The 144,179-nt window shown below is 40.2% G+C and overlaps 3 protein-coding genes across 3 annotated transcripts; all 3 read right to left on the reverse strand.

Moving 5' to 3' along the window:
* Positions 1 to 718: 718 nt before the first annotated feature.
* On the reverse strand, positions 719 to 34,785 carry LOC131725021 (high affinity immunoglobulin gamma Fc receptor I-like). Its single transcript, XM_059018351.1, has 8 exons — positions 34,717 to 34,785; positions 27,229 to 27,264; positions 16,116 to 16,409; positions 15,382 to 15,657; positions 11,533 to 11,778; positions 6,409 to 6,702; positions 3,844 to 4,089; positions 719 to 759 (listed from the first exon to the last, which is right to left on the reverse strand). The coding sequence occupies exons 1-8, from the start codon at positions 34,745 to 34,747 to the stop codon at positions 719 to 721; spliced, it is 1,464 nt and encodes a 487-aa protein (XP_058874334.1). The 5' UTR covers positions 34,748 to 34,785.
* A 13,935-nt stretch (positions 34,786 to 48,720) lies between these two features.
* LOC131725022 (Fc receptor-like protein 5) lies at positions 48,721 to 105,939 on the reverse strand. The gene is made up of 17 exons (XM_059018352.1): positions 105,873 to 105,939; positions 101,616 to 101,690; positions 93,762 to 93,803; positions 84,629 to 84,925; positions 81,292 to 81,570; positions 77,368 to 77,661; positions 74,456 to 74,740; positions 71,884 to 72,180; positions 65,838 to 66,131; positions 65,055 to 65,351; positions 59,989 to 60,282; positions 57,982 to 58,263; positions 53,603 to 53,863; positions 50,430 to 50,705; positions 49,836 to 49,937; positions 49,552 to 49,582; positions 48,721 to 49,076 (listed from the first exon to the last, which is right to left on the reverse strand). Exons 1-17 carry the CDS (start codon positions 105,937 to 105,939, stop codon positions 48,989 to 48,991), a joined length of 3,561 nt encoding a protein of 1,186 aa, XP_058874335.1. The 3' UTR covers positions 48,721 to 48,988.
* An 8,639-nt stretch (positions 105,940 to 114,578) lies between these two features.
* Positions 114,579 to 134,043, reverse strand: LOC131725023 (low affinity immunoglobulin gamma Fc region receptor II-like). The gene is made up of 5 exons (XM_059018353.1): positions 134,025 to 134,043; positions 133,547 to 133,621; positions 124,904 to 125,179; positions 115,415 to 115,690; positions 114,579 to 114,922 (listed from the first exon to the last, which is right to left on the reverse strand). Exons 1-5 carry the CDS (start codon positions 134,041 to 134,043, stop codon positions 114,717 to 114,719), a joined length of 852 nt encoding a protein of 283 aa, XP_058874336.1. The 3' UTR covers positions 114,579 to 114,716.
* Positions 134,044 to 144,179: the final 10,136 nt, after the last annotated feature.

The following is a 144,179-nucleotide window of genomic DNA, read 5'->3' on the forward strand; positions in this document are numbered from 1 at the left end:
ACAAAGATCACCTGTTATATGGGTTCTTTGTAGAATGATGAACTCCACACAGAGTGAACTCCCAGTCTCCATGTTGCTTGTGTCAGGAGAAAAGGTGATCTCTTTCCCAGAGATCCTTGATATAATCCTTTTTTGGCACCAGTTAATGCCCAGTTCACTTGGTGTGTGGAGTTCATCATTCTACGAAGAAACCATATTACAGGTAATCTTCACCTTCGTACTTTGTATGATGAACCCCACACACCAAGTGAACTCATAGGAAGTGACAAGGGGTGTTAGGTTAGATATTAGTGCCAGAAACAAAGTGAGCAAAGGTTGGCTGAGAAGAAGACACATTTAGGTTATAATGTTACATGAAGGTCTCGGAAGAGGCCCATGTAGCTGCATTGCAAATGTCTTGAATTGGGACAGATTTTAATTGTGCCCATGTAGTAGTCACCACTCTCACTGAGTGGACGTTTACCTGGAGTCAGTTTCTTGTGCAGGTCATAACAAAACTTGATGCAGGATGTAATCCACCTAGAGAGTGTCTGTTTAGAGACAGGTTTGCCTTAAACTTGAGTTAAAAGTTGCAAAAAGCTCTCCTGATGATCTTTTTTTGATCATGCTATGAATATAGAAATTCAGTGCTCTTCGGACATCAATTAAGTGCTGTCTGGCATCTGATTTTGATTTGTGCGGTTTTGGGGGAAAAAATTTGGAAAAGTTATGATTTGATCTAGATGGAACTGGTCTGCAGACAGTCCTGTCCCTTAAGATCTGGAAATAGGGTGCATCAATGACCAGTGCTTGTAGCTCACCTATCCTTCTTACTGATGTTACTGCCACCAAGAATGCAGGCTTAAATGTCAGGAATTTCTGGTTGCATGTTGCCATGGGTTCAAATGGTGGTGCCATGAGTCTATTCAGTACTAGACCGAGGTTCCATTGTGGAAACATATGTTTCTTTGGGGGGCCTTAAGTGGTTAACCCCCCTAAAAACTCTGGACACTGCAGGGTGAGAACCTACCGGGTGATTTTCCCACCCTGGTAAAATACTAGATATTGCAGTGATATGCACCTTGATGGAGGATAGTGCAAGACCCTTGTGGAACAGGTGGCCCAGATAAGATAGAAATGTTGGTAGACTTATTTATGCATGGTACACAGATTTTGAGTTGCACCAAAGAACAAATTCCCTCCATTTCCCTGTATAGGCTTGAAATATAGTTGTTTTTTTTGAAGCCAGTAAGATGTTGACTACTTGTTCAGCTAGCACCTGATCTAGTAATTGTTGCCGTTCAGTCTCCATGCAGCTAGTCGTAGCCATGCAGGGTTGTTATGAAGCATCCTCCCTCTGTTCTGAGATAGTAGATCCCGGGTCACTGGTAAATGCACTGGCCCCGCTTCTGTTATCTCTAGTATTTCTGAGAACCAGAACCTCTTAGCCCAGAAAGGGGCCACTAGAATGAGACTGGCCTCTTTTTACCTTTCTGAGCACAGCTGGGATTAATGGCAGGGGAGGATATGCACACATTAAGCCCGTTGACCATGGAATGGACATTCTGCCATGGCTGCTTCTTGTTGGACCCGGGAGCAGAACAGGGGCAGCTGGGTGTTCTCTGTTGTGGCAAATAGGTCTACCTGTGGTTGTCCTAGTTTGTGGAATATCCAGTGTAAAACCTGTGGCCGGATTTGCCATTCGTGAAGCAACCTCTCTCTGGTCAGCTGGTCTGCAAGGCTGTTGTCGAATCCGGGTAGGTAAGCTATGTTGGTGTCCTGTGTCCTGCACCAATTCCAGGTCTTTATGGCCAGAAGGCACAGTTCCCATGACTTTGTGCCTCCCTGGTGATTTATGTATTTTACTAACGTGGTGTTGTCGGTAAGAACTAGCATGTGTTCTTGCTTTAAAACTGGTGCAAAGTGTTTCAGTGCCAGGAAGATTGCTAAAAGCTCCACATAGTTTATATGGAGGTGTCTTTGTCTTGGTGACCAGGTTCCCTGGACTTGTGCTTCTGTTAGGTGTGCTCCCCACCCTAGTAGGGAGGCATCTGTATACAGGCGGAGTGTCGGAGGTCGTTGAGACAGCCCCCCTATCAGTCAAGGTGAGAATCGCCACCATCTTGCTTCTGTTGCAGCTTCCAGAGAAACCTTGATGTGGTGCGAGTCTGGAAGAGTCAGGTTCCATGAAGAAAGGAGACACTGTTGTGTGTGTCTCATGTGTAGTTTTGCATCTCTTACCAGAGAAACTGCGTCTGCCATGTGCCCGGGAAATTGTTGAAAGGAGTGTGCTGTTAGCTTACACGTTGAAATGACCCGCCCTTAAGGACTGACATTGTGGTTATAGATACACAAATGAATAGTTTGTCTGTCACAACAATTAGATACATGCCTTTAACAGCCATACAGAGAGATTATGTACTGAATGTTCATTGTGTACTAAGAGTAATCCCACATATGAGCTGGCAGCTGATAACCTCCTGAGACACGTTGCTTATTTAAGACGTGTTTGAGACCTCTGGATCACGGGTGGGATCATTCTCAGACACAATGAAGATTCAGTGCATAATCTTGCTTATACCATGAATGAGACATTTCCTGCACACTTTATATTTATGAGACTAATTTGATTTGGAAAAAGCAACAGGCCAACAATGGAGAGAAACATTAGTTTAGTGAATGGGTGGTATTAGTTTAGTAAATGGGTGGTTTAGTTTAGTGAATGGGTGGTATTAGTTGAGTGAATGGGTGGTATTAGTTTAGTGAATGGGTGGTATTAGTTGAGTGAATGGGTGGTATTAGTTTAGTGAATGGGTGGTATTCTAACCCACAGTATTCTAACTAAGCTAAGTTAGTAGAAACAATTGGGGCAACCTTGGCCCCCATCGGTTTTATAGTTGTGCCTATTTGCTTTGTGCTGGGCAAGGTTGCCCCAATGGTATCTTGAAACTTGGCTTGTGTTTTTGATAACTTGCCGTTTTTTCACATTTCCAATGTGTTTTTGTTTCAGATTCCATAATAAAAAATACAGATGCCTTAGTGCTGTTACTAACTTCTGTTTCTACTAGTTTATTCATAAGCTATTGTTTCATTTAGAGAGGTTGAAAGTGTCTCCTTATTCAGCCCAGCAGTCTGTTTAAATGTTTAGGATACAGCAGATGAACGCAGTTCTGGCGACTGAATTATTTAATGTTTTTTTTTTTTATGAGATACAGAGATTTATGCAATGTCTAACGATGGAATTTCTCAATCATGGTAAACAAATGTTTTTAGCAACAGCACACAAAAATAAAGTAGCTTCCAATGTAAATGTATTTGTTTTTTTGTCTTTCCCTTTTTGTGATGTTCACTGCTTCGTGCTCTACAAAGTGAGACTGGCAGAGTTGTGCTGTCACAGCACCATGTACCCAGCACCCAGAAGGAGCGGACTGCTAGGTCTGTACAGACACAGACAATGCCAGCTGGATTTTGATACTGATAGAAATTATTTAAATGCAGTATGAGGAGCAGCATGACTCAACTCAGAATGATTGTAAACATCATAAAAGGTAAGACAAACATGAAAAAATATAGAACATGTAATTGGAAGTTTCTCATTAACAGTTTAGAGAAAAAGGCTTGATCTTAATTACTGATATTTATCCTGTGCCTCTATATTGCTATATTTGGTATGGCCTATTGTGGATTCTTACAGCTTCAAGACAGCTTGTCAGAACACAAGACCTTGCTATCGTATCAGAAAGCTCTGCTCTTATTTAAGCACTTTAAATTATTAAGACATGAATTAATACAGCTGGACTGGACTTCAATATTAACTTATCAGAGAGACATTACAGAGAAGGGGTGATGTTAGAATGAACCTACCTCTCACTGACACCCGCACCTCTGCAGAGTAATGGGAGGAGCTCCACGCTCTGCACTTGTAGGACCCCTCGTCACTCTTTGAAACACGATTCACACTCAGCTCTGTGCCAGCCTGGAACTGTAACTCTTTATTATCTTTATAAAATGCAACCGTGGTAGCTGTATAACTCCGGAAACGACACCTCAGAGTCAGAGAGTCTCCCTCAAACACAGGCTGGGAGGGAGTCTGCAGGATCACTTGTCCATCTGAAAAGACAGAAAGAGTTCAGATTAACAGGGCTGAGAGACAGGTCAGGATTGACCACTGACTGGAGGGAACTGACAGTTTTATACAAACACACCTGCATCACCACCACTACACTCTCACCATCTCTCCCTCCTCATCCACTTTCACTCTCACTGAATAGATCTCATTGTCTTTCTCACTCTCTCTCACCCCACACTTTCTCTCTTACTCCCCTTTCTATGGGTCTCTCGGTCTCTCTCTGCCCTCCTCTGTATAGATCACAGTCTTCTTTCTTTCTCTCTCTCTATATAGATCTGACTGTCCATTACTCTATTTTTCTCTCACTCCCCATGGCCAGAGTGTCTCTCCCTTCTTATTATTCTCTCTCTTTCTCCTTTCATTCTTTTTCTCTCTCTTCCTCCTTTCATTCTTTTTCTCTTTATTCCTCCTTTCATTCTGTTTCTCTTTATTCCTCTTGTACCAATGCCAAATGTCTCAGAACTCACTCTCTCTCCCTCACTCTTTGTGGCTCTCGCTGACTCCCTCTTCCTTTCTACCTCTCCTTATCCCCCTCTCACATATCTAGATATATCTCACTGTTTTTACCTCTATATTTCAACTTATTTTCTTGCTCTTTCTCTCTCGTTCTCTCCCGAAAAGGGACCTCATTGTTTTATAAATCCCAGTTAGTTAAAGATAAATGGTTTGATTTTGTTTAAGATAAATCCCAGGATCCCCTGAAGACACAAGGTCAGCTGTATAGATATAGAATTCTCTGGTATTTACAACTGAAAGTTAATACAAGCAATGAATTTGCTATTAAGGTGCAGTAAGGGTTTCCCCCTGCTAGTAATGGTAGCTGGTAGCCCTCTAAATGGGTCTCTGATTCTCCAGCAGGTCAGGGGACAGACAGATCAGCATGGCAGTGGTTGCTATGCCGCTGGGGTGAAGTCACCTGGAGCTCAGGCTTCCTGCACATCTTCATGTCGTGTGAGGGTCTTTTCAAATCAAGCCTAAACTTACACCTCGACAATCAGATGTGTCCATAATAAAATGCGTTCTTATTTTTTATTTTTTTACCCTATATAAAAAGAATTTCTGTATTCAAAATAAAACAGTTTTTTCTTCTTAAATAAAGACATGCCATTTACATTGTGAATACTTAATTCTGAGTACAGGACAGCCCCAAACGAGAGAGAGTCTTGACAGTTGAAAGGTCACAGTAAAGCGTTTAGAATGCTGTGTTCAGTTCTGGTCACCACATTATCAAAACTGTGGCCCGGAAGAGAATTCAACAGAGAGGACCCAGACGAGGATCGAGTTGCAAATATGGATTGAAGGAACTGAATTTATTTAGCCTAGAACAAAGAAGAATCAGGGGGCATTTGATTGAGGTCTATAAGATCTTAAAAGGCGTTGGCATAGTTAACCCGAACCAATACTTGAAGCGCAGTACAGAAACCAGGACCAGAGGAAAATGAAGTGGAGATAGACATGCTAATTGTACGTTGCCCTGGATGAGGGCGTCTGCTAAGAAATAAATAATAATAACAAATGGAAACATTGAAACCTCCAGTTTACAACAAATAGAACCTTGTTTGAGGCAGTATATGTTCTCCAAAGTGGAAGGATATATAATAATTGTTTGATTTTTTGAAAAAATTAAAAAATGAGTTTGTTTTAAAAAATATATATATTGTGTCCGTTTTTATAAGCGGGATAACACACTCCAGGGCCTGTGCGTTGTGTTGCATTAACCCAACTACAGACATATTTTAATGCAACACAACGCACGCCCTGTCATGTGCTTTTATTATCTATTACATCATCCATCACATATGACTAATATTCTGTTCTCCATCACATGTAGGCATTAGTTTGTTCTATAGCATATTAGCTATAGTCTATTCTACAGCTGTCCTGACTGGAGAGAATGGAATATTGCACATGTGACGCACAGTGGCTAACCTGCTGAAAGGGATTTTTATTTAGGTGTAGAGGGATGATTACAGTACATTAACGACCTTAAACAAATAGTTTACCAATGTTTACAATAGTTTCTAACCCCGTTCAGTTAGATCTGAATATATCTTTGGGTAAACCGAAGGATGCACATTAATACAACCTATTCAAAAAGCTTTAACTCAAGAGCATTAACTCATTGATAAATTCAATAAAGTGGAATTGGAATTAATTAAATTAAACAGAATGCTTCATATTCACAATCTGGGTTAATAAAATCATTAGAAAAATGTATAACTGCCTGTTGAAATATGAAAACACTCATATGGTCAGTGTAACTGTCTATGAAGAGGCTGCATTAAGCTGAGTAAACTCACCAGACACAGTTAATATTACTTTATCACTGAGATGTGAGTAGAGTGGCTGATCTCCTCTTTGTCCTCGACAGCAGTACTGGCCCTGGTCAGATACAGCAGCTGCAGTGACTGTGTAGCTGTCACCAGTTATACTGCGACCAGCAGTCTGGGGCACTGGAGTGTCCTCACTGTCTTTGTACCAGAGATATTTCCAGCCAGCAGAACCCCCCTCAACCCCACACCTCAGAGTGACTGTCTCCCCAGTGAATATGTCTGGGAATGGAGGCTCCAGGGTGAGTGTAGTCTGGGGCAGCTCTGTAGAAATATAAAGATGATATAATTAGTGTGCACCTTTCCCTTTCAGAGCATCAGTAGCAACACTTAAATCAAGTAAAAACTGGCTGACAGATCAACACCAATGTTTTTTTTTTTATTTTTATTATAAAATTTGACCCACCTAGAAAATTTCAATCCAACAGCTTTTCAATAGAGTTCCACGCTTTTGTTGTATGCCAATTTGTTTTATTTATTTTTGAAGTTATTGCAGTAACCACGGGATCACACAGTTCTCTCTCTTTCTTTATCTCTGTTTTGACTCACATAGCTACCAAAACATTTACAAGCAATGGAGGCTTCTTAGAGGAGGCAAGGGAGGCAGAGCCTCCTCAACTTAACAAATAAACAAATATATATATATATATAACTTTAACCACCCCAGAAGTGGTATATATCATCGGAACCACACGCCCTGAATTGGTTTATACTGCTTGAATGTCCATATTTTCTCTTTAAGTTCATTAACCAGCCCATGCTGTATTTTTTGTGTGGGCGTGTTTTTTTCAATCTTTGTTTTCTTCTATTTCATTTAGCTCTTCCTCATCTACTGTTATGTGTTTACTCTTGCTGGTGCACTTATTTTATTTATTTATTTTTTTTCAGGTGCACTGCTGTCTTCACTGAGAAAGCTGGTGTTGTACCAGTTATGTGGAGTTTCATCCCCAAATATATTAAAGGAAATAGGTCAAATGCCACTCATTTTTGGCTGTGGTTTTGTAACTAATAACAAATAAAATGTCAGTTTGTCATGGAATTTAGAATGTAGTGGTGCGGAGTGATTTATTCAGTGTGAAGCGGCTCATTAGTATGCAAGCCGTGCTATATGCTATATATACACACGGTCATGTGATGCTGTTTAACCAATCAGAGGTTGTTATTTTTCCAAGCCGTGTTATATATATATATATATATATATATATATATATATATATATATATATATATATATATATATATATACTTACAGACAACTTACAGACAAGTTTCTGAGAGTCAACAGCTTGCGTGATAGGCGGCTCACAGGACAACAGCTTCAAGCACAGCTTAACACTGGTTGAAGTAAGCAAGTGTCAGTTTCAACTGTGAAGAGAAGACTTCGAGCTGCAGGTTTGACAGGTCGAGTGGCAGTAAGAAAGCCATTGCTAAGATGGCAAAATAAGAAAAAGAGGCTTGCCTGGGCCATGAAGCACCGCCAGTGGACTACTGAAGACTGGAAGAAGGTCTTATGGACCGATGAATCAAAATTTGAAATCTTCGGTTCATCACGCAGGGTTTTTGTACGCCGTCGAGTAGGCGAAAGGATGGTTCCTCGGTGTGTGACACCAACTGTCAAACATGGAGGAGGAAGCGTGATGGTCTGGGGCTCTTTAGCTGGATCCAGAGTCGGCGACTTGCACAGAGTGAGTGGCACCCTGAACCAAAACTGCTACCACAGCATTTTGCAGCGCCATGCAATACCTTCTGGTATACGCCTAGTTGGTCAGGGGTTCATCCTACAGCAAGATAATGACCCAAAACATACCTCCAGGCTATGTCAGAACTACCTTAGAAGAAAAGAACAAGACGGTAGACTTCAAATCATGGAATGGCCAGCACAGTCTCCAGACTTAAACCCCATCGAGCTGGTTTGGGATGAACTGGACAGAAGGGTGAAAGCAAAGCAACCTACAAGTGCAACACATTTGTGGGAACTTCTGCAGCAGTGTTGGGAAGAACTTTCCGAATAATATTTGATTTCCATTGTAGAAAGAATGCCACGAGTGTGTTCGGCTGTTATATCTGCAAAAGGTGGCTACTTTGATGAGTCCAAAATTTAGATTAAATTTTGATAAACAAAACGATTCCATGATTTCATTTTTATCTCCAATTGTTTATTTGTTCAATGCTTTAATTTCAGAGTACATTGAGACATTAAACTGCGTAAATTTCAATAAAAACTGGAAAAATTGAGGTGTTCTAAAACTTTTGACCGGTAGTGTATATACATAAATATATATATATATATATATATATATATATATATATATATATATATATATATATATATATATATATATATATATATTGTAATATAGCGGGTTGTGAGAGACGGCAGGGAGGGGGTTAAAACCTCCCTGCAAGGAAAAAACCATGTGGGAATGCACCTTTTTGTTGGATTTGTATTGCTTTATTGTTTCTAATTGATTTGTTTAATTGTGTTATTGTTAATTATCATCCGCACCTGGGCGTTATTGGAAATTAAGCCCAGGTGCGGGGGTTTAAATAGAGAGCAGGCAGTCTGCTCAGGGCTGCTGAGTGGAAGGAGGCAGAGAGGTGCGCTGTCTCCGAGTAGCCAAATGAAGAGAAAGTAAGTGCTGTTTGAAACGGCGTGTTTTGTGAAGACGGGTAAACAGCGTAGCTGTCCCGCGTTAGTCAGGGTGTTCCTGAAAGTCGAGTTAGTGCTCCAGAAGAGCTAGGTGTTTATTTGAATTTTGTATTTGTTTTGTTTCTGTTTATTAAAAAAATTGCGCAAACGCGCTGAAAAAAATCCACGTCTGTGTGCTGGGTCTATTCTTAAAGGGGCAACGAACCCAAGTGGGTGTGAATCTTTTACAATATATATATATATATATATATATATACACACATATATACAGACGTGCTCAAATTTGTTGGTACCCTTACAGCTCATTGAAATAATGCTTCATTCCTCTTGAAAAGTGATGAAATTAAAAGCTATTTTATCATGTATACTTGCATGCCTTTGGTATGTCATAGAATAAAGCAAAGAAGCTGTGAAAAGAGATGAATTATTGCTTATTCTACAAAGATATTCTAAAATGGCCTGGACACATTTGTAGGTACCCCTTAGAAAAGATAATAAATAATTGGATTATAGTGATATTTCAAACGAATTAGTTTCTTTAATTAGTATCACACATGTCTCCAATCTTGTAATCAGTCATTCAGCCTATTTAAATGGAGAAAAAGTAGTCATAGTCACTGTGCTGTTTGGTATCATTGTGTGCACCCACACTGAACATGGACCAGAGAAAGCAAAGGAGAGAGTTGTCTGAGGAGATCAGAAAGAAAATAATAGACAAGCATGGTAAAGGTAAAGGCTACAAGACCATCTCCAAGCAGCTTGATGTTCCTGTGACAACAGTTGCAAATATTATTAAGAAGTTTAAGGTCCATGGAACTGTAGCCAACCTCCCTGGGCGCGGCCGCAAGAGGAAAATCGACCCCAGATTGAACAGAAGGATAGTGCGAATGGTAGAAAAAGAACCAAGGATAACTGCCAAAGAGATACAAGCTGAACTCCAAGGTGAAGGTACGTCAGTTTCTGATCGCACCATCCGTCGCTTTTTGAGCGAAAGTGGGCTCCATGGAAGAAGACCCAGGAGGACTCCACTTTTGAAAGAAAAACATAGAAAAGCCAGACTGGAATTTGCTAAAATGCATATTGACAAGCCACAATCCTTCTGGGAGAATGTCCTTTGGACAGATGAGTCAAAACTGGAGCTTTTTGGCAAGTCACATCAGCTCTATGTTCACAGATGAAAAAATGAAGCTTTCAAAGAAAAGAACACCATACCTACAGTGAAACATGGAGGAGGCTCGGTTATGTTTTGGGGCTGCGCCTGGCACAGGGTGCCTTGAATCTGTGCAGGGCACAATGAAATCTCAAGACTATAAAGGCATTCTGGAGCGAAACGTCCTGCCCAGTGTCAGAAAGCTCTGTCTCAGTCGCAGGTCATGGGTCCTCCAACAGGATAATGACCCAAAACACACAGCTAAAAGCACCCAAGAATGGATAAGAACAAAACATTGGACTATTCTGAAGTGGCCTTCTATGAGTCCTGATCTGAATCCTATCGAACATCTATGGAAAGAGCTGAAACTTGCAGTCTGGAGAAGGCACCCACTCATATGAGCCGGCAGCTGATAACCTCCTGAGACACGTTGCTTATTTAAGATGTGTTTGAGTCCTCTGGATCACGGGTGGGATCATTCTCAGACACAATAAAAATTCAGTGCATAATCTTTCTTATACCATGAATGAGACATTTCCTGCACACTTTATATTTGTTATTTATGATACTAATTTGATTTGGATAAAGCAACAGGCAGAGTTGTGCTGTCACTGCACCATGTACCCAGTACCCAGAAGGAGCGGACTGCTAGGTCTGTACAGACACAGACAATGCCAGGTGGATTTTGATACTGATAAAAATAATTTAAATGCAGTATTTGAGGAGCAGCATGACTCAGAACCACTCAGAATGATTGTAAACATCATAAAAGGTAAGACAAATATGAAAAAATATAGAACATGTAATTGGAAGTTTCTCATTAACAGTTTTGAGAAAAGGCTTGATCTTGCTATATTTGGTATGGGCTGCTGTGGATTCTTACATCTTCGTGACAGCTTGTCAGAACACAAGACCTTGCTATCATATCAGAAAGCTCTGCTCTTATTTAACTTTAAATTATTAAGACATTCATTAATACAGCTGGACTGGACTTCAATATTAATTTATTAATATTAATTTCTTAGCAGACACTCTTATCCAGAGCAACTTACAATTGTTACAAGATATCACATTATTTTTACATACAGTTCCCCATTTATACAGTTGGGTTTTTACTGGAGCAATCTAGGTAAAGTACCTTGCTCAAGGGTACAGCAGCAGTGTCCCCCACCTGGGATTGAACCCACGACCCTCCGGTCAAGAGTTTAGAGCCTAACCACTACTCCACACTGCTGCCCGACACTACAGACAGAGACATTACAGACAGAGAAGGGGTGATGTTAGAATGAACCTACCTCTCACTGACACCCGCACCTCTGCAGAGTAATCGGAGCTCCACGCTCTGCACTTGTAGGACCCCTCGTCACTCTTTGAAACACGATTCACACTCAGCTCTGTGCCAGCCTGGGACTGTAACTCTTTATTATCCTTATAAAATGTAACCCTGGTAGTTGTATAACCTGTGCGGACACGACACCTCAGAGTCAGAGAGTCTCCCTCAATCACAGGCTGGGGGGGAGTCTGCAGGATCACCCATTCATCTGAAAAGACAGAAGGAGTTCAGATCAGCAGGGCTGAGAGACGGGTCAGGATTGAGGAGTCTGCAGGATCACCCACTGATCTGAAAAGACAGAAAGAGTTCAGATCAGCAGGGCTGAGAGACGGGTCAGGATTGACCACTGACTGGAGGGAACTGACAGTTTTACACAAACACACCTGCATCACCACCACTACACTCTCACCATCTCTCCCTCCTCATCCACTTTCTCTCTTTCACTCTCACTGAATAGATCTCATTGTCTTTCTCACTCTCTGTCACCCCACACTTTCTCTCTTATGCCCCTTTCTACATTTTACTGCATTTAATCCTGTGCTTTACGGAGTACTGTACTGTAATCTGCCACAAGTGTTAGTCAATCTGTAGTATTTTGCATTTAATCGTACCCTGATGTACTATCACTGACACTGTTATCTGCTCCAATATTGAATCGTATTTTGTCATATACTTGTACTTACTAAAACTGAAGTCATTGTATTTATCTTGCTCTTAATTGTATTAATACTTGTACTGTGATTCTTGAAATGTATTTTTTATTTACGACTGTAAGTCGCCCTGGGTAAGGGCGTCTACTAAGAAATAAATAATAATAATAATAATAATATGGGTCTCTTGGTTTCTCTCTGTCCTCCTCTGTATAGATCACAGTCTTCTTTCTTTCTCTCTCTCTCCATATAGATCTGACTGTCTATTACTCTATTTTCCTCTCACTCCCCGTGGTAAGGATAGCATCACAGCAAAGGCTGGAGCTGGAAAGAGAGACTCAGAGGCTAGATAGCTGCAGTAAAGCGCTAATGTGCATGTTTAATTACAAATAACACAGTTACAAACACTAAACAAAACACATTAACAAAACAAAAAGGCACAAGGGCCAGAACAAAAGTTCTGCAAAACGCACAGCACAGCACAGCACAGCACAGCACAGCACCTTTACCTCTATCACAAACATTAATTCTAACACTAACACCTGTGATTACCCTTTTTATACACCTGTGACTGGAGCCTAACTAATCATCATTAATTCAATTGACAGCTCCAACCACATTCCCACTTGTGTTCTGGCAGGGAATTTAACCCCTTCCCTGCCAATGCAATACCCCCCAACCCCCACCCCCCCACAACTCTGGCAGGGCTTTCACCCTGCAACATTCCCTCACCCCCCTCTGTAAGGATTTTACAATCCATCTCTATCTCTCCCTCTCTGTTTAGACCTCTGTATTTATCTCCCGCTCACTCTCCCTCTGTACAGATCTCACTTTCTCTCTCTCTCTAATCCCCCTCTGTATACAGTATTGCTCTCTCTCTCCATTCCCCCTCTCTTTTTATCTCAGCTATACACCTCGTATTACATCATGTATATAGTGGTTTTTGGTGTAATAGCTGAGTCGTGTGTCTTTTTCTTTACACCTCGCTGGTATTGCCCTTTTGATGTTTTATCTCACTTTCAGACCAAATCAATGTCGTGACTTTGTTATTGTTCGCTCTTTTACAAACCAGATTATTTCTGCCAATTATTCTTCAAGATCAGAGTGTCTCTCCCTTCTTATTATTCTCTTCCTCCTTTCATTCTTTTTCTCTCTCTTCCTCCTTTCATTCTTTTTCTCTTTATTCCTCCTTTCATTCTTTTTCTCTTTATTCCTCTTGTACCAATGCCAAATGTCTCAGAACTCACTCTCTCTTCCTCACTCTTTGTGGCTCTCGCTGACTCCCTCTTCCTTTCTACCTCTCCTTATCCCCCTCTCACATATCTAGATATATCTCACTGTTTTTACCTCTATATTTCAACTTATTTTCTTGCTCTTTCTCTCTCGTTCTCTCCCGAAAAGGGACCTCATTGTTTTATAAATCCCAGTTAGTTAAAGATAAATGGTTTGATTTTGTTTAAGATAAAGATTGTTTAAGACACAAGGTCAGCCGTATAGGTATAGAATCCTCTGGTATTTACAATTGAAAGTTAATACAAGCAATTAATTTGCTATTAAGGTTCAGCAAGGGTTTCCCCCTGCTAGTAATGGTAGCTGATAGCCCTCTAAATGGGTCTCTGATTCTCCGGCAGGTCAGGGGACAGACAGATCAGCATGGCAGTGGTTGCTATGCTGCTGGGGTGAAGCCACCTGGAGCTCAGGCTTCCTGCACATCTTCATGTCGTGTGAGGGTCTTTTCAAATCAAGCCTAAACTTACACCTCGACATTCAGTTGTGTCCATAATAAAATGCGTTCTTATTTTTAATTTTTTTACCCTATATGAAAAGTATTACCGTATTAAAACAGTTTTTTCTTCTTTAATAAAGACATGCCATTTACATTGTGAATACTTAATTCTGAGTACAGCACAGCCCCAAACGAGAGAGACAGCAAGAGAGAGAGAGTGAGAGAGAGAGAGAGAGAGAGAGAGAGAGAGAGAGAGAGAGAGGTCTGACAGTTGAAAGGTCACAGTAAAGCGAATAAAAAAACAGGGTTTAAAAAAACATGAGCAAAAAAAATTCTTAACAACAGACTGAGGTGAATATCCTGATAAACTGCTAGTTAAAAGGAAAAAAAAAATAAAGTATTAATTTCATGACATAGTGCAACTCTACACTCTTTCAATGCTACAAGGCTAACAAACCCCCTGGTCCAGACGGCATATACCCAAGAGTGCGTAAAGAAAACGGAGCCTGGCAAAGACTTTTCACAAATCAATCAAGACAGGGGAAGTCCAGCTGACTGGCACTTTGCAATTGTAATACCAATATTTAAAAAGGGAGATATGGAGGAACCAGGAAACTACAGACCCAACAGCCTCACCTCTATAACATGTAAAATCAATCACTAGATGGAAACTAGGAGTGTAGCAGCATCGTGGGACATAGCCAACATGGATTCACAATTGAAAATTTGCAGACGACACAAAACTTTGGGGAGTGGCCAACATGCTTTCAACTACTGCGAAAATCCCAAACGATGTAGAGCAGATACAGAAATGGGCAGAACCGTAGCAAATTAAATTGAATGTCACAGTTTTACATGGTAGTCACATACAATTAGGATCAAAATCAATTAAGGTTATGATGGGGTTGTACACTGCACCAGTGGGACAGCGGTTAGAATGCTGTGTTCAGTTCTGGTCAACACATTATCAAAACTGTGGCCCTGGAGAGAATTCAACAGAGAGGACCCAGACTAGGATCACGCTGCAAATATGGATTGAAGGAACTGAATTTATTTAGCTTAGAACAAAGAAGAATCAGGGGGCATTTGATTGAGGTCTATAAGATCTTAAAAGGCGTTGGCATAGTTAACCCTAACCAATACTTTAAGCGCAGTACAGAAACCAGGACCAGAGGACACAAGATGATTTTTTCTGATAATTTAAAACAGTTTTTCAGTATGGAATGAAGCACAAAGATGACAAGTATTTATATTATCATAATATGCAATTTAACTTTTTATTTCTAATACTCCAAGAGCAAACCTAAAAGGAAGCCATTATGTGTTAAATGCATAAGCAGAGAATTACAAAAAAAATGTGTTACCTGCCTATCTAACCTACCAGAGTGCATTATTCTACACTGTGGTTAAATATTACTTAATGAAAATGACTTACTGGATACAGTTAGGGTGACAGCATTACTGCGCTCCTGTCCAGACTCACACCAGTACACTCCACCGTGGGACTCTTTAGCATAAGTGATTTTGCAGCGATCACCATTTCTCCCACTGTATTGATCAGTGCACAATGCCTCTTCACGTCCATCTCTGTACTGTTTAAACCTCCAGCCAGCAGAGCCCCCCTCCACCTCACACCTCAGGGTGACTGTTTCTTCTGTGAATATCTGTGCCCCGGCAGGCTGCAGGGTCAGGACAGCCTTGGGACAAACCTCTGAAACAGAGAACAGAATAGGATTAGGGGAAAGAGTTTTTAAATTCTGAAGGAGATAGCTTCTAGTGTCCTCTCCAGTAGTATTTTTGGAGTGATTGCAATCTACGTTCAGAGGCTCGCTAGCTTCACCAAATCTATACACCAAATGAAAAGTAGTTTACCAATGTTTACAATAGTTTCTAACCCCGTTCAGTTAGATCTGAATATATCTTTGGGTAAACCGAAGGATGCACATTAATACAACCTATTCAAAAAGCTTTAACTCAAGAGCATTAACTCATTGATAAATTCAATAAAGTGGAATTGGAATTAATTAAATTAAACAGAATGCTTCATATTCACAATCTGGGTTAATAAAATCATTAGAAAAATGTATAACTGCCTGTTGAAATATGAAAACACTCATATGGTCAGTGTAACTGTCTATGAAGAGCCTGCATTAAGCTGAGTAAACTCACCAGACACAGCTAATATTACTTTATCACTGAGCTGTGAGTAGAGTGGCTGATCTCCTCTTTGTCCTCGACAGCAGTACTGGCCCTGGTCAGATACAGCAGCTGCAGTGATGGTGCAGCTGTCACCAGTTATACTGCGGACAGCAGTCTGGAGCACTGGAGTGTCCTCACTGTCTTTGTACCAGAGATATTTCCAGCCAGCAGAACCCCCCTCAACCCCACACCTCAGAGTAACTGTCTCCCCGGTGAATATCTCTGGGAATGGAGGTTCCAGGGTGAGTGTAGTCTGGGGCAGCTCTGGAGAAACAGAGAAGAACAATTAGGGACTGAAGAATGACTGTGTGACATTATTTTCATGGTTAGAACATTTAGAGGACCCTGATCACAATTAAGAGTCGCTTGGTTGGACGGAATTTTAGATTTCAACAAACAAAATCCTAAACAGATTTATTACCTTTCGTTTTTAACTAACTTAAACATATCTGAAATCAAAATGCCCCAAAAATGTGCTTTAATCATGTCAAATTTAGTTTTAACGCACCAAATTCATCTTTTTTTTGGCCTGGTGGATTTAAGTTATGCCCTCTCCTGACTTTGAGCATTCATAACTATATATATATATATATATATATATATATATATAATGAATTCCATTACACGAGAGTAGATGTTAAAAATTCATGCTGATTTGAACTCGGCTCTCGCCAAGATAAGCACCAACTAAGACGTAGCTTTACAGTAAACTAATGTGATCCATATGTGTCTCCATCCATTTACGTTTCCTTCCATATGATGATGTAGATATCCTTCTGTCTGGTGTTAATGGCTGAAGTGTAATGCTGGCTCCAGGGATCAGCTTATTTTGCCTCCCTAGCGCATCAGCACACACAACGGCTGCGATGCTGACTCCGGGGATCAACCAAAGTGCGGCTTCCCCAGCGCATCAGCATGACAACCGTCTGGATTGAGCTAAGTAGGGTACATCTCTGGGGTCTTCAAGTGGGCACCTTCCATCCTCAGTGTTTCGTCGACTAGCCCACGTCACCTCAAGAGGGCTCGACGGTGATTCTGGCGTCCCAGCATCACCTCTCTCCGTCTCCCACTCAACTCAGCCCAGCTTACTTATCTGTACATCAGCGTTTCTTTCTTTCTATTGTGCTTCAGATCCCCAGCCAGAATCTTTCCGTCTCAACCACAGCCAGTTGCTGCTCCTCTCTGCTGCTTCAGATAAGTTCTTCACTGTGCGACACAACTCTTGGCCACTGAATCTGGCGTCTCTGAGAAACCGGGTTGTAAAGTGTGCCACAAATCCTCGACAACCCACTTCCACTGGGTAAACCCGGACTCTCCATCCTCGCTGTTCCGCTTCAGTGGCTAGTTGAGCATACCGCAGTTTCTTCCTCTCATATGCCTCATCTACAGCATCCTCCCATGGCACTGTTAACTCTATCAGGTGAACAAGGCGTGCTGATCCAGACCACAAGACAATATCTGGTCGAAGGTTAGTGGTGGCAATCTCAGGTGGAAAAATAAGCCGTTGACCAACATCTGCCATCATTTTCCAGTTTCTGGCAGCTTCCTGATGTCTGTAATGTGTGTAATGTTTTGATGGAACAGGTGGCAACTTATTGGTCATGTTATGCTTGTCTTCCAATGCTAAGGCCAAACATTGCAGCACCTGGTCATGGTGCCAAGTAAACCGTCCTTGGCTAAGAGCCACCTTACAGGCGAAAAGATGGTTCCTCGGGGTGTGACACCAACTGTCAAACATGGAGGAGGAAGGGTGATGGTCTGGGGCTCTTTAGCTGGATCCAGAGTTGGCGACTTGCACAGAGTGAGTGGCACCCTGAACAAAAACTGCTACCACAGCATTTTGCAGCGCCATGCAATATCCTCTGGTATACGCCTAGTTGGTCAGGGGTTCATCCTACAGCAAGATAATGACCCAAAACATACCTCCAGACTATGTCAGAACTACCTTAGAAGAAAAGAACAAGACGGTAGGCTTCAAATCATGGAATGGCCAGCACAGTCTCCAGACTTAAACCCCATCGAGCTGGTTTGGGATGAACTGGACAGAAGGGTGAAAGCAAAGCAACCTACTAGTGCAACACATTTGTGGGAACTTCTGAACAGTGTTGGGAAGAACTTTCAGAACAATATTTGATTTCCATTGTAGAAAGAATGCCACGAGTGTGTTCGGCTGTTATATCTACAAAAGGTGGCTACTTTGATGAGTCAAAAATTTAGATTAAATTTTGTTAAACAAAACGATTCCATGATTTCTTTTTTATCTCCAATTGTTTATTTGTTCTATGCTTTAATTTCAGACTACATTGAGTAAATATCAATAAAAACTTTTGACTGGTAGTGTGTGTGTGTGTGTGTATATATATATATATATATATACAGACGTGCTATTTGTTGGTACCCCTCCACAAAAAACGAAGAATGCACAATTTTCTCTGAAATAACTTGAAACTGACAAAAGTAATTGGCATCCACCATTGTTTATTCCATATTTAATAGAAATCAGACTTTGCTTTTGATTTTTTATTCAACATAATATTGTAAATAATAAAACAAATGAAAATGGCATGGACAAAAATGATGGGACCGCTAACCTAATATTTTGTTGCACAACCTTTAGAGGCAATCACTGCAATCAAACGTTTTCTGTAGCTCTCAATGAGACTTCTGCACCTGTTAACAGGTAGTTTGGCCCACTCTTCCTGAGCAAACTGCTCCAGCTGTCTCAGGTTTGATGGGTGCCTTCTCCAGACTGCAAGTTTCAGCTCTTTCCATAGATGTTCGATAGGATTCAGATCAGGACTCATAGAAGGCCACTTCAGAATAGTCCAATGTTTTGTTCTTATCCATTCTTGGGTGCTTTTAGCTGTGTGTTTTGGGTCATTATCCTGTTGGAGGACCCATGACCTGCGACTGAGACAGAGCTTTCTGACACTGGGCAGGACGTTTCGCTCCAGAATGCCTTTATAGTCTTGAGATTTCATTGTGCCCTGCACAAATTCAAGGCACCCTGTGCCAGGCGCAGCAAAGCAGCCCCAAAACATAACCGAGCCTCCTCCATGTTTCACTGTAGGTATGGTGTTCTTTTCTTTGAATGCTTCATTTTTTCATCTGTGAACATAGAGCTGATGTGACTTGCCAAAAAGCTCCAGTTTTGACTCATCTGTCCAAAGGACATTCTCCCAGAAGGATTGTGGCTTGTCAATATGCATTTTAGCAAATTCCAGTATGGCTTTTTTATGTTTTTCTTTCAAAAGTAGAGTCCTCCTGGGTCTTCTTCTATGAAGCCCACTTTCGCTCAAAAAGCGACGGATGGTGCGATCAGAAACTGACATACCTTCACCTTGGAGTTCCGTTTGTATCTCTTTGGCAGTTATCCTTGGTTCTTTTTCTACCATTCGCACTATCCTTCTGTTCAATCTGGGGTCAATTTTCCTCTTGCGGCCGCGCCCAGGGAGGTTGGCTACAGTTCCATGGACCTTAAACTTCTTAATAATATTTGCAACTGTTGTCACAGGAACATCAAGCTGCTTGGAGATGGTCTTGTAGCCTTTACCTTTACCATGCTTGTCTATTATTTTCTTTCTGATCTCCTCAGACAACTCTCTCCTTTGCTTTCTCTGGTCCATGTTCAGTGTGGTGCACACAATGATACCAAACAGCACAGTGACTACTTTTCTCCATTTAAATAGGCTGAATGACTGATTACAAGATTGGAGACATGTGTGATACTAATTAAAGAAGCTAATTAGTTTGAAATATCACTGTAATCCAATTATTTATGATCTTTTCTAAGGGGTACCAACAAATGTGTCCAGGCCATTTTAGAATATCTTTGTAGAATAAGCAATAATTCATCTCTTTTCACAGCTTCTTTGCTTTATTCTATGACATACCAAAGGCATGCAAGTATACATGATAAAATAGCTTTTAATTTCATCACTTTTCAGGAGGAATGAAGTATTATTTCAATGAGCTGTAAGGGTACCAACAAATTTGAGCACGTCTGTATATATATATATATATATATATATATATATATATATATATATATATATATATATATACACACAAACAGATCAACACTTTACCAATAACAAAGTTAGATGGTGGTTTTAAGTTGAAAGGTTAAAGTTTAGGTGTGCAAACAAGCCTCCCAAAAACACAGCTCTCACTGTGGGCAGACTGGCAAGGGTGGCATGGAGGGGCACAGCAGTTCTGCCAGTCCTCACTGCAGATATAGTCGTGCATCACGGGAGGAGGAAGGATGTGAAGATGGTCAGGCTTGATCAGCCCCAGGGTCATCCTTTACCCGTGAGCATTAAGGGGAATGGAGAGAATCTCACTTACAATAGCTGGACCCAGAAGAGGACATTAGGCAGTTTTAACCACTTTTGAAAGGATGGCAGCTGCTTACAGGTGACCAGAGAAGGACAGAAGAATACGATTAGTGTGGAGAAGGATGACACTTTGGACTGTGGAAAAGTAAAGAAGCAATTTTAACAAAGTATGAGATCAGCCCAGAGATGTATCTATGGTGGTTTCATGCTATGGATATTCTCCAAGGAGAGAAATCCAGAGAGCTTTATGTGAAGTTGAAGGACCTTCATGAGAAGTGGGTGAGACCTCAGCTGAAGACCGTGAAGGAGATTGGTGAAGTCATCATTATGGAACAGAAAACGTGAACCTGTTTTTTTTATTGCTAAAGTTAATCACAACTGGTCAATTGCCAAAAACAAATCAAGTGCCTCCACAAGATTGTAAAACAAGATTAAGTCAGTCCAGTGATTCTTTAGACTAAAGGTTTCATAAACAAACATCCCACAGTGAATACACTTAGCCATGCACCTAGGCAATGGAATTCTCTGTAATTACAAAATAAAAGGGGGGACGGGGTTATTGTCAGGTGTGAACAAGAGAGAAAGAATCTGAGTTACAAATCTACCTCCCAACCAGGAAGGGCGCGAAGTAAGGTTGGTGGTACATCTTCACAGGGATGGGCTGACTCGATGGTAGGACAGAACTGGAAGTCTGCCATCTTGGGGAAAGAGCATAGCTGTAAGACTGCTGAACGACTCTGTTGTGATCAGCTGTATTGGCTAGAGCGTGGTGCTGCACTGATCACAGGTAGGAGTTTAGCAGTACAAAGGGGACGCAGCTAGGTGAGTAAACAAGCCAGAGCACTGTTTGTGTGTTTGTTTTGTGTATTGGCAGATCTCTACGAATCCAGGTGCTGAAGCAACTGAGCCAGCATGACCCCCGGAACAGCTACACTTCCACAGCACAGTCACCTGCACTCCCCACTACCTCAACCCGTGTGTGCACTGCTGGATTGGACACTGTATTTATTGTTTTATGTTTTTGGTTTGGGGCTGCAAACAGTGTCTGTCATCCCCCAGTACCATTGTTGGTAGCAGGAGGAACCTGTATAAATAAACAAAGGTTGTTTTTGGAACTGCACCATAGGAGGGGGTGCACTGTAGGGTGATGAGGAGAAACCGTCCCTGAAGGGAGCACCAGAGCCAATATGACACTCCCTCTGAAATCCCCAGCGAAGACCGGCAACTTCACACAGCCAGGATACAAACCTGCACCCCCTGACTGTATGACTCACCCTGCACACCATGCAACCATGCATTGACCAGGTGAGTCACTCGGTAGCCCACTATTTGTATGCATTTTTAAATACAATAAAGTAAGAAATGTAGACTAGCCAATAAAAAGGGTTTTGCAATAGACAATAACACATGTCCTGATAAGCTTACATTTACATTGTGTCTAATTTACAAGAACATTGTGTATGCATGACCCTGATCCTGTACTGTTAGGATCTTTGTATCTATCACATCAGAACATGCTGCTACCTTTCAGTGGCATCATGTGTATCAATACTATACAATATGTAACTTCATTATGTTAATATACTAAACACTAAACACCTCATATTATGACATCATAAATTAAACAGGACAATATGATTGCAGGATCATTGTAGACCAGGGCTTCTCAAACTCCGTCCTGGGGACCCGCTGTGGCTGCTGGTTTTCATTCCAACCGAGCTCTCAATTACTTAACTAGACTCTTAATTGAACTGATAATTTGCTTAATTAGACCTTTTTACTTGTTTTTAGCTCTAAACAGTTACAGTTCAAGTTACTTACCAAATGTTATAGCTAACTTGAAATAGATGCCCTGTTCTAAACCAAGGTAAGACAATAGACCTCTCCCCTGTGCATCAAAGTTAATTAACATCAAATCAGATCTGTGGCTTTTACTTCAAGGTGCAAGGACCCGTTAGGATACGTAAACCAATCCCTGAGTGACGCGTGATCACAATGTTATAATTAATACAGTGCAGAGTTACATATTTCATGCTTTCACTCTAATGTTTATCATACCAAAATATGACTAAGAACATACATTTTCTATTTGATAGGTAGTTTAATGTATCCTAAGTTAACAACAGAACACAACTCCAACTACTAACATTAGCATGTAAAAACAATTGCTGCTGTGATCCTACATGAGGAAACTGACTGTGTTTTAGATCTGAGCTGCACCAGACATTTTTGCTATTTCCAGTTTTAGTTAAATTTTTCTAAATAACTTTTCTATTTCTAAGTGTAGCTTCCTCTCCTCAAGAATCAAACTGTGGTGTTGTTGATCCATGATCATAGCCATGGTGATTCCTCTCTCTCTCGCTCGCTCTCTCTCTCTCTCTCTCTCTCTCTCTCTCTCTCTCTCTCTCTCTCTCAGGATTGTGGGATTGTGGGAGGGGTTTGTGAGCTCAGAGCGGTGTGTTTGAATAGTGCAGGTCTGTTTTTACAGTCTTGGTTTTACTATTTTTACAAGCTTAATTTAAAAGGAATTTTATAAGTTTCTTTAAAAAAAAAATATATATATAGCCTTTACATTTTGATTTATTTATTTATTTATCTATCTATTGGCCTTTCCGTTTGGGAGGCTAAGTTAGTTTGTGTAGCCTGACATGGGCTCACACTCCGGCGGTATAGAGGGACTGACACGGAGACATCGGTTCAGGTGTGTGCCCGACAATGAAGTTTCCGTGGAGGACGTTCTGTTATCGGTCAGTAAGACAATTGGTTTTAACAACATAAAATCTGCTTCACGTATGAATAAGGCTATTGTTGTGTTTTTAAGTCAAGAAACAGTGGTAAATAAATTATAGAGGAAGGATTTTCTGTCAATGGTGCTTTTATTTCTGCTTTACCTCTTTCAACTCCTCTAAGGAAAGTGGTTTTATCAAATGTTCCCCCTTTTATTCCAAATGTAGTGATTGAAAGAGAATTGGCAAGATACGGTAAAATCATGTCCCCTATTAGAATGATTCCGCTAGGCTGTAAGAACCCAGAGGTGAAACATGTAATGTCTTTTCGTAGACAAGTGTTTGTATTGCCGCATAAACCGGGGCAGGATCTGAATGTAGCCTGGAGGTTTATTATAGAGGGGAAAGAGTGTGTTATTTTTGCAACCTCGGACACAATGAAATGTCAGGCTGAGGATGTTCGGGGAGCACAGGTGGAGGAGTTGGCGGAGACGCCCGTGCCTGCGCCCCGAGTTAAGAAGAGGATTGCTGCGGAGGAGCACTCTACAGTAGCGGATCCTCCTACAGAGTCAACCGTACAGGAACCCCCTGCAGATCCGAAGGGGAGCTTTACTGTTGTGATTAAAAAAAAGAAAATGCAGAAAAGATCTGAAGCAGTGGTCGTGGGGGAGTCTGTCTGGGGCCTTGTGGCGGCTCACAAAAGTAGCGGCGAGCCTCAACTCGCTGCTCCTGGGGAGCCGAGCCACGACTCGCTGGTTGGTGGTGATGCAGGGTCTCAGCCCAGCGCTGCCGCTGTCGGAGAGTCGGGGCCGGGGTAGAGCGCCGGCGACGGCGGTGATCAGGCCGTGGCTACGGAGCTTCCCCGCACAGGGAAGGAGGCTAGTGGCAGCGCTGGACTAGCATCCAGTGACACCATAGCCCTATGCAGGGCTGGCAGTTTTATTCTGGGAGTAGACGTGGTGGCTGTAGAGGAGGTTGTACAAGGGAGGCTTTTAAAAATTGAATTGAAATTAAATGGTGTTTTTATTGATCTTTTTAATTGCCTGCTGGAAGAGAAGGTCAAGGGGTCCCTGGTAAGAACAAGATTTGTGGAATTAAGAGACATGGACTCCCCCACGACCTTCTTCTTCAGCTTGGAGAAGAAAGAAGCTGAAAGAAAACAAATGCTTACACTGAGGCTGCCCGGGGGGAGAGAGGTCTCCAGCCCTGCGGAGCTTCGTCAGGCCGTGGAGACATTTTATTCAGAACCGTACCAGGCTGAGGGCTGCGACCAGCAAGAGACGGAGCGGCCTGGACACCTGGAGGAGCTCACAACCGCCGTCACACAGCTCTCCAATGGAACAGCACCTGGGCTGGATGGGCTGCCTGCTGAATTCTATAAACATTTCTGGAGTTGCATTAGAAATGATCTATACCAGGTGCTGAATGAATGTGTGGCGGGAGGGAGAGCTGCCTCTGAGCTACCGCAGGGCAGTACTGACTTTACTACCCAAAAAAGGAGACCTCTGTGAGATGAAGAACTGGCGTCCTGTGTCGTTGCTGTGCTGCGATTATAAGGTCTTTTCTAAAGCTCTGTCCGGCCGTCTTAGGGAGTGTATGGGTACTGTGGCGCACAGTGACCAGACATACTGTGTACCAAAACGCTCAATTTTTGATAATTTGTTTTTAATCAGAGATCTTTTTAATGTATCTAAGCTTTTTAACTTAGATTTCGGGCTGGTGTTGCTTGACCAGGAGAAGGCTTTTGACAGGGTAGACCATGGCTTTTTATTTCGCACCCTAGAGGCATTTGGTTTTGGTCCTGTTTTTATTTCTTATATTAAAATTTTATATTCTAATATTTTTAGCTTTGTCAAGATTAATAATTGTCTGAGCCAGCCCTTCAAAGTGCAGAGAGGGATTAGACAGGGCTGCTCTCTGTTGGGGATGCTCTACGCCATCTCCATTGAACCGCTGCTACACCAGCCGAGGGAGCGTCTCGCTGGCCTGGCCATACCTGCCCTCCCCTCCACCCAGCCCGTCCGTCTCTCAGTGTACACTGATGACCTGAATGTGTTTGTAACCAGTGATAAAGACGTGGCGGTGCTGGAGTCATGCATGAGGGGCTTTGAAAGAGCCTCCTCAGCACGGGTGAATCGGGCTAAAAGTGGAGCGTTCCTCGCAGGGAGCTGGCTGAGAAAGCCTCCTCCTTCCCTGCCACAGAAGCTGGAGTGGAACAGAACTGGATTAAAAGTGCTGGGGGTGTACTTAGGAACTGAGGCATTCATGCAGCTAAACTGGGAGGGGGTGCTGGAGAAGGTAGCAGGAAGGCTACAGAGCTGGCAGAGGCTGCTAATCCGCCTCTCCTTCAGGGGGAGGGTCCTTGTGATTGACAACTTGTTAGCGTCCATGCTGTGGCACAGATTAATGTGTCTGGACCCTCCCCCAGGGCTGCTGGAGCAGGTCCAGAAAAAACTAGTTAATTTTTTTGGGGATGGAAACCACTGGCTGAAACCAGCAATACTGTACCTGCCCCGAGATGAAGGAGGGCAGGGACTGATTGACATTCCCTCCCGGGTCACTGCGTTCAGATTGCAAGCAGCCCAGAGACTGCTGTACACCCCTGAGCCGAGCTGGAGAGGCATGGCTTTGTCCCTCCTCAAGAGGGTTGGGGGGCTTGGCTTAGACAGACAGCTGTTTTTAATGACCCCCAGTAAAGATATTAGAACTGAGCTGGAAAGCTTTTACAGTAACATGTTAAATGCCTGGGGGTTAATTAAGATTTTAAGGACAGATGAAAGCCTCTGTACATGTTTTATTTTTGATGAGCCTTTGTTTTTTAATAGAATTTTCAACATTGATGCTTTTAATTCTAAACAGCTTTTTTTAGTGCTTTTACAGGCCGGAGTCACCACCCTGGGTCACCTGGTAGACTGGACTGAGTGGCGATGGAAGAGTGGGGCCGAGTTGACTGCAGTGTTGGGTCTGCGCTCGGTGCGCTTCATAGGGAGGCTGCTGAGAGAGATCCGAGCCTCCCTGAGCCCAGCAGTGTTGGAGTTCGTGGCGCAGTGCTTCTCAGACAGGCAGGCCCCGGAGCGTGAGCTTGATTTCCCCTTAGTGCTGCTCTCCCCTGCGCTGCCGGAGGAGGAGGAAGGGGGGGGGGGGGGGGGGGGGGGAGCGACCCGGGATGCTGTTTTTTATGCTGAATGCTTCTTTTTTTTGGTTTACATTTGCTTTTCCGTTTCCGTTTGCTAAACAGGGTGTATTCAAGTAATGACTGATTATTAATCAGAAATCTAGGATTATCTGCTAATCCAAGATTTACTAATCCTGGTTTACATTAGTGTGGTGCAATGTAACTGTGATTAAACATAACCCCAGATCAACTAACCCTAGATTAGCACTAAACTGAGTTTTATTTAATCCATGTTGGTGCAAGCAACCCTATATATATATATATATATATATATATATATATATATATATACACGTGTATATATATATAGTGATTCAGTTCATCAGCAGGAGGCGTTCAGGGCGGGCTAGGAACAAGCCCACAGGTGTTGCAGATAACACGCTGGTAGACCTGTGGTCAGCGTACCTGCCTGCCATGACCTCAAGGAGTTACCGGACGAACAGGCTGCAGGTGTGGTTAGGTAGGGGATCATGGTTATACCAGTATTAGTTCTTAATTGGCCCACACCTGTAGCCTGTAACCGTCCCAATGCCTGGATGATCCGGACCCCTTTAAAAGAAAGTCTTTACAGCCAGTCAAGGTTGGCTTCCGAGCAGTAATCAGAGTGGGCTTGTCTACACCCATCACTGAAAAGGAGCCCCTTCACTGGGGGCTGTGTTCACTCTGGAGCCCCTTCACTGGGGGCTGTGTTCACTCTGGAGCCCCTTCACTGGGGGCTGTGTTCACTCTGGAGCCCCTTCACTGGGGGCTGTGTTCACTCTGGAGCCCCTTCACTGGGGGCTGTGTTCACTCTGGAGCCCCTTCACTGGGGGCTGTGTTCACTGTTGAGTTTACTTTTCTCTTACCTGTTTTCTGTCCAAAGCACGCCACTGTGGTCAGCACTGAAAGACACAAGGAGAGGCAGTGACTTGACGGGACAGTCTTTCACTCCAGTGAGTCAAATTAAAGAAAATAATAAACTCAACTAAACGTCACAAACTATCAAGAACGTTCTCCACCTATCCTTCTCTTGCTATTGTAGGTCAGTCATTTGTCACTTCAGCAGAAAACCCTGGAATTGGATCTCTTTGTGAAGGTCCAGAGGAAACAAGTCATCTTTTTTTTTTTTTAAATGCATTTATGGCAGGTTTCAGCAATTCAAAAAGTTGAGCAGCAATCAAAACACATTTTCAAGTGACAACAGGTAAGATTTATGGATGCATGTTGTTATGTACAATCACTTTAAAATGAAGGGAGAAGTTGTTTGAAATTATGACTAAAGGGACAATGTTGTATAATTGGGATCATGTCTATGTTTTTCTAATACTAGAATAGGGTCTAGGGAGTGTTGATAGGTTTTCTCCCCTAAAATTAAATACTGAAAGTAGCATCAAATCAGCAGATTACACCTGTACAATCAAAGCTCAGAGACATACATTTGCTAGCACAATGCACAAGACTACAGAAATTGGCAAGGGATTCTGGGAGTTGTAGTTTTTTTATGTCTGTAGTATCACTGTAATGTGACTGTATTTGATTTTTTTAGTTGAGCATCACGTAAATAAACTAAGAAAATTAAAAAAATAACTATGAAGAAACATCTGAAAAGATTAAATCCATCTATTTATTTTCATTACTACTGTGGCGCAGTCATTTTTCTCTTCAGCAAAAGCTTTTTTGAAGGTGGCTCCTGATCAGAAACACCCTGTAAACACCATATAAAGCCCTGTATATCACAGCATGCAGACAGCAAGAGACCTCCTCGACTTAGATAGCCACACACCCACATGACCATATATATATATATATATATATAGAGTGAAGGACTTTAGTCGTTCGGGTTCTTTTTCAGCATTTAAATGACCCAGCCACACACAAACTTGATTTTTCAAAGCGCTTGCTCGCTATTTTTTTAATAAACAAAAACAAAGCCTAGCTCTTCTCGAGCACTAACTAAAACACAGGAACCTAAACTATCTTGCAAGACGGTTAAGCCGTTTACCTGCCAAATAAAACAAATGACACATGTTTTACACAACCTTTCCTTTTACGCTTGCACACACTATCAAGCGGGCTCCTATACACACCAGCAGCCCAGAACAGAATGGCTGCTCTCTTTAAATACCCTGCACCTGGCTCTAATTTACAATGATAGCCAGGTGCAGGGGATGACACAATTAACAAATAATTAAACAATTAACAAAAACAATTAAATTAAACCAATGTGCATTTGCACATGTTTTTCACGCAGGGAGGATATTAACCCCCCCCCCCCGCGTGAAAAAAAAAAAAAAAAAAAAATTATATATATATATATAATACCAAGCATCAAAAGAAACTTATCACTATTATAACACATTTATTTAAAAAAAAAAAAGTATATAAATGTTGGACAATACCAAAATGTTTTTGGTTTCTTTTTAATCACTCCATCATTCATCCTTGACCATGACACACTTGAATCACCTAATTAGTGAGACAGTTGATTGGACTCTGGATATGGAGTGATTTCAGCTGTTGAGCTGCAAGCTTGAATAAAAGCAATAGAGAAAATCACAGAAAAAAATATATATATATGCCACGTCTGTCAAGAGAGCAGCGCCTTCGTGCAATCAGCCTGTTGGAGGCTGGACGAGGGCAGACTGGCTCAACGTCTTGGGTGCTCACAGTCAGCAATTTCAAACCTGGCGAGACGGTATAACCAGACACACTCTGTCAATGACAACGCCACCAACTGGGAGACCAAGAGTCACAACACCTGCCCAAGATCGACAGATCGTTTTGCAGCATCTTCGTGATGTCAATTGTTAATCAGCACAATAAAAAGTCACTGCACCTGCTCTAAAACAGAGTTTCGATCACATCTAGTGAATTTTATCCAAATATAAGTGATAAGTTTAATTTGATGCTCAAATATAAGTGATAAGTTTCATTTCATGCTCAGTATATATATCCATGTGAGTTTGGCATTATTTAAGGAGAATTTTTACTACAGTAATAATTTTGATTGACACCAACTAACACATTGAATTACCAAAAGCAATCAGGGTGTGTTTATATATATATAAGAACATCATTTATATTATCATGTAATCAAGCAAACTACAAAATGATATCACATAAGTCTACCAGAAGCCATAATAGTAGTACAGTAGTATTTCATGTTAGATGTCGAAATGTCACATTTCTCAGTTTTTCATTAAGCATGTGGAAAACTACAAAGCGGTATGTAATTCAATATGTTAACGTGACATTATTCAGCTGTTTTTATTTGACTTTATGAAGCAGAATGAGTTCATTCTATAGGGTGATGCAAAACTTTTGTCCAGAGCTGTAGTTTCAGTTTCATGTTTTGTATTAAAAAAAGTGTAACGTTCCAGTGATGTTAAAGCTGTAAAGCACCATAAGTATTAACAAATATGTTTGTGTCGGTTGCTGTTTTACTTGCTGATCCTCAGAGAAACCACCTGCAAGGAGCCGTATCAGTCGTGTGCACGTGTATTAAAACTCCTCAATGGGTTTTGCACACAAAACATCTTTCAATTACTACTACACCTGGCTTCCTCTAACCCTGGCTGTGAGTTTGACTAAATCCACTTAACCAGCTACAGGGGCAGTCACACTGCCAGAATGACTATTTATCTGAAAGTGAAACTGACCTGTGTGCTGGACATGCCAGAGCGTGAAAGTGTGTCTCTCAATTGAAGTGCATTGCACCCTGGAATATGTAGTGACACAGCTCTGAACAAACAGTGGCTCTACAATAGGTTCCAGTGTCTAAAACAATGAATTGAGCATAATGCAGTCCACATAGCTATTATCATACAATCCAGCGTGGAGATAAGCGGTACAGACATCAACAGAAGGTGCTTCTCTTCCACCTGCAATGTGGGAGGGTGCTCCCTGGTTCTGGTGCTAAACGGCTCACACAGTGTGGAAGGGAGTGTGTTTCTCTGCAGATACAGCAGCACTGCCTCGTTCTATTGGGCTCTGAGCACAAACCAGGAAGTCTGTCATAAGATTCCCAAGCTCCAAGTTCTCCACATCCAACCTACAGATATTCCCAGACTTCACTGCAGAAAAGTCAATTTCAAAATTAGAATATATATAATATATAAAATACATGGTTGAAGGCTATATTTGCATTCTGAGCCTTTAAAAAAGGCATAATACCACAGTAGTGACGTCAAAAAGTGACAATTCCTCTAGAGGAAAATATACTTGAACTTTGACCCATTTGACTCCTCGACCACCACTTTCAATTCAAACACAATTTACGTCTGTACAGCACTGAAACACTATGTTTAAAAAAAAACATGGTGGTGTGTGCGTGTAGGGGTTGCATGGTGGTGTGTGCGTGCAGGGGTTGCATGGTGGTGTGTGCGTGTAGGGGTTGCATGGTGGCGTGTGCGTGCAGGGGTTGCATGGTGGTGTGTGCGTGTAGGGGTTGCATGGTGGTGTGTGCATGCAGGGGTTGCATGGTGGTGTGTGCGTGTAGGGGTTGCATGGTGATGTGTGCGTGTAGGGGTTGCATGGTGGTGTGTGCATGCAGGGGTTGCATAGTGGTGTGTGCGTGCAGGGGTTGCATGATGGTGTGTGCGTGCAGGGGTTGCATGGTGGTGTGTGCGTGTAGGGGTTGCATGGTGGTGTGTGCGTGTAGGGGTTGCATGGTGGTGTGTGCGTGCAGGGGTTGCATGATGGTGTGTGCGTGCAGGGGTTGCATGGTGGTGTGTGCGTGCAGGGGTTGCATGGTAGTGTGTGCGTGCAGGGGTTGCATGGTGGTGTGTGCGTGCAGGGGTTGCATGGTGGTGTGTGCGTGTAGGGGTTGCATGGTGGTGTATGCGTGCAGGGGTTGCATGGTGGTGTGTGCGTGCAGGGGTTGCATGGTGGTGTGTGCGTGTAGGGGTTGCATGGTGGTGTGTGCGTGCAGGGCTTGCATGGTGGTGTGTGCGTGGAGGGGTTGCGTGTTGTGTGTGGAGGTGAATTGGGGTACAGGTTTGGCACAAATGACGGCTGGGGTGGGGGCAGACCGGGAGGATTGGGGAAGACGAGAGTGCGAGAGAAGGTTGTGTTCGGGGGAGATAGAGAGATAGTGAGGGTAGGGTAAAAGAAAAACTACTACAATCATTTATTTTCACTTTCGACTCCCAGTCCCCTTTCCCTCACTTTATGATTTTATTTTGTGATTATTTAATTATTGTAAAAATAAATTGCCTTCACCTACTCACGGTTGCAGTCTCATTTCTGTCCCAAAAAGAACCTGAAACTTGCTACAATATATTGATGGACATTACATAAGAAAATGAGATGTCCTTTTTTGGAATACCATGTTCCTTCTCAAAAATGTGTTTTAATATTAGCCTTTAATAAAGGAAAACAACTGAATTTCCATGTATCTATTTCAGTGCAATGTAGTTTCTTCATTGTAATAAAGAAATACGTTTTTTAACATTTACATTTTTTTTCTGTTTCTTCATAAAAAATAATGTTTTCTGGATATGCCTGTACTAAGGGTTACTCTTAAATGAATTCACGATCCAGTTTATGGTAAACTGTGCATTCATGACTTAGAAACTCGGCTGTCAGCTGAGCAGAATATGCAGGCCCTCCGAGAGGGCGGAGAGGATGGAGAGGACGGGGATCTTTCCCCGGGGCCCATGAGAGCCGGGCAAAAACAAAAGTGATCATTAAAGTTTTTTTTTTTTTTCTGAACGTTTAATATAAACAGCGCGTGTTGTTATGTACCCACCTACGGAATTCACCGGTAAGTTGTTGATATTTTTATTACAATTTATAGTTGTATTTAACATACATTTGTACATTTAAAATTAAGCGTAAATACCGTTTAAAAATTTGAATTATAATACGTGTTTAAGGTTGTATTTGCTTGTAAATTAAAGTAAGCACTGAATTGTTTTCAATTGTTGGAATTTTTGGGGGGGTTCCTAGAACCATGTCGTTTCATAGTTTAAAATAACACTGTAAGTTATACTTCCTTTAACATAATGTAATGGAACATTTCAGTCATTAATAAGAATTTAGCTATTTAAAATACATTTATCTACACGGTGGGTACAGTATGTACAGGTAAATTAGTTTCATATTTTAATTAGAACCCACCAGTTCAAAATATGAGCATTTATGCAAAAATGTGTGCATATTATTTTATTATTAACGACTGTCAACAACTACACAAATTTGTGAAATGTGATTTGACAGTAAAGTAACTTTCAGATACATTAAATTAGGTAAAATACAGTGTGTCCGCTTTTATAACCTTTAAATATAGAAGTAAATTATTTACTTACCTTAACCTGGCTTTAAAAATATAGAAAGTTCTATGATTGCATCGCCCCTTTTGAAAACCAGGTTGTTGTCTCTGCCTATATGTTAAATTGGCAGCCATTTTATTTAATTTTATAACTTAACTATAAAACAGAATGCAAAAGTTCAATTTTTTAAAGAGAGTTTTTGTTGCATAGTGCATCTTTTATTTACAGGTGGCTACAGTGCAGTTTACTCTTGCAATTAAGAGGTTTCTACTGCAGGTAAGTGTTGTTGTACAGCAAAATAAAAAAATAAAAAACCTTCCAAGAATAGCACAATTTATTTTTTCAACATTTTCTTTTTACATTTGTATACAGCAAATAAATAAAAACTTTTCAAAGTAATGATTTCTTCAACGATTCTTTGAATGCATCTGTGAATGACTTTAGCAGTTTCTTTGTTTTGAAACCTTCTGCATTTCCATGAGCTCCTGCATCTGCCGTTTCTGTTCCTGTGCAAAGTCTGCAATTGAAGTACTACTGTTTTGGTTTTTCATATATCATTTTGTTTATAATGTGCTCTTGGTTAGAACGAGATGTAAGGCTGCAAAAGTACGTCATTTTACTAAAGTTCTCTTATTCTAACGTCCCCTTTCTGCCATGAAAAAAGGGTTCAAAGTTTTTGTTGTAGCCTATACTGCTGTGCTTTTTCAGCCGAGATACACAGTGAAGCTTAAACTTGCAGAAATAGCAAAACTATATATACAAATAAAAATAAAAAGCGTCACATGTAGTTCACCTTTAACACAGCGCTATTCGTCCAGTTAAGAAAATATTCATTACTGTGAGGCCGGCCAAGCAATAACTCGCTGAGCGTATCGAATGTTGCATGAGATGCTGCAGATTCACTGCGTTTAAAAGGAAAAACTAAAACAATTACGCTGTTAATTTAAATTAACTATCAGATTTTCTTTTATGAAATAGAATGCATACACATATATTGGTCAAAAAGTCCAATATGTGGGGAAATTACACCACAGCCACCTCTGGAGCGCTCTGCCTATTGAACTCAACCCTAATCTTGCACTGTAGCAAAAGATCAAATGTTGTTTTTAGATAACAAAGCTAGAAATAATGTTACTATAGTCTGCAAGTGTTTCCTTACAACACACGTGGACATTTTGATCTGGACCACATGTGATGGTTATGAATATTGTCTGTTCAGGTATGCAGAGAAACACATTGCCACACATTACAACACAGTGCAGTTCATTCCTCTCACATCTATTACTCAGTCATCAGACTCTGAAAATCCTGTAACAAATATAACCCTTAGAAAGCTCTGAGCTTTTGTGCTTCTACTCGCCTAATCTACATGAAAACGACAATTTTCTAAGAGGAGTAATTATAACAGTATAAAACTGTCAAGAAACAAATTCCTTTCAGGAAGAACCAGTGAAATTATTGTAGTTTCTTTTATTTTTATGCCTTGAAATGTATTCCTCTCTGAATATTTGCCTTTTGCTTCAAAGCAGTGCCTAACTCTCCGCAGTTACATGACAAGCCCCATCTAGAATACTGCAGTTACACCATTTGACCACCAGCGGCAGCAAGTGCTATGCAAAAATCACATTAAAGGTGAATGTTCTTGAAGCAATGTTAAAGTAGATTAAATTAGCCTTTCAGAAAGCTTTTCGACCATCCTCATCACACACACACACACACACGCACACACACACACACACGCACATCACTTAAGAAGCTTCTTTAGCAGACAGAGCAAGCTGGATAATGATAAGCTCACATGCCTCAACACAGTTAAATACAATCTCTAAGCCATGAAAAAGGTTTGAAACCAAAGAACTGATCTCTTTTATGGTGATTGCTGACCACTATAGTATAGCATTTGCTCATCACTGTTGTTAATGAAACACAACTGTTTTAATTCAGTACAGTACAGAGCCAGCTCCAACATCCCCTTTAAAAAACCACCTGAAACTGACAAGCCAGACTCTTTCAAACCATCAATCCCTCACCAGGGAGGCATGCTGCTGGATTTGTGTTAAAGTATTGGATCGCAGTACTTACACATCACAATGTAGAGTTTCCCAGCCCGCATTCTGCCTGGAACTAAACGAAACTGCAACAGAACTGATCTTCATAGAAAACCTTAATTTCCTTAAACGCTGGCAGCGCTTCACAGTTCCTCCCAGTGATGCTATTTTTTATCTCAAAAGTGCTAACTGGTCACCAGCTACTGTTACAAAGATATGCCGTTTCACAGGATACTGCAGATGAGTTCAGTGTGTGAATTTGTATTTTTACACTAAAACCTCTTCTTCTTTCTGAGAAGCAGCTTCATCTGTAAGCCAGTAAGTGCAGCACAGACAAAATTACATTTGTCTAATATCTATACTTAAAACTATCAGAAATAACTGAGCTGCACTCATCTACAGTAGATGTATTTGCTTCCCCTCTCTCCGTCTTTGTCAGCCGTAACATCAGGTATGAGAAGAACACAAGTGTAAAGCTGCACTTTATTAGTAATAGTTGTTTTCTTTATTCTTGTTGGCACACTTATTTATTTGATCGCGTTTTCTTTTGAGCACGTGTATGTTTTGATTTATTCTATTATGTAGAGAACAAGTTATTTATTTTATTCATTGCACTGTTTGTTTTGATTATTCTCGTGTAGTATTTTGTGTAGATGCACTTTTTGTCACCGCTAATCATCCCCCGATTATTAACCAGCTGCTTGCTAATGATGTACACCTGTTGATTATCTGGGACGGCTTTAAAAGCCAGATTCATCAATACAACAGCAGCGATACACAGATACTGATGCTGATGCTGATGCTGATGCTGATGCTGATGCTGATGCTGATGCTGATGCTGATGCTGCTACTCTCTTGATTTCAAGGTTGGTGTTGTTTTTGGGCTTGTTTTAATGTGAGAGCGATACACAGGTACTGATGCTGCTGCTGCTACTCTCTTGATTTCAAGGTTGGTGTTGTTTTTGGGCTTGTTTTAATGTGAGAGCGATACACAGGTACTGATGCTGCTGCTGCTGGTCTCTTGATTTCAAGGTTGGTGTTGTTTTTGGGCTTGTTTTAATGTGAGAGCGATACACAGGTACTGATGCTGCTGCTGCTGGTCTCTTGATTTCAAGGTTGGTGTTGTTTTTGGGCTTGTTTTAATGTGAGAGCGATACACAGGTACTGATGCTGCTGCTGCTGGTCTCTTGATTTTAAGGAAACAAACGAAACTACCAGGATTTCTAGGCTGCGTCGGCGTTCCAGTCCTCCATATCTCCTTCTTGTGGAAACCGCAATTCCATCTGAGATTGGACTTTTTTTTTTAAACTTCGTCGCTGCACTAAATCCTCCACATGGTCGAGAGATCGCATCAGTTTTAAATGTGGACATAAGTGATTTGTAATCCCTTTTTATCTGTGTATTCTTGTGTAATCAATTCTGTATTGTAGTGGTGGGTTTTTTTGTTTTATTGTATTTTATTTTCATATACAAAGCTTCAGACTTTTTATTATGTGGGCTTCGTGATAGTGCTTTGTATATTTTATCTTTTGTGTTTTGATTTTATTTTAATATGCAAAGCTCCCGATTTTAGACTACATAATTTTATTGTTTTAATATTATGTTAGTTGCTTTGTGCGTTTATTGAACTGCCCAAAATAAACCTTTTAAAACTCAGTTGTTCTGGTTGCTTGTTCTCCCTGTCTCGTGTTGTCACGCACCCCTTCCAGCATTAAATAAATCAACCTGTGCGTGTGGGTAATTGCCTCCGTACTTAGTGAGTGGGTCTCCACTCTGGCGTAGTCAGGCTACATTAGTACTTTTAAATTGAACACCTGCTACACAAGCATATGAAATCACTGATAATCAAAATAACTGAGCATTGACTTCTGCAGCCATCATCTGCTTACATCAATGAATAAACAAATCTGGGTAGCACTTTTTAATTTTACTTACACATGAATGGTCAAGGAATGGTGACAAATACATTAAATGCCAGTACTGACTTTGAAACCAAACAAGACACGAACAAACCAGACCAAATGAATAAACTCAATGTTGAAAGTTCTGTTCATAAATTAAATATTAATGACAGAAAACTTGAATTGGAAATAATTTAGAAAACTAACCATTCAGCAAAAGATACGTTACTTCTAAACTATTTTAGGAGCATTACCAGATTCTGTTTCGTGGCTTAGTGTTGAAAGCAGGTGATGGAGTCAGGCTCAGTGTAGAAATAGGGTTCACAAGATGTAGGAGAAGTGATAGTGATATAGATAGAAAGTGTACCTCATAGTGCTGTTCACTGCAGATGTCATCGCAAAAACAGAACAAACTTCTCCTTTTCTGTGGTCAGTCAGTTCTACATTCATTTCTGAGAAAGAAATAAGTGACTGTGGTTAATGAGAGGAAGTGAAGGCAGGCAGGGTTTAAATTGAGCCTGAATACTGGAATGCAGCCCCTGCACCCCCTGTTAAACTGCCAAGAGGGGATTCTGAAAAGGGGAGATTGAGCTGAGTAGTTTGATACCAAACATGCCAGTCAATCATCTTTAGAAAGCCACTTAGTGGAGGAGTCTGAGCGGCCTCTTTATGAAGTGTACTGCAGTATATACTGCAACAGCACAGTATGGTAAAAACTAAATGAAAAATACATTCTAGTCAAACCATACTTAATGCACACAAGTAAGCACGGTCAATTCTAGATAGGTTTGGTAAAACATTGTGAGTTCACATTGTAAAGAGGTAAAGCTATCAGTCAAGAATGAATTGTATGAAGGACATGATTAAAAAAGGAATGAAAAACACAACTGGAGGGTTTATAACAAACAACCCCCCAAATCTCTGAAAACCACATCATACAGTTGTGAATGTACATGTCAATTGTGCATACAAGTTTCTTATAATTGCTTATTGTGGTTAAATGAATACAATTGCTAAGCACATGGGATATGCAATTAACAGGAATCTACTGCATGTGCATTTAATAAGAAATGTGCTTCACTTTTTAAAAGTTAACAGGAATATGCAATTATCAGATATGCAGTTAATTGGAACACACTGTACTTGTATAATTCTTAAACCTCTAAATGAACCTAATATATTGGCACACCAGGGCTACATTGCAAAATCATTGGCACAAAAACAATCTAGAAAACAATACTGACAAGTTGCCTCTCATCAGCAAAACAACATTAAAGTTTTTTTTAATACCTATATATATATATATATATATATATATATATATATATACTGTAACAGCAGCGGGAATGTGAGACAGCAGGGAGGGGGTTAAAACCTCCCTGCGAGAGAATGGACCTTTTTGTTTGATTGTTTTGCTTTTGTTTAATTGAATTGTTTAATTGTTTTATTATTTAATTATCCCCTGCACCTGGGCAGTAATTAAGAATTGGAAGCAGGTGCAAGGTATTTAAGAGGAATAGTCAGTTTACTCGGGGCTGCTGAGTAGAAGGAGGCAGATGAGGTGCTCTGCTTCCGAGCAGTCATTAAAAAGTAAGTGTGGTGATAAGCCCGTGTGGTTTTCTGTGTGTTGGGCAGGTAAACGGATTAGCCGTCCTGCAAGTTAGTCAGGGACTTTTCGTGTATAGTCAGCGCTCCAAAACGGAGTTAGGTTTTGTTTTGATTTTGTTTGTTTATTTTGTGTTTATTAAAAATAGCGCAACCGCACTTTAAAACTCAATTTCTGTCGTGTTGGGTCTATTTTTAAAGGGGCAACGAACCTGAGTGGGTACGATCTTTCACAATACATATACATACAGTGGCTCTCAAAAGTATTCACCCCCCTTTGACTTTTCCGCATTTTATTGTGTTACAACATGGAATCAAAATGGATTTAATTAGGAGTTTTTGCCACTGATCAATACAAAAAAGTCCATAATGTCAAAGTGAAAAATAAAATCTACAAATTGTTCTAAATTAATTGCAAATATAAAACAGAAAATAATTGATTGCATAAGTATTCACCCCCTTTGCTATGACACACCTAAATAAGCTCTGGTGCAACCAATTGTCTTTAGAAGTCACATAATTAGTTGAATGGAGTCCACCTGTGTGCAATTAAGGTGTTTCACATGATTTCAGGTTAAATACACACGTCTCTGGGAGGTCCCACAGTTGGTTAGTACATTTCCTAACAAAAACTACATCATGAAGACGAAGGAACATTCAAAGCAAATCCGGAATAAGGTTCTTCAAAAGCATCAATCAGGGGTAGGATATAAGAACATTTCCAAGGCATTGAATATCCCCCGGAGCACAGTAAAGTCCATTATTAAGAAATGGAGAGAATATGGCACAACTGTGAATCTGTCTATGTAGCGGGTGCTACTGATTTTATTATATTCAGTGAACAATAGGGCTTGATTTGCTAGAATACCCTGATTTAGATGCTTAATTGGCGTAGTTGATCAGCACCATCAACAGGTGCTGTGGATTGGGAGATTATGAAACGATTAGCTTACCTTTAAAAGTGCCACAGCGTTTGTCATTTCAGAGTAGCGCACACTTTCCCCTGAGCTGTTTTCCCGGGTGTCTGTCTGATGTTTGTTTGACGAGTGGAGGTAGGCCAGTTACATTATCTGCTTTACCCAGTGTGATTCATTGTTATTTTGAATTATTTTTAATCACGTCTTTAATTTTAGTTCTGGTATTTGTAGGGCGGGCCATGATAAAGGTGTTTGAATCCAGACTCGCCTGAGGTAATGTGATTGATTGTTTAAAGGTTCGTGTAGGGTGGGTTTATGTACCGTGTAGGTTACAGCCCGCCTGAGGTATTGTGATTTTATAAATATTTCTATTGTACAAATGTAGCAGCGTGCTTTTGGGGAGATGCTAACTTTTGTTCTTTTTTTCATAGGATAAAGAACGTTCCCCACTGTTTTTCTTAGATAGTGTCAATACGGGTTATTTTTTTTATATAACTTTAGCAACGCTTGCAAACCAATTGACAGTTATTTGAGAATATTGCACACAGCTGATTCACCATTTGCGTATCGCATACTTTATATCCAAACTAAGTCTTTTGTGGATTTTTATGGAGGCGGTGCACTTCCTGTTGCTGGGATAGCGATAGAGTCACTGCAGGGTGTTTTATTTTTGATTTTTTTGGTATTTGGTTGAGCACTCTGTGTGTGTGTGTTGTGTTGTTCTTGATTTAATTATGCACTTTTGATGATTTTGTAGTTTAAGTTTATTTTTTGCTTTTTTTTTATTTGTGTTGGTTATTTTGTTTCACTGATTCGTTTTTGTTTATCTGTTGTGATTGTTCACTTGGTGGCTCTATCGACCTCCTGTCTTTTGGTGGTGGGCTGCCTTCACCGATCTCCACAATTACATACTATCTGCTGGAACCTTTAGAATTGCATATTATTTGTTTGTACTTTTATGACTAAGTATCATTGATTTGTTGATTTATTACCTATTATAACAGATTTTTTTTTTTTTATCTGTGCTTTATGAAATTTGGGGCTTTTCCCATTTTATAATAAATCTTGATTTTATACTGTACCGACCTCTGTACTTTCATTTATTTGAAGGGTTCTTGTGTGTGGGGATTATTCATATTAAACTGTACTTTTGGGAGTCCCCCTCTCCTATATATTAAAAGGGGGTGGCGTGGTCGGGTATATCCATAAGGTGGTGCTCCATCTAGCAGGCTGTCCTCAGAAACTGAGTATCCGGGCGAGAAGGGCACTAGTCAGGGAGGCCACCAAGAGGCCTATGGCAACTCTAAAGGAGTTACAGTCTTCCACGGCTGAGCTGGGAGACACTGTGCATACGGCAACAATAGCCCGGGTGCTTCACAAAACTGGCCTTTATGGGAGAGTGGCAAAAAGAAAGTCATTGTTGAAAGAAACTCACATCAAATCTCAGCTAGAGTTTGCCAGAAGGCATGTGGGAGACTCTGAGACAAAGTGGAAGAAGATTCTATGGTCTGATGAGACCAAAATAGAGCTTTTTGGCCTCAACGCTAAGTGCTATGTTTGGTGCAAGTCTAACACCGCACATCATCCTGAGAACACCATCCCTACCGTGAAGCATGGTGGCGGCAGCATCTTGCTATGGGGATGCTTCTCTTCGTCAGCGCCTGGAAAGCTTGTGAAGATAGAGGGCAAAATGGATGCAGCAAAGTACAGAGAAATCCTGGAGGAAAACCTGCTGAAGGTCAATGTCCTGGAGTGGCCCAGTCAAAGCCCGGACCTCAATCCAATTGAGAATATGTGGAAAGAGTTGAAAATTGCTGTTCACCAAAGGTCCCCATCCAACTTGACGGAGCTTGAGCAATTTTGCAAAGAAGAATGGGCAAAAATTGCAGTGTCCAGATGTGCAAAGCTGGTAGAGACTTATCCAAATAGACTCATGGCTGTAATTGCTGCCAAAGGTGCCTCTACCAAATATTGACTCAAGGGGGTGAATACTTATACAATTAATTATTTTCTGTTTTGTATTTGTATTTAATTTAGAACAATTTGGAGAGATTCTATAGAAATCAGTGTTGAGGCAGTCAAAGTGAATCTAAAGTCTGCAGAGATATTATAGAAATCAGTGATCACAGCTGCCAACATTAGCTGCCTTCTTAGTAAAGGAAGGATTTGCACATCATGAATAAATTAAACAAAAAAAACTGATTTCAGACAGAAATAAACTCTTTAGAAAATCTTATAAAATTAAAAACCTGTGCCTATTTCTTACCTGCAGACTGTCCTGAGCAGAAACGTACAACCTCTAGATCTGGAGGAACACCTCTGATCTGGCAACACTGCTCTGTGCTTGTATAATAGAAGTGCCTGACTCTGTGAATGGAGCTGTGGAGCTCGGCTCTGTATGGACTGAAGCATTTGACTGCTATAATAAATGTGCTCTGTGCTTGTATAATAGAAGTACCTGACTCTGTGAATGGAGCTGTGGAGCTCGGCTCTGTATGGACTGAAGCATTTGACTGCTATAATAAATGTGCTCTGTGCTTGTATAATAGAAGTACCTGACTCTGTGAATGGAGCTGTGGAGCTCGGCTCTGTATGGACTTAAGCATCTGACTGCAGCAGCAGCAGCAGCAGCACGACCTGCATGTCTGTTTCCTCTACACAGTTTGCAGTGTCTGCTTTCTTATAAAAGATCAAACGTATACGTGTAAATGTGATCACAGCTCTCCACTCTACTCTGTGATAAACTGTGACCACAGCATACAGGAAAGGCTACTGTATGTGTTGTAAAAACCAAGCACCATGACAAGAGAGGATGTTTTATAGAGACAAGCATGTCAGTGACACTCATCCCCCAACAAGTAGATGACATGCATCCACTCTATGCACATATGTGGGCAAATCACAATCAAATTGCACCCTCCATAGTATATGTATTATATGGGCAATTTAACAATAGTGGAAAAGCAGGCCCAATAACTTGCACTAACGAATGTTCTTACCAAGTTTCATCCCAATTGAATCAGTACTTTCCTGGATCTCTGTAGAAAGACTTACACAGGGGGCCAGACAGACAGAGGGGACTCCGGGTACCCCTGGATTTTCTTAATCTTTGTAAGTTATGTCAAAGCATGTCCAAAGCTATTTTTATTGCATTTGAAAAGGGCTGTTCTCTAAGATACACTGCCCGGCCACTTTATTAGGACATGTCTACCTGATTGGATTTAGCATCGCCCTGAATTAGAGAGTGAAAATTAGGTTGGGCAGGGATGGAAATAAGACTCTCATTGCATAGCAGTTTAATACATTCCTGGTTTCACTTTAAGACACACCTGAGTATGTTCGCTATACACTGTGGCTAATCAAGATCCTGGAATGGGTGAAACTGCTATGCAATAGGAGTCTTATTGACATCCCTGCCATGTGATGCAATTGCAGCTCTATAAAGCTATGGGAGCAGCACAATTGCAAACAGTCTACCAGAAATGAGGACAGATCTAACAGCATTGGACAGGCATGATAGTGCTGAACATGGAGCAGGTGCCACTGACACCGTAAACTACAATATTTAATGCTTTGTCACACAATTACCAGGAAGTATTATTCAGTACTGCCTTTTAACGTTGTTTTTTTTTTTTACAGTAGTACTAAAATAAAATTGTTTTCAGTTTGCATGAGTGACAAATTATATTAAACACCATGGTTTTAAAGGAACGTCGTTAAAAAAGTCTCATTTAGTCAAGTGAAAAAGATACAGTAATTTGTGTTTTATTAATTTTGTGCCAGAATCGCCCGAGAAATCGTGGCAGTGAAGCACATCTTATATTTACCTCATACTTAATACTCATGTATCCTAGAAATCGTCGTTAAACAATAGTCTTAATGAAACATTTTACGTCAGAAAGTATTCTTACCTACGGGCTCGATTAATTTATTGTGACAATAATAATTAATGAAGCTTGACACTTTCTTTTACCGGCTAGACTCCTCGGGGGGGCGGGGGGGGGGGAAACTATCCAGAAGTATCATAAGTATATTTTCCTTTTTCCTCTCTCAGTTCAGGCCAATTGATTATCATCATCAGGTTTACTAAAAAAAAAAAAAAAATTACCTTTTTTTTTTTTTTTACTCGTGGATGTTCTTCAGCTGTCTGTACGTCTTTATTTTATATTTGTCATTGATTCACACAAATGAAGATAATTAGCGTTATTAAAAGGTTTTACTCGCCTCTCAGAAAGCTGCTTCTCCTCGTGAAGAAAGATCTCCTGTCCTGTGAAGAAACGTTGAACACCTGCCTCGCGCTGCGGGTTGCGCTGGCAGCTGATTGGTCGAGAGGGCGCCCGCTGTTGCTGGGGCATTTCCTCGCGGACCGCGCTTTTTCTACATTCAGTATTAAAAACATTTCAAACAGCCTTTTACCAGCAATATAATAAATAAACACAAATCAGAACATGTTAGTTAGTGTGTTTCATACATGTGTTGTTAAATGTGATTTTCGTTTTACAAATGATTAAGATTTAAAGAATAACGTATCCTGTGGAAAACAAAAACACACACTTTAACACATTTGGAACGAATTTGAATTGTAAATTAAGAACGCATAATGTTTTATTTATTTATTTATTTATTTATTTATTTATTTTTTGTATTGTGTTGTGCAGGGGCATCTCGCCCTGAGGTTTTATTATCGTGTTGAACGTCGTATGGGTTTTTCCTACATATTTATCCAATTAAAGGTTCTGTTCAAGATGGATACAAATGGAAGCTATAAACTACAGTGCATATATTATACATACACATACTACTATAAATTCTAGTTTAATATTTGGCAAAATATTATCTGCTCTTTGATTTCCTCTCAATACCGTGTACAAAATTATAACCATTTATGTTGTTTACCTTTTTATGACAGACTTTTTCTCTCATCATGTATTGTTTATTAAAAATTGCGGTTTGCACATCAATATTGTAGAGCACAATTTACAATGTATTGATATAAAGGGTTCTAAAATGAACCCTTTGCGATATTATATTAGACAGAGCAACCAGAGGTCCCCAAACGAACCCTTACTGAGAAAAAAAAAAAACTAGCAATAGAACCCTAAGGTTCCTTGAGGAACCCTCGAAGAACCCTTGCTTTTTAGAGAGCACAGCAGCAAGGACAGGCATGCTGCTTCAGCTGCTCCAAGACATCAGAGTGGATCAGCAATGGCAAAACAAAGGGGTTGTTTGTTGAAGAATCGATTTATTTATTTCCACAATGACTGTGTGGTCTTCCCCTGCAATGAACTGTATTTGCATTTTTTAAAATTATTATTATTAATTCGTATTAATATGATTGTTTTATTGTTGGGTTTGTTGTCTGTAGGCACAGGAATGAGGTTTGTTGTGTTTTTCAGTCATTATTTTTGTATTTCCTCGTGGTTCTTGTTACTGTAACTCACATTTCCTTGTTAATTTATATCAGTCTGTACCCCTTCCATACAAGCTATTTCAGCTTCAGCCCTCGGGTTACAGTACAACTACACACATATTACTTTGAACTGTTTTGGGGTTAAATCCCCATAGCCAGTCTCTTATCTGTAGTGTCACTATAGCCCTCTTTCCATCCGTGTATCGAGCGAGTTTATAATTTACTCGGTAAAATTGCTACATAAACAGCAGCGACATAGGAGGAAAAGAACAGTTTCCTAACTAATGCAGATTCCATCCAATAGAAGAGGTTTCCTGTGACGTTTAATGTCGTCATAGCCTAATTTGCATGCGTCACAAAGTTTTCGGCTTACTCATGTGAAATATATTCGCTAGGCGATTTCCCATGATAATTTCTTACTCGCTCACTAATCTACCAAGTAAACACGCTAAAACCTGTGAGAAAAACCTGTGTGTAAAAAGACCTTCGTTTCTTTGCGATGGACCCCTGCATGGAAAATCTCCTCGTTTTGCTGTTGCTGTGCCAGCTATCACCACCGTTACAATGATTAAACAGAGACGGTGGCAGCAAAGACGAGGCTGCTGCACCTGTAATTATTAGTGAGCCCAGGTGTGATATACACAAGCTCCAACTGACCCAGAGGCTCAAGTGAAAACAAGAAATCCTGTTAAAATGGAGCATCGTGACTTTAAAGGAGCGTCAATACACACTCAGATAACTTGTGAGAAAATGAAGTTTACACCACTTTATCAATGGTCTAAACCTGTTATAAAAAATAAATGAAAAATGGCAATTATTTTACATCTTCATAAATAAAATAACTACTAAAAACAACTTTCTTCCACTTAGTTCTTGGCTTGTTAGAAAAAGATTTTTGTGAAACATTTTCTTAAATAAAACAGCAATACAAAAAAACTTTTCTTTGAAACAAACCATTTTTAGTAAAACAAAAATAATAAATAACTTGAAATAAATAAAAACTAATGAATGGGCAGAAGAGTTGAATTTAAAACACGTAAACAAGTCAAGGGAGTTTTGCCATCATTGCATGGCTAGTGGATACACACTATCTGCTATAGGTAATGCAAATGTTAAAAATGCGTGGAATATTGCAGCATTACGCTGTCGTTTCAGAGGCATCATCATTAGAGGGGCTTGAGAAGCAAGAGTCTCCACTTTAAATCTTCCATCTTCTTCTTCTTCTGTGGCACTCTGCTCCTCTTACACCGTTTAAGCTAGAAACACCGTTCAAACTTTAAAACGTGTAGACCGGTCTGGAATAGTGTGCTTGTATACAACTTTTTGATATCTTTTATACTTTTTAAACTATTAAGCTTTTTGTCCTTTTTTTGTCCATCTTCATTCACTTTAATGGGACTTTTTCAACATTCTAAAGCTCCCCATTGTTTAAAAACTCCCTGACTTCCGACATCCTATTTACTGTAAACGACGTGACTTTTGACACAAATCAGCTACTTTGAACACTTTCCCAACAAGTAAGACAAAAAGTGAGAGTATATGGAATCTTCCTCTACTTCTGTGCTATTCAAATCTGAAATCAAAACAGAAATAACTTTTACCAATCAAGAGGTACACCTGTTTTAGTAACCGCACCAACTCAATTTTCTCTAACTTTTTATAAACAACTGCCATTTTGACCACTTTCCCAACAAGTTAGAGGGTATGACATCTTCCTCTACTTCTCAGCTATTCAAATATGAAATCAAAACAGGAATGGCGTTGAACATATGATATTTATAATGCACATTTTTATTTCCTGCGTGCAGTACTTTACACTTTTCTCTATTAAATGTCATTTGCCATGTGTCTGCCCAGTTCTGAATGCTGTCTAGATCATTTTGAATGACCTTTGCTGCTGCAACAGGGTTTGCCACTCCTCCTATTTTTGTGTCGTCTGCAAATTTAACAAGTTTGCTTACTATACCAGAATCTAAATCATTAATGTAGATTAGGAATAGCAGATGACCTAATACTGATCCCTGTGGTACACCACTGGTTACCTCACTCCATTTCGAGGTTTCTCCTCTAATCAGTACTTTCTGTTTTCTACATGTTAACCACTCCCTAATCCATGTGAATGCATTTCCTTGAATCCCTACTGCGTTCAGTTTGAGAATTAATCTTTTATGCAAGACTTTGTCAAAAGCTTTCTGGAAATCTAAAATCTAAATTTTTCTTTTTTTTTTTTTGCATTTAATCCTGTACTTTAGAGTACTGTAATCTGTCAAGTGTTATTTAATCTGTAGTATTTTGTATTTAATCATATCCTGATGTAACTATCACTGTTATCTGCTGTATTATTGAATTGTATTTTGTCGCACTTGTACTTGCTAGAACCAAAGTCATTGTATTTATCTTGCTCTTAATTGTATTATTCCTTGTACTGTAATTCTTGAAATGTATTTTTGTTTACGACTGTAAGTCGCCCTGGATAAGGGCGTCTGCTAAGAAATAAATAATAATAATAATAATAATAATAATAATAAATAAATAAACCATGTCATATGCTTTGCAATTATCCTCAAAAAAATTAAGCAGGTTAGTTAGACACGATCTCCCTTTCCTAAAACCATGCTGACTGTCTCCCAGGATATTGTTACCATATAGGTAATTTTCCATTTTGGATCTTATTATAGTTTCCATAAGTTTACATATAATAGAAGTCAAGCTTATTGGTCTGTAGTTACCTGGTTCGGTTTTGTCTCAGCAACCATAGATGATGATAGTTTCTTATTGGGTCTGGACTACTCACATGACCCACCCACACTTATCCACATGCACAGGAGAGGTTTGTGTCATGTGGGGAAGTGGTACCAAACACGTCACGGCGCGCTTGTGCACAGTTATCAATTAAATCTTTGTCCAACAAGTCAAAAAGGTATGTGGGCAACAGTAGACTTAACAGGTAACAATACTGTAGCGTGCACGGGGCTGTCATGGCTGGTAGGTGACACAATCTAAACATGAAGACATAAGCCCGATTTCTGCTCCTGCAAGGGAGCCCGGCTCTTTTGTACAGCGGGATTGCCGCTATCTTCAATGCGGGAGGTCCTGCGTTCGTGTCCGACCTCAGACTGCGAGAAGCCCCTGGTTGCAGGAACCACGGTTCTCCACATTCGTGTTCCCCCGGCATGCACTTGGAAGCCTGTAGCCTGGTTAGGGCAGACTTGAGGCTGGCAGGGGAGTCTGGAGTGCACAGGGGTAAGGGTCAGGGCTGGTAGGTGACGCAATCAAATATGAAGACATAAGCCATAAGCCTGATACCAGCTCCTGCAGGGAGACGGCTCTTTTGGGCAGCGGTATCAGTGCTACGGTTCAGAGCGGGAGGTCCCATCTCCGCCTGTGAGAACCGCAGTTCTGCTCAATACATTGTAAAATCATTTTTCGTGTTCACAAGTCTCTTCATTTACCGCAAAAGTTATGCTTTGCTAGTTTAGAAAAAAATGCTGATGCTTTTGTTAGATGCATATCATCACGGATTTATGTTAAAACCAAATCAGTTGTTATAGCTAATGTAAATCTAATCCATCTAATACAATTCAATGTAGCTGAATTCACAAACAATTTTTCATTAATATGTCAAAGGTCTGGACTACTCAGGTCTGCTGTCTTAGGTTTCTTAATACAGCAATTTTTGGTGTTAAGAGATTGTTTCTAATAATTAGATTTGTTTTTCAACTACAGCGCAGTGGCACAGTGGGCTAAGGCCTGGGCTTTTCAAAGACCTCATGTTGCAATTTCAAACAACAGTAATTTTTTTTGTGTGTGTGTGCGATATGTGCTGTTTTAAAACATAAATAAATTGTTTTATATAAATGGTATGGATATCAAACTGCTTGCATTCCCTGGTTTATTTTGATGTTGACCAACATGTGAAATCACATGATTGGTACATGTCCAGTTATTTAGCTTTTCTGTTTGAAAAGTCGCTACACACTATTAAACAGTAAGAAACAGAAGAGGAAGAAGGAGAATAACACTTTTCAGAAGTTTCTTATCTTCTTATGTTCTTAATACAACACACCCCTTCCAACGGTTAGGAAACATAATTTAATTACCATTAATATCTATAATAATGACTTTTTGTTACCTCAAACCCCCAATACTTTGAAAGTTCAAATACATGTTGAAGGTGTATCATTAATAATACAGAACAACACTAGTAAAATATAGCAGTTTATTGACTAAAGGATAGCTTATGAATACATACATTGTTCAGTAATGCACTTAAAGTTACACTGTGCAATCAAGCAATCTATTAAATAAATGAATTAAATCAAACAATCAATGAATAATCCATTTGTTTTGAGGTCTTAGAAAATACCCCAGTCAATGGTCATTTTCTGTAAACTACAGCCGCAGTTTGAACAGATATTCACAGCAGTTCTAAGACAATGCATTCAGGCTGATCTTCAGTACGACAGTGCAATACTATTGCAGTTCCACTCCAGTGTGCTGCACACGGCTGCAGAGCTCAATCCTCTCTGCTGACTGCTCCTGATCCTGATCCGAGGTTTTCCTGAGACAGATGTCAGAGACACACAAGGAGGGGTCAGAGTTTAACTGCAGCAATAACAGAAGCTTTAAAGGATGATGACACTTCTAGGCTTCAGAGTAATCAAGTCCCATTGAAATCACAGAGTGCATTTCAGGGTAAGGAGCAGCTGTGTATCAACTGTAAAGACACTCTGTGGAGGCAGCAGCTTTGTGACATTACTGATGAAAGGGTTATTTTTTTAAATACCCTGGATTGAACTTGAATCAAAGAATAATGATTATGAATCTTTATCATCTGGAAACCCAAAAAAGCCAAATTAACCCAATACAGCATTTCAGGACACAGGTCAAAGTGAAGGTGAGTTTGCAAGAGGGATTCTTAAAGAGCGAGTCAGAAAGTTTCCATCTCCATTTTCAGTGCTGTAAAGGATGATGACAGGTAGAGATAGCGAGTGCTGCCCCCCTGTCTGGACACATACTGGTCAATACTGACTTACCGTGATGTACCGCCAGCAATACACAGGGAACCTGGAAAACAAATATGCAGATTGATTTCAATTTGTTTCTTATAATTGTGTTATATGTGTTTATATAAACTTGCTAAATGTTTATTTTGGACACTGTAAATTATCTGTGTATATTTAATGAGGAAATCATTCTTTTTTAATGAACTATCCCTAAGACTGGGGTGTGCTGTTCACATTGTAGAAATCACAGGAAGAAGCCTGCATGTGTGCTGTGACAGGCCAGGTGAAATGTGTGCACTGACTGGGAGTCTCACCTTGGATCCTGCAGTATTGAAGGAGCAGCAGAGTGAACACAATGAAATGAATCAGAGTGAAGCTCACTCTGTAGCCAATAGCAACAGCGCTGTGCCAGGACGCTGGGGGAAGGAAGGTACAGTATGAGTGTGTGCTAGTGACTTCCATACACCTTGACTGAGCTGATAGGGATTCAAGAACATTACCCTGCTCACACTCGCTCTATAGGAACAGCCTTCAGCCACTCTGTCACTCGAATGGCTGTCTGCTGTGACTGCATTTTATCTGAACCATCATTTTAATCACTCAATTAACACTAATTTGGGTAAATCAGTATGTTTTCATTTTATTGTTTGTCAAAAAGTGGAAAATTATTTTAAATGTAATTAAACCTAATGTAAAACTAAAACATTAGTGGGTAAGATACGCTACTGAATAGAGTGTAGAACCAGTGTCTGTACAGTGTATTTGTTTCCAATCCAATGTGTTGATATTGCTGGCAATTCTGTGATCTGTTTATTAAGGGTTCTATACTGGGAATATAATGATACCTATTATAATCTATGAGATCACTTTCAATCATCAAGTCAATTATGAAAAGTTTCTGCTCTTACTTTGCAGTTCAATGTGTAGCTCCTGGCTGCTCTTCTTCACTCCCTGTGACTCCACAGCACACGTGTAGCTCCCAGTGTGGCTCTTCTCAGTGCTGGCTATGCTGTACAGTGCAGAGTCAGTGCTGTTAGTCACAGGCTCCCCGTCTCTCACAATGGTGTAGTGGAGTTGAGGGCGGGGGGTTTTGTTCACTGCTGCCTCACAGGTCAGGTTAAGAGCCTCTCCCTCCTTCACTGTGGCTCCTGGAGAGGCTGTCAGAGTCACCCTGGAGAACAGCTCTGACACAAGACAACAAGAACACTGTCAGAGTTTGACTGTCACAAAAATTGGATCTACAACTTTAACGGCCCTACAGAGAGATTATATACTGAATGTTCATTGTGTGCTAAGAGTAATCCCACATATGAGCCCACAGTCTTACCTGTATAGAAAGAGGCACGGTGTCATAGCCACTGACTGTGCGTAAGACACACATCACCAACATGGAGCATTTTGACTACAGTGAAGCACTTTTATTCTCTGGAGAGCAGCCCCGAGATCGGACAAATGGGACACCGGGCTTAGGGGGTAGAAAGGGAGTAAATCGGGCACCTCCTTACAGAAGCCAAGGGTCACCACAGAAGACCAGGAGACAATGTTGGGGCCAGCTGGCACCAGACGACAGGGTGTCTGGGTTGGTGAGGGCAGCCCTGTCCATCTAGTCCTTGACTGGGGCTGGCTGAACTCCAACATTCCCTCCGACCCACGCGGGATGGAGTTAATCAATGAGGGAGGTGGCCGGTGGTGGCCATGTGTGTTTTGCACAAGGGAAGAGGTGTGTGGCAGGGCGGACGGGTAAATAGTGTGATGTGTTAGTTGTGTAAATGCACATTTGGCAGAGATGGGGTTAAATATATCCCTGCCACAGTCACAGGTGTGGCCATTCTCTAATTAGGTAATTGAGTGCTATTTGGGGAATGGCCATGTATATAAAGGAAGGAAAACCCCTTTGTTGGGAAGGGTTAGTTTAAGGGAAAGGCTGAGAGCAGCATGTTGTGTTTTCGGCATGGGCACCGGGACAGCACAGCTTGGGTGCAAATCTGATTTGTGTTTGTTTAAATCTTTTGTTCATTTTTTTGTTCTTGTATTGCTAATAAAAGTGTGCATCAGCACTTAAACTTGAGCTTTTGGTCTCTGGTAAGCAGCCTTGGCCGTGACACTACCCTTTCACAGACCTGAAAGCAGTTACTGTGCACTTTCACCCCCCTAATGCAATGAGTGAACTACAGCCCATGTACCAGGGGGTTATTCCTGCTTCAAATCCTGGTACAAAACATTTCTACTAAGAGAGATGAGTGCATGGACAGCAGCAACCATAATCCAGGTGGACATTCTGCAAGCCATGCAATTTACACGCAGAGCATGGGAGCAGATGTCAGAAACATGTGAACTGCTTTAAACATGCTGGATGGTGTGCAGGAAAGGGTGGTCAAGAGAATGAGATGCTGTCTGTTAGAGAGGAATGCGATACACTGGTAATATCATAAACAAAACTGGAGGAAATTGAATTTGAATAAAACCAAGCCTCTTCATGAGCAACTATGAGTGATGAGGACATTATTGAACCAGTGACATTGACAGTGACGGGGACAGGATGAGGACATTTCTGGTGATGAGGACGTAGAAGGCACAGAACCAGTTACCCCTTCACTGGATGAGTTCAGAAAGGCAATCACAAATTCACACAGTCATTACCTGGAACTGGTTAACAAGATTGAAACAGCATGCATTGAGAAAAGCACGAAAAAGCTGAAGCAATCTACTCTGGACATTTATTACAAAAGCAGAGACATGTAATTACTGTATTCAACTTGCAAGTGTAAATATTTATATATATATTTTATATTAATGACCATAAGGTTGCACAATATATTGTGAGGGATTGGTTAAAGAAAATGAGGAAAATGTGAAAAGACAACGTAAACCAACTGGATGGTAAACAAAGAAAATAATGTAAAGAGTTTGGGATCAAAAATGAAGTCGGGTTAAACAATACATTTTGTAAATAATAACTGTGTGTTAAATAAGGGAAAGTAAAAATAAATAAGTTTGGTTTAAAATAAATACTTACTATTGTGTAGAGACAATACATGGGGGGGCGCTAGGACCAGGTGGAAGCTACTGGAGTCAGGGTTGGCTCCAGTTCAAATTAATAATTCATTTAATGATCTGTCAATTGTTTAACAATGTAATTGGTTACCATTTAAAATGTCTGTGAGGGTTTGGTTCGGGAGCTGGATTATTATTATTATTATTATTATTATTATTATTATTATTACTGTGAAACTGGACAACAAACTATTGGAAAAGGTATTTGGACTACGATTTGGACTGTGATTTGGTTTTGGAGATGAGGTAACAGGATTAGCCTGCCTCGCTATTAGTTAGGTAAAGCATCTGTTTAGATAGGACCCGAGATCGGGTTAGGTTATGTTTTCTTTATTTTTCTTTTGTAAATAATAAACACTCGCTACAGCGTTTTCTCACATCCTGGTTGTCAAGTGTTTATTTTAAGAAGGAACACCTGTGGCAAAGAAGGCAATCCGTCACAACATATAGGCAAAAAATACGATACCATTATTTATAAAATAAAACTTGAAACAAATGATTCTACATTGTGATTTAGCAGTGCTTGTATTGTTTTGTCAGACTGCTTGTGGTCTTGCAGAGCTCAGCACCGGACTCTAGTCTGCACAGAACGTGCTCCTCTCTGAGAAAAACAAAGTTTCTTCAGGGGACAACTTCTGATAAAAAAATAAAAAAATAAATACTTGCAGTAAGATGTTCAAATGGGCAAAAAGAAACTAAACAATACATCCAAGAAAGTGTGAAACGACCACAAAACAAAGGCAAGCAAAACATGAGTGAACTTTCATACCTACCAACATTTACTTTAATAATTGATATCCATCCAGAGCCTCTTTATTGCTATATCTGGTATGGCCTCCTGTGGATTTGTACAAATTCAAGACATCTTGGCAGAACACAATATCAGAAAGCTCTGCCCTTGATAGAGGCCCTGTTACTTTAGTACCTTAAATTAGCAAAACACTAAATACAGTTGACCTGGACTCCAATATTAATGTAGCAGAGAGACATTACATACAGAGAAGGGGTGATGTTCGAGTGAACCTACCTCTAACTGACACCCGCACCTCTGCAGAGTCACCAGAGTAAGTTGAGGAGTTCCACATCGCTCTGCACTTGTAGGACCCCTCGTCACTCTTTGAAACACGATCCACACTCAGCTCTGTGTTATTCGGGGACTGAATCTCTTCATTATCTTTAAAAAAGACAATCCTGGTAAATGTATAATTTGTGCGGACACGACACCTCAGAGTCAGAGAGTCTCCCTCAATCGCAGGCTGGAGGGGAGTCTGCAGGATCACCCATTCATCTGAAAAGACAGAAAGAGTTCAGATCAGCAGGGCTGAGAGACGGGTCAGGATTGAGGAGTCTGCAGGATCACCCATTCATCTGAAAAGACAGGAGGAGTTCAGATCAGCAGGGCTGAGAGACGGGTCAGGATTGAGGAGTCTGCAGGATCACCCATTCATCTGAAAAGACAGAAAGAGTTCAGATCAGCAGGGCTGAGAGACGGGTCAGGATTGAGGAGTCTGCAGGATCACCCATTCATCTGAAAAGACAGAAAGAGTTCAGATCAGCAGGGCTGAGAGACGGGTCAGGATTGAGGAGTCTGCAGGATCACCCATTCATCTGAAAAGACAGAAAGAGTTCAGATCAGCAGGGCTGAGAGACGGGTCAGGATTGAGGAGTCTGCAGGATCACCCATTGATCTAAAAAGACAGAAAGAGTTCAGATCAGCAGGGCTGAGAGACGGGTCAGGATTGACCACTGACTGGAGGGAACTGACAGTTTTACACAAACACACCTGCATCACTACCACTACACTCTCACCATCTCTCCCTCCTCATCCAATTTCTCTCTTTCACTCTCATTTTCTCTTGGGTGACCTTATTTGTAGACATGAAGTTAATTTCCACTGTTCTGCTGATGATACTCAGTTTTACTTGTCCCTCAAACAGGGCTGTGTGTATCTGCTGCTAACATTTTGAATGCCTGTCTTGCTGACATCAAGAACTGGATTTTTAATAACTTTTTAATGTTAAATTCAGACAAAACAGAAGTCATGATACTGGGACCTAATAAAAATACACATTTGGTTTGTTTTATTTGATGGACTGTACAGATTTTAGGGCAAATGTAAAAAACTTAGGTATTATATTTGATATAGACCTCTCTTTCGAAGCACTCATTAAAAATGTTACAAAAATTTTCATTTAAGAAACATTGCAAGACTGAGTTATTCTCTCTAGGCAGGATGCAGAGAGATTAGTGCATGCTTTTATATCCTCTAGGGTTGATTATTACAATGGTCTTTTTTTTGGGACTAGCCACAACATGATTTCTCACCTCCAACTTGTACAAAATGCTGCTGCTAGAATTTTAACTCTGGTCAAGAGGTGAGAGCATATCACCCCCGTGCTGGCATCCTTGCATTGGCTCCCTGTTAGTTTTAGAATAGATTTTACAGTGTTCCTGTTAACTTATAAGGCTTTAAATGGTCTTGCTCCTCCATACCGAATAGGAGGCACTTTTTTACACAGAGAATTGTGGGAGTCTGGAACCAACTCCCCGATAATGTTGTTGAAACTGACACCCTGGGATCCTTCAAGAAGCTGCTTGATGAGATTCTGGGATCAATAAGCTATACTTCCAAGCTAACCTGTACTTCAGAATAAGCTAACCTGTACTTCAGAATATTGTAATCTGCCAAGTGTTTAACCTGTAGTATTTTGTACTTAATCATATCCTGATGTAACTATCACTATTTAATCATATCCTGATGTAACTCTCACTATTTGCTGTATTATTGAATTGTGGTTTGTCACACTTGAAAAAAATTATTGTATTTCTTGCTCTTTTTGTATGACTTGTATTGTAACACTTGAATGTATTTGTATTTGCTTGCGATTGTAAGTCGCCCTGGATAAGGGCGTCTGCTGAGAAATAAATAATAATAATAATAAATACTAACAAGCAAACGAGCAAGATGGACCGAATGTCCTCCTCTCGTTTGTAAACTTTCTTATGTAACCCTATGTCCCTAATCGCCCGCTCTGATCACTGGATGCTGGGTTACTGTCTGTACCTATTATTCAGGTGGTAGATCTTTTAGTTATATAGCACTTAAATTATGGAAGAACTTGCCCATCACAATTATAGAAGCCCTTTCAGCCGATGCTGTCAAATCTAGCCTAAAAAAACATTTTTATAGCTTGGCATTCTCATCTACATGAGCTGATATTCTCCAGTCTCCATACTGATCCCACTGCTGCTCTTTTCAAAACTAGATTAAAACACATTTTTATAAGTAAGCAATAAGGCACGACAGGGTGAGGGATATACTCTAATATCCACACGCCCCGGGTGCGTTATAAGTCACGAGGCAAAGCCGAGTGGCTTTAAAATTTATAAAATGGATCAACCTACATTACAAAAAACCCCCCAAAAAACGTAAAAACATGTTTTAATTAACAAAAAAGTCATTTTTCTTAAATATCCTTCCACCTCTGCCTGACCTTAGAAAAAATAGTCAATTAGAACATAAAAAAAAACAAAAATGCATTAATTAAAAAATAATTTCAGCTGTTGAATTGAACATTGCCATTGAAAGTGCAGTTTTGATTCGTTACACTTCTTGTAATTCTTGGTTTATTCATTACATTTTAAAGTAAAATATTACTGTCCATTTTCATCATGACACAGAGATTTAAAATACCCATTTTATAATATAGCTTATATATCCTAACTTTTTTACCCTTATATATCCTAACTTTTTTTCATTTTTTTTTTACATATTTTACTGTTTTGTTTTTATTCTGTTCCTTTTTTACTGCTTGTTGTTGTTGTTGTAATAGGTATTGTTTCTATATCCTTGTAAAGCGCTTTGTGGCGACCTGTCGTGAAAGGCGCTATATAAAAATAAAATGGATTGATTGATTGATTGATTCTAATCTTACCTGTGATTACCGATTTTTACACCTGCATCAGTGAAAGTGCTCCTTCTGTAGACGGAATTCCATCAAAATGGCCTCCATTCCTATGATTCGTGTAGAAATACCCCAAAATATGGGGGGGAGGACGGTAATGTTTCTGCACGTACTTGATGACTTGTGACATTTTAGTATATTTTGCTCCTGTTGAACTGTAACTTGATTGAGACCATAGACACCTAACCCACAGAGCACAGGGGAGGCAAACTAGATATTTGTCACCTCGACTTTTTTTGCTCTGTGTAAACACACTATTATTCTATGTTATGGTTTTGCTTATAAATGATTTAAAATGTAAAAAAGGAAAGTCATTCATAAGACGGCATGAGTCCAACATTAAAAATAAATAAATCAATAAATAAATAAATAGAGACCCACAAAAAAACTCACCTTACACGAACATTGGTTTGACCCACCATAATCCGCTCTGCACTATTTACAACAGCTAACGTTCGCAGCAGTGTGACTGCAACAGAAGATGGGCAGTTTGGATGCTACAAAAAATGATTAATTAAATATAGGCTAGGTAATTGTTGGTTTAGTTTGTTTTATTCTCTATTAATTAAATTCTATTCAGACGGTTATTTATGTATTTATTTATTTTTTAAATAAGGATATTAGTAGGTTCGTGTTGCTGCAAAGCCATGAACGGGTTTAAGTTCAACAACAACTCTAAATAAAATGTTACTGCTTAAGCACTGGTAATAAATTGCACAATAACACAATCCCGTTTTTACTTTACAAATGCTTTTTCATTAAAAACTTGTCATTCTTTATTAAAATTAACTTTCAGCTTTCATATTGAAGCTTGTTGTGTACAACTCCTTCAAGCAAACCAAGGAGGAATTTGCCCGAGGAGTTTCAGTCAAAATGATCATTGGCCACTTTCACCCACGCACCCGTGACTGACTAATCAATCATTTATTCAATTTACGGCTACAGCCACATTCCCACATGTGTGTTCTGGCAGGGAGGAATTTAACCCCTTCCCTGCCAATTCAACAGAGAGGAACCAGACTAGGATCACGCTGCAAATATGGATTGAAGGAACTGAATTTATTTAGCCTAGAACAAAGAAGAATCAGGGGGCATTTGATTGAGGTCTGTAAGATCTTAAAAGGTGTTGGCATAGTTAACCCTAACCAATACTTTAAGCGCAGTACAGAAACCAGGACCAGAGGACACAAGATGATTTTTTCTGATAATTTAAAACAGTTTTTCAGTATGGAATGAAGCACAAAGATGACAAGTATTTATATTATCATAATTTGCAATTTAACTTTTTATTTCTAATACACCAAGAGCAAACCTAAAAGGAAGCCATTATGTGTTAAATGCATAAGCAGAGAATTACAAAAATGTGTTACCTACCTATCTAACCTACCAGAGTGCATTATTCTACAGTGTGGTTAAATATTACTTAATGAAAATGACTTACTGGACACAGTTAGGTTGACAGCATTACTGCGCTCCTGTCCTGATGCAGACTCACACCAGTACACTCCACTGTGGTAATGCTGAGCGTTGCTGATTGTGCAGCTGTCCTCATCTCTCCTGCTGTATTGATCACTGCACCCTGCCTCTTCACGTCCATCTCTGTACTGTTTAAACCTCCAGCCAGCAGAGCCCCCCTCCACCTCACAGCTCAGGGTGACTGTCTCTCCTGTGAATATCTGTGCCCAGGCAGGATGCAGGGTCAGGACAGCCTTGGGATGAACCTCTGGAAAAAGAGAAGTGGACAGGATTAGGGGACACGTTCCCCTGTCATAGAGAAGGGAAAGAGTTTTTAAATTCTGAAGGAGGAGATAGCATCTAGTCTCCTCTCCAGTAGTATTTCTGGAGTGATTGCAATCTCCTTTCAGAGGCTCGCTAACTTCACCAAATCTATACACCAAATGAAAAGTGCAGCCTGTGCTTTCAGCTTCTGAGAGGTCCTGTTTATTAGTGAAGAGCAATTCACTGTTGTGTGACTCCATAAAAAAAAAAACAGAAAGAAGTTACAAAACAGAATACTTGAGGATCCACTCTCAACACAAGTAAAGACATAATTCTGAGCACAAACATTATATGTATCTGTGCTCAAATAATAATTATGTTAAAATGTATGATATAGGTATTTTTTCTGATTAGTGAGTTGAGTATCTCAGCTGAACTACTCCATCACTAAGGTCTGGAGAGGTTACAGATCAAGCAAGACTTCCTGAAGGGATCAATTCTCCTTATAAAAGGAGGCTGTGTGGTCCAGTGGTTAAAGAAACGGGCTTGTAACTAAGAAGTTCCCAGTTCAAATCCCACCCAGCCACTGACTCATTGTGTGACCCTGAGCAAGTCACTTAACCTCCTTGTGCTCCGTCTTTCGGGTCTTTCGTCTTTGGATAAAGGCGTCTGCTAAATAAACTAATAATAAAATTGAATGCTCAGATGCTGCATGATAATTGGCTGTTGAGGAATTTTAACTGTGCAGATATATATATATATATATATATTACAATGCATGACGGAACTTATTTTTGCCTAAGCACAGTTTGATTAATAAATTATCAATACACGACATATTAAACTTGCAATAAATACACACACTGGTGTGAGAGGTCTTATAAAGTTTTTTAAAGTTAGTGACATTCCTTTCGTAACATTTGATTTTTTCAGAGGCATGACAGTAGACAAGTGGCTAGAATTACAAGAAGAAAAACCTCTATTGAAAAAAAGCAAGCGACTCGAAGATCTAACAAGTCAACAACTTAATGAAATTGTAGAAAACAAAAATAAGCAAACACAACAAAAAAAAACTGCTTGTCCATATATATTGTGTCAGTTTTTATAAGCGGGATAACACACTCCAGGGCCTGTGTGTTGTGCTGCATTAACCCAACTACAGACATATTTTAATACAACACAATGCACGCCCTGTCATGTGCTTTTATTATCTATTACATTATCTATTACATATGCCTAATATTCTGTTCTCCATCACATTAGTTTGTTCTATAGCATATTAGCTATAGTCTATTCTACAGCTGTCCTGACTGGAGAGAATGGAATATTGCACATGTGACACACAGTGGCTAACCTGTCCGAAAGGGATTTTTATTTAGGTGTAGAGGGATGATTACAGTACATTAAAGACCTTAAAAACAAATAGTTTTCCAATGTCTACATTAGTTTCTAACCCCGTTCAGTTAGATCTGAATATATCTTTGGGTAAACCGAAGGATGCACATTAATACAACCTATTCAAAAAGCTTTAAACTCATGAGCATTAACTCATTGATAAATTAAATAAAGTGGAATTGGAATTAATTAAATTAAACAGAATGCTTCATATTCACAATCTGGGTTAATAAAATTATTAGAAAAATGTATAACTGCCTGTTGAAATATGAAAACACTCATATGGTCAGTGTAACTGTCTATGAAGAGTCTGCATTAAGCTGAGTAAACTCACCAGACACAGTTAATATTACTTTATCACTGAGCTGTGAGTAGAGTGGCTGATCTCCTCTTTGTCCTCGACAGCAGTACTGGCCCTGGTCAGATACAGCAGCTGCAGTGATTGTGTAGCTGTCACCAGTTATACTGCGGTCAGCAGTCTGGAGCACTGGAGTGACCTCACTGTCTTTGTACCAGAGATATTTCCAGCCAGCAGAACCCCCCTTAACCGCACACCTCAGAGTGACTGTCTCCCCGGTGAATATCTCTGGGAATGGAGGCTCCAGGGTGAGTGTAGTCTGGGGCAGCTCTGGAGAAATATAAAGATTATATAATTAGTGTGCATCTTTCCCTTTCAGAGCATCAGTAGCAACACTTAAATCAAGTAAAGACTAGCTGACAGATCAACACCAACTGTTTTTTTTATTATTATTATAAAATTTGACCCACCTAGAATCCAAAATCCAACAGCTTTTCAATAGAGTTCCACGCTTTTGTTGTATGCAAGTTTGTTTTATTTATTTCTGAAGTTATTGCAGTAACCACAGGATCACACAGTTCTCTCTTTCTTTATCTCTGTTTTGACTCACACAGCTACCAAAACATTTACAAACAGTGGAGGCTCCTTAGAGGAGGCAAGGGAGGCAGAGTCTTCTCAACTAAACAAATAAACAAATTATATATATAACTTTAACCGCCCCAGAAGTGGTATATATCATCGGAACCGCACGCCTCGAATTGGTTTATACTGCTTGAATGTACAGATTTTTTCTTTAAGTTCATTAACCAGCCCATGCTGTATTTGTGTGTGTGTTTTTTTAATCTTTGTTTTTTTCTATTTCATTCAGCTGGTCCTTATCTATTGTTATGTGTTTACTCTTGCTGGTGCACTTATTTTATTTATTTATTTATTTTTTCAGCTGGACTGCTGTCTTCACTCAGAAAGTTGGTGTTGTACCAGTTATGTGGAGTTTCATCCCCAAATATATTAAAGGAAATAGGTGAAGTGCCACTCATTTTTGGCTGTGGTTTTGTAACTAATAACAAATAAAATGTCAGTTTGTCATGGAATTTAGAATGTAGTGGTGCGTAGTGATTTATTCAGTGTGAAGCGGCTCATTAGCATGCAAGCTGTGCTATACGCTATATATACACACGGTCATGTGATGCTGTTTAACCAATCAGAGGTTGTTATTTTTCCAAGCCGTGTTTATATATATATATATATATATATATATATATATATATAAGAAAAAAGAAAAGGATATTTCAGGTACTTAAAAAGATAGAATAATTGATTACAAATCAATTATCAGGACGTTTCGGACTACAAGTCCTTCATCAGCTGAATACAAAAAAACAGTACTTTAAGAAGTTGATAAAAAACATCTATTCTGAGGTCATCATCATCATCATCATCATCATCATCATCATCAACATTCCGGAATTTTGTTTAAAAGACTACTTGTTTGTTTCTCATCAACTTCTTAAAGTACTGTTTTTTTGTATTCAGCCGATGAAGGACTTGTAGTCCGAAACGTCCTGATAATTGATTTGTAATCAATTATTCTACCTTTTTAAGTACCTGAAATATCCTTTTCTTTTTTTTCTTTTTTCTTATTGATCATTTTGGTACACAGCAGTTTTCCAACATGGAGCAAGACAAGATTTACCAACCATATTAATTTCATTAAGAACTGTTTAAAAGTAAACCTCATTCCTAAAGGCTTCAGAATGAATTTCCATCCAAGCGACAACCATAGAGGATATTACAGGCAAGTGCAATCTGCTTTATTTAAATGTAGTAAAAGTATCATACTATCAAAAATTATCAACATAAATTACAAAAACTTGACCATGATATGATAACTTCCAAGACATGCTTAAAAGATATGTTAAATAATAATGATTTATACTACCAAGCTTGTCACCTTATTCACAGTTTAAATGCAGATCTCTATGATTTCATGAAAATAAATAAAGCAAAACAATGGATTAAGCTCAAGGAAGACTATAAGACATCAAAGACTACCATCAATTATCAAAATATAATACAGCAAAGACCACATAAAACTGTTGTTACAATCTCAGAAAATTTGACACTTACTACTGCTGAACACTCTGTTTTATCCAAAGGTCTCACATTTGTACCTATAAAGAAATCCACTGACACATTTGCAGTCATCAGTGACACACAGCATCTCTTTCACCGCATGCGTTTACATGCCCATTTTCATGCAGACACAGGTACAAATGAATTAGGTGGTTCACAATCCTCCAACACAGCTTCTGATTCCTTAGATATTTTCCTTAAATACAAACAACAGCACTCTACTTGGACACCAGCCTCCGGAGCTTTTCAAGCCTTAGATTTTTTTATTGATAAATGTGAACGAGAAATAAGTCAAATTAATTTTCAACAACACACTAATCGTTTAAACTTGACAACATGAATATCACGCCTTACAGAATATACAGAAACATAATGACATCATAATAAAACCTGCTGACAAAGGAGGAGCTGTAGTAGTTTGGAAAAAGGATCTATATATAGAAGAAGCATCTAGACAACTTTGACATTAACTTCTACACGAAAGTCCCAGATGATCTTACCCAACTGTTACAAACTACAGTCACATCTACTATCCATTCTGCCATCCAGAATAACTTATTACCAAAATCTGCGTCTAATCTTATTGTTGAAAACCCTGGCTGTAGCCATTTTTATTTACTTCCTAAAATTCATAAGCCTACCAACCCAGGCCGTCCTATTGTATCAGCATGTTCCTGCCCCACTGAAATAATTTCCAAGTTCCTTGATGATGTCTTCAGACCCATTGTGGAATCTCTACCTTCATACGTTAAAGACTCTAACCATTTTTTGCAAATAATAGATCATTTTTCTTTAAATGGTAACAGTGAAAATATAACTTTCTTCTCAATGGATGTCAAAAGCCTCTACACAGTTATCCCCAACAGTGACGGTTTACAAGCACTAAAATACTTACTTGATAAACAGACAGTAAAAGAACCTGCAACCGATATTCTTTTGCAACTAGCCCAACTCGTCCTTTCTTTGAATTGTTTCTCCTTTAATGGAGACTTTTATAAACAAGTTAGAGGTGTCAGTATGGGAACAAAAATGGGGCCCTCTTGGGGCTCTCTTTTTATGGGATGGATCGAAAATAAAGTTTTTCAACAGTACAAGGGACATACACCAATGTTATATCTTAGATACATTGACGACATATTTGGCATCTCAGATAACACTAATGAAGATTTAATGGATTTCATACATTTTATTGACCAGTCTCATCCAGCTCTAAAGTATACATGGAACATTTCTAAACAAATTTCTTTCTTAGACGTTACCATCACGGTTTCTAATTGTACCATTAATACTACAATCTTCTACAAAGAAACAGATTCTCATTAATATCTAAGATACGACTCCTCACATCCCAAAGCTTGTCGCAATTCCATTCCATACTACCAATTATTAAGACTGAGACGCATTTGCAGTGATGATAGTGATTTTTTGAATAAAACAAATGACATGTGTGCATTTTTCAGAAACTGTGGTTTTTCAGACACTATACTTAGAGAAGCTCAGTTAAGAGTATCGACAATAAACAGAAAGGATGCCTTGTACAAAACCAAAACACAGAATACCAACAACCGTATTCCCCTTGTTCTTACATATCATCCTATGACCAAAAAAGTACAACACATCATACAAAGAAATGTTAGCATTCTTCAAGATGATCCTTCTACAGCTCCTATTTTCAATAACCCTCCTCTAATGTCATACAGAAGAGACAAAAATCTAAGAGAGCATCTGGTCCACAGTAACATTCGACCCAATCTGGACAGTCTTAAGGATACGTTTCCATGCAATAAGTCACGCTGTGCAACTTGTAAATTCATTCACAGCAACACAGTAGTTAAGGGAGCAAAACCCTCATTTGCTATCCATGATACTTTTACTTGCATTAGTAAAGGAATAGTATATTGCATCGGCTGCATCAAATGTAACAAGCTATATATTGGTGAAACAAAACTACGCTTGGCTGATCACTTCGTGGAACATCTGAGAAGTATACGAATTAACACCTCTACCTTTCCTGTCGCCAGACATTTTAACAGAAATGACCACACTATAGAAGACATCACAATTTGTGGGATGGTTCAACGCTATGGAACTAATGCTGTCAGGAAACAAAAGGAATGTGAACTTATTTTCAAACTAGGCACTTTGGAGCCATTTGGAATGAACAGGAGTTACCCGACCCACATCCTCCCGCCCCCTCTTAGCTAAAAAAAAAATGACTGATGACAAATACAGAGAAACAAAAAACAATCATTTGTTTTGTAGTGGAAAAAGAAAAAAATGAAGTGTTTCTTTAACTTATACAACCCGTTTTTAAAGTTAATAATATCTTTTTTCAATACAATTCAATAAAAAACGGACTCTTACTGAAATGCAGAGTAACTCAAAGCGAATGGAAGAAACAGAAGCCTGTACTAGAGTTACACTTTTGTGTTGTTCGCTGCACCTGCGGTGTACATAAGTTCAATTAAATCAACTTAATTACATTTTTTACAACGGTAAAAACTGAAATCAGAAAATAATAAAAGTGATTTCATTGGGCCCTAACTTATTTATGAATGTGTTTTTACTTTGACTCCCTGTCAATGTTAATTTGTTAATAAAGCTGAAAATCATGTTAGAAATCACATTAAAAATCCCAATTTCTGTAAGGCTAATAATACTGAACAAGAGATTACTGATGACCTTAGAGTGCTATGGGTAAGGGGAAAAATAGATATATTATGTGAAAAAAAGTTTTAAACCCCAGCAAAAACAACACTTTATAAATGTGTTGCATTGTTAATCACTTTCTGAAAATTGATATTGTCTGTACTGTTACTATGGCTTTGCTGCTTCATCATATCTATTTTTAATCTAAAGGAAATAGAGCTACAATATAGTCTTCTTTTGCTTTAATACTGTGATTTTTAAAATTAATTTTCTTTATGGCTGGCTGCCGTCTTTCTTACAGACTCAGTTCAGTCACGCACCTGATACTTGTATATTGACAGCATTGCTGTAGTCTGAGTTAAATGGGTTTCTCCCTCTTTCAGCTCCACACCAGTACTCTCCACTGTGGGACAGAGCAGCAGCACTGATTGTGTATCCGGCTCCAGTTCCACTGCTGCTGTCAGTCTGGTTCACTGGAGTGCTGTACTGCTTGTCTTTGTACCAGAGATATCTCCAGCCACCAGAGCCCCCCTCAACCACACAGCTCAGAGTGACTGTGTCTCCTTCAAATATCTCTCCTGCAGGCTCCTGGGTCAGGACAGGCTTTGGCTTGCCAGCTACAATAGAGGAGACAACAGAATTAGTGGAGTGTACATTTCTCTCTTTCATTCAAAGAAAAACTTTACCCACTAGATTCTGTAATTGTGCATTCTGTATTGTCCCCAGAGGGACAATAGATACCTTCCCAGTGTGTGTTTGTGATAGGATAGAGGGACACAGAGAGGGGGTACTCAGTCTCACTGATGAGAAAGCAGGAACAGTTCAGTGTAGATTGAGGAATCCTCTCAGTGTGTAAAGGTGACAGAAATGGAATGGAGGGGCAGACAGCACTGACACCGATGTGAAGGAAAGAAGGGCGGAGGAGCAGTGTAAATAGAGGAACTCTCTCAGTGTGTTTGTGGTACAAATGCAGTGAGAAAGAGAGGAGGCAGGGCAGACAGCACTTAGGTAGGAAGGCAGTCAGGAGACAGAGCCCTCCGTCTGGAGTTACAATAGAGGAGAGGATCAGAATCTTAGAATTCAGAGTGTTTGAAATGACTTACCTGATACTCTCAGTGTAAGAGCATCGCTTGTTTTAGAGTACGATGGGTTACCTGTCCTTTCACCTTTACAGGTATATTCTCCACTGTGGCCTTTAGTAGCAGAGCTAATTGTGTATCTGTCACCATCTATACTGCTGTAGGAATTCTGGGTTACTGGAGCATTCCTCCCAGCTTTGTACCATGTGACTCTCCAGTCAGTGTAATCCCCCTGAACCTGACATCTCAGTGTCACGCTCTCTGATTTGTATATCTGTGTCCATGCAGGCTCCTGGGTCAGGACAGCCTTTGGTCGTTCTGTAGAGACAGAAGATCAGAGAAGATCAGACAGCACTCAGCACTCCTCTCCCTCTCCTGTTTTTATCCTATATTGTTCCACAAGGAAATACCATATGGTAAGAATCAATCTATTATTAATACACTATTCCAACAACTAGAGCGTTTCAGTTACCTAGTTTTACTCATAATAACGACACCTTTAACTCTGTGTCAGCTGCAGAGATGCTTCATCACCGTTAAAAAGCAGCTCTCCAGATATCTGCAAACATGGAAGTGTGACGTAAAGATGGATGGCTGTACTGACAGACAAACACCCCCTATATCCCCACAATGTGAGATTCTCTGTCTACACCAATGCTAGATTGTGTTAATACCAAGTTTAATGATAATTGGATTATTGGTTATTCAGCTATGAGACACCACGCGGTACCCCGGTAGATTCTCACAGATAAAACATAAATGTAATACAACCGGCCAGACACGTCAATAGAAGTTAGATAATGCACTGCAAAGAGCAGAAGAAAAGATAAAGACACACAGGCTTAGCAGCATGACTTGTATTCAGGTTATTATCTTCACTGTCAGTAAAGCATCATTATTATGTATATTTAAATATCAGACAACTTTATTATGAATTTGTTATAATGCTGCCTGTAGCAGGGCGGTAGAAAGCCCTGCTGTTTAAATGTATTTGTTTATTTTAGAACGGGGTTTCCCCCTCCGCCCCTGAGTTATTTTGTATGTGTTTTGTATTATTATTATTATTATTATTATTATTATTATTATTATTATTATTATTATTATTATTATCAGTATGTATGTATGTATGTATAGATGACGGCGAAGCGCCGTGGGTATTGTTTTTGTATTTATTCATTGTTTTGTAAATATGACGGCGTAGCCGTGCATTTTGTTTGTTATTGTTTTATTTAAAATGTGTTCTGGCAGAGGCGAGAGTGGAATAATTAAAAAAAACCTTGTGCAGATGGTGGCCATCTCCCAAATTAAGGTATTTCATTGGTTGCGGGAGATGGTCCCCTGCATAAAAGCCTGCAGCTCTCTGCACTCGTTGTTAGTAATTGTCTTTTTTTTGTATATCACGAGCACTTGCGTCTTCCGAAACTAGTGCCATCAGCCGTCCGCTTTTTTTTCACTCTGCAAGCCCACCGTGCTGCCATATCCAGAACTTACAGCGTACAGGCCAGCCTGCAGGCGCCCTGCCAGCCACAGGGGTCGCTGGTGCGCGGTGAGCCAAGGACTACACAGCCAACCTAACCCCTACGCAGCCCAGGCAGCGCTTGGCCAATTGTGCGCTGCCCTCTGGGAACTCCCGTTCACGGTCAGCAGTGGCATAGCTTGGATTCGAACCGGCAATCTCCAAGCTATAGGGTGCATCCTGCACTCCGGGCAGAGTGTCTTTACCGGATGTGCAATTTGTGCAATCCCTGTGCCCAAATACAAATATGCATTTTAAATCACCCGTGCTGCATAACCCACACTATACCCAATAAACCAAAATACATCCAGGGACGGGGGTGACCCCGTCACATATCTCCCCCTTGTGTGCAGCACACATGGCCTCAAAGTCCACCTCCTCCCTTAAAGTCCCAAAAATCACAGAGGTACTTCTGGGCAAAGAACGGGGGCTTCCATGGGCCCACATGTGGCAATTCTGGTTGCGGAACTGCTGCCAGTGACAACGCTGACAGTGGAAATGCTGTCCTCCTCGTGCTGTACCCCTGGCAGCGGAAAGGCTGTCCTCCTCGTGTTGTACCCCTGGCAGCGGAAAGGCTGTCCTCCTCGTGTTGTACCCCTGGCAGCGGAAAGGCTGTCCTCCTCGTGTTGTACCCCTGGCAGCGGAAAGGCTGTCCTCCTCGTGCTGTACCCCTGGCAGCGGAAAGGCTGTCCTCCTCGTGTTGTACCCCTGGCAGCGGAAATGCAGTCCTCGTGCTGTACCCCTGGCAGCGGAAATGCTGTCCTCCTCGTGCTGTACCCCTGGCAGCGGAAATGCTGTCCTCCTCGTGTTGTACCCCTGGCAGCGGAAATGCTGTCCTCCTCGTGCTGTACCCCTGGCAGCGGAAATGCTGTCCTCCTCATGTTGTATCCCTGGCAGCGGAAAGGCTGTCCTCCTCGTGTTGTACCACTGGCAGCGGAAATGCTGTCCTCCTCGTGTTGTATCCCTGGCAGTGGAAATGCTGTCCTCCTCGTGTTGTATCCCTGGCAGCGGAAATGCTGTCCTCCTCGTGTTGTACCCCTGGCAGCGGAAATGCTGTCCTCCTCGTGTTGTACCACTGGCAGCGGAAAGGCTGACAGTGGGGTGGCACATTCCGGCAGAGGAAATGCTGCTAACAGCTGGGGGTGACAGATGTACGGACAGACAGACACAACCTTATATCCCCAGAATGCCATATTCTCAATAACTTCTGCTAAATAAGCTTAATTCCAAGAGTCCTGACAATTGCATAAGAGATTCTCCAGATATATGGAAAAAAGCAGATGACCGCTTCCACTATAATTTATTCATTTAGCAGACGCTTTTATCTAAAGCGGCTTAGAGACTAGGAGGTGAACTATGCATCAACAACTGCTGCAGTCACTTACAATAGGACCTCCTTTTTATGTCTCATCTGAAGGACGGAGCATAAGGAGGTTAAGTGACAGGGTGTGACAGAAATACAATGAGTTTTGGTTGTAAATCTCCCTCTGGCCTGACAGTTCTTTCCCTGGGCCGGGAAGTCGGTCAGACTGGAAGAAGGCGAGACTCCGTTGCAGGAACGTATTGACCCGGAAGGGAAACGACGTAGCAGCTGCAGACAGTAGAGACAGCTGCACTCGTTTACCAAGGGGTCATGTGTGATAGCATAAAGGGGGACGGAGAATCTCAATCTACTCCTTTGCTTGGTTTAAAAAAGAAAGAATCTGGAAGGACCGGGAGAAACCCTAAACAAAAAAGTATTTGAGTGTTTTTGTTTGCTTTGTCGCTGTTAGTAATTGTCTTTTTTTTTGTAAATCACTAGATGGCTAACACGTATCCAGAGCTGTCGCCTTGGGCCAGCACAAAGCCGGAACGGCACTTCACCACTTTCACAAAATAAACTGTATCACCCACCACGAGCACTACAGCACGCACCCAGGACTGGTGACCGTGTTTTGTACAATGTGGGAGAGATACGTGTATTTATTATTTGGGTCTGTAACCCGTTGATTTATTCCAGTGCAGTACACATTGTTGTGTATTGCCTGGAGTTTTTGTTTGGTCACCAGACCAGGACTATAATCATTAAAAACCTGTTTCCCACTGGATTACAATTCTCTGTTTGTTCATTGCGCACTGCATCACTCCTGCACCTGTACACAATCGGCCACTTTGCCACACAGGGTCACACACAGTGAGTCAGTGGCTGAGCGGGGATTAGAACCAGGGACCTCCTGTTATCAAGCCTTTTTCTTTAATCCCTTCACAGGGGATTTCATCACCAGAAGGGGTTAATGGTAGACAGAGCATCACATGACTGATAGTTCATAAAAATATATCATATAATACACACCAATGCTGTTTCTATTATTTAGGCATCTCTATATTCTTTAAGAGGTCTATTCTCAAAAAAGCGTGTAAACCCTGTGTAGCCTGGATCTACACGCGAGATACACACCCCCACAATACGCACATTCTCATACAGAAATCTGTGCTGCATAGCTGGCTGTGGGTGGGGATTGCTGCTCCACGGATTCTGGAATACTAATATGGCTTGAACAAAGACATGCCTCTTAATGGCCAAGTAAAGGTGCCTGGAGGTTGTGTTTGACTAGCATTTCTCACACAACTAACAGTATTTAACATGTCCACTATAATTTGAGCTATAACATAAGAACATAAGAAAGTTTACAAACGAGAGGAGGCCATTCGGCCCATCTTGCTCATTTGGTTGTTAGTAGCTTATTGATCCCAGAATCTCATCAAGCAGCTTCTTGAAGGATCCCAGTGTGTCAGCTTCAACAACATTACTGTGGGAGTTGGTTCCAGACGCTCACAAAACATTTGTTTTAAAGATCAAAAGAAAATGTCCTTTCAACAACAAACATAAGCCTGGCCAAAAAAATAATACCTCGCTGAAACTATGCTGAATAAGTGAAAGTAGGTTAAATACACAAATCAAAATACATTTTGGAGGATATTAGAGTATTGTATCAGCAATGCTAGAAACCCCCCACAAAAAACAAACCCAGCACTATTTTGTAAAATCTTAAACTGAATGTCCTACTATCAATTGTTGCAATTGGAATGAGAGGGTGGCTTCATTCTCACATTGATTTGTATAACTTCAATTAATTGTATGAATTGTTTACATGGCATGCATATTTGTTTAACATGAATCAATGATGTCAGCTAGCTAGCATTACTCGTCACTCATTACGGCACTTGGTCACCACCTTGTTAATTAGTTAAGATATTCATGTTAAAACAGTTTTCGTGTGGGGTATCGATAATAAAAAAACGAGAAAAAAAAGCTGTAGTTTAACAATCGCCGGCTACAGAGATGTGCCCTATAGCTTGGAGATCTCCGGTTTGAATTAAACATGTTAATTACCAGCCCAGATCATCTAAAATAACATTAACGTTTGAAACATTTATAACAGAAGTAAACATGTGCATTGCTATAAAATATATCAATAGACACAAGTTAATAATTTATTATTGCTAACAACAACTGTTTCACATAGTGTTTGTGTTTTAATCATAATTGTGGTTGTCTTTAATCATAATTGTGGTTGTGTTTACTGCTCATAGCTGCTAGGCTGAAGCTCCTCCGCGGCCCTTACTCCTGCTCTCAGGCCGAGTAGTTTACACATGGTGTCTCCTCATCTTTTGCCGTTTCAGAATACGAATATCTTCCGCGTATCTGTGGGATCTCCTATTTTTAGCTAACCCATGCCTACTTTTAATCCTGCACGCCCCGAAGCACGTTAGATGATATTGAAAGTTTTCAATATTATCTAACCCCATGCGATTTCAGGTCGCAGACACATGAGACAAGGATGTACGACTTTCCAGAAAATACACAAGAGTGTGGATGACGTAATTCCGACCTGTTATACAGGGTCAGAGACCCTCAACTCCAAACACAAATTGTCGGTCTGAAGTATGATCCAGCCTTAAGTGTTTGCAGACACTGTACCTATGCTGGGGAGGCGGTCATACTTTTTTTTTTCTTATATCTGGAGAATCAGTTATCCAACCGTCATGAAACTTGCTATTCCATTATTTAGATTATTATTTAGGTTACTGAGAATATCAGATCCTAGATATTTAAGGGGGGGTCTGTCTGCTCCTGCATCCATCCGCCTGTGTGGTGCATTTATACAGATACCTGTTCCTTTGTGGGCGATTTTGTTTGCACACACCCTTTTTAAGTGCTAAACCATACCATACCATTTTCATACATTTTATTTGCTTTATTGCCCCCACCCCCCGCCTCATTTTTGAGCTAAGAATATTTCGGTTCTTAACTTGTTTGAACTATAACACATGGCCTGATTAGCAATTAGGTTATAACAGTTGGTTATTGTGATTGGTTAGCACTCTTTAAATAGTTACATTTCGGACATACCGATGTGGGACAAAAAAATAACTAAAGAAAAATGGAATGCTACCATATGTCACCTTTGTGCTTTATCCAAACTAAAAGAAAACTGGCTTCATGTGCTCTCTCCTATTCTGCAGTCTATAATAGTATCAATTGAGTTGTACAAAAAGATTTCAGTTACTCACCTGATACTTGTATATTGACAGCACTGCTGTAGTCTGAGTTAAACAGGTTGCTCCCTCTTTCAGCTCGACACCAGTAATATCCGCTGTGATTCAGAGCAGCAGGACTGATTGTGTATCCGGCTCCAGTTCCACTGCTGCTGTCAGTCCAGTACACTGAAGTGCTGTACTGACTGCCTTTGTACCAGCGATATTTCCAGCCATCAGAGCCTCCCTCAACCACACAGCTCAGAGTCACTGTGTCTCCTTCAAATATCTCTCCTGCAGGCTCCTGGGTCAGGACAGACTTTGGCTTGCCAGCTAAAATAGAGGAGACAACAGAATTAGGGGAGTGCACATTTCTCTCTTTCATTCAAAGAAAAACTTTACCCACTAGATTCTGTAATTGTGCATTCTGTATTGTCCCCAGAGGGCAATAGATACCTTCCCAATATGTGTTTGTGAAAGGATAGAGGGACACAGAAAGGGGGTACTCAGTCTCACTGACAAGAAGGCAATTCAGTGTAGATTGAGGAATCCTCTCGGTGTGTGAAGGTGACAGAAATGGAATGGAGGGGCAGACAGCACTGACACCGATGAGAAGGAAAGAAGGGCGGAGGAGCAGTGTAAATAGGGGAACTCTCTCAGTGTGGTTGCAGGGAGAAAGAGAGGGGGCAGGGCAGACAGCACTGACACCGATGAGAAGTAAAGAAGGGCGGAGGAGCTGTGTAAATAGAGGAACTCTCTCAGTGTGTTTGTGGTACAAATGCAGGGAGAAAGAGAGGGGGCAGGGCAGACAGCACTCAGGTAGGAAGGCTATAGCGAGACAGAGCGCCCTATCTGGGGTCTAATTATTATTATTATTATTATTATTATTATTATTATTATTATTATTATTATTATTATTATTTATTTGGCAAATACCTAGAGCCAAGGTGACTGACAGGTGTTGAAGGGCTGTACAGGGTTACAATGCAAGCTTAATACTTAAATACCGTATAGTATACATAAAGTGCAAATAATACTGCTAAAATACAATATGAAATAGGATGCACCAAGTTAGGATTACAACAAATGATGTCTACAATGACATATTAGTAGTACAATAGTGCAAGGATGTTGTATTAGCTGAGAATCCAGTAACGTCGGTAAGTAGGTCAGGGAAGTCCAGTGCATATTAGGAGAGGCAGATCAAGAGATCTACAAGTGCAGTCTAAACAGGTGGGTCTTGAGGAGGCGGTGGAAGGCAGTGAGAGACAAAGCAGTTCTGAAGTTCTCCGGTAGCTGGTTCCACCACAGAGGGGCTAGGGAAGAGAAGGAGCGGGCACGGGAGGATGGAGAGTGGAGTGAAAGCATGACAAGTTGGCCTGTTAGGAGCAGAGAGGTGGTGTAGGCAGACACAAGGGATTGGAGGTAAGAGGGGGCATTGTGGTGGAGAGAGCAGTAGGCAAGAATAAGGGTCTTGAAGTGAATGTGAGCAGATAGGTAGCTAGTAGAGCAGGGGTGAGGAATTCTGGTCCTGGCTTTTGTTCCAACTATGCTCTAAATTACTTAATTAGACCAATAATTCAATCAATCAATCTTTACTTTTTATAGCGCCTTTCATAGTGGACCACCATCACAAAACGCTTTGCAAGATGCAGTAACAAGAAATCCATAATACCTTAAACACAGAGAAATGCATAATACATGATATACAGTGGAAAGTGCATAATACACGATAGTAACATAATGCATTAAATAGTACATTAAATACAGTGCAAAGTGCATAATACATGATAGTAACATAATACATGAAATAGTAGCAGCAACACAGCAGCTAATAGCAGATATCAGGCTTAAAGAGCATGGAAAGCAAGAGAGAACAGGTGGGTCTTGAGAGCTGATTTAAAGCGAGCAACGGTGGGAGCATCACGCACCAAAGCTGGGAGAGAGTTCCAGAGATGAAGATGAGCCTGTGTGATGAAGGGTATTGTAGGTGAGCAGGAGAGTTTTGAAAATAATCCTGCACTTTACAGGTAGCCAGTGCAGCTGGGCAAGAAGGGGGGTGATGTGTTCACGCTTTTTACATCCGGTAAGCATCCTGGCAGCGGAAATTGGTAATAGTTGGTCAAATTAAGCAATTTAGGCAAAGTTGGAACAAAAGTCAGGAGGGACAGCGGCCCTCCAGGACCGGAATTGCCCACCCCTGCAGTAGAGTGTGTGATGCAGAGGGGTAGTATGAGAATAGCAAGGTTGTCAGAATACAAGACAAGCAGCAGAATTTTGAATGAGCTGAATGGGGCAGATTGAGAAAGCAGGGAGACCAGCAAGGTGAGTTATAGTAATCCAATCTGTAGAGTACCAGGACCAGAAGTTGTGTGGAATAAGTAGTGGGAAAAGGACGGATTTGGTAGATGTTGCTAAGAATGAAGCAGCAAGTACGTGTCAGGGAAGATATGTGTTGATAGAAGCAGGAGGCGTCAAGAACAGCACCTAGGTTTTTAGCAAAAAGGGGTGGAGAGAGTGATAGTCAGGGGATACTGAGATGGAGGAAAGGTCTACAACTGGGGAGATGATCCGAATCTTAGAATTCAGAGTGTTTGAAATGACTTACCTGATACTCTCAGTGTAAGAGCATTGCTTGTTTTAGAGTACGATGGGTTATCTGTCCTTTCACCTTTACAGGTATATTCCCCACTGTGGTCTCTAGTAGCAGAGCTAATTGTGTATTTGTCATCTATCCTGCTGTAGTAATCCTGGGTTACTGGACCATTCCCCACGTACCATGTGAATCTCCAGTCAGTGTAACCCCCCTGAACCTCACATCTCAGTGTAATTCTCTCTGATTCGTATATCTGTGTCCATGCAGGCTCCTGGGTCAGGACAGCCTGGGGTCGTTCTGTAGAGGCAGAAGATGAGAGAAGATCAGACAGCACTCAGCACTCCTCTCCCTCTCCTGTTTTTATCCTATATTGTTCCACAAGGAAATACAACATGGTAAGAATCTATCTATTATTAATGCACTATTACAACAACTAGAGTGTTTCAGTGGCCTGTTGTTACTCATAATAACGACACTTGGCAGGGATGGGGTTAATTCCATCCCTGCCAAATACACATGTAGAATGTGTTTGGGTCTTGATTGATTAATTGATCATCAATCAAGTCCCAGCCACGTGGTATACAATAAATCCTTTGTTTGGTGGAGGAGTTCTAGGAAGACTATTCAGTGAAGGCCATTGCCCAACAAATTCTCCTAGTATCCATTTCTCTGTCATTCTGTTTTGAAGAATCTGCAAAGATGTTTGGTTCTGCCAGTAGTTTCAAAGCAGTTCTGGTAGTAACAAATAGCTTGACTGTAAATGACAGATTTGATGTGGATGGAAACTAGAGATGGAAGTATTTTTGGCTATCAGTGGGTTTTGTGCAGATGGATGAAGTGATATTGCTGTTTTTGATGTTTATTGTCGTGTCTAAAAAATGGTATCATTTCTTTTGAATAATTCCTTGTCAGTTCAATGGTGGGATGGTAATTGCTGAGAGCACGGTGGAATGAAGCCTCACTTTCTGTCCAGATAATAAAGATGTCGTCTATGTATCTTAAGTAAAGTTGTGGTTTGTAGGGATGTTGCTCTAGAAATTCTTTTTCCAGAGTGGCCAGAAGACATTAGCATACTGTGGTGTCATTTTGGACCCCATGGCTGTTCCCATGATCTGCTGATAATATTTGTTATTAAAGGTGAAATAGATTTTGAGGTGGTTGTACAAATTCCTTAAGTTTTTTTTTAGGAAGTGTGTGGTGTCCTGGATGAAACTGTTTTTTTCACCAATGGCTTGTGTAAGGATTCCATAAATTCAGAGATTCCTTTTGTGAGTATTCTTTAATGATAATATAGCAATTTCTTTCAATATTAGAGATGTTATTAGGAATATCTAGCTGTTTTTGGATAATCTGAGAACTTACTTTTTGACGGAAGGTGGTGATGTAAGCTGCTAGGGTGGCATTATGTCCACTTTGTGGTGTCCAGTCAGATGTTTTAATGTTGTTACTTCTGTTGTACGGTGTTTGTATAGCAATGTTGTTGTTGGGATGATGAAAAACTCCTTGATGAAAAATTACTTTACATGTGCATGTGTAGTCCCAGAGGGACAAGGAATACCTTCCCAGTGTGTGTTTGTGAAAGGATAGAGGGAGACAGAGAGTGGGTATTCAGTCTCACTGATGAGAAGGCAGGAACAGTTCAGTGTAGATTGAGGAATCCTCTCGGTGTGTGAAGGTGACAGAAATGGAATGGAGGGGCAGACAGCACTGACACCGATGTGAAGGAAAGAAGGGTGGAGGAGCAGTGTAAATAGAGGAACTCTCTCAGTGTGTTTGTGGTACAAATGCAGGGAGAAAGAGAGGGGGCAGAGCAGACAGCACTCAGGTAGGAAGGCAGTCGGGAGACAGAGCGCCCTATATGGGATCTAATTATTATTATTATTATTATTATTATTATTATTATTATTATTATTATTATTATTATTATTATTATTATTAATTTGGCAAATATCTATAGCCAAGGTGACTGACAGGTGTTGAAGGGCTGTACAGGGTTACAATGCAAGCTTAATACTTAAATACCGTATAGTATACATTAAGTGCAAATAATACTGCTAAAATACAATATGAACTAGGATGCAACAAGTTAGGATTACAACAAATTATGTCTACAATGACATATTAGTAGTACAATAGTGCAAGGATGTTGTATTAGCTGAGAATCCACTAATGTCGGTAAGTAGGTCAGGGAAGTCCAGTGCATATTAGGAGAGGCAGATCAAGAGATCTACAAGTGCAGTCTAAACAGGTGGGTCTTGAAGAGGCGGTGGAAGGCAGTGAGAGACAGAGCAGTTCTGAAGTTCTCCGGTAGCTGGTTCCACCACAGAGGGGCTAGGGAAGAGAAGGAGCGGGCATGGGAGGATGGAGAGTGGAGGGAAAGCATGACAAGTTAGCCTGTTAGCAGCAAAGAGGGGTTGTAGGGAGACACAAGGGATTGGAGGTAAGAGGGGGCATTGTGGTGGAGAGAGCGGTAGACAAGAATAAGGGTCTTGAAGTGAATGTGAGCAGAGATAGGTAGCCAGTAGAGTGTGCGATACAGAGGGGTAGCATGAGAATAGCAAGGTTGCCAGAATACAAGACAAGTAGCAGAATTTTGAATGAGCTGAATGGGGTAGATTGAGAAAGCAGGGAGACCAGCAAGGAGAGTTACAGTAATCCAATCTGTAGAGTACCAGGACCAGAAGTTGTGTGGAATAAGAAGTAGGAAAAGGACGAATTTGGTAGATGTTGCTAAGAATGAAGCAGCAAGTACGTGTCAGGGAAGAGATGTGTTGATAGAAGAAGGAGGCGTCAAGAACAATACCTAGGTTTTTAGCAAAAGGGGGTGGAGAGAGTGATAGTCAGGGGATACTGAGATGGAGGAAAGGTCTACAACTGGGGAGATGATCCGAATCTTAGAATTCAGAGTGTTTGAAATGACTTACCTGATACTCTCAGTGTAAGAGCATCGCTTGTTTTAGAGTACGATGGGTTACCTGTCCTTTCACCTTTACAGGTATATTCTCCACTGTGGTATTGAGTAGCAGAGCTAATTGTGTATCTGTCACCATCTATCCTGCTGTAGTAATCCTGGGTTACTGGAGCATTCTTCCCAGCTTTGTACCATGTGACTCTCCAGTCAGTGTAATCCCCCTGAACCTGACATCTCAGTGTCACTCTCTCTGATCTGAATATCTGAGTCCATGCAGGCTCCTGGGTCAGGACAGCCTGGGGTCGTTCTGTACAGGCAGAAGATGAGAGAAGATCAGACAGCACTCAGCACTCCTCTCCCTCTCCTGTTTTTATCCTATATGGTTCCACAAGGAAATACAACATGGTAAGAATCTATCTATTATTAATGCACTATTCCAGCAACTGGAGTGTTTCAGTTACCTGTTTTTACTCATAATAACGACACTTGGCAGGGATGGGGTTAATTCCATCCCTGCCAAATACACATGTAGAATGTGTCTGCATCCCAGCCACGTGGTCTAAGAGAAATCCTTTATTTGGTGGAGGAGTTCTAGGAAGACTCTTCTTTACACTCTTTCTAGAGCAGCAATATCCTTTTTGTAACAAGGTGACCAGAACTGAACACAATATTCTAGATGAGGTCTTACTAATGCATTGTAAAGTTTTAACATTATTTCTGTTGATTTAAATTCAGCACTCCTCACAATATATCCGAGCATCTTGTTGGCCTTTTTTATAGCTTCCCCACATTGTCTAGATGAAGACATTTCTGAGTCAACATAAACTCCTAGGTCTTTTTCATAGTTCCCTTCTTCAATTTCACTATCTCCCATATGATATTTATAATGCATATTTTTATTGCCTGCATGCAATACTGCACACTTTTCTCTATTAAATGTCATTTGCCATGTGTCTGCCCAGTTCTGAATGCTGTCTAGATCATTTTGAATGACCTTTGCTGCTGCAACAGTGTTTTCCTGTTTTCTCTCAACTATAATTCCTGTGTCCTGATTTGTTTCTGCGTGCTGCTGTAAAATATCTCCACTCTTTAAAAATTAAATGCCCATCTCAGTGACAACACACGACAAAAACCATAAAACAATCAGGCTGTGAAATCCTTGGATATCCGATCACGGCCCTATAAGGTCAATATACTGTACAAGTAGTGCAACTGAAAAATGTATTAATTGTAGTGTGAAACTGTAATCAGGGATTTTGTGAATGCTAATATCTCATCCATACATTTTTTCTGTGCCTCCCATGCAAGGAAAAACCAAAAATGTATATTTTTAATCTCACTAAACAAATGATTTGTCACAGAAAATCATGCACCGCATGTAATTCACATTGCTATAGCTCGAAAGGAACAGAAAACAAAGCACACAGAAAGAGTACTTGGAACTGCAAACACAAGTCAAAAAGGAAGTTAGAAAGGCCAAGAGAGAGATAGAAATCAATATTGCTAAGGGGGCTAAAACCAATTCCAAAATGTTTTTCCAATATTATAACAGCAAGAGAACATTCAAAGAGGAGGTTAAATGTCTAAGAGACACAAATGGCAAAATCATAGATGAAGAAAGAAAAATAGCAAATATATTAAATGATTACTTTTCACAGGATTTTACAAAGGAGGACACGAACAACATGCCCCACATGTCGACCTGTTCCTATCCAGTTTTAAATAACTTTAGCATAACAGAGGCAGAAGTGTTAAAGGGACTAGGAGCTCTTAAAATAAACAAATCCCCTGGGCCAGATGAGATCCTCTCAATAGTACTCAAAGAAATGAAAGAAGTTATTTACAAACCGCTAACCAAGATCATGCAACAGTCTTTTGACACAGGGGTTGTACCGACAGACTGGAATATAGCAAACGTAATACCGATCCACAGAAAGGGAGACAAAACCGAACCAGGTAACTACAGACCAGTAAGCCTGACTTCTATTATATGTAAACTTATGGAAACTATAATAAGATCCAAAATGGAAAATTACCTATATGGTAACAATATCCTGGGAGACAGCCAGCATGGTTTTAGGAAAGGGAGATCATGTCTAACTAACCTACTTGACTTTTTTGAGGATGCAACATTGAAAATGGATAACTGCAAAGCATACGACATGGTCTATTTAGATTTCCAGAAAGCTTTTGACAAAGTCCCGCATAAAAGATTAATTCTCAAACTGAACGCAGTAGGGATTCAAGGAAATGCATGCACATGGATTAGGGAGTGGTTAACAGGTAGAAAACAGAAAGTACTGATTAGAGGAGAAACCTCAAAATGGAGTGAGGTAACCAGTGGTGTACCACAGGGATCAGTATTAGGTCCTCTGCTATTCCTAATCTACATTAATGATTTAGATTCTGGTATAGTAAGCAAACTTGTTAAATTTGCAGACGCCACAAAAATAGGAGGAGTGGCAAACTGTTGAAGCAGCAAAGGTTATTCAAAATGATCTAGACAGCATTCAGAATTGGGCAGACACATGGCAAATGACATTTAATAGAGAAAAGTGTACAGTATTGCATGCGGGCAATAAAAATGTGCATTATAAATATCATATGGGAGATAGTGAAATTGAAGAAGGGAACTATGAAAAAGACCTAGGAGTTTATGTTTACTCAGAAATGTCTTCATCTAGACAATGTGGGGAAGCTATAAAAAAATCTAACAAGATGCTCGGATATATTGTGAGAAGTGTTGAATTTAAATCAAGGGAAGTAATGTTAAAACTCTACAATGCATTAGTAAGACCTCACCTAGAATATTGTGTTCAGTTCTGGTCACCTCGTTACAAAAAGGATATTGCTGCTCTAGAAAGAGTGCAAAGAAGAGCAACCAGAATTATCCCGGGTTTAAAAGGCATGTCGTATGCAGACAGGCTAAAAGAATTGAATCTGTTCAGTCTTGAACAAAGAAGACTACGCGGCGATCTGATTCAAACATTCAAAATCCTAAAAGGTATAGACAATGTCAACCCGGGGGACTTCTTTGACTTGAAAAAAGAAAAAAGGACCAGGGGTCATAAATGGAGATTACATAAAGGGGCATTCAGAACAGAAAATAGGAGGCACTTTTTTACACAGAGAATTGTGAGGGTCTGGAACCAACTCCCCAGTAATGTTGTTGAAGCTGACACCCTGGGATCCTTCAAGAAGCTGCTTGATGAGATTCTGGGATCAATAAGCTACTAACAACCAAACGAGCAAGATGGGCTGAATAGCCTCCTCTCGTTTGTAAACTTTCGTATGTTCTTATGAAATACAACCCTTTGTAAGTAACTCATGTAACAAACTTAAATTTGAGTATGAATGTTAAAATGGGCTCTGTTTCTTAGCCAGTGTTAGTTAAAGCAAAAGCTTTTTAAGTACAAGCTATATTATCCTGTGCCTACAGCCAGATGTACTGTAGATATTAGCATGTGACAATTCATTTGAAGGAGATACTGAGGTAAGAGTCCCACTATTATGGTAAAAAAAAGTGTGGTGTTCACGCAAATGAGTTAACTTTGAGAGAGCTGATCCGTGGAATTTGTCATCAGGGCATTTGTGAATTGCAGCGGAAGCAAGTAGTAAAGTTTGGAGGAGTGTTAATAGCACACCTCCAGTCTTGACTCCAGTTTTACCATCGGTACATGAATCAGGCCCAAAGAGTAAAAAAATATGAAAGTATGGATTTTGTGAAAGAGCTCCACAGTTGGATTGCTAAACAGCTGTATGAAAACACACAAACACATGCACAATACTTGCTGAAGGCTAGTTAATACAGTGCATAGTGGCCAACTACTCTATTGTAAATTTTGCTGTGATTTAAGATCATTTAAAGTTTCTAATACAGAGGTTATTAAAGAGAGCAACATCATTCCATGTTTTTTAACAATGAATCTTGACTCACCTTTCACAGTCAGTGACACAATATCACTCATTTTCTTCACCCCAGTCCCTGCTGCCTCCACTTCACACTGGTAGCTCCCTGTGTCTCTCAGCTGTGCCGCTGGGATTGAGTATGGATCCCGTGATCCAGCTCCTCTCAGATTCCCGTTGTCTTTGATATAGTGGTACTGCAGCTGGGTGCCCTGTTTATTTATCAGAGCCCCACACTGCAGAGTCACAGTCTCTCCCTCCCACACTGAGGCATCAGGCATCACTGTCAGAGCAGGGCTGGTAAACAACTCTAAGGAAACAGAGAGAGACAGAGGCCTTTAATGATAATCATAATTTGCTCTTTAAAATGAAATTAATTAAAAGCAGTAAATAACACTATGTAACACAATTTTTGTTCCTGGGTAGCAAGTGTTATTTCCAAATTGCTTATGCCTCAAAAGTATAGAAAATGGCTATTATTCCCCACAAACTTTGCTTTTGTGACCAGGACAGTGATATTTTGAAATTTACCTATTTCCAATGAGAAAACGAGCGAATTTCTGTCTTTTCGTTCACATAAAGTCAGAAAAAAAACAACATATGAATCCAAATTAACATGTATTTATACTAAAGTAATACAAAAATGACTACAAAAGATTTAGAAATGAGTAGTTTTTCGAGATTTACGATTATACTGTAAATCACTTTCACGAATCAGCCCCCAAATGTAGTCTCCCATCATGTTCTCGTTATACTGTCCTTGGTAGCGGCGTTCAAAGTCCAGTATATCCCGGTGGAAGCGCTCGCCTTGCTCCTCCGAGTACGCTCCCATGTTCTCCTTGAATTTATCAAGATGAGCATCAAGGATATGGACTTTGAGGGACATCCTACAGCCCATTGTGCCATAGTTCTTCACCAGAGTCTCAACCAGCTCCACATAGTTTTCGGCCTTGTGATTGCCCAGGAAGCCCCGAACCACTGCGACAAAGCTGTTCCAAGCCGCTTTCTCCTTACTAGTGAGCTTCTTGGGGAATTCATTGCACTCCAGGATCTTCTTTATCTGTGGTCCGACGAAGACACCGGCTTTGACCTTTGCCTCAGACAGCTTAGGGAAGAAGTCTTGAAGGTACTTGAAGGCTGCCGACTCCTTATCTAGAGCTGTGGTAGTGCGTCTTGGTGTCCCTGCTGTCCCAAAGGCAAAGATAGCAGGGAAACTTGGTAAAACCGCCTTGGAGACCCATCAGGAATGCCACCATTTTGAAGTCTCAAAATGCGTCTGCTGGATGCTTGCAGCCTCTTGATGCCATCTCAGAAAAATGCAGATATGTATCCACTTAGGCAGCTGGAACTAAACTGAACTGGTGGGCTTAAGGCCCCTGTATTTATACTACTATTTATATTACTGGAAAGTTCTAGAAAGTTCTAGAAGTTACTCCAAGTTTACTCAGCACTGAATCTATCTGGAATGTTCTGGGAAATAGGTAAATTTCAAAATATCACTGTCCTGGTCACAAAAGCAAAGTTTGTGGGGAATAATAGCCATTTTCTATACTTTTGAGGCATAAGCAATTAGGAAATAACACTTACTACCCAGGAACCAAAAAATAAATAAAAATTTGTTACACGGTGTAATCAGTCAAATAACTTTGTTTCTTCATCATATCTATTTTTAATTGAAAGGAAATAGAGCTACAAAGTAGTTTTCCTTTGCTCTAATACCGAGATTTTTTAAATTAATTCTCTATGGTTGGCTTCCATCTTTCTTACAGGCTCAGTTCAGTCAGTCACCTCAAACTTGTATCTGGACACCTGGGCTGTATTGTGAGTAAGACGTGTTCCTGCCCCGTCAAGCTCCACACCAGTACTCTCCACTGTGGGACAGAGCAGCAGCACTGATTATGTATCTGGCTCCAGTTCCACTGCTGCTGTCAGTCTGGTACTCTGGAGCTGCCTGCCTGTTTTTGAATACTGTCTGGACATTCGCTTTGTGCAACACACCATTTACATCACATCACAAGGACAAAAAAAAACTGGCTTCATGTGCTCTTTCCTATTCTGCCATCTATAACACAGTCAACTCTCGATCATCCGTGGGTGGATTATCTGGTTTGCAGATCCGTGCCAGCAGAAAAAATGATATACATAACAGTACCCATGCGCGGTAGAGCAATGTCAGTCACTCAGTGCCATTGTGAATGCAAACATGGCTGCGAATAAACGTAAACGTGTGGTTTTGACGATTGGAAAATGGATCGTGCAAATGTAACTGGCTCACATAAACTTTGTGTAATTGGCAAAGTGAAAAAAACACGCTCATTTAAAGGAACAGAAGCCTCTAATATGCCGGTGGATTATTTTATTCAGAAATCGGCGTGGATGGATTGTGACATTTTTAAAGAATGGTTTAGTAAAAGGTTTGTTCCACGGGTTCGAGAGCACCTGCAGTCAAAAGGCTTGACTTGGAAAAGGCTGTCCTGCTGCTGGATAATGACCCTTCTCATTCTCATGAAAGTTTTCTCAAATCCGAAGATGGCAACATCATTGTAAAATATTTACCACCAAACGTGACTTCTGTGATATAGCCTATGGACCTGGGAGTGATTGCATGCGTCAAGAGGAATTATCAAGTTGGACTGTTAGAAAAGCATGTTAATGAAGGAAATGATTGAAAATCTTTTTGGAAGAAGCTGACAGTTCTGGATGCAATTCATGAAGTGGCTAGAGTATGGAATGAAGTGAAACTAGTTACGATGATCAGATCATGGAGAAAAATATTGCCAGAGGAAAGTGATGAGACAGAGATCAGAGAGGAAGAAATCTCAACAGAAAGCCTTGGAGAAATTGTGCAGAAGGAGGTGAAAATGTCGATGCTGAAAATATTGAGGAGTGGCTGAATAGCGATCGTGATGAAGCTGGATATGAGTTGCTTACTGATGAAGACATTGTGAAGCGTGTCCAAGGACAGACCACCGAGTCCAGTGAAAGTGAAGGGGAGGAGGGGGATAACCTGATTCCGCAGCATTGCGTTTCTCACAGTACAGCCCTCGGGTGTGTTGAAACTCTGCTTGATTATGTTGAGCAGCAGTATGACACATCCTTGAATGACAAACTATTTCTGAGAGTGCTACAAACAAATATTAGAAAAAAAGAAAGCCAATCAACGAGACAAACAAGCATGACTGACTACTTTAAAAAACTATAGACTAAGTACAAACTTTGAATGAGTTTTATTATAATTGGCCTTATCCGTGTTTTTGTTTTATCTGTGCAACCAGTCGCCCCCATTACCCTGGATAATCGAGAGATGACTGTAGTAACAATTGAGTTGTACAAAAAGATTACTCCTCACACTCATTTCAGTTACTCACCTGATACTTGTATATTGACAGCACTGCTGTAGTCTGAGTTAAACAGGTTGCTCCCTCTTTCAGCTCGACACCAGTACTCTCCACTGTGGGACAGAGCAGCAGGACTGATTGTGTATCCGGCTCCAGTTCCACTGCTGCTGTCAGTCTGGTACACTGGAGTACTGTGCTGACTGCCTTTGTACCAGAGATAGCTCCAGCCATCAGAGCCCCCCTCAACCACACAGCTCAGAGTGACTGTGTCTCCTTCCAATATCTCTCCTGCAGGCTCCCGGGTCAGGACAGGCTTTGGCTTGTCCACTGAAATAGAGGCGACAGCAAAATTAGGGTGCACATGTCTCTCTGTCAGTCAGAGAAAAATTTTAACCACTAGATTCTGTAATTGTTCATTTAAAACCACTCGTTATTATGTAACTACTGTAGCTACTTTACATGTGCATGTGTAGTCTCAGAGGGACAAGGAATACCTTCCCAGTGTGCGTTTGTGAAGGGATAGAGGGAGACAGAAAGGGGGTTCTTAGTCTCCCTGATGAGGAGGCATGAACAGTTCAGTGTAGATTGAGGAATCCTCTCAGTGTGTGAAGGTGACAGAAATGGAATGGCGGGGCAGATGAGAAAGAAAGAAGGGTGGAGGAGCAGTGTAAATAGAGGAACTCTCTCAGTGTGTTTGTGGAACAAATGCAGGGAGAAAGAGAGGGGGCAGGGCAGACAGCACTCAGGTAGGAAGGCAGTAGGGAAACAGAGTGCCTCGTCTGCGTTTTATCATTATTATTATTATATTATTTATCTTTTTTTTCTGCCTGATGGCCATCTTGGATTTTATACCCTCTACTGACTTTGAGCCTTCATAACTAATGTATATATATATATATATATATATATATATATATACAGTACAGTGCAAAAGTTTTAGGCAGGTGTGAAAAAATGCTGTAAAGTAAGAATGCTTTCAAAAATAGACATGTTAATAGTTTATATTTATCAATTAACAAAATGCAAAGTGAGTGAACAGAAGAAAAATCTACATCAAATCAATATTTGGTGTGACCACCCTTTGCCTTCAAAACAGCATCAATTCTTCTAGGTACACTTGCACACAGTTTTTGAAGGAACTCGGCAGGTAGGTTGGCCCAAACATCTTGGAGAACTAACCACAGTTCATCTGTGGATTTAAGCAGCCTCAGTTGCTTCTCTCTCTTCATGTAATCCCAGACAGACTCGATGATTTTGAGATCAGGGCTCTGTGAGGGCCATACCATCACTTCAAGGACTCCTTGTTCTTCTTTACGCTGAAGATAGTTCTTAATGACTTTCGCTGTATGTTTGGGGTTGTTGTCATGCTGCAGAATAAATTTGGGGCCAATCAGATGCCTCCCTGATGGTATTGCATGATGGATAAGTATCTGCCTGTACTTCTCAGCATTGAGGAGACCATTAATTCTGACCAAATCCCCAACTCCATTTGCAGAAATGCAGCCCCAAACTTGCAAGGAACCTCCACCATGCTTCACTGTTGCCTGCAGACACTCATTCGTGTACCGCTGTCCAGCCCTTCGGCGAACAAACTGCCTTTTGCTACAGCCAAATATTTCAAATTTTGACTCATCAGTCCAGAGCACCTGCTGCCATTTTTCTGTACCCCAGTTCCTGTGTTTTCGTGCATAGTTGAGTCGCTTGGCCTTGTTTCCACGTCGGAGGTATGGCTTTTTGGCCGCAAGTCTTCCATGAAGGCCACTTCTACCAGACTTCTCTGGACAGTAGATGGGTGTACCAGGGTCCCACTGTTTTCTGCCAATTCTGAGCTGATGGCACTGCTGGACATCTTCCGATTGCGAAGGGAAGTAAGCATGATGTGTCTTTCATCTGCTGCAGTAAGTTTCCTTTGCCGACCACTGCGTCTACGGTCCTCAATGTTGCCCGTTTCTTTGTGCTTCTTCAAAAGAGCTTGGACAGCACATCTGGAAACCCCTGTCTGCCTTGAAATTTCTGCCTGGGAGAGACCTTGCTGATGCAGTATAACTACCTTGTGTCTTGTTGCTGGGCTCAGTCTTGCCATGGTGTATGACTTTTGACAGTAAACTGTCTTCAGCAACCTCACCTTGTTAGCTGAGTTTGGCTGTTCCTCACCCAGTTTTATTCCTCCTACACAGCTGTTTCTGTTTCAGTTAATGATTGTGTTTCAACCTACATATTGAATTGATGATCATTAGCACCTGTTTGGTATAATTGTTTAATCATACACCTGACTATATGCCTACAAAATCCCTGACTTTGTGCAAGTGTACCTAGAAGAATTTATGCTGTTTTGAAGGTAAAGGGTGGTCACACCAAATATGGATTTGATTTAGATTTTTCTTCTGTTCACTCACTTTGCATTTAGTTAATTGATAAATATAATCTATTAACATGTCTATTTTTGAAAGCATTCTTACTTTACAGCATTTTTTCACACCTGCCAAAAACTTTTGAACAGTACTGTATATATATTATACAAACAGATCAACACTTTACCAATAACAAAGCTAGATGGAGGTTTTAAATTGAAAGGTTAAAGTTTTAAGTGTACAAACAAGCCTCCCAAAAACACACCTCGCACTGTGGGCAGACTGGCAAGGGTGGCATGGAGGGGCACAGCAGTTCTGCCAGTCCCCACTGCAGATATATGTGTATGTGTGACTTTTAAAGGCATGGGTTTTGTTTACTGCACATCAAAAAACGATTAAGCCTTGTTTAAGATGTGATGTATTAGTCTATTAATAAAACAGTATTATCCCTGTGCTACAATCATTTTTTAAATATATTTTTGAGGTTACAAAAACCCTGTATCCTAAAGGCATCACTAGGTGAAGCACTGTTTCAAAATAGCGTGTATGCAAATTTTCCAAGCACAGATTATATTACTACTCCCAATAAGGGGTGGGGGGTTAAAGTTTAGTACTAGGGGAAGAGAACTATGTTATATAATATTATTAAAAAGCTTAAAGAAAATAAGTAACATTAAATGGCCATTAAAATGTGTTTTATATAATTTCATGTAAAGTTACGAAATTATGTGTTTTGGAAATATTTATAAATAGTTATACATGTGTATTTTTGTACTTCTCACTTGGATGAGCTTAGAGGGAGGGGCTGAAGATAGCCAGCTATATATAAGCTCAGCCAGGAAGCAGGGGAGTTTATTTTGGTGTTTGCTTTACCTGAGGCTAGAGCCTATGTTGAAGCCTATTAAGACCCTGTTATTATGAATACAAATAATTTCTGGACATTGTTAATAGTTCTATTAATTTTCTCACGCTAATACTTTTGTTAGTTTTTTCGCTGTTCATAATAAACGTTCAGTTTTTGCACCCTCCATCTTGGACTTCCTGCCATGCTTTCTGTCTACCATTACAGCAACTATTGGGCAACCTCACAAGTGGTGTTACAAGTGGTTGTGGCTAGCAGAAGGCTTAAGAAGACAAGCAAGGTCAATATCTTGGAAGAGTTGCAAATACCAGAAACCGGTTAAGAACAACAGAGAGCTGGAAAATGTGATGGCATTGCCCAAAATAGAGTTCAGAGGGAGGGGAGGAGGGCGCTGTTGCAGCCACGTCCACTGATGAAGTTCCTGTTCCACAACCACCCCACTATCATGATTCTATGGTTGCTGAGCAGGCTGTAATGTTTAAGGTTTTCCTCGATGTCCAGAGGGTGCAGGAGGAGAGCCTAGAGAAAGAAGCGGCCTGCCAAGACCAGAGGTGGAAAGCCATGCTGCATGGTCGTGCATCACGGGAGGAGGAAGGATGTGAAGATGGTCAGGCTGAATCAGTCCCAGAGTCATCCTGTACCCGTGAGCATTAAGGGGAATGGAGAGAATCTCACTTACAATAGGACCCTGAAGAGGACATCAGGCAGTTTTAACCACTTTTGAAAGGATGGCAGCTCCTTACAGATGACCAGAGAAGGACAGGAGAATATGATTAGTGGAGAAGGATGACACTTTGGACTATGTTTTAACAAAGTATCAGATCAGCACAGAGATGTATCAATGGTGGTTTCATGCTATGGATATTCTCCAAGGAGAGACGTCCAGAGAGCTATATGTGAAGTTGAAGGACCTTCATGAGGAAGTGGGTGAGACCTCAGCTGAAGACCGTGAAGGAGATTGGTGAAGTCATTATTATGGAACTGTTTCTATGCATGCTCAACCTGGAGCTGGAGGGCTGGATAAAGGAGTGAAACCCAACTACAGCCGAGGAAGCAGCCAGGTTGGAGGAAGTCTTAATGACGGCCCAGATAGGAGCCAAGAGTTGACTGAGCAGATGATCCTGCATCCAACCCAGATGTGAATCGGAAAGTGCGAAGAGGGGTGGTCAATCATAAAGTCAGCTTAACCCAGTAATTAGTCAGCCTAGCAAACAGTTCAGTGAGTCAGTGAAGGGAGAGGAAGAAGTGAGATGTTTCAATTGTGGTCAGCTAGGTCACAAAAAACATGGTGTCCAGTTAGGAAGACTAGATCTCTACTAACCTTTATTATGTGCCTAGAGATTCGGAGGTAGGAGGGGCAGCCTTGGACCAACCGACCAGTGTTCTGATCAATGGCCAACCTGTGTAAGCTTTATTAGACCTTGGTAGTACACAACCATTAATACGAGAGGATTTGGTGCCTCAGGAATAGTTGAATGAGGAGGTGTGGTAATATGAGTTGCAGTGCACAGGTGTAGATCTGATGTGGTGATCAAGACAAAGACGAACAACACAGTCCTGGTGAAATGATGGTCTTTTATTTATAATTGAATAGTCAAAATTGACTGACAGAAATAATAAAGACAACAGGCAATACACAACGATGTGTAATGCTCTGTTCAATAAATCCACGGGGCAGTCCCAAACAACACAGTATTTAAACACGCAGTATTTAAACACACGCAAAATACAAACACAGTCACAGGTCCAAAGTGAGTGATGTAGTGTTCTTGGTGCTAATACAGTTTATCGTGATGCAAGTGTAGTGATTTGTGGGTTTGTGCTGGACCCTGACGACAGTTCCGGAATGTGTCAGCCGTCTAATAATAATAAGTAACAATTAGACAAACAAACAAAAACTCACACTACAGTACGATACGGGTCCTTCCTGGTTCAAGGCTTAACCATCAACAAATGAATAGATCACCAAGCTACGCCCCCTTATGTACCTTCAATCATGCCCCCTTGGATGGCATCCTATCAGCGGCTGCCATATCGTTTCCCCTCCAGGTCGATGATTTAGTGTAGCGTAGCTCTGCTCCCTTTCTAGATGGCCGACTTCCACCTAATCCTAATTGTCTGGCCATCCAGTCCAAAGCACTCTGTTCCCTTTTCCTAACGCCCTCACAGGTTGGGATGGAGATTTACCACCAAGAATCATTATGTTTCTGTCACAGGAGGTTAAAATAAAGGTGATGTGTGCATAGATCGCCTATGCGTCTCTTGGGGGTAGATATAGAAGTGGACCGAGGTAAAGTAGAAAGCCTAAAAGCGTAGAGAGAAATGTCAGAAATGTCAGCACACAATTACAATTGGATTAGCAGTCTGAATTGCCCGAGCCATCTCTTCCAGTAGACTGGGAGGTTCCCTGAGACATACATAGCACGTCTGCAGAAAAGTGATAGTACTCTGAAACCGTTGTTTGAGAAAGTGATTGTGATTGACGGGGAGAACCAGAAGTCAGAAGGGTTATGTTTTAGAGATGAATTGTATTTGACAGAACATGGGATTTTATACCGTAGGTATGAGCCTGCAGACAAATTATTTTTCCAAGGTCACTTAGGCACACTGTAGTGTCTTTAGAACATTCAATACCTTGATCTAGACATTTGGGAAAGAACAAGATTTTAGCCAGAATAACTTATTTTTTTTTTGGTTGCGTTGCTATGGTGATGTTACTGATTTTTGTAAAAGATGTCCAGCGAGTCCAGCTGGCGTTTGATCTGTCCGTGCACCCTTACAGCCATTGTCCATTATTAATGCTCCTTTTGAAAGGATAAGAATGGATGTGGTAGGGCCGTTGGAGAGGAGCAAGTCAGAGAACAGATATGTTTTAGTGATTTGCAGTTATGCTATACGCTACCCAGAGTCATTTTCATTGAGGGATATGAAGGCTGGGCAGGTAGCACATGCTCTAGTTGGGTTCTTTTTAAGAGAGGGGGTACCCCGCAAGATCCTTGCAGACAAAGGTACCAATATTTTGACCAGGTTTATAAATTGCTAGGGATTGAGGGTTAAAGACCACCCCTTATTACCCTCAAACAGATAGCTGGTTGAATGCTTTAACAAGACCCTGAAGAGCATGCTGAGGAGGTTTGTGAATGAGATGGGAACTGGCTGGGAAAGAAGCTTAACAGGAATCGAAGATGGAGTCCATGAACATCTTGGCCTATGTACTGAAGAAGGGGAATCGTCTGGAACAGATGACTGCACTGGTCTGTGAATATATATAGCAAGCCCATAGATATCAGAAGGGGTGGTTTGATCAGTCTGCCAGATCTCAGATTTTTGAGCCAGGCCAAAAAGTGTTGCTACTATTGCCAACTCACACTAGCAAGTTGTTAGCAAAATGGCAAGGCCTGTATGAGGTTCTCCATAAAATGAGCCCTCTCACCTATGAAGTGGTCATGCCAGATCGCAATAAACCAAAACAGCAGTTCCATGTGAATTTGTTGAAGGAATGGTTGCCTCCTGCAGAATCCCTCAATACCACCTTCACCATGCAAGATGAGTATTGCAGCAGATCCATGCAGCCTGGCCTAACTGTGAATCTCCGGAAGTGTGCTCTTGCCAAAACCAAGGCCAAGCACCTTGGTTATGTCCTGGGGAATAGAGTAATCTGGCCTCAGGTGGTAAAGGTTGAAGCAAGCTGGACCTGTCCTTCACCCACGACCATGAAGAAGGTGAGATCTTTCTTGGGTCTTGTAGGATGGTATCACCATTTAATCCCAAACTTCTCTGCTCGAGCTGTAGTGTTAACTAACCTTACCAAGAACAGCAAATCCAACAAGATCATGTGGAAGGAGGCATGTGAGCGAGCCTTCAATGACTTGAAGGGGGCGTTGTGCCAGGTTGCAATACTAGAGTCCATACTTTGAGAAACCATTCACCATCCAGACGGATGCATCTGCCGTAGGACTGGGAGCCATTACATGGAGAGCTGGGTGAGCAAAGAACTGCTGCCTTTTAGCTGAAAATTGTTTCCCAGGGAAACCCGGTATTCGACCATGGAGAAGGAATGTTTGGCTATTAAGTGGGCCTTATATTCCTTAAAATATGACCTGCTTGACTGTGATTTTATCCTGGAGACGGACCATCGGGCTTTGCAGTGGCTGGAAAGAATGAGTGATAACAACGCTTGCAGCAGAAGGCGGTGATGTAACAGGGCTACTTTTATGAATTGGTTCCTAGGCAACTAGGTGTTTTTATGTTTTGTTATAAGTGCTTTGTTTTATGTGTCATGTTTCTTTTTTTAATTGATTGATTAGTGATTTATTGGATAATTTATTTGCTTATATAAACTGCCTTTTTGTTTGATACGGGGCGAGAGAGGAAGGACCGACAGGTGCGGGGGACCTGAGATTCGGTGTGCTGCTGTAGATGAGTGTTCTGGAGACGCGCTGTTTCTGTGTCTGCGGTGTTAGAGTTGTGTGAGTATATTCCAAAAGTAAAGTGTCCGCTAATTCGAGAGCTAGTCTGTTGAATAAAGCTCCGAGACGTGTGGTTAAATCCCGGTCTCATAAGTTTTATTTTGTTAGATTAAAAGTGTTCCAGCGGCAGGTAAAAATCCCCACACCTTTTGGTTTTGTTTACTAATGCTACACCGCTGTGTCCTTCTCCTCTCATCTGGTTTAAATGGGGGGAAACGTCTTTGTCTTAAACATACTTTGCTGGCCAGCAATTAAGAGTGGGGGAGGGATTGTTTCTTTGTTTGTTAAAGCAGGTCAGTCAGTTTCGTGTCTTGTCCTCGGCGCACCGAAAGGTAATTGGTTGTTTTCTTGTTATTTTATTTTTTATCATGCTTGGTGTGTTGTAGACACGGTAGTTAAGTGATTTATATTGTATTACGTTTTTGCTAGTTTTTTGAGTGTGTGTGTGTAATGAGTTGCTGATATTTTGATTATTGTTTGGTTTGGGGTTAATCGGTGCGGTTGAGGGTAGTAGCCACCTGATTGACCTGCTAATTAGGTAATGTAATTTTTATTGTGTTTCCTTTTGTTAACATTGAAGTCTTGCCAGTCTATTAACAACTAATTAACCCCCAATTTATGTTGTTCCTTATTTTGCTGTTAAACCTGAACTTTGCTGCCAATTGTCTTAAATATAATTAAACTTGTATTTTGTTGTTGAACTGTTCTCATGTAGTTAATCCTGGTATATTGCTGCTAACGTTCCCTAATACTGTTAAACCCTGTGTGTATTAACAATCTGGCTTTTGTTGTAGAACCCTTGCTGGGAAGAGCTGTTAACAACCACCTACCACTTTTAATGAGAGGTGCAATCGCTGCTATATGTTGGTCTAATACCCCATGCTTTTAAATACTGTTGCTAATGGCTGGCTTTAATTTCCCCTCCTTGTTTTTAGTAAAACTGTTTGCATTTTATTGTACAGTTATTTAAACTGATTTATGTAAACCTAAGATCATTGTAATAAAGCTTTGGAACTTTTATTCTGCCTCTGTCATTCTGTTGTCATTCCTGGTCACTTTGCCTCTATTCCAAACCTTTTTAATTTAGTTTAGTAGTGCCCCCCTAGTGGCGGTGTTAGGACTCATTGGGTGTCACTGGGTGGCTGCTACAGTACTTGTAAAATGCAACCGTTTAAGTTTACTCGGGCTGGAGTACAGAACAAGATAGCAGACTTCCTTACCCGCATTCCCGAGAGTGAGAAACCGGAGATGGAAGGGAATGTGTGAGGGAGCTGTTAATCGCTACCCTCACTAAAACCATGAACGCTAACATTGCTGTTTCATCATGGTCTACCAGGGATTGCACTGTTTAAAAGGGATTGGATGGTAGCTACAGGACTGAAAGAGGCACTAATGCTCTACTTCTACTTTTAATATTTAAATGCACATTAAAACCATATATAACGTACTGTGACCAAAACCTTATAAAACAGTGTACTTACCGGTAGGAGAGGTAACATGAGTTGGAGTTGTTGCCAGGAGACCTATGAAAATAAAAAAGAGTTAGAGGAATCTTGGTGAACACAGCAAAATGCGAATATTCTTTTAGTGAAAGTACGCGCACTTTTATTAGAAGAATATCGCAGGAGGGTTTGTGTTTCAAATACAAACTACAAAGAAAAAACAAAAAAAGCATACCTTTTAAATTTGGCCTTGATTTGTTTGTTAGAGACTTGTTTGAGCCGCAGCGTGGAATGCGCTGAGCATGCACAGGCACAGGCAGTTATACTGGAGCTCATGAGAGCGAGCTCACTGCTCCCAATACATGGGGGAGGGGGGGATTAAAGTTTAGTACTAGTGTAAGAGAACTATGTTAGAAATAATATTAATACGCTTTGAAGAAAAGAAGTGGAATGAAATGGTCATTCAAATGTATTTTATATTGTTTCATGTAAAGTATGGACAATATGTGTTTAGCAAATATTTGTAAATAGTTATACATGTGTGTACTTCTCACTTGGTTGAGCTTAGGGGGAGGGGCTAGATAGCCAGCTATATATAAACTCAGCCAGGAAGCAGGGGAGGGAGTTTTTTTGTGGTGTTGCTTTACCAGAGGCTAGAGGCAATGTAATCCTATGTTGAAGCCTATTAGGACTCTGTTATCGTGCTGCATATTCGTCATTTCTGTTAATAGTTCTATTAATTTTCTAACATTTATCCTTTTTGTTATTTTGTGCCTATGAAAACTACACAAAAAGATGTGTGCATCAAAATGAAAGGTGACTTGAGATTTTGGGGTAAAAAAACAAACTGTGTCAAAGTTGTAATTTCTATACTAAAAATCTATAATCTGCTCTTTTACCCCGATATGTAAATCATCTCTAAATGATTTTTAGATTTCAGTTTTTTAATCTTGCTGATATCTAATAAGCTGCTGCTATTAATGGAACTATCCTTGTGTCTGTGATGGTGAACCTATTTTAAACCTTGATCTCCTTGAACCTAAATACTATTTAAATTGGAGACTACTTGACTGTGGTTGATATTATTATTTATTTCTTAGCAATTGTTACAAGATATCACATTATTTTTACATACAATTACATTATTTTTTTACATATAATTACCCATTTATACAGTTGGGTTTTTACTGGAGCAATCTAGATAAAGTACCTTGCTCAAGGGTACAACAACAGTGTCCCCCACTGGGGATTGAACCCACGACCCTCCGGTCAAGAGTCCAGAGCCCTAACCGCTACTCCACACTGCTGCCCTTACATTTGTACATTTAAAATTAAGGGTAAATATTTGGAAAAAAATATGAATTATAATACGTGTTTAAGGTTGTATTTGCTTGTAAATTAAAGTAAGCACCGAGTTGTTTTCAATTGTTGGAATTTTTTGGGGGGTTCCTAGAACCATGTCGTTTCATAGTTTAAAATAACACTGTAAGTTATACTTCCTTTAACATAATGTAATGGAACATTACAGTCATTAATAAGAATTTAGCTATTTAAAATACATTTATCTACACGGTGGGTACAGTATGTACAGGTAAATTAGTTTAATATTTTAATTAGACCCCACCAGTTCAAAATATGAGCATTTACGCAAAAATGTGTGCATATTATTTTATTATTAACGACTGTCAACAACTACGCAAATTTGTGAAATGTGATTTGACAGTAAAGTAGCTTTCAGATACATTAAATTAGGTAAAATACAGTGTGTCCGCTTTTATAACCTTTAAATATAGAAGTAAATTATTTACTTACCTTAACCCGGCTTTAAAAATATAGAAAGTTCTATGATTGCATCGCCCCTTTTGAAACCCAGGTTGTTGTCTCTGCCTATATGTTAAATTGGCAGCCATTTTATTTAATTTTATAACTTAACTATAAAACAGAATGCAAAAGTTCAATTTTTTAAAGAGAGTTTTTGTTGCATAGTGCATGTTTTATTTACAGGTGGCTACAGTGCAGTTTACTCTTGCAATTAAGAGGTTTCTACTGTAGATAAGTGTTGTTGTACAGTAAAATAAAAAATAAAAAACTTTCCAAGAATAGCACAATTTATTTTTTCAACATTTTCTTTTTACATTTGTATACAGCAAATAAATAAAAACTTTTCAAAGTAATGATTTCTTCAACGATTCTTTGAATGCATCTGTGAATGACTTTAACAGTTTCTTTGTTTTGAATCCTTCTGCATTTCCATGAGCTCCTGCATCTGCCGTTTCTGTTCCTGAGCAAAGTCTGCAATTGAAGTACTACTGTTTTGGTTTTTCATATATCATTTTGTTTATAATGTGCTCTTGGTTAGAACGAGATGTAAGGCTGCAAAAGTACGTCATTTTACTAAAGTTCTCTTATTCTAACGTCCCCTTTCTGCCATGAAAAAAGGGTTCAAAGTTTTTGGTGTAGCCTATACTGTTGTGCTTTTTCAGCCGAGATACACAGTGAAGCTTAAACTCGCAGAAATAGCAAAACTATATATACAAATAAAAATAAAAAGCGTCACATGTAGTTCACCTTTAACACAGCGCTATTCGTCCAGTTAAGAAAATATTCATTACTGTGAGGCCGGCCAAGCAATAACTCGCTGAGCGTATCGAATGTTGCATGAGATGCTGCAGATTCACTGCGTTTAAAAGGAAAAACAAAAATAATTACGCTGTTAATTTAAATAAACTATCAGATTTTCTTTTATGAAATAGAATGCATACACATATATTGGTCAAAAAGTCCAATATGTGGGGACATTACACCACAGCCACCTCTGGAGCGCTCTGCCTATTGAACGCAACCCTAATCTTGCATTGTAGCAAAAGATCAAATGTTGTTTTTAGATAACAAAGCTAGAATAAATGTTACTATAGTCTGCAAGTGTTTCCTTACAAAACACGTGGACATTTTGCTCTGGACCACATGTGATGGTTATGAATATTGTCTGTTCAGGTATGCAGAGAAACACATTGCCATACATTACAACACAGTGCAGTTCATTCCTCTTACATGTATTACTCAGTCATCAGACTCTGAAAATCCTGTAACAAATGCAACCCTTAGAAAGCTCTGAGCTTTTGTGCTTTTACCTAATTTTGTGCCTAATTTAGAGTCTGCATGAAAACGACAATTTTCCAAGAGGAGTAATTATAACAGTATAAAACTGTCAAGAAACAAATTCCTTTCAGGAAGGAGCAGTTCAATTATTGTAGTTTCTTTTCCTACTATTTTTATGCCTTGAAATTATTCCTCTCTGAATATTTGCCTTTTGCTTCAAAGCAGTGCCTAATTACATGACAAGCCCCATCTAGAATACTGCAGTTACAGCATTTGACCACCAGTGGCAGCAAGTGCTATGCAAAAATTACATTAAAGGTGAATGTTTATGAAACAATGTTAAAGTAGATTTTTTTTAGCCTTTCATAAAGCTTTTCGACCATCCTCATCACACACACACACACACACACACACGCACACACACACACACACACACACACACACAAACACACACACACATCACTTAAGAAGCTTCTTTAGCAGACAGAGCAAGCTGGATAATGATAAGCTCACATGCCTCAATACAGTTCAATACAATCTCTAAGCCATGAAAAAGGTTTGAAAACAAGGAACTGATCTCTTTTATGGTGATTGCTCACCACTATAGTATAGCTTTTGCTCATCACTGTTGTTAATGAAACACAACTGCTTTAATTCAGTACAGTACAGAGCCAGCTCCAACATCCCCTTTTAAAAAACACCTGAAACTGACAAGCCAGACTCTTTCAAGCCATCAATCCCTCACCAGGGAGGCATGCTGCTGGATTTGTGTTCAAAGTATTGGATCGCAGTACTTACACATCACAATGTAGAGTTTCCCAGCCCGCATTCTGCCTGGAACTAAACGAAACTGCAACAGAACTGATCTTCATAGAAAACCTTAATTTCTTTAAACGTTGGCAGCGCTTCACAGTTCCTCCCAGTGATGCTATGTTATCTCAAAGTGTTAACTGGTCACCAGCTACTGTTACAAAGATATGCTGGTGATTTCAGTGTGTGAATTTGTATTTTTAGACTAAAACCTCTTCTTCTTTCTGAGAAGCAGCTTCATCTGTAAGCCAGTAAGTGCAGCACAGACAAAATTACATTTGTCTAATATCTATACTTAAAACTATTAGAAATAACTGAGGTGCACACACCTGCAGTAGATGTATTTGCTTCCCCTCTCTCCATCTTTGTCAGCCGTAACATCAGGTATGAGAAGAACACAAGTGTAAAGCTGCACTTTATTAGTAATAGTTGTTTTCTTTATTCTTGTTGGCACACTTATTTATTTGATCGCGTTTTCTTTTGAGCACGTGTATGTTTTGATTTATTCTATTATGTAGAGAATAAGTTATTTATTTTATTCATTGCACTGTTTGTTTTGCTTTTGATTATTCTCGTGTAGTGTTTTGTGTAGATGCACTTTTTGTCACCGCTAATCATCCCCCGATTATTAACCAGCTGCTTGCTAATGATGAACACCTGTTGATTATCTGGGACGGCTTTAAAAGCCAGATTCGTCAATACAACAGCAGCGATACACAGATGCTGATGCTGATGCTGATGCTGATGCTGATGCTGATGCTGATGCTGCTACTCTCTTGATTTCAAGGTTGGTGTTGTTTTTGGGCTTGTTTTAATGTGAGAGCGATACACAGGTACTGATGCTGCTGCTGCTGGTCTCTTGATTTTAAGGAAACAAACGAAACTACAATATTTCTAGGCTGCGTCGGCATTCCAGTCCTCCATATCTCCTTCTTGTGGAAACCGCGATTCCATCTGAGATTGGACTTTTTTTTTTAAACTTCGTCGCTGCACTAAATCCTCCACATGGTCGAGAGATCGCATCAGTTTTAAATGTGGACATAAGTGATTTGTAATCCCTTTTTATCTGTGTATTCTTGTGTAATCAATTCTGTATTGTAGTGGTGGTTTTTTTTGTTTTATTGTATTTTATTTTCATATACAAAGCTTCAGACTTTTTATTATGTGGGCTTCGTGATAGTGCTTTGTATATTTTATCTTTTGTGTTTTGATTTTATTTTAATATGCAAAGCTCCCGATTTTAGACTACATAATTTTATTGTTTTAATATTATGTTAGTTGCTTTGTGTGTTTATTGAACTGCCCAAAATAAACCTTTTAAAACTCAGTTGTTCTGGTTGCTTGTTCTCCCTGTCTTGTGTTGTTACGCACCCCTTCCAGCACTAAATAAATCAACCTGTGCGTGTGGGTAATTGCCCTCGTACTTAGTGAGTGGGTCTCCACTCTGGCGTAGTCAGGCTACATTAGTACTTTTAAATTGAACACCTGCTACACAAGCATATGAAATCACTGATAATCAAAATAACTGAGCATTGACTTCTGCAGCCATCATCTGCTTGCATCAATGAATAAACACATCTTGGAAGTAATTTTTAATTTTACTTACACATGAATGGTCAAGGTATGGTGACAAATACATTAAATGCCAGTACAGACTTTGAAACCAAACAAGACACGAACAAACCAGACCAAATGAATAAACTGAATGTTGAAAGTCCAGTTCATAAATTAAATATTAATGACAGAAAACTTGATTTGGAAATAATTTAGAAAACTAACCATTCAGCAAAAGATACGTTACTTCTAAACTATTTCAGGAGCATTACCAGATTCTGTTTTGTGCCTTAGTGGTGAAAGCAGGTGATGGAGTCAGGCTCAGTGTAGAAATAGGGTTCACAAGATGTAGGAAAAGTGATAGTGATATAGATAGAAAGTGTACCTCACAGTGCTGTTCACTGCAGATGTCATCGCAAAAACAGAACAAACTTCTCCTTTTCTGTGGTCAGTCAGCTCTACATTCGTTTCTGAGAAAGAAATAAGTGTCTGTGGTTAGTGAGAGGAAGTGAAGGCAGGCAGGGTTTAAATTGAGCCTGAATACTGGAATGCAGCCCCTGCACCCCCTGTTAAACTGCCAAGAGGGGATTCTGAAAAGGGGAGATTGAGCTGAGCAGTTTGATACCAAACATGCCAGTCAATCATCTTTAGAAAGCCACTTAGTGGAGGAGTCTGCACTGCCCCTTTATGAAGTGTACTGCAGTATATACTGCAACAGCACAGTATGGTAAAAACTAAATGAAAAATACAATCATAGTCAAACCATACTCAGTGCACACAAGTGTGCACGGTCAATTCTAGATAGGTTTGGTAAAACATTGTGAGTTCACATTGTAAAGAGGTAAAGCTATCAGTCAAGAATGAATTGTATGAACGATATGATTAAAAAAAAGAAATGAAAAACACAACTGAAGGGTTTATAACAAACAACCCCCTAAATCACTGGAAACACCCCAGTGGTATTATAAATCTGTTTGGACAGTCATGATGTGCTGTGTTAGGCAAACACATGTCCAGTATGTTGATGTGCTAGATATACCCCCACCCCCACGAATGTGTGAGGGTTTCAATCTTATGGTGACTATAGGCCCAGGCACCTCCTGTAATTTACTGTAAGTGTGCAATTACATGGCTCGAGATTAACGTTTCAAACCCTGCACTTTATAAGAAAAAGACATAAGTGAATATACATATGTAAATACATGTACAAAAGTGATATACATTTTTTTTTTTTTTTTTTTTACAAAAAAAAAAGTACATTTGTGTTACTGAAGACTGTTACAGACGAATGCAAAAAAATCTCCTGAGAGAAAGTGAAAATATTGTTTTTTAATATGAGGGCACAAGTTCCTGTTTTTATAATTGTAAAAAAAAACCAGTTAGGCTGGTGAAATGTTCAATATTGCTGAATTTATTAAGAGACAATTCATGCAAGTATTACTGAAATCCAACTTAATAATACGAGGCACATCGTGTTAAGTCATATTATGGTAGATCCTTGTTAATTACATAGACTGTGTGCCTCAAAGTGTTATGCAATTAACCAGAGTATGCAATTATCAGTAATTTATACAATGTAATACAGGTACTTTTAATTGTATACCTGACAATTGCATACAGTTTTGAATGTACAGTTAAATTGTATATATAAGTTCCTTATAATTGCTTATTGTGGTTAAATGCATACAATTGCTAGGCACATGGGATATGCAATTAACAGCAATCTACAGCATGTGCATTTTAATAAGAAATGTGCTTCACTTTTATAAAGTTCAAAGGAATATGCAATTATCAGATATGCAATTAATTGGAATACACTGTACTTGTAAAATGCTTAGACCTCTAAATGAATGTAATATATTGGCACACCATGGCTAAATGTAACATTACCTCTCATCAGCAAAATAACATTACATTTGTTTTTAGTTTCTGTCTATGTTTTTTTGTCTTCATTTTCCATAATGTATATTCAGTGACTGGCACAGCACTCTGCCATTACAACTAAATTAACTTTCTCTGCAGCAAGTATTTGTGCCCGACCTGTACCCCTCACTCAAACTCTACACAGCACAGACTCTATGTGGGTCTAGGGGCCCTAATACCTGCTGCACATGAAGTGACCTTATAATGCTGAGGCAGTCAAAGAGAATCTAAAGTCTGGAGAGATTCTATAGAAATCAGTGTTGAGGCAGACAAAGTGAATCTAAAGTCTGGAGAGATTCTATAGAAATCAGTGTTGAGGCATTCAAAGAGAATCTAAAGTCTGAAGAGATTCTATAGAAATTAGTGGTCACCGCTGCCAACATGCATGATGCCTTCTTAGTAAAGGAAGGATTTGCACATCATGAATAAATTAAACAAAAAAAACCCTCTAGAATATCTTATAAAATCAAAAATGTATCTTTAAAAAAACCTGTGTCCATTTCTTACCTGCAGACTGTCCTGAGCAGAAACGTACAACCTCTAGATCTGGAGGAACACCTCTGATCTGGCAACACTGCAGTGCTCATGTTGAGTTAATCCTGCAGTAAGTGAGGGAGAGGGAAGCAGACTTCCTGAATACTTCAATGCAGCTCTACACCTCTCGTTACACTGCAATGGGAGATTCTGAAAAGGGGAGACTCTGAAAAGGGGAGACTCTGAAAAGGGGAGATTCTGAAAAGGGGAGATTCTTGTCACACATGCTGAGTGGTGGAGTCTGCCCCTTTGAAAAGCCAACTGCAGCAGTGTACTATGGTAAAAATACATTTTGACAGATCTTTAATCATTTATCATAGACTCCTAGCCTCCTTACAGATTATATGATTATATTTACATGGATTGGGTGGTTTTACATTTCTATGTAGTTTGCATTAAAAGACAGTACTAATAATCGTGTCACCCTGTGTGTTTAAAGCCGATAGGAGATTCATTACATGGTGAACACAATAACTCCCTTGAATTTACTTCTAGCCTTTCAGATTACATTTGAGAACAGTATAATCTGCTAACCTGTTGATTTGAAACAAATGGGGTATTAGCTTATGTACTGTATGTGTGTGCAATGGGGTATTAGTTTATGTACTGTATGTGTGTGCAATGGGGTATTAGTTTATGTACTGTATGTGTGTGCAATGGTGTACTTGCTTATGTACTGTATGTGTGTACAATGGTGTACTTGCTTATGTACTGTATGTGTGTGCAATGGGGTATTAGTTTATGTACTGTATGTGTGTGCAATGGGGTATTTGCTTATCCCTTGGGGCCAGCTTGACAAAACAAGCACAAAAGGCCCTTTTCACAAAACATGAAGGACTGTTAAGGAATGTTTTTAAAGACTGTTTTTGAAGAGTGTTTATAAACATTCTCTTAGGTGAAACAGCGCTTTGTAAAATGAGGATAAACTCCAAACCCTTATGAAACAGCCGAAAACCGGTTTAATGGTCTGAAAGTTTGATTTAATAAATTGAAATGGGCTTTAACAGACCAGTCCTTAAAGTGATTGTTACAGCTAACAAATAAGAATTCCAGACATATCACCTGTGTTGCATTTCCATTAGCTGCATAGGTCTCAGATATACAGCATTGAAAGAAACACATGTTATAGGAAACATGGATTATCATTCTATATTTAACCTTGTGTAGTACCAGATATCATGTTTTAAAACACAAAGACATGTTTACTATAACATGTTGTAATGATCCTTTACTGATTGGTTACTGAACCTTTGAGTAACGTGTATAGTTCATTAGCGCCACCTACTGGGCGGTGGAATATCTCTCAGTTGTGAGGAGGGCAGAGAGCTGTGTAGATGTGCCTTGAGTGTATCCGGAGTAAGGTGGGTCAACTAGCAGGCTAAATAATAGAAGTGCCTGACTCTATGAATGGAGCTGTGGAGCTCGGCTCTGTATGTTCTGAAGCATTTGACTGCTGTAATAAATGTGCTCTGTGCTTGTATAATAGAAGGGTCTGACTCTGTGAATGGAGCTGTGGAGCTCGGCTCTGTATGTTCTGAAGCATTTGACTGCTGTAATAAATGTGCTCTGTGCTTGTATAATAGAAGGGTCTGACTCTGTGAATGGAGCTGTGGAGCTCGGCTCTGTATGGACTGAAGCATTTGACTGCTGTAATAAATGTACTCTGTGCTTGTATAATAGAAGTACCTGACTCTGTGAATGGAGCTGTGGAGGTCGGCTCTGTATGGACTGAAGCATTTGACTGCTGTAATAAATGTACTCTGTGCTTGTATAATAGAAGTGCCTGACTCTATGAATGGAGCTGTGGAGCTCGGCTCTGTATGGTCTGAAGCATTTGACTGCTGTAATAAATGTGCTCTGTGCTTGTATAATAGAAGTGCCTGACTCTGTGAATGGAGCTGTGGAGCTCGGCTCTGTATGGACTGAAGCATTTGACTGCTGTAATAAATGTGCTTTGTGCTTGTATAATAGAAGTGCCTGACTCTGTGAATGGAGCTGTGGAGCTCGGCTCTGTATGGACTGAAGCATTTGACTGCTATAATAAATGTACTCTGTGCTTGTATAATAGAAGTGCCTGACTCTGTGAATGGAGCTGTGGAGCTCGGCTCTGTATGGACTGAAGCATTTGACTGCTGTAATAAATGTGCTTTGTGCTTGTATAATAGAAGTGCCTGACTCTGTGAATGGAGCTGTGGAGCTCGGCTCTGTATGGACTGAAGCATTTGACTGCTATAATAAATGTGCTCTGTGCTTGTATAATAGAAGTGTCTGACTCTGTGAATGGAGCTGTGGAGCTCGGCTCTGTATGGTCTGAAGCATTTGACTGCTGTAATAAATGTGCTCTGTGCTTGTATAATAGAAGTGTCTGACTCTGTGAATGGAGCTGTGGAGGTCGGCTCTGTATGGACTGAAGCATTTGACTGCTGTAATAAATGTACTCTGTGCTTGTATAATAGAAGTACCTGACTCTGTGAATGGAGCTGTGGAGCTCGGCTCTGTATGGACTGAAGCATTTGACTGCTGTAATAAATGTACTCTGTGCTTGTATAATAGAAGTGCCTGACTCTGTGAATGGAGCTGTGGAGGTCGGCTCTGTATGGACAGAAGCATTTGACTGCAGCAGCAGCAGCACAACCTGCATACAGGAAAGGCTACTGTATGTGTTGTAAAAACCAAGCACCATGACAAGAGAGGATGTTTTATAGAGACAAGCATGTCAGTGACACTCATCCCACAACAAGTAGATGACATGCATCCACTCTATGCACATATGTGGGCAAATCACAGTCAAATTGCGCCCTCCATAGTATATGTATTATATGGGAAATTTAACAATAGTGGAAAAGCAGGCCCAATAACTTGCAGTAACGAATGTCCTTACCAAGTTTCATCGCAATTGAATCAGTACTTTCCTGGATCTCTGTAGAAAGACAGACAGAGGGGACTCTGGGTACACCTGGATTTTCTTAATCTTTGTAAGTTATGTCCAAAGCTATTTTTATTGCATTTGAAAAGGGCTGTTCTCTAAGATACACTGCCCTGCCACTTTTTTAGGACATGTCTACCTGATTGGATTTAGCATCGCCCTGAATTAGAGGAGAAAATTAGGTTGGGCAGGGATGGAAATAAGACTCCCATTGCATAGCAGTTTGATACATTCCTGGTTTCACTGAGTTTAAGACACACCTGTGCATGTTCGCTATACACTGTGGCTAATCAAGATCCTGGAATGGGTGAAACTGCTATGCAATAGGAGTCTTATTTCCATCCCTGCCATGTGATGCAATATGTGATCCCTGCAGCTCTGTAAAGCTATGGGAGCAGCACAATTGCAAACAGTCTACCAGAAATGAGGACAGATCTAACAGCATTGGACAGGCATGATAGTGCTGAACATGGAGCAGGTGCCATTGACACCGTAAACTACAATATTTAATGCTTTGTCACACAATTACCAGGAAGTATTATTCAGTACTGCCTTTTAACGTTGTTTTTTTTTTTTTTTACAGTAGTACTAAAATAAAATTGTTTTCAGTTTGCATGAGTGACAAATTATATTAAACACCATGGTTTTAAAAGAACGTCGTTAAAAAAAAGGTCTAATTTAGTCAAGAGAAAAAGATACATTAATTTGTGTTTTATTAATTTTGTACCAGAATCGCCCGAGAAATCGTAGCAGTGAAGCACATCTTATATTTACCTCATACTTAATACTCATGTATCCTAGAAATCGTCGTTAAACAATAATAGTCTTAATGAAACATTTTACGTTAGAAAGTATTCTTACCTACTGGCTCGATTAATTTATTGTGACAATAATAATTAATTAAGCTTGACACTTTCTTTTACCGGCTAGACTCCTCGGGGGGCGGGGGGGCGGGGGGGCGGGGGGGAACTACCCAGAAGTATCATAAGTATATTTTCCTTTTTCCTCTGTCAGTTCAGGCCAATTGATTATCGTCATCAGGTTTGGAAAAAAAAAAAATTACCTCAGAAATTCTCTCATTGTCCCGCATCATTAACAAAAGCAAAATAACCTTTTTTTTCTTTCTTTTTTTTTTTTTTTACTCGTGGATGTTCTTCAGCTGTCCGTGCGTCTTTATTTTATATTTTTCATTGATTCACACAAATGAAGATAATTAGCGTTATTAAAAGGTTTTACTCGCCTCTCAGAAAGCTGCTTCTCGTCGTGAAGAAAGATCTCCCGTCCTGTGAAGAAACGTTGAACACCTGCCTCGCGCTGCGGGTTGCGCTGGCAGCTGATTGGTCGAGAGGGCGCCCGCTGTTGCTGGGGCATTTCCTCGCGGACCGCGCTTTTTCTACATTCAGTATTAAAAACATTTCAAACAGCCTTTTACCAGCGATATAATAAATAAACACAAAGCAGAACATGTTAGTTAGTGTGTTTCATACATGTGTTGTTAAATGTGGTTTTTGTTTTACAAATGATTAAGATTTAAAGAATAACGTATCGTGTGGAAAAAAACACACACTTTAACACATTTGCAATGAATTTGAATTGTAAATTAAGAACGCATAATGTATTTTTATTTATTTATTTATTTATTTATTTATTGTATTGTATTGTGTTGTGTTGTGCAGGGGCATCTTGCCCTGAGGTTTTATTATCGTGTTGAACGTCATATGGGTTTTTCCTACATCTTTTTCCAATTAAAGGTTCTGTTCAAGATGGATACAAATAGAAGCTATAAACTACAATGCATATATTATACATACATATACTATTATAAATTCTAGTTAAATATTTGGCAAAATATGATCTTCTCTTTGATTTCCTCTCAATACCGTGTACAAAATTATAACCATTTATGGTGTTTACCTTTTTATGACAGACTTTTTCTCTCATCATGTATTGTGTATTAAAAATTGCGGTTTGCACAACAATATTGTAGAGCACAATTTACAAGGTATTGATATAAAGGGTTCTAAAATGAACCCTTTGCAATATTATATTAGACAGAGCAACCAGATTTCCCCAAACGAACCCTTACTGAGAAAAAAAAACTTGCAATAGAACCCTAAGGTTCCTTGAGGAACCCTCGAAGAACCCTTGCTTTTTAGAGAGCACAGCAGCAAGGACAGGCATGCTGCTTCAGCTGCTACAAGACATCAGAGTGGATCAGCAATGGCAAAACAAAGGGGTTGTTTGGTGAAGAATCGATTTATTTATTTCCACAATGACTGTGTGGTCTTCACCTGCAATGTACTGTATTTGCATTTTTAATTATTATTATTAATTCGTATTAATATGATTGTTTTATTGTTCGGTTTGTCTGTAGGCACAGGAATGAGGTTTGCTGTGTTTTTCAGTCATTATTTTTGCATTTCCTCATGGTTCTTGTTACTGTAACTCACATTTCCTTGTTAATTTATATCAGTCTGTACCCCTTTCATACAAGCTATTTCAGCTTCAGCCCTCGGGTTACAGTACAACTACACACATATTACTTTGAACTGTTTTGGGGTTAAATCCCCATAGCCAGTCTCTTATCTGTAGTGTCACTATAGCCCTCTTTCCATCCGTGTATCGAGTGAGTTTATAATTTACTCGGTAAAATTGCTACATAAACAGCAGCGACATAGGAGGAAAAGAACAGTTTTCTAACTAATGCAGATTCCATCCAATAGAAGAGGGTTCCCTGTGACGTTTAATGTCGTCATAGCCTAATTTGCATGCGTCACAAAGTTTTCGGCTTACTCATGTGAAATATATTCGCTAGGTGATTTCCCATGATAATTTCTTACTCGCTCACTAATCTACCAAGTAAACACGCTAAAACCTGTGAGAAAAACCTGTGTGTAAAAATACCTTCGTTTCTTTGCGATGGACCCCTGCATGGAAAATCTCCTCGTTTTGCTGTTGCTGTGCCAGCTATCACCACCGTTACAATGATTAAACAGAGACGGTGGCAGCAAAGACGAGGCTGCTGCACCTGTAATTATTAGTGAGCCCAGGTGTGATATACACAAGCTCCAACTGACCCAGAGGCTCAAGTGAAAACAAGAAATCCTGTTAAAATGGAGCATCGTGACTTTAAAGGAGCGTCAATACACACTCAGATAACTTGTGAGAAAATGAAGTTTACACCACTTTATCAATGGTCTAAACCTGTTATAAAAAATAAATGAAAAATGGCAATTATTTTACATCTTCATAAATAAAATAACTACTAAAAACAACTTTCTTCCACTTAGTTCTTGGCTTGTTAGAAAAAGATTTTTGTGAAACATTTTCTTAAATAAAACAGCAATACAAAAAAACTTTTATTTGAAACAAACCATTTTTTAGTAAAACAAAAAGAATAAATAACTTGAAATAAATAAAAACCAATGAATGGGCAGAAGAGTTGAATTTAAAACACGTAAACAAGTCAAGGGAGTTTTGCCATCATTGCATGGCTAGTGGATACACAATATCTGCTATAGGTAATGCAAATGTTAAAAATGCGTGGAATATTGCAGCATTACGCTGTCGTTTCAGAGGCATCATCATTAGAGGGGCTTGCGAAGCAAGAGTCTCCACTTTAAATCTTCCATCTTCCTCTTCTGTGGCACTCTGCTCCTCTTACACCGTTTAAACTAGAAACACCGTTCAAACTTTAAAACGTGTAGCCCGGTCTGGAATAGTGTGCTTGTGTACAACTTTTTGATATCTTTTATACTTTTTAAACTATTAAGCTTTTTGTCCTTTTTTTGTCCATCTTCATTCACTTTAATGGGACTTTTTCAACATTCTAAAGCTCCCCATTGTTTAAAAACTCCCAGACTTCCGACATCCTATTTACTGTAAACGATGTGACTTTTGACACAAATCAGCTACTTTGACCACTTTCCCAACAAGTAAGACAAAAGGTTAGAGTAAATGAAATCTTCCTCTACTTCTGTGCTATTCAAATCTGAAATCAAAACAGAAATAACTTTTACCAATCAAGAGGTACAGCTGTTTTAGTAACCGCACCAACTACATTGTCTCTAACTTTTTATAAACAACTGCCATTTTGACCACTTTCCCAACAAGTTAGACAAAAAGTTAGAGGGTATGACATCTTCCTCTACTTCTCAGCTATTCAAATATGAAATCAAAACAGGAATGGCGTCTACCAATCAAGAGGTACAGCTGTTTTAGTAACCGCATCAGCTTCAGTCGGCTTCTTCCCTCTGTTGAATTAACTGTCATTGAACTTTGAGAAATTTCAAATTCTAGCACATTCCAAGCATGAGACAATTAGTAAACAAGGTGACTTTTGACACAAATCAGCTGCTTTGACCACTTTCCCAATAAAGCAAGCCCCACAACTTGACTTGTAAAGTTACCATCTAGTTTCATGTAATAATCATTTAAGGTTTGTTTTTATGATCACTTGGGCCAAGAGCATGTGCAGTAGACAGCTTGACTTCACTTGAATATTATTATTATTATTATTATTATTATTTATTTCTTAGCAGACGCCCTTATCCAGGGCGACTTACAATCGCAAGCAAATACAAATAGGATAAGGAATGGCGCTAGGACCAGAAATACACTCGCTACAGTTTTCCATGCAAATGTCGAATACAATTTCGCAGCGAGAAAAAACTAAAACCACCTCTGTCGAGTAAACTCATGTGAGTAACAAGTCGAATAAAACAGTTTTCCATACCGTTAATGGGGCAGATTTGCGTGTGCGTATAGCATGTTAAAAATAGCTTATAACGTCTAAGAGGTGCAGCTCCCCCTAGTGGGCACAAGTAAAGACGCAGTGTAAAAATACAAGTTATTGACACTGTTTTCTGTCTGTTAATAGAATACTGCAGAAGCAATGCTGAGGGATCAGGATACTGCAGCCAAGACCTACTGGTACTATTCCTCTGCAAGTTATATACAGTCGTGTGCAAATGTATTAGAACACCTCAAGATTCGCCATTTCTATCCTTTATATACCTGCCTGCATGAAAACCTCTGGGTGTGAGAATTTCAATTTCTGTGATATGGAAACAATAGGCACTCATGTGTGAAAATGTTAGACCACTTTGTGCTTTAATTAGGCATCTTAAACAACGTCTTGTGCATTTTACCATTTGTGGCTGTGTGTTCCTTTTCTCTTTTTATTTTAAATTAATTGCATGTGTGGCCTATTAAAGTCATCATTGCTAATTTGTCTATTGACAATTTTCCAAAGTTTTCAGTTCCAGTGGTTTGATTTCATATGCACAACAAATCAAAACTACAGAAGCAATGGGGTGTTCTAATACACGTGCACACTGCTGAACTACAGAAGCAATGGGGTGTTCTAATACACGTGCACACTGCTGAACTACAGAAGCAATGGGGTGTTCTAATACATGTGCACACTGCTGAACTACAGAAGCAATGGGGTGTTCTAATACATGTGCACACTGCTGAACTACAGAAGCAATGGGGTGTTCTAATACACGTGCACACTGCTGAACTACAGAAGCAATGGGGTGTTCTAATACATGTGCACACTGCTGAACTACAGAAGCAATGGGGTGTTCTAATACACGTGCACACTGCTGAACTACAGAAGCAATGGGGTGTTCTAATACACGTGCACACTGCTGAACTACAGAAGCAATGGGGTGTTCTAATACATGTGCACACTGCTGAACTACAGAAGCAATGGGGTGTTCTAATACATGTGCACACTGCTGAACTACAGAAGCAATGGGGTGTTCTAATACATGTGCACACTGCTGAACTACAGAAGCAATGGGGTGTTCTAATACGTGTGCACACTGCTGAACTACAGAAGCAATGGGGTGTTCTAATACATGTGCACACTGCTGAACTACAGAAGCAATGGGGTGTTCTAATACATGTGCACACTGCTGAACTACAGAAGCAATGGGGTGTTCTAATACATGTGCACACTGCTGAACTACAGAAGCAATGGGGTGTTCTAATACATGTGCACACTGCTGAACTACAGAAGCAATGGGGTGTTCTAATACATGTGCACACTGCTGAACTACAGAAGCAATGGGGTGTTCTAATACATGTGCACACTGCTGAACTACAGAAGCAATGGGGTGTTCTAATACATGTGCACACTGCTGAACTACAGAAGCAATGGGGTGTTCTAATACATGTGCACACTGCTGAACTACAGAAGCAATGGGGTGTTGTAATACACGTGCACACTGCTGAACTACAGAAGCAATGGGGTTTTTCTAATACATGTGCACACTGCTGAACTACAGAAGCAATGGGGTGTTGTAATACACGTGCACACTGCTGAACTACAGAAGCAATGGGGTGTTGTAATACACGTGCACACTGCTGAACTACAGAAGCAATGGGGTGTTCTAATACACGTGCACACTGCTGAACTACAGAAGCAATGGGGTGTTCTAATACACGTGCACACTGCTGAACTACAGAAGCAATGGGGTGTTCTAATACACGTGCACACTGCTGAACTACAGAAGCAATGGGGTGTTCTAATACATGTGCACACTGCTGAACTACAGAAGCAATGGGGTGTTCTAATACATGTGCACACTGCTGAACTACAGAAGCAATGGGGTGTTGTAATACATGTGCACACTGCTGAACTACAGAAGCAATGGGGTGTTCTAATACATGTGCACACTGCTGAACTACAGAAGCAATGGGGTGTTGTAATACACGTGCACACTGCTGAACTACAGAAGCAATGGGGTTTTTCTAATACATGTGCACACTGCTGAACTACAGAAGCAATGGGGTGTTGTAATACATGTGCACACTGCTGAACTACAGAAGCAATGGGGTGTTGTAATACACGTGCACACTGCTGAACTACAGAAGCAATGGGGTGTTCTAATACACGTGCACACTGCTGAACTACAGAAGCAATGGGGTGTTCTAATACACGTGCACACTGCTGAACTACAGAAGCAATGGGGTGTTCTAATACATGTGCACACTGCTGAACTACAGAAGCAATGGGGTGTTCTAATACATGTGCACACTGCTGAACTACAGAAGCAATGGGGTGTTGTAATACATGTGCACACTGCTGAACTACAGAAGCAATGGGGTGTTGTAATACATGTGCACACTGCTGAACTACAGAAGCAATGGGGTGTTCTAATACATGTGCACACTGCTGAACTACAGAAGCAATGGGGTGTTCTAATACATGTGCACACTGCTGAACTACAGAAGCAATGGGGTGTTGTAATACATGTGCACACTGCTGAACTACAGAAGCAATGGGGTGTTCTAATACATGTGCACACTGCTGAACTACAGAAGCAATGGGGTGTTCTAATACATGTGCACACTGCTGAACTACAGAAGCAATGGGGTGTTCTAATACATGTGCACACTGCTGAACTACAGAAGCAATGGGGTGTTGTAATACATGTGCACACTGCTGAACTACAGAAGCAATGGGGTGTTCTAATACACGTGCACACTGCTGAACTACAGAAGCAATGGGGTGTTCTAATACATGTGCACACTGCTGAACTACAGAAGCAATGGGGTGTTGTAATACATGTGCACACTGCTGAACTACAGAAGCAATGGGGTGTTCTAATACATGTGCACACTGCTGAACTACAGAAGCAATGGGGTGTTCTAATACATGTGCACACTGCTGAACTACAGAAGCAATGGGGTGTTCTAATACATGTGCACACTGCTGAACTACAGAAGCAATGGGGTGTTCTAATACATGTGCACACTGCTGTATATCTCAAATTTCTCATAAACCTGGAATTAGGCATTTTAAGTTGATTTCTGTATTTTTTGTAGTGGGCCAAATTGTAAATGTAAAGTTAATTGAATATTAACAAACAAAACCAAACAAGGTGCAATTGAAAAGGATAGTGCAGCCCCTAGTGGATAATAGCACTGTTCAGTATCAATACGTGACAATTAAATACCCCCCCCAACGTTATGCTAATGCAAGTCAAATTATGCAATATGTTCACAGATTGTATGTGACAGATTGTGTGACCATTGATGCATACACATGACACTTATCATACAGAAACAAAATAGGCATTTCCGATACAATCAGATCTCCCCTAAGTGTGTCTGCTTTAATCTGAAAAACCACACCTGTTATTCCTGATGACATTAGTTTAAAGAGCATGAAAGAGTGAGCATCTAAATAAACTCTTTGGAGTCTATGAGCAGTTTCAGCAGGAAATCTAAGTGAATTAATAAGCAGGATTTCATTTTAAATACAGAACCTAATGAAATAGTCCCTCCAATGCTGGCATCGTTCACCCTGCATGCATTGTCTACTGTGGATCAGGGGTCGTGGCTGTAATGGATGGAGTTGTGATTCGGACTGGCATTAACCTCATTCTCATGTATTTCTTAACACAGAAATTTTTGGTGTTACGAGATTGTTTCTAATAATTAGATTTGTTTTTCAACTACAGCGCAGTGGCGCAGCGGGCTAAGGCCTGGGCTCTTCAAAGACCTCATGTTGCAAGTTCAAACAATGGTAATTTTTTGTATGTGTGTGCGATATGTGCTGTTTTAAAACATAAATAAATTGTTTTATATAAATGGTATGGATATCAAACTGCTTGCATTCCCTGGTTTATTTTGATCACATGATTGGTACATGTCCAGTTATTTAGCTTTTCTGTTTGAAAAGTCGCTACACACTATTAAACAGTAAGAAACAGAAGAGGAAGAAGAAGGAGAGTAACACTTTTCACTGAGTTTGATGACTTATATCTCATTGTGTATAAGACGTATTTATATATTTTTTCACATTTTTTGCAAGAAAGTTTCAAACTGTTGGTACTGGTACAGATGGTAATTCTAAGTGATGAAAACAGCAAATCTCTTGGAGCTGTATAGAGAGTCTCGGCAATTTCTGAAAAGTTTTTCTAACTTTTTTCCTCTTGTTTATAAACTTTCTTATCTTCTTATGTTCTTAATACAACACACCCCTTCCAACGGTTAGGAAACATATAATTTAATTACCATTAATATCTATAATAATGACTGTTTGCTACCTCAAACCCCCAATACTTTGAAAGTTCAAATACATGTTGAAGGTGTATCATTAATAATACAGAACACCACTAGTAGAATAAAGCAGTTTATTGACTAAAGGATAGCTTATGAATACATACATTGTTCAGTAATGCACTCAAAGTTAAACTGTGCAATCAAGCAATCTATTAAATAAATGAATTAAATCAAACAATCAATGAATAATCCATTTGTTTTGAGGTCTTAGAAAATACCCCAGTCAATGGTTATTTTCTGTAAACTACAGCCGCAGTTTGAACAGATATTCACAGTAGTTCTAAGACATGGCAGTCAGGCTGATCTTCAGTACGACAGTGCAATACTATTGCAGTTCCACTCCAGTGTGCTGCACACGGCTGCAGAGCTCAATCCCCTCTGCTGACTGCTCCTGATCCTGATCCGAGGTTTTCCTGAGACAGATGTCAGAGACACACAAGGAGGGCTCAGAGTTTAACTGCAGCAATAACAGAAGCTTTAAAGGATGATGACACTTCTAGGCTTCAGAGTAATCAAGTCCCATTGAAATCACAGAGTGCATTTCAGGGTAAGGAGCAGCTGTGTATCAACTGTAAAGACACTCTGTGGAGGCAGCAGCTTTGTGACATTACTGATGAAAGGGTTATTTTTTTAAATACCCTGGATTGAACTTGAATCAAAGAATAATGATTATGAATCTTTATCATCTGGAAAACCAAAAAAGCCAAATTAACCCAATACAGCATTTCAGGACACAGGTCAAAGTGAAGGTGAGTTTGCAAGAGGGATTCTTAAAGAGCGAATCAGAAAGTTTCCATCTCCATTTTCAGTGCTGTAAAGGATGATGACAGGTAGAGATAGCGAGTGCTGCCCCCTGTCTGTACACATACTGGTCAATACTGTCTTACCGTGATGTACCACCAGCAATACACAGGGAACCTGGAAAACAAATATGCAGATTGTTTTCAGTTTGTTTCTTATAATTGTGTTATATGTGTTTATATAAACTTGCTAAATGTTTATTTTGGACACTGTAAATTAGCTGTGTATATTTAATGAGGAAATCATTCTTTTTTAATGAACTATCCCTAAGACTGGGGTGTGCTGTTCACACTGTAGAAATCACAGGAAGAAGCCTGCATGTGTGCTGTGACAGGCCAGGTGAAATGTGTGCACTGACTGGGAGTCTCACCTTGGATCCTGCAGTATTGAAGGAGCAGCAGAGTGAACACAATGAAATGAATCAGAGTGAAGCTCACTCTGTAGCCAATAGCAACAGCGCTGTGCCAGGACGCTGGGGGAAGGAAGGTACAGTATGAGTGTGTGCTAGTGACTTCCATACACCTTGACTGAGCTGATAGGGATTCAAGAACATTACCCTGCTCACACTCGCTCTATAGGAACAGCCTTCAGCCACTCTGTCACTCCAATGGCTGTCTGTTGTGACTGCATTTTATTTGAACCATAATTTTAATCACTCAATTAACACTAATTTGGGTAAATCAGTATGTTTTCATTTTATTGTTTGTCAAAAAGTGGAAAATTATTTTAAATGTAATTAAACCTAATGTAAAACTAAAACATTAGTGGGTAACATACACTACTGAATATAGTACAGAACCAGTGTCTGTACAGTGTATTTGTTTCCAATCCAATGTGTTGATATTGCTGGCAATTCTGTGATCTGTTTAGTAAGGGTTATATACTGGGAATATAATGATACCTATTATAATCTATGAGATCGCTTTCAATCATAAAGTCAGTTATGAAAAGTTTCCTGTCTTACTTTGCACTTCAATGTGTAACTCCTGGCTGCTCTTCTTCACTCCCTGTGACTCCACAGCACACGTGTAGCTCCCAGTGTGGCTCTTCTCAGTGCTGGCTATGCTGTACAGTGCAGAGTCAGTGCTGTTAGTCACAGGCTCCCCGTCTCTCACAATGGTGTAGTGGAGTTCAGGGCGGGGGGTTTTGTTCACTGCTGCCTCACAGGTCAGGTTAAGAGCCTCTCCCTCCTTCACTGTGGCTCCTGGAGAGGCTGTCAGAGTCACCCAAGAGAACAGCTCTGACAAGACAACAAGAACACAATGAGAGTGTCTGTGGAGAGTCAAACCAGGTGAAACCTCTTCCAGCTATAGACAGTGCAGCCTTAAGGACTGACATTGTGGTTATAGATACACAAATGAATAGTTTGACTGTCACAACAATTAGATACATGCCTTTAACAGCCAAACAGAGAGATTATGTACTGAACGTTCATTGTGTACTAAGAGTAATCCCACATATGAGCCGGCAGCTGATAACCTCCTGAGGCACGTTGCTTATTTAAGATGTGTTTGAGACCTCTGGATCACGGGTGGGATCATTCTCAGACACAATAAAGATTCAGTGCATAATCTTGCTTATACCATGAATGAGACATTTCCTGCACACTTTATATTTGTTATTTATGAGACTGATTTGATTTGGATAAAGCAACAGGCCGACAATGGAGAGAAACATTCGTTTAGTGAATGGGTGGTATTAGTTTAGTGAATGGGTGGTATTAGTTTAGCGAATGGGTGGTATTAGTTTAGCGAATGGGTGGTATTAGATTAGTCAATGGGTGGTATAGTTTAGTGAATGGGTGGAATTAGTTTAGTGAATGGGTGGTATTAGTTTAGTGAATGGGTGGTATTAGATTAGTGAATGGGTGGTATAGTTTAGTGAATGGGTGGAATTAGTTTAGTGAATGGGTGGAATTAGTTTAGTGAATGGGTGGTATTAGATTAGTGAATGGGTGGTATTCTAACCCACAGTATTCTAACTTGTATCAAAAACACAAGCTAAGTTAGAAGAAACAATTGGGGCAACCTTGGCCAGCACCAAGCAAATAGGCACAACTGTCAAAGCGGTGGGGGCCAAGGTTGCCCCAATTGTTTCTACTAACTTGGCTTGTGTTTTTCATGTGTTTGATCTGCTTTTCTTGTGCCTGAAAAACACAAGCCAAGTTCGTGGAAACAATTGGGGCAACCTTAACCCCCACCGCTTTGACAGTTGTGCCTATTTGCTTTGTGCTGGGCAAGGTTGCCCCAGTGGTTTCTTGAAACTTGGCTTGTGTTTTTGATATCTCCACTTTAAATGGCTGGGCACTTTTGATAACTTGCCGTTTTTTCACATTTCCAATGTGTTTTTGTTTCAGATTCCATAATTAAAAAAAAAAAAATACAGATGCCTTTGTGCTGTTACTAACTTCTGTTTCTACTATTTTATTCATAAGCTATTGTCATCATTTAGAGAGGTTGAAAGTGTCTCCTTATTCAGCCCAGCAGTCTGTTTAAATGTTTAGGATACAGCAGATGAAAGCAGTTCTGGCGACTGTATTATTTTATGTTTTTCTTTATGAGATACGGAGATTTATGCAATGTCTAACGATGGAATTTCTCAATCATGGTAAACAAATGTTTTTAGCAACAGCACACAAAAATAAAGTAGCTTCCAATGTAAATGTATTTGTTTTTCTGTCTTTCCCTTTTTGTGATGTTCACTGCTTCATGCTTTACAAGGTGAGACTGGCAGAGTTGTGCTGTCACAGCACCATGTACCCAGCACCCAGAAGGAGCGGACTGCTAGGTCTGTACAGGCACAGACAATGCCAGGTGGATTTTAATACTGATAAAAATGATTTAAATGCAGTATTTGAGGAGCAGCATGACTCAACTCAGAATGATTGTAAACATCATAAAAGGTCAGACAAACATGAAAAAATATAGAACATGTAATTGGAAGTTTCTCATTAACGGTTTAGAGAAAAAGGTTTGATCTTAATTACTGATATTTACCCTGTGCCTCTATATTGCTATATTTGGTATGGCCTGCTGTGGATTCTTACAGCTTCAAGACAGCTTGTCAGAACACAAGACCTTGCTATCATATCAGAAAGCTCTGCTCTTATTTAAGCACTTTAAATTATTAAGACATTTATTAATACAGCTGGACTGGACTTCAATATTAATTTATTATTATTAATTTCTTAGCAGACACCCTTATCCAGAGCAACTTACAATTGTTACAAGATATCACATTATTTTTACATACAATTATCCATTTATACAGTTGTGTTTTTACTGGAGCAATCTAGGTAAACAACCTTGCACAAGGGTACAGCAGCAGTGTCCCCCGTTTGGGATTGAATCCACGACCCTCCGGTCAAGAGTCCAGAGCCTAACCACTAGTCCACACTGCTGCCCGACATTACAGACAGAGACATTACAGACAAGAGAAGGGGTAATGTTAGAATGAACCTACCTCCCACTGACACCCACACCTCTGCATATCCCTCAGAGTAATGGAAGGAGCTCCACCACCACGCTCTGCACTTGAAGGACCCCTCGTCACTCTTTGAAACACGATTCACACTCAGCTCTGTGCCAGCCTGGGACTGTAACTCTTTATTATCTTTATAAAAGACAACCTTGGTAGCTGTATAACGCTGGACATGACACCTCAGAGTCAGAGCGTCTACCTCAATCACAGGCTGGGGGGGAGTCTGCAGGATCACCCATTGATCTGAAAAGACAGAAGGAGTTCAGATCAGCAGGGCTGAGAGACGGGTCAGGATTGAGGAGTCTGCAGGATCACCCATTCATCGGAAAAGACAGAAGGAGTTCAGATCAGCAGGGCTGAGAGACGGGTCAGGATTGAGGAGTCTGCAGGATCACCCATTCATCTGAAAAGACAGAAGGAGTTCAGATCAGCAGGGCTGAGAGACGGGTCAGGATTGAGGAGTCTGCAGGATCACCCATTGATCTGAAAAGACAGAAAGAGTTCAGATCAGCAGGGCTGAGAGACGGGTCAGGATTGAGGAGTCTGCAGGATCACCCATTGATCTGAAAAGACAGAAAGAGTTCAGATCAGCAGGGCTGAGAGACGGGTCAGGATTGAGGAGTCTGCAGGATCACCCATTCATCTGAAAAGACAGAAGGAGTTCAGATCAGCAGGGCTGAGAGACGGGTCAGGATTGAGGAGTCTGCAGGATCACCCATTCATCTGAAAAGACAGAAGGAGTTCAGATCAGCAGGGCTGAGAGACGGGTCAGGATTGAGGAGTCTGCAGGATCACCCATTCATCTGAAAAGACAGAAGGAGTTCAGATCAGCAGGGCTGAGAGATGAGTCAGGATTGAGGAGTCTGCAGGATCACCCATTCATCTGAAAAGACAGAAGGAGTTCAGATCAGCAGGGCTGAGAGACGGGTCAGGCTTGAGGAGTCTGCAGGATCACCCATTCATCTGAAAAGACAGAAGGAGTTCAGATCAGCAGGGCTGAGAGACGGGTCAGGCTTGAGGAGTCTGCAGGATCACCCATTCATCTGAAAAGACAGAAGGAGTTCAGATCAGCAGGGCTGAGAGACGGGTCAGGATTGACCACTGACTGGAGGGAACTGACAGTTTTACACAAACACACCTGCATCACCACCACTACACTCTCACCATCTCTCCCTCCTCATCCACTTTCTCTCTTTCACTCTCATTGAATAGATCTCATTGTCTTTCTCACTCTCTCTCACCCCACACTTTCTCTCTTATGCCCCTTTCTACATTTTACTGCATTTAATCCTGTACTTTACAGAGTACTGTACTGTAATCTGCCACAAGTGTTATTCAATCTGTAGTATTTTGCATTTAATCGTACCCTGATGTAACTATCACTGACACTGTTATCTGCTCCGATATTGAATCGTATTTTGTCATATACTTGTACTTACCTGAACTGAAGTCTTTGTATTTTATCTTGCTCTTAATGGTATTAATACTTGTACTGTGATTCTTGAAATGTATTTTTGGTTTACGACTGTAAGTCACCCTGGGTAAGGGTGTCTGCTAAGAAATAAATAATAATAATCTCTCTTGATTTCTCTCTGCCCTCCTCTGTATAGATCAGAGTCTTCTTTCTTTCTCTCTCTCTCTATATATAGATCTGACCGTTGTGACGACTTGCACCACTTTTGGTTCGTTGCCCCTTTACAGATTGACCCAGACACAGAAAATTGGGGGTTCAGCGCTTCCGCGCACTTTTAATAATACACACAATAAACAAAATACAAAACAAAACAAACACCTAGCTCCTTCGGAGCGCTAACTAAGACTCAGGAACACCCTGTCTATAAGTAGGACGGCTAAGCCGTTTCCCCACCAAACAAAAACCCAACAAATTAAAACCACACAGGTTTGACACAGAACTTAACTTTTGTATGACTGCTCGGAAGCAGAGCACCTCATCTGCCTCCTTCTACTCAGCAGCAATGAGCAAACTAGCTGCCTCTCTTAAATACCCTGCACCTGGTCCTAATTTAACAATAACTACCAGGTGCAGGGGATAATTAACAATAAAACAATTAAACAAATGTGCATTCTCACATGTTTCTTCATGCAGGGAGGATTAACCCCCTCCCTGCTGTGTTACACTGTCTATTACTTTATTTTTCTCTCACTCCCCGTGGTAAGGATAGCATCACAGCAAAGGCTGCAGCTGGCAAGAGAGACTCAGAGGCTAGATAGCTGCAGCAAAGTGCTCATGTGCATGTTTAATTACAAATAACACAGTTACAAACACTAAACAAAACACATTAACAAAACAAAAAGGCACAAGGGCCAAAACAAAAGTTCTACAAAACATACAAACAGCACAGCACAGCACAGCACAGCACAGCACAGCACAGCACCTTTACCTCTATCACCAACATTAATTCTAACACTAACACCTGTGATTACCCTTTTTATACACCTGTGACTGGAGCCTAACTAATCATCATTTATTCAATTGACAGCTCCAGCCACATTCCCACGTGTGTTCTGGCAGGGAATTTAACCCCTTCCCTGCCAATGCAATACCCCTCGACCCCCCTCCCCCCCCCCCACACCCCCACACACACATTACTCTGGCAGGGCTTTCACCCTGCAACATTCCCTCATTCCCCATCTGTATGGATTTTATAATCTATCTCTATCTCTCCCTCTCTGTTTAGACCCCTGTATTTATCTCCCGCTCACTCTCCCTCTGTACAGATCTCACTTTCTCTCTCTCTCTCACCCCCTTTGTATACAGTATTGCTCTCTCTCCATTCCCCCTCTCTTTTTATCTCAGCTATACACCTTGTATTACATCATGTATATAGTGTTTTTTGGTGTAATAGCTGAGTCGTGTGTCTTTTTCTTTACATCTCGCTGGTATTGCCCTTTTGATGTTTTATCTCACTTTCAGACCAAATCAATGTCTTGGTATTAGCTCTTTTACAAACCAGATTATTTCTGCCAATTACTCTTCTTTATCAAGTTCATGACTGTTGTCTCTTAAATAAAGGTTCATTGTAAATCTATTTCTCATTTCTGCATTCACGGTAACTGCTGGTTACAATCCATTCACACACCTTGAGAAGATCAGAGTGTCTCTCCCTTCTTATTATTCTCTCTCTTCCTCCTTTCATTCTTTTTCTCTTTATTCCTCTTGCACCAATGACAAATGTGACAGAACTCACTTTCTCTCTCTTTGTGGCTCTCGCTGACTCCCTCTTCCTTTCTACCTCTCCCTATCCCACTCCCACATATCTAGATATATCTCACTATTTTTCACTCTTTACCCCTATATGTCATCTTATTTTCTTGCTCTTTCTCTCCCTAAAAGGGACCTAATTGTTTTATAAATCCCAGTTTAAGATAAATTGTTTGATTTTGTTTAAGATAAAGATTGTTTAAGATAAATCCCAGGACCCCCTGAAGACACAAGGTCAGCCGTATAGATATAGAATCCTCTGGTATTTACAATTGAAAGTTAATACAAGCAATGAATTTGCTATAAGGTAGCCCTCTAAATGGGTCTCTGATTCTCCGGCAGGTCAGGGGACAGACAGATAAGCATGGCAGTGGTTGCTATGCTGCTGGGGTGAAGAAACCTGGAGCTCAGGCCTACTGCACATCTTCATGTCGTGTAAAGGTCTTTTCAAATCAAGCCTAAAAAAAGGAGAAAAGGAGAAGCCATACTAATGGGGGATTTCAACTTCCCCTGTATAAAATGGGAAAACCCGATGGGGGGCACGACGGACGAAATTGAAATGGTGGAAATGACAAATGACTGCTTCCTAATGCAATTTGTCAAGGCACCGACTAGAGGGGAGGCATGCCTTGATTTAGTCTTTTCAAATAATGAAGACAGAATAACTAAAACAGAGGTCAGAGAGCCATTGGCAAACTCAGACCACAACATCGTCTCATTTGAAATATTTTTTAAAACCCCAAAAGTAATGACTAAAGCTAAGGTTTACAATTTTAGAAAAGCAAACTACGAAGGTATGAAACAGAGACTAATAGAAGTAGATTGGAGTAAAATAGAGAAAACATCCACAGAAAAAGGGTGGCTGTTTTTTAAAAATGTAGTACTAGAGACGCAAAACAATTACATCCCAAAAGTAGACAAATCTAAATCTAAAACAAAATGGCCAAAATGGTTTAATAGATCAATTAAAAAAAATATTCAGCGAAAAAAGGCACTTTACAGAGCGTTTAAAAGGGACCAAAAACAAAGCACACAGAAAGAGTACTTGGAACTGCAAACACAAGTCAAAAAGGAAGTTAGAAAGGCCAAGAGAGAGATAGAAATCAATATTGCTAAGGGGGCTAAAACCAATTCCAAAATGTTTTTCCAATATTATAACAGCAAAAGAACATTCAAAGAGGAGGTTAAATGTCTAAGAGACACAAATGGCAAAATCATAGATGAAGAAAAAAAAATAGCAAATATATTAAATGATTACTTTTCACAGGTTTTTACAAAGGAGGACACAGACAACATGCCCCACATGTCGACCTGTTCCTATCCAATTTTAAATAACTTTAGCATAACAGAGGCAGAAGTGTTAAAGGGACTAGGAGCTCTTAAAATAAACAAATCCCCTGGGCCAGATGAGATCCTCCCAATAGTACTCAAAGAAATGAAAGAAGTTATTTACAAACCACTAACCAAGATCATGCAACAGTCTCTTGACACAGGGGTTGTACCAACAGACTGGAAAATAGCAAACGTAATACCAATCCACAAAAAGGGAGACAAAACCGAACCAGGTAACTACAGACCAATAAGCCTGACTTCTATTATATGTAAACTTATGGAAACTATAATAAGATCCAAAATGGAAAATTACCTATATGGTAACAATATCCTGGGAGACAGCCAGCATGGTTTTAGGAAAGGGAGATCATGTCTAACTAACCTACTTGACTTTTTTGAGGATGCAACATTGAAAATGGATAACTGCAAAGCATACGACATGGTTTATTTAGATTTCCAGAAAGCTTTTGACAAAGTCCCGCATAAAAGATTAATTCTCAAACTGAACGCAGTAGGGATTCAAGGAAATGCATGCACATGGATTAGGGAGTGGTTAACAGGTAGAAAACAGAAAGTACTGATTAGAGGAGAAACCTCGAAATGGAGTGAGGTAACCAGTGGTGTACCACAGGGATCAGTATTAGGTCCTCTGCTATTCCTAATCTACATTAATGATTTAGACTCTGATATAGTAAGCAAACTCGTTAAATTTGCAGACGACACAAAAATAGGAGGAGTGGCAGACACTGTTGAAGCAGCAAAGGTCATTCAAAATGATCTAGACAGCATTCAAAATTGGGCAGACACATGGCAAATGAAATTTAATAGAGAAAAGTGTAAAGCATTGCATGCGGGCAATAAAAATGTGCATTATAAATATCATATGGGAGATAGTGAAATTGAAGAAGGGAACTATGAAAAAGACCTAGGAGTTTATGTTGACTCAGAAATGTCTTCATCTAGACAATGTGGGGAAGCTATAAAAAAGGCTAACAAGATGCTCGGATATATTGTGAGAAGTGTTGAATTTAAATCAAGGGAAGTAATGTTAAAACTCTACAATGCATTAGTAAGACCTCACCTAGAATATTGTGTTCAATTCTGGTCACCTCGTTACAAAAAGGATATTGCTGCTCTAGAAAGAGTGCAAAGAAGAGCAACCAGAATTATCCCGGGTTTAAAAGGCATGTCGTATGCAGACAGGCTAAAAGAATTGAATCTATTCAGTCTTGAACAAAGAAGACTACGCGGTGATCTGATTCAAACATTCAAAATCCTAAAAGGTATAGACAACGTCAACCCGGGGGACTTCTTTGACTTGAAAAAAGAAAAAAGGACCAGGGGTCATAAATGGAGATTAGATAAAGGGGCATTCAGAACAGAAAATAGGAGGCACTTTTTTACACAGAGAATTGTGAGGGTCTGGAACCAACTCCCCAGTAATGTTGTTGAAGCTGACACCCTGGGATCCTTCAAGAAGCTGCTTGATGAGATTCTGGGATCAATAAGCTACTAACAACCAAACGAGCAAGATGGGCTGAATGGCCTCCTCTCATTTGTAAACTTTCTTATGTTCTTATGTTCTTATGTTCTAAACACCTCGACATTCAGTTGTGTCCATAATAAAACGCATTCTTATTTTTGATTTTTTTACCCTATATGAAAAGTATTACCGTATTAAAAGTTTTTTCTTCTTTAATAAAGACACGCCATTTACATTATGAATACTTAATTCTGAGTACAACACAGTCCCAAACGAGAGAGAGGTTTGACAGTTGAAAGGTTGCAGTAACATGCTTAGAATGCTGTGTTCAGTTCTGGTCACAACATAATCAAAACTGTGGCCCAGGAGATAATTCAACAGGGAGGACCCAGACAAGGATCGAGCTGCAAATATGGATTGAAGGAACTGAATTTATTTAGCTTAGAACAAAGAAGAATCAGGGGGGACTTGATTGAGGTCTATAAGATCTTAAAATGCGTTGGCATAGTTAACCTGAACCAATATTTTAACCGCAGTACAGAAACCAGGACCAGAGGAAAATGAAGTGGAGATAGACATGCTATACTCAGAGAGTGGTGAGGGGGTGGAATGGGTACAAGTCAATACAAGATTACAGCAGATCTAGATACACACAGCAGTACACAAAGCAGGTACAGTGCATTCATTTTTTTCTGATAATTTAAAACAGTTTTTCAGTATGGAATGAAGCACAAAGATGACAAGTATTTATATTATCAGAATGTGCAATTTAACTTTTTATTGATAATACACCAAGAGCAAACCTAAAAGGAAGCCATTATGTGTTAAATGCATAAGCAGAGAATTACAAAAAAACATGTTACCTACCTATCTAACCTACCAGAGTGCATTATTCTACAGTGTGGTTAAATATTACTTTAATGAAAATGACTTACTGGACACACTTAAGGTGACAGCATTACTGCGCTCCTGTCCAGACTCACACCAGTACACTCTACTGTGGGAATTCTGAGCGTAACTGATTGTGCAGCTGTCCCCATCTCTCCTGCTGTATTGATCACTGCACCATGCCTCTTCATGTCCATCTCTGTACTGTTTAAACCTCCAGCCAGCAGAGCCCCCCTCCACCTCACACCTCAGGGTGACTGTATCTCCTGTGAATATCTGTGCCCAGGCAGACTGCAGGGTCAGGACAGCCTTGGGATGAACATCTGAAAAAGAGAAGTGGACAGGATTAGGAGACACGATCCCCTGTCATAGATAAGGGAAAGAGTTTTATATGGCAAGCCAAATTATCATTTAGAGATATCTCAAATATTTTTATAGATATCTCTAAATATTTGAAGATATCTCTAAATCATTTCCAGATATCTCAAAATAGTTGAAGATATCTTCAAATATTTAAAGACATCTCTAAATCATTTTAAGATATCTAAAATACATTTAGAGATATCTTAAAATGATTTAATAGATTTATTTAAATTGAGCTTTAAATGAGATATCTAAAATGCATTTTTAGATATATTTAAATCATTATAATATATCTCTAAATGTTTTTTAGATATCTTTAAATACTTTTCAGATATCTCTAAATCATTTAGCGATATCTTTAAATAACGTCCTGATCATTTAAAGATATCTCTAAATCATTTAAATATATCTTTAAATTATTTGAAGATATCTTCAAATAACTTCCTGTTCATTTAGAGATATCTCTAAATAACTTCCTGTTCATTTAGAGATATCTCTAAATCATTTAAATATATCTTTAAATTATTTGAATATATCTTCAAATAACTTCCTATTCATTTAGAGATATCTGTAAATCATTTGAAGATATCTTCAAATGAACAGGAAGCCATTTCGAGATATCTCGAAATGACATCCTGTGAAAATGCTCTTTGTTTTCAATGGACTTCTTGTCCATTTAAAGAGATCTTCAAATGAACAGGAAGTTATTTAGAGATATCTCTAAATGAACAGGAAGCTATTTGAAGATATCTTCAAATGATTTACAGATATCTTTAAATGAACAGGACTTTCTTTGAAGATATCTTCAAATGATTTAGAGATATCTTTAAAGAATATGTGGATTTGGCTAGCATGGTGCACCAAACTGTCATTTAGAGGTATCTTAAAATGAGGGTTTTAAAGATATCTGTAAATCATTTGAAGATATCTTCAAATAACTTCCTGTTTATTTAAAGATATCTGTAAATCATTTGAAGATATCTTCAAATAACTTCCTGTTTATTTAGAGATATCTCTAAAACATTTTAAGATATCTTCAAATAACTTCCTGTTCATTTAGAGATATCTGTAAATCATTTGAAGATATCTTCAAATGAACAGGAAGCCATTTCGAGATATCTCGAAATGACTTCCTGTGAAAATGCTCTATGGACTTCCTGTCTATTTAAAGATATCTTCAAATGAACAGGAAGTTATTTAGCGATATCTCTAAATGAACAGGAAGTTACTTGAATATATCTTCAAATGATTTACAGATATCTTTAAATGAACAGGAAGTTATTTAGAGATATCTTTAAAACCCTCATTTTAAGATATCTCTAAATGACAGTTTGGCATGCCAAGCTAGCACAATCCATATGGTTTCCATAGTATTTAAAGATATCTGTAAATCAATTTGAGATATCTTTATTTCATTTTTAGATATCTCAGATTGATTTATAGATATCTTTAAATTAATTTTAGATATATTAAAAACTGCAGAATTAAAGATATCTGGAATTCAATTTGAAATATCTGGAAATGTTTTACAGATATCTCTAAATATTTCAAGATATCTTAAAATGCAATTTGAGATATCTCTAAATGATAATTTAGCTTGCCATACTTTTAAAATTCTGAAGGAGGAGATAGCTTCTAGTCTCCTCTCCAGTAGTATTTTTGGAGTGATTGCAATCTCCTTTCAGAGGCTCGCTAACTTCACCAAATCTATACACCAAATGAAAAGTGTAGCCTGCGCTTTCAGCTTCTGAGAGGTCCTGTTTTAGTGGAGGAATTCACTGTTGTGTGACTCCATAAAAAAAAAAACAGAAAGAAGTTACAAAACAGAATACTTGAGGATCCACTCTCAACACAAGTAAAGACATAATTCTGAGCACAAACATTATACGTACAGACGTGCTCAAATTTGTTGGTACCCCTCCACAAAAAACGAAGAATGCACAATTTTCTCTGAAATAACTTGAAACTGACAAAAGTAATTGGCATCCACCAATGTTTATTCCATATTTAATAGAAATCAGACTTCGCTTTTGATTTTTTATTCAACATAATATTGTAAATAATAAAACAAATGAAAATGGCATGGACAAAAATGATGGGACCGCTAACCTAATATTTTGTTGCACAACCTTTAGAGGCAATCACTGCAATCAAACGTTTTCTGTACCTCTCAATGAGACTTCTGCACCTGTTAACAGGTAGTTTGGCCCACTCTTCCTGAGCAAACTGCTCCAGCTGTCTCAGGTTTGATGGGTGCCTCCTCCAGACTGCAAGTTTCAGCTCTTTCCATAGATGTTCGATAGGATTCAGATCAGGACTCATAGAAGGCCACTTCAGAATAGTCCAATGTTTTGTTCTTATCCATTCTTGGGTGCTTTTAGCTGTGTGTTTTGGGTCATTATCCTGTTGGAGGACCCATGACCTGCGACTGAGACAGAGCTTTCTGACACTGGGCAGTACGTTTCGCTCCAGAATGCCTTGATAGTCTTGAGATTTCATTGTGCCCTGCACAGATTCAAGGCACCCTGTGCCAGGCGCAGCAAAGCAGCCCCAAAACATAACCGAGCCTCCTCCATGTTTCACTGTAGGTATGGTGTTCTTTTCTTTGAAAGCTTCATTTTTTCGTCTGTGAACATAGAGCTGATGTGACTTGCCAAAAAGCTCCAGTTTTGACTCATCTGTCCAAAGGACATTTTCCCAGAAGGATTGTGGCTTGTCAATATGCATTTTAGAAAATTCCAGTCTGGCTTTTTTATGTTTTTCTGTCAAAAGTGGAGTCCTCCTGGGTCTTCTTCCATGGAGCCCACTTTCGCTCAAAAAGCGACGGATGGTGCGATCAGAAACTGACGTACCTTCACCTTGGAGTTCAGCTTGTATCTCTTTGGCAGTTATCCTTGGTTCTTTTTCAACCATTCGCACTATCCTTCTGTTCAATCTGGGGTCGATTTTCCTCTTGCGGCCGCGCCCAGGGAGGTTGGCTACAGTTCCATGGGCCTTAAACTTCTTAATAATATTTGCAACTGTTGTCACAGGAACATCAAGCTGCTTGGAGATGGTCTTGTAGCCTTTACCTTTACCACGCTTGTCTATTATTTTCTTTCTGATCTCCTCAGTCAACTCTCTCCTTTGCTTTCTCTGGTCCATGTTCAGTGTGGTGCACACAATGATACCAAACAGCACAGTGACTACTTTTCTCCATTTCAATAGGCTGAATGACTGATTACAAGATTGGAGACATGTGTGATACTAATTAAAGAAACTAATTAGTTTGAAATATCACTATAATCCAATTATTTATTATCTTTTCTAAGGGGTACCAACAAATGTGTCCAGGCCATTTTAGAATATCTTTGTAGAATAAGCAATAATTCATCTCTTTTCACAGCTTCTTTGCTTTATTCTATGACATAACAAAGGCATGCAAGTATACATGATAAAATAGCTTTTAATTTCATCACTTTTCAGGAGGAATGAAGCATTATTTCAATGAGCTGTAAGGGTACCAACAAATTTGAGCACGTCTGTATCTGTGCTCAAATGATTATGTTAAAATGTATTTTTCTGATTAGTGAGTTGAGTATCTCAGCTGAACTACTCCATTACTAAGGTCTGGAGAGGTTACAGATCAAGCAAGACTTCCTGAAGGGACCAATTCTCCTTATAAAATGGAATGTTCGGATGCTGCATGCTGATTGGCTGTTGAGGAATTTGAACCGTGCAGATATACAGTACAAAGCACGATGGAACTTATTTTTGCCTAAGCATAGTTCGATTAATAAATTATCAATACATGACATATTAAACTTGCAATAAATATACACACTGGTGTGAGAGGTCTTTTAAAGTTTTTTAAAGTTAGTGACATTCCTTTCATAACATTTGATTTTTTCAGAGGCATGACAGTAGACAAGTGGCTAGAATTACAAGAAGAAAAACCTCTATTGAATAAAAAGCAAAAGACACGAAGATCTAACAAGTCAACAACTTAATGAAATCAAAGAAAACAAAAATAAGGCAAACACACAAAAAAACTGCTTGTCCAGCTGGTGTTTTTATTGATTGGATTAAACAAAGATAAATGTTAATCGACTTAAAAACTGTTTCTCTTGAACATTTAAATGATCTGGTATGATTTCCATTACACGAGAGTAGATGTTAAAACATCATGCTGATTTGAACTCGGCTCTCGCCAAGATAAGCACCAGCTAATACGTAGCTTTACAGTAAACTAATGTGATCTATATGTGTCTCCATCCATTTATGTTTCCTTCCATATGATGATGTAGATATCCTTTTGTCTGGTGTTAATGGCTGAAGTGTAATGCTGGCTCCAGGGATCAGCTTATTTTGCCTCCCTGGCGCATCAGCACACACAACGGCTGCGATGCTGGCTCCGGGGATCAACCACAGTGCGGTCTCCCCAGCGCATCAGCATGACAACCGTCTGGATTGAGCTAAGTAGGGTACATCTCTGGGGTCTTCAAGTGGGCACCTTCCATCCTCAGTGTTTCGTTGACTAGCCCACGACACCTCAAGAGGGCTCGACGGGTTATTCTGGCGTCCCAGCATCACCCCCCTCCGTCCCCCACTCAACTCAGCCCAGCTTACTTACCTGTACATCAGCGTTTCTTTCTTTCTATTGTGATTGAGATCCCCAGCCAAAATCTTTCCGTCTCAACCACAGCCAGTTGCTGCTCCTCTCTGCTGCTTCCGATAAGTTCTTCACTGTGCGATGCAACTCTTGGCCACTGAATCCGACGCCTCTGAGAAACCGGGTGGTAGAGTGTGCTTCAATGTGTAATTCGGCTGGTTAAGAGTGCTCAGTTTCTAGCTGTGTTGACCTCCGTGCAGGTTTCAATCACTGTGTAAACAGCACTGACATAAACCGCAATGTTAGCCCTAAATCAAGCATTTAAAATGCCAATAATTAATTTTTATCGATAATTAAAAGATATAGAAAAGGAGGCAAAGACACCGCAGTTCACTCTAAAACCCATGGGAGTAAATCACCTCATTTCAATGATGACTCGCTCATCGCTGGAAAATATAATGGAAACGCTGAAGCCTCCAGTTTACATCAAATAGAACCTTGTTTGAGGCAGTATATTTTCTCCAAAGTGGAAGGATATATAATAATTGTTTGATTTTTTGAAAAAATTAAAAAACATGTTTGGTTTAAAAAAAAAAAAAAGTATATTATATATAAAAGAACATAAGAACATAAGAAAGTTTATAAACGAGAGGAGGCCATTCAGCCCATCTTGCTCGTTTGGTTGTTAGTAGCTTATTGATCCCAGAATCTCATCAAGCAGCTTCTTGAAGGATCCCAGGATGTCAGCTTCAACAACATTACTGGGGAGTTGGTTCCAGACCCTCACAATTCTCTGTGTAAAACAGTGCCTCCTATTTTCTGTTCTGAATGTCCCTTTATCTAAACTCCATTTGTGACCCCTGGTCCTTGTTTCTTTTTTCAGGTCAAAAAAGTCCCCTGGGTCGACATTGTTTACACCTTTTAGGATTTTGAATGTTTGAATCAGATCGCCGCGTAGTCTTCTTTGTTCAAGACTGACTAGATTCAATTCTTTTAGCCTGTCTGCAAGGTGAGGTCTTACTAATGCATTGAAACGTTTTAGCATTACTTCCCTTGATTTAATATTTATACTTTTTTTATACAATATATATATATATATATATATATATATATATATATATATATATATATATATATATATATATAATTCAAATTCAAATTCAAAGGTGCTTTATTGGCCTGACCATTATTCACAGTATTGCCAAAGCAATGTATACACAGTACATCATCTGGACATTAAATAGACAATAACACTGATGAGAATAATAATGATAATAATAATGGTAAACAAATATAAATAATAACCACGTTATTAATAATTTAACAATAACAACAATGAAATATAACAAGATTTGAACTAATGTAGAGTGCTCACTGTTTGTCCCTCAGGCTGTGACAGGCGGCTGTGTACTGGGCTGCCAGTTGGACACAGCTGGACTCCTCTCCAAGGAGGATTGGGAGTTTTTGAGAGTCTGGCAGGTCTGGGAATGTTTTGCAGAGATTTTTTATTTGTGGGAAGAAAGTTTCCCTTATTTCTGTGTATTTTGTACACTGCAGTAGAAAGTGCATCTCTGTCTCTACTTGTTGGAGTTGACAGTGATGACACAGCCGGTCCTCTTTGGGCAGCCAGGTCTGCCTGTGTCGGCCTGTTTCTATGGCCAGGCTGTGCTCACTGAGCCTGTATTTGGTTAGGATCTGCCTCTGCTTGTTGTCTTTCACCCTGCTCAGGTATTCAGCCAGGGTGTAGTGTCTTTTTAGGGCCCGATAGCACTCTAATTTGCTTTGTGTTTTTGTGTGTGTGTCCCAATAGGTGAGGTAGTTTTGTTTGTGTTGTGTTATAATTTGGTTAACTCGAATTGTCTGTGTTGGAGCAGTGCTGTCCTGAGGCTGGTTGGTGCTAGTGTGTGTTGGTGCAGTGAGCTTCAGGACCAGCTGGCTGAGGGGACTCTTCTTTTGGATCAGTTCTTGGTACTGCAGGGCTTTACTGTGGTAGGAGTTTGGGTTGCTTTGTTTTAGATGAAGCCAAAATTTAATTGCTCTTTTTTGTATTGAGATCAATAATGGATATTGACCTAGTTCTGCCCTGCACGCGTTGTTTGGTGTTTTTCTCTGTATTTGCAGGATGTTTTTGCAGAACTCTGTGTGCAGGGCTTCTATTGGGTGTTTATCCCATTTAGTGTAATCCTGCTCTGTGAGCGGACCCCACACTTCACTGCCATAGAGGGCAATGGGTTTGATAACACTTTCAAAAATTTTGAGCCAAATTCTAATGGGGAGTTTTATATAAAGCTTTTTCTTTATGGAATAGAAAGCCCTGCGGGCCTTCTCTCTTAGTGCATTCACTTCCGGGTTAAAGCTACCTGATGCGCTGATGTTTAGGCCCAGGTAGGTGTAGTGCATGCAGTGTTCTATTGTGGTGTGGTGTAGTGTGAAGATGTATCTACTTTCCTGATATCTGGGTTTTTTCTGAAATATCATGATTTTAGTTTTGTTCATGTTTACTGCCAGGGCCCAGGTCTGACAGTACTGCTCTAGCAGTGACAGGCTCTGCTGCAGCCCCTGCTCTGTGGGCGACAGCAGGATCAGGTCATCTGCGTAGAGCAGGAATTTAATTTCAGTATCAAGCAGAGTGAGGCCAGGGGCTGCAGATTGCTCCAACACTGTGGCCAATTCATTGATGTAGATGTTGAACAGTGTTGGACTCAAACTGCACCCCTGTCTCACTCCACACCCCTGTGAGAAGAATTGTGTTCTTTTATTGCCAATCTTTACACCACATTTATTTTCCGTATACATTGATTTAATTGTGTCATAGGTTTTACCTATATATAATATATATATATATATAATATATATATTGTGTCTGTTTTTATAAGCAGGATAACACACTCCAGGGCCTGTGCGTTGTGTTGCATTAACACAACTCCAGGCATATTTTAATGCAACACAATGCACGCCTTGTCATGTGCTTTTATTATCCATTACATCATCCATCACATATGACTAATATTCTGTTCTCCATCACATGTGGGCATTAGTTTGTTCTATAGCATATTAGCTATAGTCTATTCTACAGCTGTCCTGACTGGAGAGAATGGAATATTGCACATGTGACGCACAGTGGCTAACCTGCTTGAAAGAGATTTTTATTTAGGTGTAGAGGGATGATTACAGTACATTAAAGACCTTAAACAAATAGTTTTCCAATGTCTACGTTAGTTTCTAACCCTGTTCAGTTAGATCTGAATATATCTTTGGGTAAACCGAAGGATGCACATTAATACAACCTATTCAAAAAGCTTTGACTCTAACTTTAACATTCATGAAGTTTTCCGAACAACAGATTTTACTGCAATTAATTACATTTAAACAGAATGCTTCATATTTCAACTGCATTGCTCTGCATTAATCTGGGTTAATAGAATCATTAGAAAAACTGCCTGTTGAAATATGAAAAGAACTCATATGGTCAGTGTAACTGTCTATGAAGAGTCTGCATTAAGCTGAGTAAACTCACCAGTTATGTTTAATTTCACAGGATCGCTGAGCTGTGAGTAGAGTGGCTGATCTCCTTTTTGTCCTCGACAGCAGTACTGGCCCTGGTCAGATACAGCAGCTGCAGTGATTGTGTAGCTGTCACCAGTTATACTGCAGCCAGCAGTCTGGAGCACTGGAGTGTCCTCACTGTCTTTGTACCAGAGATATTTCCAGCCAGCAGAACCCCCCTCAACCCCACACCTCAGAGTGACTGTCTCCCCGGTGAATATCTCTGGGAATGGAGGCTCCAGGGTGAGTGTAGTCTGGGGCAGCTCTAGAGAAATATAAAGATGAGAGCATCAGTAGCAACACTTAAATCAAGTAGAAACTAGCTGAGAGATCAACACCAACTGTTTTTTTTATTATAAAATTTGACCCACCTAGAAACTTTCAATCCAACAGCTTTTCAATAGAGTTCCAGACTTTTGTTGTATGCAAGGTATAAACCACGACGGGTCATGTGGGTCCCATGATAGGTATCACGCCTGGGGTGGTGATAACTTTAACCACCCCAGAAGTGGTATATATCATCGGAATGTCCATCTTTGTTTTCTTCTATTTCATTTAGCTCTTCCTCATCTACTGTTATGTGTTTACTCTTGCTGGTGCACTTATTTTATTTATTTATTTATTTTTCAGATGGTCTGCTGTCTTCACTCAGAAGGTTGATGTTGTACCAGTTACGTGGAGTTTCATCCCTAAATATAGGTCAAATGCCACTCATTTTTGGCTGTTGTTTTGTAACTAATAACAAATAAAATGTCAGTTTGTCATGGAATTTAGAATGTAGCGGTGCGTAGTGATTTATTCAGTGTGAAGCGGCTCATTAGTATGCAAGCCGTGCTATACGCTATATATAAGCACGGTCATGTGATGCTGTTTAACCAATCAGAGGTTGTTATTTTTCCAAGCCGTGTTTATATATATATACACATATATATATTATACCATTATAATATAATCATTTTCAATAAAATTAAATACCATTAGTGGTAAAACCTAAACTCTAGATTCAGTATTCCTAAATGACAGACATTCTGGCTGCTGAGAGACACGTGCTTACAGTACTAGCAGTGCCAGATCGGTGTTCTGGTCCTGGAGGTGTGTTTGTGTTTTTTATTTTTTACAAAACGAGGCAAGCCTCCCTTCTCCCATTAAACACAGTGTTAGCAGTGGCAGATCACGTGATCTGAGCACGGGTTTTAATTGGAGGATTTACCCGACCCACATCCTCGCGCCCCCTCTTGGCTAAAACTAAACAAAACGTTGCTGGTTGTTGCTATGGTAACTTAAGACGAGACGCAAAGTACTGTGTGTTTTTTTCCCTGTAAGCAATGTTACCTCACTATATAGTAACAGCCTTTCTGAATGTCAACAAGGACTTTTACAACTGGAAAACCCTCAGCTAAAAGGCTTAGAAATTGAAAGTAAGTCAGTTAGCTCCCTGTTGTAGGTATCTTTTAATTTTTTTTTTACTGTAATGACTGATGACAAATACAGAGGAACAAAAAACAGTAATTTGTTTTGTTGTAGTGGAAATAGAAAAAATGAAGTGTTTCTTTAACTTCTACAACCCGTTTTTAAAACCTGTTAACAATACTATTTTTCCCATACATTCCAATAAAAAACGGACTCTTACCGAATGGAAGAAACAGAAGCCTGTACTAGAGTTACACTTTTGTGTTGTTCGCTGCGCCTGAGGTGTACATAAGTTCAATTAAATCAACTTAATTACATTTTTTACATAAATAATAAATAGAAAATAATAAAAGTGATTTCATTGGGCCCTGTAACAGGAGAGATCTGGACTGACTGTCTGGCACATCCGTATTACTGCAGGTAGAGGGCAGCAGTCTCGTGGGATCCGCCTGTCGGTCATGGCGATGACACGGAGAGGTGGGGAAGAGGGTGTGTGTGCTTTTCCTCTCTCTGAGTGGCTGAGGGGCGGGCCTTGGGAGACTGCTCGGCCCATAAGAAATGGCTTGGTTGTGCACTCGGGTGCCCGTGTTGGGGGAAATACAGTGTCGCTGGCAGAAGAGGCCAGTGTGAAACAAGGAGCGGCGAGCCCGGCTGAGGGGGCAGCCTTTCATAAAAAAAAACAAAAAACAAAAAAAACCTAATTTTTACAGAGCAATATAAATAAATACGTACCCAAGGGGACGTGTGTAGAGGTACGGGGAACCCTGGCCAACCCCAGTGTATAGGCACAGCTGAGTGTAGGACGGAGACCCGTGCTGACCGGCTTAGCGGCAGTGGGGGCACTGCATAAGCAGCACTTTTGTTTGTAGTTTTATTACTGTGTTTTATTTTCCCTTTTTCTTTCGCCTTCTGTTTTCATTATTATTTTGAGGACTTGAAGGTGCACAGAGTTGGATACCTGTGTTGGTAACCCCGTGGTCCTGGTTTACTGTCGGCAGTATCCAGACCACGGACAACAGCGCCCTCTGCGGGCTAAACTAAATAAAAAATAAATAAGTAAAATAAATAAATCTGGGCACCTGTGCGGTGTTTGCAAATAAAATCTTCTGTCTCCCATGTCAGTGAATACCCCCACCCTTCCACAGGCCCTAACTTATTTATGAATGTGTTTTTACTTGAACTCCCTGTCACTCTCTGCTCGACTCTCTCCAATCTGGCTTCCGCTCGGCTCACTCCACTGAAACCGCCCTCCTGTCTGTCAGCAACTCACTTAAGTCTGCCCGAGCTGCCTCTCTCTCCTCTGTCCTAATTCTCCTCGACCTCTCTGCTGCCTTTGACACTGTTGATCACTCTATTCTACTATCATCTCTCGCTGACCTGGGGATCTCTGGCACTGCTCTGGCCTGGTTCTCCTCCTACCTCTCCAACCGCACTTACCAGGTAACCTAGTGTGGAGCAACCCACACCTCGCCCTCTCTCAACAGGAGTCCCCCAAGGGTCAGTCTTGGGTCCTCTCCTATTCTCTCTCTACACCCACTCCCTGGGCCCCCTCATCGCATCCTATGGTTTCTCATACCATTTCTATGCTGATGATGCTCAGATTTTCCTCTCCTTCCCCACCTCTGACTCCACCATCTCCTCCCGTATCTCTACCTGTCTGTCTGCTATTTCCTCCTGGATGCACTCACATCACCTCAAACTCAACCTCTCTAAATCTGACCTCCTTTTCTTTCCCTCCTCCTCCCCCTCCTCTGATCTCTCTATCTCTGTTCCTCTGGAATCTACCACACTCTCTCCCTCTTCCTCCGCGAAGAACCTCGGAGTCACCCTGGACCCCTGCCTCTCTTATTCCCAGCACATCTCCACTCTGGCACGCACTTGCCGATTCTTCCTGAGCAACATCCGAAGAATCCGACCCTTCCTCACCAACTACGCCACCCAGCTCCTGGTCCAGGCCTTGGTACTCTCCCGTCTGGACTACTGCAACTCCCTCCTGGCTGGCCTCCCTGCGTCCGCCACCCGTCCGCTCCAGCTCATCCAGAACTCCGCTGCCCGCCTGGTGTTCTCTCTGCCTTGCTTCTCCCACGCAACTCCACTACTCTGCTCACTTTACTGGCTACCGATCACCGCTCGCATCCAGTTCAAGACTCTTGTACTCGCCTACAGATGCCTTGACCAGACTGCACCCAGCTACCTCCAGACCCTCATCTCTCCCTACACCCCCACTCGACCTCTCCGCTCCGCCTGCACTAGAAGACTGGCTCTACCTCCTGTACGCTCCCCTGCCTCCAGAGCCCGCTCCTTCTCCACCCTCGCTCCGCAGTGGTGGAATGACCTTCCTACAGATGTCAGGACCGCCCAGTCCCTGACCACATTCCAGCGCCTCCTTAAGACTCACCTCTTCAGACAGCACCTGTAGAACTCCTCTGTTTTTCCCCTGGGACACTTATCACCCTTCCTTAAATGCACTTTAATTGCTCTTGTCTGCCCCCTATTTTACTGCATTTAATCCTGTACTTCAGAGTACTGTAATCTGCCAAGTGTTTAATCTGTAGTATTTTGTATTTAATCATATCCTGATGTAACTATCACTATCACTGTTATCTGCTGTATTATTGAATTGTATTTTTTCACACTTGTACTTGCTTGAACCAAAGTCATTGTATTTATCTTGCTCTTATTGTATTATTACTTGTACTGTAACACTTGAAATGTATTTGCTTACGATTGTAAGTCGCCCTGGATAAGGGCGTCTGCTAAGAAATAAATAATAATAATGTTAATTTGTTAATAAAGCTGAAAATCATGTTAGAAATCACATTAAAAATCCCAATTTCTATAAGGCTAATAATACTGAACAAGAGATTACTGATGACCTTAGAATGCTATGGGTAAGGGGAAAAAATAGATACATTGCACATTATGTGAAAAAAAGTTTTAAACCCCAGCAAAAACAACACTTTATAAATGTGTTGCATTGTTAATCACTTTCTGAAAATGTATATTGTCTGTACTGTCACTATGGCTTTGTTGCTTCATCATATCTATTTTTAATCTAAAGGAAATAGAGCTACAATATAGTCTTCTTTTGCTTTAATACTGTGATTTTTAAAAATTAATTTTCTTTATGGCTGGCTGCCATCTTTCTTACAGGCTCAGTTCAGTCACTCACCTGATACTTGTAAATTCAGTCTATACTGTCACTATGGGTTTGTTGCTTCATCATATCTATTTTTAATCTAAAGGAAATAGAGCTACAATGTAGTCTTCTTTCGCTCTAATACGGAGATGTTTTTAATTAATTTTCTTTATGGCTGGTTGCCGTCTTTCTTACAGGCTCAGTTCAGTCACTCACCTGAAACTTGTATCTTCACACCTTTGCTGTATTGTGAGTTAAACAGGTTGCTCCCCCTTCCAGCTCGACACCAGTACTCTCCACTGTGGGACAGAGCAGCAGCACTGATTGTGTATCCGGCTCCAGTTCCACTGCTGCTGTTAGTCTGGTACACTGGAGTGCTGTACTGCCTGTCTTTGTACCAGAGATATCTCCAGCCATCAGAGCTCCCCTCAACCACACAGCTCAGGGTGACTGTGTCTCCTTCAAATATCTCTCCTGCAGGCTCCCGGGTCAGGACAGGCTTTGGCTGGCCATCTAAAATAGAGGAGACAACAGAATTAGTGGAGTGCACATTTCTCTCTTTCATTCAAGAAAAACTTTACCCACTAGATTCTGTAATTGTGCATTCTGTATTGTCCCCAGAGGGACAATAGATACCTTCCCAGTGTGTGTTTGTGAAAGGATAGAGGGAGACAGAGAGGGGGTACTCAGTCTCACTGATGAGAAGGCAGGAACAGTTCAGTGTAGATTGAGGAATCCTCTCAGTGTGTGAAGGTGACAGAAATGGAATGGAGGGGCAGACAGCACTGACACCGATGAGAAGGAAAGAAGGGCGGAGGAGCAGTGTAAATAGAGGAACTCTCTCAGTGTGTTTGTGGTACAAATGCAGGGAGAAAGAGAGGAGGCAGGGCAGACAGCACTCAGGTAGGAAGGCAGTAGGGAGACAGAGTGCCTCGTCTGCGTTTTATCATTATTATTATTATATTCATCTTTTTTTTCTGCCTGATGGCCATCTTGGATTTAAGTTATGCCCTCTACTGACTTTGAGCCTTCATAACTAATGTATATATATATAAATATATATATATATATATATATATATATATATATATACACAAACAGATCAACACTTTACCAATAACAAAGTTAGATGGTGGTTTTAAATTGAAAGGTTAAAGTTTTAAGTGTACAAACAAGCCTCCCAAAAACACACCTCTCACTGTGGGCATGGAGGGGCACAGCAGTTCTGCCAGTCCTCACTGCAGATATATGTGTATGTGTCACTTTTAAAGGCATGGGTTTTGTTTACTGCACATCAAAAAACGATTAAGCCTTGTTTAAGATGTGATGTATTAGTCTATTAATAAAACAGTATTATCCCTGTGCTGCAATCATTTTTTAAATATATTTTTGAGGTTACAAAAACCCTGTATCCTAGAGGCATCACTAGGTGAAGCACTGTTTCAAAATAGCGTGTATGCAAATTTTCCAAGCACGGATTATATTTCCGTCCAAATATCTAAAATGTCATCCACGATAGGCTCTTAGTTTAAATGACGATACATTATGGACACCTTCAAAAGCAAATAATGTAAATCTTACGTCGACCCTGATTAGTTTAGGTTTTGAGATCTTCAAGAAAAGGGAAGAAATGTGTTTTTTAATCTTTCTGTATGTCCTCTACGTACTAAGGCCTACACTAGCAGAAAGCTTAGACTTTCTACTTTTCATTCCTGATACAAACATCGAGAAAGACTCTGAAAAATGAAGTTTGAAAAAGGGTGGCACTAGAAAAACTTGATTTCACTGACCCATGGCAAAGGCCCATTTCGCACATCATTACTGACGTTTTGACTGGCTGGGCTTTTAAATCAATGAAGAAGCAAAAAGAAAAATAAACTGCACATGGTATGTCTTCTTCAATTACTATACTATACTTAGATGTGTATGTTTGACTTTAATACTTTTATAAAATGTAACAGTTTCAAAATGCTGGAGATGACGATATTTTCTGAAATAAAAAGGCAGAAAGATTGTGCTTCACTGATTAGTATTCCATTTACAGTACCCGACGAGTTGAAAACTTCCAAATTCAGGAGCAGCGCTGCTCTCCGTAGAGGCAGACCCGCCAGCTGCCCGGATTGCCCAGCATAATTAGAGCTTTACTCAGGGGTGAAATATATTTATGGATAAAAGGGGGTTAGTAATTACTGTGACAGGAATGACCGAGGGTCTGACGTCAGGCAGAAGCAGGAAGGGAAAAATAAAACTGACACCGGGGAAGTACTGCAGTTCAAAAGAAAGAATCGGCTGGCTGCCGTTTTTATTAATAACAAAAATAAAATAAACATTTAAACAAAAGAACACTTGCGCTCACAGAGCAAAATAAAAAAGGGTTAACAAAACAATTCACGAACACTACCACCCGTCAGGCTGGGCAATCGCTTTCACTGACCCTATCCTTGGTTAGTTTCGTTTTTAAATAAACTTTCTTTCGCTCTCCGTCTCTCTACTCTCGCTCCTCTGGACTCCCACCCTGAGTGCCGAGAGCTGCAGGCTTTTTATATCATGGCCGAGGGGTTTAACTAATTAGTAAATCATCCTATTACCCCTCGGCCACAATCTGCACGGGTTTATTAATTATTACTCCTGGCAGAGGACGAGCACCGATCTCGCCTCTGCCAGGACACGTTTTAAAAATAAACAAAACAATAACACGGCGCTCGCCGACAAATACAATAATAAATCATAATAATAATACAAAATAACACAGGGGCAGAGGGGGACCCCGATCTAAAAGTAAACAAACAATGTACAGGGCACCTCACCCTGTTACATTACCCATTTTGGTTTAATCAAATTAGGGTAAATAACTGTGGCAATGTGCCCCGCCCCATGTGCATTTCTGTGTTGTATGTTGCGTGTGTTAATGTTGGTGTATAGAGATGGCTGCATGGTATATAAATGGGTGTGTGCAGCACAAGTTATTTAAAATGTATAATTGTATTTAGGCACGGGATTGCACTTCACTTCACGTGCATTTAAAGTATTTAATATGTGAGCACGAGGTTGCACAGAATTAATTCACGTGCTGGGATTCAAGTGAATAATTAATTAGTAATTGAATCCCAGCACAACAGTATATATAGATGCACGTTTTACTAACTCGGGGTTGTGTGTTCAGGGCGAAAGAACGGGAGAGAGTGAGGAGAAAAGAGAAAGTAAAACGAGAAAGTAAGCAATTGCTACGTGGTGCTGGAGGACTAGCACGGTACTTGTTTGTTTAGTGTTCGTCCCTGTTTGTTAGTGTCTGTTGGTTTTGTTTGTCTGTTTATTTTGGCGTAAGTGCCGTGCCCTGTGTTTTGTTTTGATCAAACCTTTTATTTTACAATAAACCGGCGCAAGCAAACGCCTTCATCATTTCATCTCATCTGTCCTGTCTGTGTTATTTATCTTCTGGTTCTGACGTCACCACTCAGCCAGCCGTGTGACAATAACACAGGAGCCATTTTACAGTACAATATATTGCAGTTGTGTTACCTTTAATTAAATAATTGACCCAGGAAATTAGAAATATAATTTTTTGTGAACAAAAACAAGCACCCCAAGGAGCATAATCTCAGGGAATGTGGGTGGAAACTGTTGATTTCTACCCTCACTAAAACCATGAACGCTAACATTGCCGTTTCATCATGGTCTACCAGGGATTGCACTGTTTAAAGGGACTGAACAGTGGCTACAAGGATTGAAAGGGACACTACTGTTCTAACTACTTGTTTATAAAACAGTGTACTTACTGGTAGGAGGAGGAGTTGAAGTTGTTGTTGCTGGGAGACCTATGAAAAAAATAAAAAAATAAAAGAATTAGAGCAAGAATTGTTTGTTTAGAGGCTTGTTTGAGCCACAGTGTGGAATGCGCTGAGCGTGCACAGGTGCGGGCATGTGATTAGACGCACACACCCAGAGTGCATGCATTTATATGGAGCTAGCGAGAGCGAGCTCACTACTCCCAATAAGGGGTGGGGGGATAAAGTTTAGTACTAGGGGAAGAGAACTATGTTATATAATATTATTAAAAAACAAGTAGCATTAAATGGCCATTAAAATGTATTTTATATAATTTCATGTAAAGTTTGGAAATTACGTGTTTTGGAAATATTTATAAATAGTTATACATGTGTGTTTTTGTACTTCTCACTTGGATGAGCTTAGAGGGAGGGGCTGAAGATAGCCAGCTATATATAAACTCAGCCAGAAAGCAGGGGAGTTTCTTTAGGTGTTTGCTTTACCTGAGGCTAGAGCCTATGTTGAAGCCTATTAAGACCCTGTTATTATGAATACAAATAATTTCTGGACATTGTTAATAGTTCTATTTATTTTCTCACGCTAATACTTTTGTTAGTTTTTTCGCTGTTCATAATAAACGTTCAGTTTTTGCACCCTCCATCTTGGAACTCCTGTCGTGCTTTCTGTCTACCATTACAGCAGCTATTGGGCAACCTCACAAGTGGTGTTACAAGTGCTTGTGGCTAGCAGAAGGCTTACGAAGACAAGCAAGGTCAATATCTTGGAAGAGTTGCAAATACTAGAAACCAGTTAAGAACAACAGAGAACTAGAAAATGTGATGGCATTGCCCAAAATAGAGTTCAGAGGGAGGGGAGGAGGGCGCTGTTGCAGCCACGTGCACTGATGAAGTCCCTGTTGCACAATCACCCCACTATCATGATTCTAGGGTTGCTGAGCAGGCTGTAATGTTTAAGGTTTTTCCTAGATGTCCAGAGGGTGCAGGAGGAGAGCCTAGAGAAAGAAGCGGCCTGCCAAGACCAGAGTTGGAAAGCCATGCCGCATCAGTTCACCAAGCTTCAAAGTGAAGTGGGCCATGGTTGTGCATTGCGAGAGGAGGAAGGATGTGAAGATGGTCAGGCTGGATCAGCCCCAGGGTCATCCTGTACCTGTGAGCATTAAGGGAAATGGAGAGAATCTCACTTACAATAGGACCCTGAAGAGGACATCAGGCAGTTTTAACCACTTTTGAAAGGATGGCAGCTGCTTACAGATGACCAGAGAAGGACAGAAGAATACGATAAGTGTGGAGAAGGATGACACTTTAGACTGTGGAAAAGTAAAGAAGCAATTTTAACAAAGTATGAGATCAGCCCAGAGACGTATCGATGGTGGTTTCATGCTATGGATATTCTCCAAGGAGAGACGTCCAGAGAGCTTTATGTGAAGTTGAAGGACCTTCATGAGAAGTGGGTGAGACTGCAGCTGAAGACCGTGAAGGAGATTGGTGAAGTCATCATTATGGAACAGAAAACGTGAACCTGTTTTTTTTTATTGCTAAAGTTAATCACAACTGGTCAATTGCCAAAAACAAATCAAGTGCCTCCAGAGGATTGTAAAACAAGATATTAAGTCCAGTGATTCTTTAGACTAAGGGTTTGATAAACAAACATCCCTTGTTACACAGTGAATAAACTTAGCCACGCACCTAGGCAATGGAATTCTCTGTATTTACAAAATAAAAGTGGGGACGGGGTTATTGTCAGGTGTGAACAAGAGAGAAAGAATCTGAGCTACAAATCTACCTCCCGACCAGGAAGGGCGTGAAGTAAGGTTGGTGGTACATCTTCACAGGGATGGGCCGACTCAAGTCCACCATCTTGGGGAAAGGGCATAGCTGTAAGACTGCTGAACGACTCTGTTGTGATCAGCTGTATTGGCTAGAGCGTTGTGCTGCACTGATCACAGGTAGGAGTTTAGCAGTATAAAGGGGATGCAGCTAGGTGAGTAAACAAGCCAGAGCGCTGTTTGTGTGTTTGTTTTGTGTATTGGCAGATCTCTACGAATCCGGGTGCTGAAGCAACTGAGCCAGCATGACCCCCGGAGCAGCTACACTGCCACAGCACAGTCACCCTCACTCCCCACTACCTCAACCCGTGTGTGCACTGCTGGATTGGACACTGTATTTACTGTTTAATTTTTTTGGTTTGGGGCTGCAAACACCGTCTGTCATCCCCCAATACCATTGTTGGTAGCGGGAGGAACCTGTATAAATAAACAAAGGTTGTTTTTGAAACTGCACCATAGCAGAAGGTGCACTGTATGGCGATGAGGAGAAACCGTCCCTGAAGGTTTTGCCTCCCTAACCTGCAGGAGCGCCAGAGCCAATGTGACACTCCCTCTGAAATCCCCAGCAAAGACCGGCAACTTCACACAGCCAGGATACAAATCTGCACCCCCTGACTGTATGACTCACCCTGCACACCATGCAACCATGCACTGACCAGGTGA

This window comes from Acipenser ruthenus, chromosome 59 (genome assembly GCF_902713425.1).
Source record: "Acipenser ruthenus chromosome 59, fAciRut3.2 maternal haplotype, whole genome shotgun sequence".
Lineage (NCBI taxonomy): Eukaryota > Metazoa > Chordata > Actinopteri > Acipenseriformes > Acipenseridae > Acipenser > Acipenser ruthenus.

What these genes read in the sequence shown, in the direction of transcription:
- LOC131725021 (XM_059018351.1), bottom strand. Translation starts at nt 34,747, where the DNA reads ATGCGGGCTGGGAAACTCTACATTGTGATGT. An exon ending in AGTAATATTAGCTGTGTCTG is followed by an intron (nt 15,658 to 16,115) that starts GTGAGTTTACTC and finishes TCTCTGTTTCAG; the next exon opens with AGGTTTGTCCCAAGGCTGTC. An exon ending in TGTCACCCTAACTGTATCCA is followed by an intron (nt 11,779 to 15,381) that starts GTAAGTCATTTT and finishes CTGTCTTTTCAG; the next exon opens with ATGAATGGGTGATCCTGCAG.
- LOC131725022 (XM_059018352.1), bottom strand. Translation starts at nt 105,939, where the DNA reads ATGCCCCAGCAACAGCGGGCGCCCTCTCGACCAATCAGCTGCCAGCGC. An exon ending in TCTTACACTGAGAGTATCAG is followed by an intron (nt 74,741 to 77,367) that starts GTAAGTCATTTC and finishes CTGCCTCTACAG; the next exon opens with AACGACCCCAGGCTGTCCTG. An exon ending in TGTCAATATACAAGTATCAG is followed by an intron (nt 60,283 to 65,054) that starts GTGCGTGACTGA and finishes ATATTTCTCCAG; the next exon opens with AGCTGCCCCAGACTACACTC.
- LOC131725023 (XM_059018353.1), bottom strand. An exon ending in TGTCACCTTAAGTGTGTCCA is followed by an intron (nt 115,691 to 124,903) that starts GTAAGTCATTTT and finishes TTGTCTTGTCAG; the next exon opens with AGCTGTTCTCTTGGGTGACT. An exon ending in GTTACACATTGAAGTGCAAA is followed by an intron (nt 114,923 to 115,414) that starts GTAAGACAGGAA and finishes TCCTTCCCCCAG; the next exon opens with CGTCCTGGCACAGCGCTGTT.